The sequence below is a fragment of the Coregonus lavaretus genome, assembly GCF_964263955.1.
Source record: "Coregonus lavaretus genome assembly, chromosome: 14".
In the NCBI taxonomy this organism is placed as follows: Eukaryota; Metazoa; Chordata; class Actinopteri; order Salmoniformes; family Salmonidae; genus Coregonus; species Coregonus lavaretus.
The window spans coordinates 51,517,836-51,662,014 of record NC_140001.1 but is presented as its reverse complement, the minus strand read 5'-3'; positions in this window follow the sequence as shown (position 1 = coordinate 51,662,014).

The window sequence follows — 144,179 nt, the reverse complement described above, 5'->3', positions numbered from 1 at the left end:
GCTGAACGAAAACCCATGATTTTGGACCCTGTTTTCATGCAAAAAGGCTAAAAGAAATGTTTCACGTTTGCTACACTCAAACAGTGGCTCCTCTCATATGCTGAACTGGTCGCATTGTGGATTTGGCCTAAAACATGATTTTGGACAATGTTCATGGAACTCAGCTTAAAACGTACTTGCAGACTTGAAAACCCTTGCCTATTGTAGAGCGCGCCTCCTACTTCCACTACTGAACGAAAACCCATGATTTTGGACCCTGTTTTCATGCGAAAAGGCTAAAAGAATTGTTTCACGTTTGTTACACTCAAACAGTGTCTCCTGTCATATGCTGATCTGGTCGCAATGTGGATTTGGCCTAAAACATGATTTTGGACAATGTTCATGGAACTCAGCTTAAAACGTACTTGCAGACTTGAAAACCCTTGCCTATTGTAGAGCGCGCCTCCTACTTCCACTGCTGAACGAAAACCCATGATTTTGGACCCTGTTTTCATGCGAAAAGGCTAAAAGAAATGTTTCACGTTTGTTACACTCAAACAGTGTCTCCTCTCATATGCTGAACTGGTCGCATTGTGGATTTTGGTTAAAACATGATTTTGGACAATGTTCATGGAACTCAGCTTAAAACGTACTTGCAGACTTGAAAACCCTTGCCTATTGTAGAGCGCGCCTCCTACTTCCACTGCTGAACGAAAACCCATGATTTTGGACCCTGTTTTCATGCGAAAAGGCTAAAAGAAATGTTTCACGCTTGTTACACTCAAACAGTGTCTCCTCTCATATGCTGAACTGGTCGCATTGTGGATTTTGGTTAAAACATGATTTTGGACAATGTTCATGGAACTCAGCTTAAAACGTACTTGCAGACTTGAAAACCCTTGCCTATTGTAGAGCGCGCCTCCTACTTCCACTGCTGAACGAAAACCCATGATTTTGGACCCTGTTTTCATGCGAAAAGGCTAAAAGAAATGTTTCACGTTTGTTACACTCAAACAGTGTCTCCTCTCATATGCTGAACTGGTCGCATTGTGGATTTTGGTTAAAACATGATTTTGGACAATGTTCATGGAACTCAGCTTAAAACGTACTTGCAGACTTGAAAACCCTTGCCTATTGTAGAGCGCGCCTCCTACTTCCACTGCTGAACGAAAACCCATGATTTTGGACCCTGTTTTCATGCGAAAAGGCTAAAAGAAATGTTTCACGCTTGTTACACTCAAACAGTGTCTCCTCTCATATGCTGAACTGGTCGCATTGTGGATTTTGGTTAAAACATGATTTTGGACAATGTTCATGGAACTCAGCTTAAAACGTACTTGCAGACTTGAAAACCCTTGCCTATTGTAGAGCGCGCCTCCTACTTCCACTACTGAACGAAAACCCATGATTTTGGACCCTGTTTTCATGCGAAAAGGCTAAAAGAATTGTTTCACGTTTGTTACACTCAAACAGTGTCTCCTGTCATATGCTGATCTGGTCGCAATGTGGATTTGGCCTAAAACATGATTTTGGACAATGTTCATGGAACTCAGCTTAAAACGTACTTGCAGACTTGAAAACCCTTGCCTATTGTAGAGCGCGCCTCCTACTTCCACTGCTGAACGAAAACCCATGATTTTGGACCCTGTTTTCATGCGAAAAGGCTAAAAGAAATGTTTCACGTTTGTTACACTCAAACAGTGTCTCCTCTCATATGCTGAACTGGTCGCATTGTGGATTTTGGTTAAAACATGATTTTGGACAATGTTCATGGAACTCAGCTTAAAACGTACTTGCAGACTTGAAAACCCTTGCCTATTGTAGAGCGCGCCTCCTACTTCCACTGCTGAACGAAAACCCATGATTTTGGACCCTGTTTTCATGCGAAAAGGCTAAAAGAAATGTTTCACGCTTGTTACACTCAAACAGTGTCTCCTCTCATATGCTGAACTGGTCGCATTGTGGATTTTGGTTAAAACATGATTTTGGACAATGTTCATGGAACTCAGCTTAAAACGTACTTGCAGACTTGAAAACCCTTGCCTATTGTAGAGCGCGCCTCCTACTTCCACTGCTGAACGAAAACCCATGATTTTGGACCCTGTTTTCATGCGAAAAGGCTAAAAGAAATGTTTCACGTTTGTTACACTCAAACAGTGTCTCCTCTCATATGCTGAACTGGTCGCATTGTGGATTTTGGTTAAAACATGATTTTGGACAATGTTCATGGAACTCAGCTTAAAACGTACTTGCAGACTTGAAAACCCTTGCCTATTGTAGAGCGCGCCTCCTACTTCCACTGCTGAACGAAAACCCATGATTTTGGACCCTGTTTTCATGCGAAAAGGCTAAAAGAAATGTTTCACGCTTGTTACACTCAAACAGTGTCTCCTCTCATATGCTGAACTGGTCGCATTGTGGATTTTGGTTAAAACATGATTTTGGACAATGTTCATGGAACTCAGCTTAAAACGTACTTGCAGACTTGAAAACCCTTGCCTATTGTAGAGCGCGCCTCCTACTTCCACTACTGAACGAAAACCCATGATTTTGGACCCTGTTTTCATGCGAAAAGGCTAAAAGAATTGTTTCACGTTTGTTACACTCAAACAGTGTCTCCTGTCATATGCTGATCTGGTCGCAATGTGGATTTGGCCTAAAACATGATTTTGGACAATGTTCATGGAACTCAGCTTAAAACGTACTTGCAGACTTGAAAACCCTTGCCTATTGTAGAGCGCACCTCCTACTTCCACTGCTGAACGAAAACCCATGATTTTGGACCCTGTTTTCATGCAAAAAGGCTAAAAGAAATGTTTCACGTTTGTTACACTCAAACAGTGGCTCCTCTCATATGCTGAACTGGTCGCATTGTGGATTTGGCCTAAAACATGATTTTGGACAATGTTCATGGAACTCAGCTTAAAACGTACTTGCAGACTTGAAAACCCTTGCCTATTGTAGAGCGCGCCTCCTACTTCCACTACTGAACGAAAACCCATGATTTTGGACCCTGTTTTCATGCGAAAAGGCTAAAAGAATTGTTTCACGTTAGTTACACTCAAACACTGTCTCCTGTCATATGCTGATCTGGTCGCAATGTGGATTTGGCCTAAAACATGATTTTGGACAATGTTCATGGAACTCAGCTTAAAACGTACTTGCAGACTTGAAAACCCTTGCCTATTGTAGAGCGCGCCTCCTACTTCCACTGCTGAACGAAAACCCATGATTTTGGACCCTGTTTTCATGCGAAAAGGCTAAAAGAAATGTTTCACGTTTGTTACACTCAAACAGTGTCTCCTCTCATATGCTGAACTGGTCGCATTGTGGATTTTGGTTAAAACATGATTTTGGACAATGTTCATGGAACTCAGCTTAAAACGTACTTGCAGACTTGAAAACCCTTGCCTATTGTAGAGCGCGCCTCCTACTTCCACTGCTGAACGAAAACCCATGATTTTGGACCCTGTTTTCATGCGAAAAGGCTAAAAGAAATGTTTCACGCTTGTTACACTCAAACAGTGTCTCCTCTCATATGCTGAACTGGTCGCATTGTGGATTTTGGTTAAAACATGATTTTGGACAATGTTCATGGAACTCAGCTTAAAACGTACTTGCAGACTTGAAAACCCTTGCCTATTGTAGAGCGCGCCTCCTACTTCCACTGCTGAACGAAAACCCATGATTTTGGACCCTGTTTTCATGCGAAAAGGCTAAAAGAAATGTTTCACGTTTGTTACACTCAAACAGTGTCTCCTCTCATATGCTGAACTGGTCGCATTGTGGATTTTGGTTAAAACATGATTTTGGACAATGTTCATGGAACTCAGCTTAAAACGTACTTGCAGACTTGAAAACCCTTGCCTATTGTAGAGCGCGCCTCCTACTTCCACTGCTGAACGAAAACCCATGATTTTGGACCCTGTTTTCATGCGAAAAGGCTAAAAGAAATGTTTCACGCTTGTTACACTCAAACAGTGTCTCCTCTCATATGCTGAACTGGTCGCATTGTGGATTTTGGTTAAAACATGATTTTGGACAATGTTCATGGAACTCAGCTTAAAACGTACTTGCAGACTTGAAAACCCTTGCCTATTGTAGAGCGCGCCTCCTACTTCCACTACTGAACGAAAACCCATGATTTTGGACCCTGTTTTCATGCGAAAAGGCTAAAAGAATTGTTTCACGTTTGTTACACTCAAACAGTGTCTCCTGTCATATGCTGATCTGGTCGCAATGTGGATTTGGCCTAAAACATGATTTTGGACAATGTTCATGGAACTCAGCTTAAAACGTACTTGCAGACTTGAAAACCCTTGCCTATTGTAGAGCGCACCTCCTACTTCCACTGCTGAACGAAAACCCATGATTTTGGACCCTGTTTTCATGCAAAAAGGCTAAAAGAAATGTTTCACGTTTGTTACACTCAAACAGTGGCTCCTCTCATATGCTGAACTGGTCGCATTGTGGATTTGGCCTAAAACATGATTTTGGACAATGTTCATGGAACTCAGCTTAAAACGTACTTGCAGACTTGAAAACCCTTGCCTATTGTAGAGCGCGCCTCCTACTTCCACTACTGAACGAAAACCCATGATTTTGGACCCTGTTTTCATGCGAAAAGGCTAAAAGAATTGTTTCACGTTAGTTACACTCAAACACTGTCTCCTGTCATATGCTGATCTGGTCGCAATGTGGATTTGGCCTAAAACATGATTTTGGACAATGTTCATGGAACTCAGCTTAAAACGTACTTGCAGACTTGAAAACCCTTGCCTATTGTAGAGCGCGCCTCCTACTTCCACTGCTGAACGAAAACCCATGATTTTGGACCCTGTTTTCATGCGAAAAGGCTAAAAGAAATGTTTCACGTTTGTTACACTCAAACAGTGTCTCCTCTCATATGCTGAACTGGTCGCATTGTGGATTTTGGTTAAAACATGATTTTGGACAATGTTCATGGAACTCAGCTTAAAACGTACTTGCAGACTTGAAAACCCTTGCCTATTGTAGAGCGCGCCTCCTACTTCCACTGCTGAACGAAAACCCATGATTTTGGACCCTGTTTTCATGCGAAAAGGCTAAAAGAAATGTTTCACGCTTGTTACACTCAAACAGTGTCTCCTCTCATATGCTGAACTGGTCGCATTGTGGATTTTGGTTAAAACATGATTTTGGACAATGTTCATGGAACTCAGCTTAAAACGTACTTGCAGACTTGAAAACCCTTGCCTATTGTAGAGCGCGCCTCCTACTTCCACTGCTGAACGAAAACCCATGATTTTGGACCCTGTTTTCATGCGAAAAGGCTAAAAGAAATGTTTCACGTTTGTTACACTCAAACAGTGTCTCCTCTCATATGCTGAACTGGTCGCATTGTGGATTTTGGTTAAAACATGATTTTGGACAATGTTCATGGAACTCAGCTTAAAACGTACTTGCAGACTTGAAAACCCTTGCCTATTGTAGAGCGCGCCTCCTACTTCCACTACTGAACGAAAACCCATGATTTTGGACCCTGTTTTCATGCGAAAAGGCTAAAAGAATTGTTTCACGTTTGTTACACTCAAACAGTGTCTCCTGTCATATGCTGATCTGGTCGCAATGTGGATTTGGCCTAAAACATGATTTTGGACAATGTTCATGGAACTCAGCTTACAACGTACCTGCAGACTTGAAAACCCTTGCCTATTGTAGAGCGCACCTCCTACTTCCACTGCTGAACGAAAACCCATGATTTTGGACCCTGTTTTCATGCAAAAAGGCTAAAAGAAATGTTTCACGTTTGTTACACTCAAACAGTGGCTCCTCTCATATGCTGAACTGGTCGCATTGTGGATTTGGCCTAAAACATGATTTTGGACAATGTTCATGGAACTCAGCTTAAAACGTACTTGCAGACTTGAAAACCCTTGCCTATTGTAGAGCGCGCCTCCTACTTCCACTACTGAACGAAAACCCATGATTTTGGACCCTGTTTTCATGCGAAAAGGCTAAAAGAATTGTTTCACGTTAGTTACACTCAAACACTGTCTCCTGTCATATGCTGATCTGGTCGCAATGTGGATTTGGCCTAAAACATGATTTTGGACAATGTTCATGGAACTCAGCTTAAAACGTACTTGCAGACTTGAAAACCCTTGCCTATTGTAGAGCGCGCCTCCTACTTCCACTGCTGAACGAAAACCCATGATTTTGGACCCTGTTTTCATGCGAAAAGGCTAAAAGAAATGTTTCACGCTTGTTACACTCAAACAGTGTCTCCTCTCATATGCTGAACTGGTCGCATTGTGGATTTTGGTTAAAACATGATTTTGGACAATGTTCATGGAACTCAGCTTAAAACGTACTTGCAGACTTGAAAACCCTTGCCTATTGTAGAGCGCGCCTCCTACTTCCACTGCTGAACGAAAACCCATGATTTTGGACCCTGTTTTCATGCGAAAAGGCTAAAAGAAATGTTTCACGTTTGTTACACTCAAACAGTGTCTCCTCTCATATGCTGAACTGGTCGCATTGTGGATTTTGGTTAAAACATGATTTTGGACAATGTTCATGGAACTCAGCTTAAAACGTACTTGCAGACTTGAAAACCCTTGCCTATTGTAGAGCGCGCCTCCTACTTCCACTGCTGAACGAAAACCCATGATTTTGGACCCTGTTTTCATGCGAAAAGGCTAAAAGAAATGTTTCACGCTTGTTACACTCAAACAGTGTCTCCTCTCATATGCTGAACTGGTCGCATTGTGGATTTTGGTTAAAACATGATTTTGGACAATGTTCATGGAACTCAGCTTAAAACGTACTTGCAGACTTGAAAACCCTTGCCTATTGTAGAGCGCGCCTCCTACTTCCACTACTGAACGAAAACCCATGATTTTGGACCCTGTTTTCATGCGAAAAGGCTAAAAGAATTGTTTCACGTTTGTTACACTCAAACAGTGTCTCCTGTCATATGCTGATCTGGTCGCAATGTGGATTTGGCCTAAAACATGATTTTGGACAATGTTCATGGAACTCAGCTTAAAACGTACTTGCAGACTTGAAAACCCTTGCCTATTGTAGAGCGCACCTCCTACTTCCACTGCTGAACGAAAACCCATGATTTTGGACCCTGTTTTCATGCAAAAAGGCTAAAAGAAATGTTTCACGTTTGTTACACTCAAACAGTGGCTCCTCTCATATGCTGAACTGGTCGCATTGTGGATTTGGCCTAAAACATGATTTTGGACAATGTTCATGGAACTCAGCTTAAAACGTACTTGCAGACTTGAAAACCCTTGCCTATTGTAGAGCGCGCCTCCTACTTCCACTACTGAACGAAAACCCATGATTTTGGACCCTGTTTTCATGCGAAAAGGCTAAAAGAATTGTTTCACGTTAGTTACACTCAAACAGTGTCTCCTGTCATATGCTGATCTGGTCGCAATGTGGATTTGGCCTAAAACATGATTTTGGACAATGTTCATGGAACTCAGCTTAAAACGTACTTGCAGACTTGAAAACCCTTGCCTATTGTAGAGCGCGCCTCCTACTTCCACTGCTGAACGAAAACCCATGATTTTGGACCCTGTTTTCATGCGAAAAGGCTAAAAGAAATGTTTCACGTTTGTTACACTCAAACAGTGTCTCCTCTCATATGCTGAACTGGTCGCATTGTGGATTTTGGTTAAAACATGATTTTGGACAATGTTCATGGAACTCAGCTTAAAACGTACTTGCAGACTTGAAAACCCTTGCCTATTGTAGAGCGCGCCTCCTACTTCCACTGCTGAACGAAAACCCATGATTTTGGACCCTGTTTTCATAAGAAAAGGCTAAAAGAATTGTTTCACGTTTGTTACACTCAAACAGTGTCTCCTGTCATATGCTGAACTGGTCGCAATGTGGATTTGGCCTAAAACATGATTTTGGACAATGTTAATGGAACTCAGCTTAAAACGTACTTGCAGACTTGAAAACCCTTGCCTATTGTAGAGCGCGCCTCCTACTTCCACTGCTGAACGAAAACCCATGATTTTGGACCCTGTTTTCATGCAAAAAGGCTAAAAGAAATGTTTCACGTTTGTTACACTCAAACAGTGTCTCCTGTCATATGCTGATCTGGTCGCAATGTGGATTTGGCCTAAAACATGATTTTGGACAATGTTCATGGAACTCAGCTTAAAACGTACTTGCAGACTTGAAAACCCTTGCCTATTGTAGAGCGCGCCTCCTACTTCCACTGCTGAACGAAAACCCATGATTTTGGACCCTGTTTTCATGCGAAAAGGCTAAAAGAAATGTTTCACGTTTGTTACACTCAAACAGTGTCTCCTCTCATATGCTGAACTGGTCGCATTGTGGATTTTGGTTAAAACATGATTTTGGACAATGTTCATGGAACTCAGCTTAAAACGTACTTGCAGACTTGAAAACCCTTGCCTATTGTAGAGCGCGCCTCCTACTTCCACTGCTGAACGAAAACCCATGATTTTGGACCCTGTTTTCATGCGAAAAGGCTAAAAGAAATGTTTCACGCTTGTTACACTCAAACAGTGTCTCCTCTCATATGCTGAACTGGTCGCATTGTGGATTTTGGTTAAAACATGATTTTGGACAATGTTCATGGAACTCAGCTTAAAACGTACTTGCAGACTTGAAAACCCTTGCCTATTGTAGAGCGCGCCTCCTACTTCCACTACTGAACGAAAACCCATGATTTTGGACCCTGTTTTCATGCGAAAAGGCTAAAAGAATTGTTTCACGTTTGTTACACTCAAACAGTGTCTCCTGTCATATGCTGATCTGGTCGCAATGTGGATTTGGCCTAAAACATGATTTTGGACAATGTTCATGGAACTCAGCTTAAAACGTACTTGCAGACTTGAAAACCCTTGCCTATTGTAGAGCGCACCTCCTACTTCCACTGCTGAACGAAAACCCATGATTTTGGACCCTGTTTTCATGCAAAAAGGCTAAAAGAAATGTTTCACGTTTGTTACACTCAAACAGTGGCTCCTCTCATATGCTGAACTGGTCGCATTGTGGATTTGGCCTAAAACATGATTTTGGACAATGTTCATGGAACTCAGCTTAAAACGTACTTGCAGACTTGAAAACCCTTGCCTATTGTAGAGCGCGCCTCCTACTTCCACTGCTGAACGAAAACCCATGATTTTGGACCCTGTTTTCATGCGAAAAGGCTAAAAGAAATGTTTCACGTTTGTTACACTCAAACAGTGTCTCCTCTCATATGCTGAACTGGTCGCATTGTGGATTTTGGTTAAAACATGATTTTGGACAATGTTCATGGAACTCAGCTTAAAACGTACTTGTAGACTTGAAAACCCTTGCCTATTGTAGAGCGCGCCTCCTACTTCCACTGCTGATTGAAAACCCATGATTTTGGACCCTGTTTTCATGCAAAATGGCTAAAAGAAATGTTTCACGTTTGTTACACACAAACAGTGTCTCCTCTCATATGCTGAACTGGTCGCATTGTGGATTTTGGTTAAAACATGATTTTGGACAATGTTCATGGAACTCAGCTTAAAACGTACTTGCAGACTTGAAAACCCTTGCCTATTGTAGAGCGCGCCTCCTACTTCCACTGCTGAACGAAAACCCATGATTTTGGACCCTGTTTTCATAAGAAAAGGCTAAAAGAATTGTTTCACGTTTGTTACACTCAAACAGTGTCTCCTGTCATATGCTGAACTGGTCGCAATGTGGATTTGGCCTAAAACATGATTTTGGACAATGTTCATGGAACTCAGCTTAAAACGTACTTGCAGACTTGAAAACCCTTGCCTATTGTAGAGCGCGCCTCCTACTTCCACTGCTGAACGAAAACCCATGATTTTGGACCCTGTTTTCATGCAAAAAGGCTAAAATAAATGTTTCACGTTTGTTACACTCAAACAGTGGCTCCTCTCATATGCTGAACTGGTCGCATTGTGGATTTGGCCTAAAACATGATTTTGGACAATGTTCATGGAACTCAGCTTAAAACGTACTTGCAGACTTGAAAACCCTTGCCTATTGTAGAGCGCGCCTCCTACTTCCACTACTGAACGAAAACCCATGATTTTGGACCCTGTTTTCATGCGAAAAGGCTAAAAGAATTGTTTCACGTTTGTTACACTCAAACAGTGTCTCCTGTCATATGCTGATCTGGTCGCAATGTGGATTTGGCCTAAAACATGATTTTGGACAATGTTCATGGAACTCAGCTTAAAACGTACTTGCAGACTTGAAAACCCTTGCCTATTGTAGAGCGCACCTCCTACTTCCACTGCTGAACGAAAACCCATGATTTTGGACCCTGTTTTCATGCAAAAAGGCTAAAAGAAATGTTTCACGTTTGTTACACTCAAACAGTGGCTCCTCTCATATGCTGAACTGGTCGCATTGTGGATTTGGCCTAAAACATGATTTTGGACAATGTTCATGGAACTCAGCTTAAAACGTACTTGCAGACTTGAAAACCCTTGCCTATTGTAGAGCGCGCCTCCTACTTCCACTACTGAACGAAAACCCATGATTTTGGACCCTGTTTTCATGCGAAAAGGCTAAAAGAATTGTTTCACGTTAGTTACACTCAAACAGTGTCTCCTGTCATATGCTGATCTGGTCGCAATGTGGATTTGGCCTAAAACATGATTTTGGACAATGTTCATGGAACTCAGCTTAAAACGTACTTGCAGACTTGAAAACCCTTGCCTATTGTAGAGCGCGCCTCCTACTTCCACTGCTGAACGAAAACCCATGATTTTGGACCCTGTTTTCATGCGAAAAGGCTAAAAGAAATGTTTCACGTTTGTTACACTCAAACAGTGTCTCCTCTCATATGCTGAACTGGTCGCATTGTGGATTTTGGTTAAAACATGATTTTGGACAATGTTCATGGAACTCAGCTTAAAACGTACTTGCAGACTTGAAAACCCTTGCCTATTGTAGAGCGCGCCTCCTACTTCCACTGCTGAACGAAAACCCATGATTTTGGACCCTGTTTTCATAAGAAAAGGCTAAAAGAATTGTTTCACGTTTGTTACACTCAAACAGTGTCTCCTGTCATATGCTGAACTGGTCGCAATGTGGATTTGGCCTAAAACATGATTTTGGACAATGTTAATGGAACTCAGCTTAAAACGTACTTGCAGACTTGAAAACCCTTGCCTATTGTAGAGCGCGCCTCCTACTTCCACTGCTGAACGAAAACCCATGATTTTGGACCCTGTTTTCATGCAAAAAGGCTAAAAGAAATGTTTCACGTTTGTTACACTCAAACAGTGTCTCCTGTCATATGCTGATCTGGTCGCAATGTGGATTTGGCCTAAAACATGATTTTGGACAATGTTCATGGAACTCAGCTTAAAACGTACTTGCAGACTTGAAAACCCTTGCCTATTGTAGAGCGCGCCTCCTACTTCCATTGCTGAACGAAAACCCATGATTTTGGACCCTGTTTTCATGCGAAAAGGCTAAAAGAAATGTTTCACGTTTGTTACACTCAAACAGTGTCTCCTCTCATATGCTGAACTGGTCGCATTGTGGATTTTGGTTAAAACATGATTTTGGACAATGTTCATGGAACTCAGCTTAAAACGTACTTGCAGACTTGAAAACCCTTGCCTATTGTAGAGCGCGCCTCCTACTTCCACTGCTGAACGAAAACCCATGATTTTGGACCCTGTTTTCATGCGAAAAGGCTAAAAGAAATGTTTCACGCTTGTTACACTCAAACAGTGTCTCCTCTCATATGCTGAACTGGTCGCATTGTGGATTTTGGTTAAAACATGATTTTGGACAATGTTCATGGAACTCAGCTTAAAACGTACTTGCAGACTTGAAAACCCTTGCCTATTGTAGAGCGCGCCTCCTACTTCCACTACTGAACGAAAACCCATGATTTTGGACCCTGTTTTCATGCGAAAAGGCTAAAAGAATTGTTTCACGTTTGTTACACTCAAACAGTGTCTCCTGTCATATGCTGAACTGGTCGCAATGTGGATTTGGCCTAAAACATGATTTTGGACAATGTTCATGGAACTCAGCTTAAAACGTACTTGCAGACTTGAAAACCCTTGCCTATTGTAGAGCGCGCCTCCTACTTCCACTGCTGAACGAAAACCCATGATTTTGGACCCTGTTTTCATGCAAAAAGGCTAAAATAAATGTTTCACGTTTGTTACACTCAAACAGTGGCTCCTCTCATATGCTGAACTGGTCGCATTGTGGATTTGGCCTAAAACATGATTTTGGACAATGTTCATGGAACTCAGCTTAAAACGTACTTGCAGACTTGAAAACCCTTGCCTATTGTAGAGCGCGCCTCCTACTTCCACTACTGAACGAAAACCCATGATTTTGGACCCTGTTTTCATGCGAAAAGGCTAAAAGAATTGTTTCACGTTTGTTACACTCAAACAGTGTCTCCTGTCATATGCTGATCTGGTCGCAATGTGGATTTGGCCTAAAACATGATTTTGGACAATGTTCATGGAACTCAGCTTAAAACGTACTTGCAGACTTGAAAACCCTTGCCTATTGTAGAGCGCACCTCCTACTTCCACTGCTGAACGAAAACCCATGATTTTGGACCCTGTTTTCATGCAAAAAGGCTAAAAGAAATGTTTCACGTTTGTTACACTCAAACAGTGGCTCCTCTCATATGCTGAACTGGTCGCATTGTGGATTTGGCCTAAAACATGATTTTGGACAATGTTCATGGAACTCAGCTTAAAACGTACTTGCAGACTTGAAAACCCTTGCCTATTGTAGAGCGCGCCTCCTACTTCCACTACTGAACGAAAACCCATGATTTTGGACCCTGTTTTCATGCGAAAAGGCTAAAAGAATTGTTTCACGTTAGTTACACTCAAACAGTGTCTCCTGTCATATGCTGATCTGGTCGCAATGTGGATTTGGCCTAAAACATGATTTTGGACAATGTTCATGGAACTCAGCTTAAAACGTACTTGCAGACTTGAAAACCCTTGCCTATTGTAGAGCGCGCCTCCTACTTCCACTGCTGAACGAAAACCCATGATTTTGGACCCTGTTTTCATGCGAAAAGGCTAAAAGAAATGTTTCACGTTTGTTACACTCAAACAGTGTCTCCTCTCATATGCTGAACTGGTCGCATTGTGGATTTTGGTTAAAACATGATTTTGGACAATGTTCATGGAACTCAGCTTAAAACGTACTTGCAGACTTGAAAACCCTTGCCTATTGTAGAGCGCGCCTCCTACTTCCACTGCTGAACGAAAACCCATGATTTTGGACCCTGTTTTCATAAGAAAAGGCTAAAAGAATTGTTTCACGTTTGTTACACTCAAACAGTGTCTCCTGTCATATGCTGAACTGGTCGCAATGTGGATTTGGCCTAAAACATGATTTTGGACAATGTTAATGGAACTCAGCTTAAAACGTACTTGCAGACTTGAAAACCCTTGCCTATTGTAGAGCGCGCCTCCTACTTCCACTGCTGAACGAAAACCCATGATTTTGGACCCTGTTTTCATGCAAAAAGGCTAAAAGAAATGTTTCACGTTTGTTACACTCAAACAGTGTCTCCTGTCATATGCTGATCTGGTCGCAATGTGGATTTGGCCTAAAACATGATTTTGGACAATGTTCATGGAACTCAGCTTAAAACGTACTTGCAGACTTGAAAACCCTTGCCTATTGTAGAGCGCGCCTCCTACTTCCATTGCTGAACGAAAACCCATGATTTTGGACCCTGTTTTCATGCGAAAAGGCTAAAAGAAATGTTTCACGTTTGTTACACTCAAACAGTGTCTCCTCTCATATGCTGAACTGGTCGCATTGTGGATTTTGGTTAAAACATGATTTTGGACAATGTTCATGGAACTCAGCTTAAAACGTACTTGCAGACTTGAAAACCCTTGCCTATTGTAGAGCGCGCCTCCTACTTCCACTGCTGAACGAAAACCCATGATTTTGGACCCTGTTTTCATGCGAAAAGGCTAAAAGAAATGTTTCACGCTTGTTACACTCAAACAGTGTCTCCTCTCATATGCTGAACTGGTCGCATTGTGGATTTTGGTTAAAACATGATTTTGGACAATGTTCATGGAACTCAGCTTAAAACGTACTTGCAGACTTGAAAACCCTTGCCTATTGTAGAGCGCGCCTCCTACTTCCACTACTGAACGAAAACCCATGATTTTGGACCCTGTTTTCATGCGAAAAGGCTAAAAGAATTGTTTCACGTTTGTTACACTCAAACAGTGTCTCCTGTCATATGCTGATCTGGTCGCAATGTGGATTTGGCCTAAAACATGATTTTGGACAATGTTCATGGAACTCAGCTTAAAACGTACTTGCAGACTTGAAAACCCTTGCCTATTGTAGAGCGCACCTCCTACTTCCACTGCTGAACGAAAACCCATGATTTTGGACCCTGTTTTCATGCAAAAAGGCTAAAAGAAATGTTTCACGTTTGTTACACTCAAACAGTGGCTCCTCTCATATGCTGAACTGGTCGCATTGTGGATTTGGCCTAAAACATGATTTTGGACAATGTTCATGGAACTCAGCTTAAAACGTACTTGCAGACTTGAAAACCCTTGCCTATTGTAGAGCGCGCCTCCTACTTCCACTACTGAACGAAAACCCATGATTTTGGACCCTGTTTTCATGCGAAAAGGCTAAAAGAATTGTTTCACGTTAGTTACACTCAAACAGTGTCTCCTGTCATATGCTGATCTGGTCGCAATGTGGATTTGGCCTAAAACATGATTTTGGACAATGTTCATGGAACTCAGCTTAAAACGTACTTGCAGACTTGAAAACCCTTGCCTATTGTAGAGCGCGCCTCCTACTTCCACTGCTGAACGAAAACCCATGATTTTGGACCCTGTTTTCATGCGAAAAGGCTAAAAGAAATGTTTCACGTTTGTTACACTCAAACAGTGTCTCCTCTCATATGCTGAACTGGTCGCATTGTGGATTTTGGTTAAAACATGATTTTGGACAATGTTCATGGAACTCAGCTTAAAACGTACTTGCAGACTTGAAAACCCTTGCCTATTGTAGAGCGCGCCTCCTACTTCCACTGCTGAACGAAAACCCATGATTTTGGACCCTGTTTTCATAAGAAAAGGCTAAAAGAATTGTTTCACGTTTGTTACACTCAAACAGTGTCTCCTGTCATATGCTGAACTGGTCGCAATGTGGATTTGGCCTAAAACATGATTTTGGACAATGTTAATGGAACTCAGCTTAAAACGTACTTGCAGACTTGAAAACCCTTGCCTATTGTAGAGCGCGCCTCCTACTTCCACTACTGAACGAAAACCCATGATTTTGGACCCTGTTTTCATGCGAAAAGGCTAAAAGAATTGTTTCACGTTTGTTACACTCAAACAGTGTCTCCTGTCATATGCTGATCTGGTCGCAATGTGGATTTGGCCTAAAACATGATTTTGGACAATGTTCATGGAACTCAGCTTAAAACGTACTTGCAGACTTGAAAACCCTTGCCTATTGTAGAGCGCACCTCCTACTTCCACTGCTGAACGAAAACCCATGATTTTGGACCCTGTTTTCATGCAAAAAGGCTAAAAGAAATGTTTCACGTTTGTTACACTCAAACAGTGGCTCCTCTCATATGCTGAACTGGTCGCATTGTGGATTTGGCCTAAAACATGATTTTGGACAATGTTAATGGAACTCAGCTTAAAACGTACTTGCAGACTTGAAAACCCTTGCCTATTGTAGAGCGCGCCTCCTACTTCCACTACTGAACGAAAACCCATGATTTTGGACCCTGTTTTCATGCGAAAAGGCTAAAAGAATTGTTTCACGTTTGTTACACTCAAACAGTGTCTCCTGTCATATGCTGATCTGGTCGCAATGTGGATTTGGCCTAAAACATGATTTTGGACAATGTTCATGGAACTCAGCTTAAAACGTACTTGCAGACTTGAAAACCCTTGCCTATTGTAGAGCGCACCTCCTACTTCCACTGCTGAACGAAAACCCATGATTTTGGACCCTGTTTTCATGCAAAAAGGCTAAAAGAAATGTTTCACGTTTGTTACACTCAAACAGTGGCTCCTCTCATATGCTGAACTGGTCGCATTGTGGATTTGGCCTAAAACATGATTTTGGACAATGTTCATGGAACTCAGCTTAAAACGTACTTGCAGACTTGAAAACCCTTGCCTATTGTAGAGCGCGCCTCCTACTTCCACTACTGAACGAAAACCCATGATTTTGGACCCTGTTTTCATGCGAAAAGGCTAAAAGAATTGTTTCACGTTAGTTACACTCAAACAGTGTCTCCTGTCATATGCTGATCTGGTCGCAATGTGGATTTGGCCTAAAACATGATTTTGGACAATGTTCATGGAACTCAGCTTAAAACGTACTTGCAGACTTGAAAACCCTTGCCTATTGTAGAGCGCGCCTCCTACTTCCACTGCTGAACGAAAACCCATGATTTTGGACCCTGTTTTCATGCGAAAAGGCTAAAAGAAATGTTTCACGTTTGTTACACTCAAACAGTGTCTCCTCTCATATGCTGAACTGGTCGCATTGTGGATTTTGGTTAAAACATGATTTTGGACAATGTTCATGGAACTCAGCTTAAAACGTACTTGCAGACTTGAAAACCCTTGCCTATTGTAGAGCGCGCCTCCTACTTCCACTGCTGAACGAAAACCCATGATTTTGGACCCTGTTTTCATAAGAAAAGGCTAAAAGAATTGTTTCACGTTTGTTACACTCAAACAGTGTCTCCTGTCATATGCTGAACTGGTCGCAATGTGGATTTGGCCTAAAACATGATTTTGGACAATGTTAATGGAACTCAGCTTAAAACGTACTTGCAGACTTGAAAACCCTTGCCTATTGTAGAGCGCGCCTCCTACTTCCACTGCTGAACGAAAACCCATGATTTTGGACCCTGTTTTCATGCAAAAAGGCTAAAAGAAATGTTTCACGTTTGTTACACTCAAACAGTGTCTCCTCTCATATGCTGAACTGGTCGCATTGTGGATTTTGGTTAAAACATGATTTTGGACAATGTTCATGGAACTCAGCTTAAAACGTACTTGCAGACTTGAAAACCCTTGCCTATTGTAGAGCGCGCCTCCTACTTCCACTACTGAACGAAAACCCATGATTTTGGACCCTGTTTTCATGCGAAAAGGCTAAAAGAATTGTTTCACGTTTGTTACACTCAAACAGTGTCTCCTGTCATATGCTGATCTGGTCGCAATGTGGATTTGGCCTAAAACATGATTTTGGACAATGTTCATGGAACTCAGCTTAAAACGTACTTGCAGACTTGAAAACCCTTGCCTATTGTAGAGCGCACCTCCTACTTCCACTGCTGAACGAAAACCCATGATTTTGGACCCTGTTTTCATGCAAAAAGGCTAAAAGAAATGTTTCACGTTTGTTACACTCAAACAGTGGCTCCTCTCATATGCTGAACTGGTCGCATTGTGGATTTGGCCTAAAACATGATTTTGGACAATGTTCATGGAACTCAGCTTAAAACGTACTTGCAGACTTGAAAACCCTTGCCTATTGTAGAGCGCGCCTCCTACTTCCACTACTGAACGAAAACCCATGATTTTGGACCCTGTTTTCATGCGAAAAGGCTAAAAGAATTGTTTCACGTTTGTTACACTCAAACAGTGTCTCCTGTCATATGCTGATCTGGTCGCAATGTGGATTTGGCCTAAAACATGATTTTGGACAATGTTCATGGAACTCAGCTTAAAACGTACTTGCAGACTTGAAAACCCTTGCCTATTGTAGAGCGCGCCTCCTACTTCCAGTGCTGAACGAAAACCCATGATTTTGGACCCTGTTTTCATGCGAAAAGGCTAAAAGAAATGTTTCACGTTTGTTACACTCAAACAGTGTCTCCTCTCATATGCTGAACTGGTCGCATTGTGGATTTTGGTTAAAACATGATTTTGGACAATGTTCATGGAACTCAGCTTAAAACGTACTTGCAGACTTGAAAACCCTTGCCTATTGTAGAGCGCGCCTCCTACTTCCACTGCTGAACGAAAACCCATGATTTTGGACCCTGTTTTCATAAGAAAAGGCTAAAAGAATTGTTTCACGTTTGTTACACTCAAACAGTGTCTCCTGTCATATGCTGAACTGGTCGCAATGTGGATTTGGCCTAAAACATGATTTTGGACAATGTTCATGGAACTCAGCTTAAAACGTACTTGCAGACTTGAAAACCCTTGCCTATTGTAGAGCGCGCCTCCTACTTCCACTGCTGAACGAAAACCCATGATTTTGGACCCTGTTTTCATGCAAAAAGGCTAAAAGAAATGTTTCACGTTTGTTACACTCAAACAGTGGCTCCTCTCATATGCTGAACTGGTCGCATTGTGGATTTTGGTTAAAACATGATTTTGGACAATGTTCATGGAACTCAGCTTAAAACGTACTTGCAGACTTGAAAACCCTTGCCTATTGTAGAGCGCACCTCCTACTTCCACTGCTGAACGAAAACCCATGATTTTGGACCCTGTTTTCATGCAAAAAGGCTAAAAGAAATGTTTCACGTTTGTTACACTCAAACAGTGGCTCCTCTCATATGCTGAACTGGTCGCATTGTGGATTTGGCCTAAAACATGATTTTGGACAATGTTCATGGAACTCAGCTTAAAACGTACTTGCAGACTTGAAAACCCTTGCCTATTGTAGAGCGCGCCTCCTACTTCCACTACTGAACGAAAACCCATGATTTTGGACCCTGTTTTCATGCGAAAAGGCTAAAAGAATTGTTTCACGTTAGTTACACTCAAACAGTGTCTCCTGTCATATGCTGATCTGGTCGCAATGTGGATTTGGCCTAAAACATGATTTTGAACAATGTTCATGGAACTCAGCTTAAAACGTACTTGCAGACTTGAAAACCCTTGCCTATTGTAGAGCGCGCCTCCTACTTCCACTGCTGAACGAAAACCCATGATTTTGGACCCTGTTTTCATGCGAAAAGGCTAAAAGAAATGTTTCACGCTTGTTACACTCAAACAGTGTCTCCTGTCATATGCTGATCTGGTCGCAATGTGGATTTGGCCTAAAACATGATTTTGGACAATGTTCATGGAACTCAGCTTAAAACGTACTTGCAGACTTGAAAACCCTTGCCTATTGTAGAGCGCACCTCCTACTTCCACTACTGAACGAAAACCCATGATTTTGGACCCTGTTTTCATGCGAAAAGGCTAAAAGAATTGTTTCACGTTTGTTACACTCAAACAGTGTCTCCTGTCATATGCTGATCTGGTCGCAATGTGGATTTGGCCTAAAACATGATTTTGGACAATGTTCATGGAACTCAGCTTAAAACGTACTTGCAGACTTGAAAACCCTTGCCTATTGTAGAGCGCACCTCCTACTTCCACTGCTGAACGAAAACCCATGATTTTGGACCCTGTTTTCATGCAAAAAGGCTAAAAGAAATGTTTCACGTTTGTTACACTCAAACAATGGCTCCTCTCATATGCTGAACTGGTCGCATTGTGGATTTGGCCTAAAACATGATTTTGGACAATGTTCATGGAACTCAGCTTAAAACGTACTTGCAGACTTGAAAACCCTTGCCTATTGTAGAGCGCGCCTCCTACTTCCACTACTGAACGAAAACCCATGATTTTGGACCCTGTTTTCATGCGAAAAGGCTAAAAGAATTGTTTCACGTTAGTTACACTCAAACAGTGTCTCCTGTCATATGCTGATCTGGTCGCAATGTGGATTTGGCCTAAAACATGATTTTGGACAATGTTCATGGAACTCAGCTTAAAACGTACTTGCAGACTTGAAAACCCTTGCCTATTGTAGAGCGCGCCTCCTACTTCCACTGCTGAACGAAAACCCATGATTTTGGACCCTGTTTTCATGCGAAAAGGCTAAAAGAAATGTTTCACGTTTGTTACACTCAAACAGTGTCTCCTCTCATATGCTGAACTGGTCGCATTGTGGATTTTGGTTAAAACATGATTTTGGACAATGTTCATGGAACTCAGCTTAAAACGTACTTGCAGACTTGAAAACCCTTGCCTATTGTAGAGCGCGCCTCCTACTTCCACTGCTGAACGAAAACCCATGATTTTGGACCCTGTTTTCATGCGAAAAGGCTAAAAGAAATGTTTCACGCTTGTTACACTCAAACAGTGTCTCCTCTCATATGCTGAACTGGTCGCATTGTGGATTTTGGTTAAAACATGATTTTGGACAATGTTAATGGAACTCAGCTTAAAACGTACTTGCAGACTTGAAAACCCTTGCCTATTGTAGAGCGCGCCTCCTACTTCCACTACTGAACGAAAACCCATGATTTTGGACCCTGTTTTCATGCGAAAAGGCTAAAAGAAATGTTTCACGTTTGTTACACTCAAACAGTGGCTCCTCTCATATGCTGAACTCGTCGCATTGTGGATTTGGCCTAAAACATGATTTTGGACAATGTTCATGGAACTCAGCTTAAAACGTACTTGCAGACTTGAAAACCCTTGCCTATTGTAGAGCGCGCCTCCTACTTCCACTACTGAACGAAAACCCATGATTTTGGACCCTGTTTTCATGCGAAAAGGCTAAAAGAATTGTTTCACGTTAGTTACACTCAAACAGTGTCTCCTGTCATATGCTGATCTGGTCGCAATGTGGATTTGGCCTAAAACATGATTTTGGACAATGTTCATGGAACTCAGCTTAAAACGTACTTGCAGACTTGAAAACCCTTGCCTATTGTAGAGCGCGACTCCTACTTCCACTGCTGAACGAAAACCCATGATTTTGGACCCTGTTTTCATGCGAAAAGGCTAAAAGAAATGTTTCACGTTTGTTACACTCAAACAGTGTCTCCTGTCATATGCTGAACTGGTCGCAATGTGGATTTGGCCTAAAACATGATTTTGGACAATGTTCATGGAACTCAGCTTAAAACGTACTTGCAGACTTGAAAACCCTTGCCTATTGTAGAGCGCGCCTCCTACTTCCACTGCTGAACGAAAACCCATGATTTTGGACCCTGTTTTCATAAGAAAAGGCTAAAAGAATTGTTTCACGTTTGTTACACTCAAACAGTGTCTCCTGTCATATGCTGAACTGGTCGCAATGTGGATTTGGCCTAAAACATGATTTTGGACAATGTTCATGGAACTCAGCTTAAAACGTACTTGCAGACTTGAAAACCCTTGCCTATTGTAGAGCGCGCCTCCTACTTCCACTGCTGAACGAAAACCCATGATTTTGGACCCTGTTTTCATGCAAAAAGGCTAAAAGAAATGTTTCACGTTTGTTACACTCAAACAGTGGCTCGTCTCATATGCTGAACTGGTCGCATTGTGGATTTTGGTTAAAACATGATTTTGGACAATGTTCATGGAACTCAGCTTAAAACGTACTTGCAGACTTGAAAACCCTTGCCTATTGTAGAGCGCGCCTCCTACTTCCACTGCTGAATGAAAACCCATGATTTTGGACCCTGTTTTCATGCAAAATGGCTAAAAGAAATGTTTCACGTTTGTTACACACAAACAGTGTCTCCTCTCATATGCTGAACTGGTCGCATTGTGGATTTTGGTTAAAACATGATTTTGGACAATGTTCATGGAACTCAGCTTAAAACGTACTTGCAGACTTGAAAACCCTTGCCTATTGTAGAGCGCGCCTCCTACTTCCACTACTGAACGAAAACCCATGATTTTGGACCCTGTTTTCATGCGAAAAGGCTAAAAGAATTGTTTCACGTTAGTTACACTCAAACAGTGTCTCCTGTCATATGCTGATCTGGTCGCAATGTGGATTTGGCCTAAAACATGATTTTGGACAATGTTCATGGAACTCAGCTTAAAACGTACTTGCAGACTTGAAAACCCTTGCCTATTGTAGAGCGCGCCTCCTACTTCCACTGCTGAACGAAAACCCATGATTTTGGACCCTGTTTTCATGCGAAAAGGCTAAAAGAAATGTTTCACGTTTGTTACACTCAAACAGTGTCTCCTGTCATATGCTGAACTGGTCGCAATGTGGATTTGGCCTAAAACATGATTTTGGACAATGTTCATGGAACTCAGCTTAAAACGTACTTGCAGACTTGAAAACCCTTGCCTATTGTAGAGCGCGCCTCCTACTTCCACTGCTGAACGAAAACCCATGATTTTGGACCCTGTTTTCATAAGAAAAGGCTAAAAGAATTGTTTCACGTTTGTTACACTCAAACAGTGTCTCCTGTCATATGCTGAACTGGTCGCAATGTGGATTTGGCCTAAAACATGATTTTGGACAATGTTCATGGAACTCAGCTTAAAACGTACTTGCAGACTTGAAAACCCTTGCCTATTGTAGAGCGCGCCTCCTACTTCCACTGCTGAACGAAAACCCATGATTTTGGACCCTGTTTTCATGCAAAAAGGCTAAAAGAAATGTTTCACGTTTGTTACACTCAAACAGTGGCTCGTCTCATATGCTGAACTGGTCGCATTGTGGATTTTGGTTAAAACATGATTTTGGACAATGTTCATGGAACTCAGCTTAAAACGTACTTGCAGACTTGAAAACCCTTGCCTATTGTAGAGCGCGCCTCCTACTTCCACTGCTGAATGAAAACCCATGATTTTGGACCCTGTTTTCATGCAAAATGGCTAAAAGAAATGTTTCACGTTTGTTACACACAAACAGTGTCTCCTCTCATATGCTGAACTGGTCGCATTGTGGATTTTGGTTAAAACATGATTTTGGACAATGTTCATGGAACTCAGCTTAAAACGTACTTGCAGACTTGAAAACCCTTGCCTATTGTAGAGCGCACCTCCTACTTCCACTGCTGAATGAAAACCCATGATTTTGGACCCTGTTTTCATGCAAAAAGGCTAAAAGAAATGTTTCACGTTTGTTACACTCAAACAGTGGCTCCTCTCATATGCTGAACTGGTCGCATTGTGGATTTGGCCTAAAACATGATTTTGGACAATGTTCATGGAACTCAGCTTAAAACGTACTTGCAGACTTGAAAACCCTTGCCTATTGTAGAGCGCGCCTCCTACTTCCACTGCTGAACGAAAACCCATGACTTTGGACCCTGTTTTCATGCGAAAAGGCTAAAAGAAATGTTTCACGTTTGTTACACTCAAACAGTGTCTCCTCTCATATGCTGAACTGGTCGCATTGTGGATTTTGGTTAAAACATGATTTTGGACAATGTTCATGGAACTCAGCTTAAAACGTACTTGCAGACTTGAAAACCCTTGCCTATTGTAGAGCGCACCTCCTACTTCCACTGCTGAACGAAAACCCATGATTTTGGACCCTGTTTTCATGCAAAAAGGCTAAAAGAAATGTTTCACGTTTGTTACACTCAAACAGTGGCTCCTCTCATATGCTGAACTGGTCGCATTGTGGATTTGGCCTAAAACATGATTTTGGACAATGTTCATGGAACTCAGCTTAAAACGTACTTGCAGACTTGAAAACCCTTGCCTATTGTAGAGCGCGCCTCCTACTTCCACTACTGAACGAAAACCCATGATTTTGGACCCTGTTTTCATGCGAAAAGGCTAAAAGAATTGTTTCACGTTAGTTACACTCAAACAGTGTCTCCTGTCATATGCTGATCTGGTCGCAATGTTGATTTGGCCTAAAACATGATTTTGGACAATGTTCATGGAACTCAGCTTAAAACGTACTTGCAGACTTGAAAACCCTTGCCTATTGTAGAGCGCGCCTCCTACTTCCACTGCTGAACGAAAACCCATGATTTTGGACCCTGTTTTCATGCAAAAAGGCTAAAAGAAATGTTTCACGTTTGTTACACTCAAACAGTGGCTCGTCTCATATGCTGAACTGGTCGCATTGTGGATTTTGGTTAAAACATGATTTTGGACAATGTTCATGGAACTCAGCTTAAAACGTACTTGCAGACTTGAAAACCCTTGCCTATTGTAGAGCGCGCCTCCTACTTCCACTGCTGAATGAAAACCCATGATTTTGGACCCTGTTTTCATGCAAAATGGCTAAAAGAAATGTTTCACGTTTGTTACACACAAACAGTGTCTCCTCTCATATGCTGAACTGGTCGCATTGTGGATTTTGGTTAAAACATGATTTTGGACAATGTTCATGGAACTCAGCTTAAAACGTACTTGCAGACTTGAAAACCCTTGCCTATTGTAGAGCGCGCCTCCTACTTCCACTACTGAACGAAAACCCATGATTTTGGACCCTGTTTTCATGCGAAAAGGCTAAAAGAATTGTTTCACGTTAGTTACACTCAAACAGTGTCTCCTGTCATATGCTGATCTGGTCGCAATGTGGATTTGGCCTAAAACATGATTTTGGACAATGTTCATGGAACTCAGCTTAAAACGTACTTGCAGACTTGAAAACCCTTGCCTATTGTAGAGCGCGCCTCCTACTTCCACTGCTGAACGAAAACCCATGATTTTGGACCCTGTTTTCATGCGAAAAGGCTAAAAGAAATGTTTCACGTTTGTTACACTCAAACAGTGTCTCCTGTCATATGCTGAACTGGTCGCAATGTGGATTTGGCCTAAAACATGATTTTGGACAATGTTCATGGAACTCAGCTTAAAACGTACTTGCAGACTTGAAAACCCTTGCCTATTGTAGAGCGCGCCTCCTACTTCCACTGCTGAACGAAAACCCATGATTTTGGACCCTGTTTTCATAAGAAAAGGCTAAAAGAATTGTTTCACGTTTGTTACACTCAAACAGTGTCTCCTGTCATATGCTGAACTGGTCGCAATGTGGATTTGGCCTAAAACATGATTTTGGACAATGTTCATGGAACTCAGCTTAAAACGTACTTGCAGACTTGAAAACCCTTGCCTATTGTAGAGCGCGCCTCCTACTTCCACTGCTGAACGAAAACCCATGATTTTGGACCCTGTTTTCATGCAAAAAGGCTAAAAGAAATGTTTCACGTTTGTTACACTCAAACAGTGGCTCGTCTCATATGCTGAACTGGTCGCATTGTGGATTTTGGTTAAAACATGATTTTGGACAATGTTCATGGAACTCAGCTTAAAACGTACTTGCAGACTTGAAAACCCTTGCCTATTGTAGAGCGCGCCTCCTACTTCCACTGCTGAATGAAAACCCATGATTTTGGACCCTGTTTTCATGCAAAATGGCTAAAAGAAATGTTTCACGTTTGTTACACACAAACAGTGTCTCCTCTCATATGCTGAACTGGTCGCATTGTGGATTTTGGTTAAAACATGATTTTGGACAATGTTCATGGAACTCAGCTTAAAACGTACTTGCAGACTTGAAAACCCTTGCCTATTGTAGAGCGCACCTCCTACTTCCACTGCTGAATGAAAACCCATGATTTTGGACCCTGTTTTCATGCAAAAAGGCTAAAAGAAATGTTTCACGTTTGTTACACTCAAACAGTGGCTCCTCTCATATGCTGAACTGGTCGCATTGTGGATTTGGCCTAAAACATGATTTTGGACAATGTTCATGGAACTCAGCTTAAAACGTACTTGCAGACTTGAAAACCCTTGCCTATTGTAGAGCGCGCCTCCTACTTCCACTGCTGAACGAAAACCCATGATTTTGGACCCTGTTTTCATGCGAAAAGGCTAAAAGAAATGTTTCACGTTTGTTACACTCAAACAGTGTCTCCTCTCATATGCTGAACTGGTCGCATTGTGGATTTTGGTTAAAACATGATTTTGGACAATGTTCATGGAACTCAGCTTAAAACGTACTTGCAGACTTGAAAACCCTTGCCTATTGTAGAGCGCACCTCCTACTTCCACTGCTGAACGAAAACCCATGATTTTGGACCCTGTTTTCATGCAAAAAGGCTAAAAGAAATGTTTCACGTTTGTTACACTCAAACAGTGGCTCCTCTCATATGCTGAACTGGTCGCATTGTGGATTTGGCCTAAAACATGATTTTGGACAATGTTCATGGAACTCAGCTTAAAACGTACTTGCAGACTTGAAAACCCTTGCCTATTGTAGAGCGCGCCTCCTACTTCCACTACTGAACGAAAACCCATGATTTTGGACCCTGTTTTCATGCGAAAAGGCTAAAAGAATTGTTTCACGTTAGTTACACTCAAACAGTGTCTCCTGTCATATGCTGATCTGGTCGCAATGTTGATTTGGCCTAAAACATGATTTTGGACAATGTTCATGGAACTCAGCTTAAAACGTACTTGCAGACTTGAAAACCCTTGCCTATTGTAGAGCGCGCCTCCTACTTCCACTGCTGAACGAAAACCCATGATTTTGGACCCTGTTTTCATGCGAAAAGGCTAAAAGAAATGTTTCACGTTTGTTACACTCAAACAGTGTCTCCTCTCATATGCTGAACTGGTCGCATTGTGGATTTTGGTTAAAACATGATTTTGGACAATGTTCATGGAACTCAGCTTAAAACGTACTTGCAGACTTGAAAACCCTTGCCTATTGAAGAGCGCGCCTCCTACTTCCACTGCTGAACGAAAACCCATGATTTTGGACCCTGTTTTCATAAGAAAAGGCTAAAAGAATTGTTTCACGTTTGTTACACTCAAACAGTGTCTCCTGTCATATGCTGAACTGGTCGCAATGTGGATTTGGCCTAAAACATGATTTTGGACAATGTTAATGGAACTCAGCTTAAAACGTACTTGCAGACTTGAAAACCCTTGCCTATTGTAGAGCGCGCCTCCTACTTCCACTGCTGAACGAAAACCCATGATTTTGGACCCTGTTTTCATGCAAAAAGGCTAAAAGAAATGTTTCACGTTTGTTACACTCAAACAGTGGCTCCTCTCATATGCTGAACTGGTCGCATTGTGGATTTTGGTTAAAACATGATTTTGGACAATGTTCATGGAACTCAGCTTAAAACGTACTTGCAGACTTGAAAACCCTTGCCTATTGTAGAGCGCGCCTCCTACTTCCACTGCTGAATGAAAACCCATGATTTTGGACCCTGTTTTCATGCAAAATGGCTAAAAGAAATGTTTCACGTTTGTTACACACAAACAGTGTCTCCTCTCATATGCTGAACTGGTCGCATTGTGGATTTTGGTTAAAACATGATTTTGGACAATGTTCATGGAACTCAGCTTAAAACGTACTTGCAGACTTGAAAACCCTTGCCTATTGTAGAGCGCACCTCCTACTTCCACTGCTGAACGAAAACCCATGATTTTGGACCCTGTTTTCATGCAAAAAGGCTAAAAGAAATGTTTCACGTTTGTTACACTCAAACAGTGGCTCCTCTCATATGCTGAACTGGTCGCATTGTGGATTTGGCCTAAAACATGATTTTGGACAATGTTCATGGAACTCAGCTTAAAACGTACTTGCAGACTTGAAAACCCTTGCCTATTGTAGAGCGCGCCTCCTACTTCCACTACTGAACGAAAACCCATGATTTTGGACCCTGTTTTCATGCGAAAAGGCTAAAAGAATTGTTTCACGTTAGTTACACTCAAACAGTGTCTCCTGTCATATGCTGATCTGGTCGCAATGTGGATTTGGCCTAAAACATGATTTTGGACAATGTTCATGGAACTCAGCTTAAAACGTACTTGCAGACTTGAAAACCCTTGCCTATTGTAGAGCGCGCCTCCTACTTCCACTACTGAACGAAAACCCATGATTTTGGACCCTGTTTTCATGCGAAAAGGCTAAAAGAATTGTTTCACGTTAGTTACACTCAAACAGTGTCTCCTGTCATATGCTGATCTGGTCGCATTGTTGATTTGGCCTAAAACATGATTTTGGACAATGTTCATGGAACTCAGCTTAAAACGTACTTGCAGACTTGAAAACCCTTGCCTATTGTAGAGCGCGCCTCCTTCTTCCACTGCTGAACGAAAACCCATGATTTTGGACCCTGTTTTCATAAGAAAAGGCTAAAAGAATTGTTTCACGTTTGTTACACTCAAACAGTGTCTCCTGTCATATGCTGAACTGGTCGCAATGTGGATTTGGCCTAAAACATGATTTTGGACAATGTTAATGGAACTCAGCTTAAAACGTACTTGCAGACTTGAAAACCCTTGCCTATTGTAGAGCGCGCCTCCTACTTCCACTGCTGAACGAAAACCCATGATTTTGGACCCTGTTTTCATGCAAAAAGGCTAAAAGAAATGTTTCACGTTTGTTACACTCAAACAGTGTCTCCTCTCATATGCTGAACTGGTCGCATTGTGGATTTTGGTTAAAACATGATTTTGGACAATGTTCATGGAACTCAGCTTAAAACGTACTTGCAGACTTGAAAACCCTTGCCTATTGTAGAGCGCACCTCCTACTTCCACTGCTGAACGAAAACCCATGATTTTGGACCCTGTTTTCATGCAAAAAGGCTAAAAGAAATGTTTCACGTTTGTTACACTCAAACAGTGGCTCCTCTCATATGCTGAACTGGTCGCATTGTGGATTTGGCCTAAAACATGATTTTGGACAATGTTCATGGAACTCAGCTTAAAACGTACTTGCAGACTTGAAAACCCTTGCCTATTGTAGAGCGCGCCTCCTACTTCCACTACTGAACGAAAACCCATGATTTTGGACCCTGTTTTCATGCGAAAAGGCTAAAAGAATTGTTTCACGTTAGTTACACTCAAACAGTGTCTCCTGTCATATGCTGATCTGGTCGCAATGTTGATTTGGCCTAAAACATGATTTTGGACAATGTTCATGGAACTCAGCTTAAAACGTACTTGCAGACTTGAAAACCCTTGCCTATTGTAGAGCGCGCCTCCTACTTCCACTGCTGAACGAAAACCCATGATTTTGGACCCTGTTTTCATGCGAAAAGGCTAAAAGAAATGTTTCACGTTTGTTACACTCAAACAGTGTCTCCTCTCATATGCTGAACTGGTCGCATTGTGGATTTTGGTTAAAACATGATTTTGGACAATGTTCATGGAACTCAGCTTAAAACGTACTTGCAGACTTGAAAACCCTTGCCTATTGAAGAGCGCGCCTCCTACTTCCACTGCTGAACGAAAACCCATGATTTTGGACCCTGTTTTCATAAGAAAAGGCTAAAAGAATTGTTTCACGTTTGTTACACTCAAACAGTGTCTCCTGTCATATGCTGAACTGGTCGCAATGTGGATTTGGCCTAAAACATGATTTTGGACAATGTTAATGGAACTCAGCTTAAAACGTACTTGCAGACTTGAAAACCCTTGCCTATTGTAGAGCGCGCCTCCTACTTCCACTGCTGAACGAAAACCCATGATTTTGGACCCTGTTTTCATGCAAAAAGGCTAAAAGAAATGTTTCACGTTTGTTACACTCAAACAGTGGCTCCTCTCATATGCTGAACTGGTCGCATTGTGGATTTTGGTTAAAACATGATTTTGGACAATGTTCATGGAACTCAGCTTAAAACGTACTTGCAGACTTGAAAACCCTTGCCTATTGTAGAGCGCGCCTCCTACTTCCACTGCTGAATGAAAACCCATGATTTTGGACCCTGTTTTCATGCAAAATGGCTAAAAGAAATGTTTCACGTTTGTTACACACAAACAGTGTCTCCTCTCATATGCTGAACTGGTCGCATTGTGGATTTTGGTTAAAACATGATTTTGGACAATGTTCATGGAACTCAGCTTAAAACGTACTTGCAGACTTGAAAACCCTTGCCTATTGTAGAGCGCACCTCCTACTTCCACTGCTGAACGAAAACCCATGATTTTGGACCCTGTTTTCATGCAAAAAGGCTAAAAGAAATGTTTCACGTTTGTTACACTCAAACAGTGGCTCCTCTCATATGCTGAACTGGTCGCATTGTGGATTTGGCCTAAAACATGATTTTGGACAATGTTCATGGAACTCAGCTTAAAACGTACTTGCAGACTTGAAAACCCTTGCCTATTGTAGAGCGCGCCTCCTACTTCCACTACTGAACGAAAACCCATGATTTTGGACCCTGTTTTCATGCGAAAAGGCTAAAAGAATTGTTTCACGTTAGTTACACTCAAACAGTGTCTCCTGTCATATGCTGATCTGGTCGCAATGTGGATTTGGCCTAAAACATGATTTTGGACAATGTTCATGGAACTCAGCTTAAAACGTACTTGCAGACTTGAAAACCCTTGCCTATTGTAGAGCGCGCCTCCTACTTCCACTACTGAACGAAAACCCATGATTTTGGACCCTGTTTTCATGCGAAAAGGCTAAAAGAATTGTTTCACGTTAGTTACACTCAAACAGTGTCTCCTGTCATATGCTGATCTGGTCGCATTGTTGATTTGGCCTAAAACATGATTTTGGACAATGTTCATGGAACTCAGCTTAAAACGTACTTGCAGACTTGAAAACCCTTGCCTATTGTAGAGCGCGCCTCCTTCTTCCACTGCTGAACGAAAACCCATGATTTTGGACCCTGTTTTCATAAGAAAAGGCTAAAAGAATTGTTTCACGTTTGTTACACTCAAACAGTGTCTCCTGTCATATGCTGAACTGGTCGCAATGTGGATTTGGCCTAAAACATGATTTTGGACAATGTTAATGGAACTCAGCTTAAAACGTACTTGCAGACTTGAAAACCCTTGCCTATTGTAGAGCGCGCCTCCTACTTCCACTGCTGAACGAAAACCCATGATTTTGGACCCTGTTTTCATGCAAAAAGGCTAAAAGAAATGTTTCACGTTTGTTACACTCAAACAGTGGCTCCTCTCATATGCTGAACTGGTCGCATTGTGGATTTTGGTTAAAACATGATTTTGGACAATGTTCATGGAACTCAGCTTAAAACGTACTTGCAGACTTGAAAACCCTTGCCTATTGTAGAGCGCGCCTCCTACTTCCACTGCTGAACGAAAACCCATGATTTTGGACCCTGTTTTCATAAGAAAAGGCTAAAAGAATTGTTTCACGTTTGTTACACTCAAACAGTGTCTCCTGTCATATGCTGAACTGGTCGCAATGTGGATTTGGCCTAAAACATGATTTTGGACAATGTTAATGGAACTCAGCTTAAAACGTACTTGCAGACTTGAAAACCCTTGCCTATTGTAGAGCGCGCCTCCTACTTCCACTGCTGAACGAAAACCCATGATTTTGGACCCTGTTTTCATGCAAAAAGGCTAAAAGAAATGTTTCACGTTTGTTACACTCAAACAGTGTCTCCTCTCATATGCTGAACTGGTCGCATTGTGGATTTTGGTTAAAACATGATTTTGGACAATGTTCATGGAACTCAGCTTAAAACGTACTTGCAGACTTGAAAACCCTTGCCTATTGTAGAGCGCGCCTCCTACTTCCACTGCTGAACGAAAACCCATGATTTTGGACCCTGTTTTCATAAGAAAAGGCTAAAAGAATTGTTTCACGTTTGTTACACTCAAACAGTGTCTCCTGTCATATGCTGAACTGGTCGCAATGTGGATTTGGCCTAAAACATGATTTTGGACAATGTTAATGGAACTCAGCTTAAAACGTACTTGCAGACTTGAAAACCCTTGCCTATTGTAGAGCGCGCCTCCTACTTCCACTGCTGAACGAAAACCCATGATTTTGGACCCTGTTTTCATGCAAAAAGGCTAAAAGAAATGTTTCACGATTGTTACACTCAAACAGTGGCTCCTCTCATATGCTGAACTGGTCGCATTGTGGATTTTGGTTAAAACATGATTTTGGACAATGTTCATGGAACTCAGCTTAAAACGTACTTGCAGACTTGAAAACCCTTGCCTATTGTAGAGCGCGCCTCCTACTTCCACTGCTGAATGAAAACCCATGATTTTGGACCCTGTTTTCATGCAAAATGGCTAAAAGAAATGTTTCACGTTTGTTACACACAAACAGTGTCTCCTCTCATATGCTGAACTGGTCGCATTGTGGATTTTGGTTAAAACATGATTTTGGACAATGTTCATGGAACTCAGCTTAAAACGTACTTGCAGACTTGAAAACCCTTGCCTATTGTAGAGCGCACCTCCTACTTCCACTGCTGAACGAAAACCCATGATTTTGGACCCTGTTTTCATGCAAAAAGGCTAAAAGAAATGTTTCACGTTTGTTACACTCAAACAGTGGCTCCTCTCATATGCTGAACTGGTCGCATTGTGGATTTGGCCTAAAACATGATTTTGGACAATGTTCATGGAACTCAGCTTAAAACGTACTTGCAGACTTGAAAACCCTTGCCTATTGTAGAGCGCGCCTCCTACTTCCACTACTGAACGAAAACCCATGATTTTGGACCCTGTTTTCATGCGAAAAGGCTAAAAGAATTGTTTCACGTTAGTTACACTCAAACAGTGTCTCCTGTCATATGCTGATCTGGTCGCAATGTGGATTTGGCCTAAAACATGATTTTGGACAATGTTCATGGAACTCAGCTTAAAACGTACTTGCAGACTTGAAAACCCTTGCCTATTGTAGAGCGCGCCTCCTACTTCCAGTGCTGAACGAAAACCCATGATTTTGGACCCTGTTTTCATGCGAAAAGGCTAAAAGAAATGTTTCACGTTTGTTACACTCAAACAGTGTCTCCTCTCATATGCTGAACTGGTCGCATTGTGGATTTTGGTTAAAACATGATTTTGGACAATGTTCATGGAACTCAGCTTAAAACGTACTTGCAGACTTGAAAACCCTTGCCTATTGTAGAGCGCGCCTCCTACTTCCACTGCTGAACGAAAACCCATGATTTTGGACCCTGTTTTCATGCGAAAAGGCTAAAAGAAATGTTTCACGCTTGTTACACTCAAACAGTGTCTCCTCTCATATGCTGAACTGGTCGCATTGTGGATTTTGGTTAAAACATGATTTTGGACAATGTTCATGGAACTCAGCTTAAAACGTACTTGCAGACTTGAAAACCCTTGCCTATTGTAGAGCGCGCCTCCTACTTCCACTGCTGAACGAAAACCCATGATTTTGGACCCTGTTTTCATGCGAAAAGGCTAAAAGAAATGTTTCACGTTTGTTACACTCAAACAGTGTCTCCTCTCATATGCTGAACTGGTCGCATTGTGGATTTTGGTTAAAACATGATTTTGGACAATGTTCATGGAACTCAGCTTAAAACGTACTTGCAGACTTGAAAACCCTTGCCTATTGTAGAGCGCGCCTCCTACTTCCACTGCTGAACGAAAACCCATGATTTTGGACCCTGTTTTCATGCGAAAAGGCTAAAAGAAATGTTTCACGCTTGTTACACTCAAACAGTGTCTCCTCTCATATGCTGAACTGGTCGCATTGTGGATTTTGGTTAAAACATGATTTTGGACAATGTTCATGGAACTCAGCTTAAAACGTACTTGCAGACTTGAAAACCCTTGCCTATTGTAGAGCGCGCCTCCTACTTCCACTACTGAACGAAAACCCATGATTTTGGACCCTGTTTTCATGCGAAAAGGCTAAAAGAATTGTTTCACGTTTGTTACACTCAAACAGTGTCTCCTGTCATATGCTGATCTGGTCGCAATGTGGATTTGGCCTAAAACATGATTTTGGACAATGTTCATGGAACTCAGCTTAAAACGTACTTGCAGACTTGAAAACCCTTGCCTATTGTAGAGCGCACCTCCTACTTCCACTGCTGAACGAAAACCCATGATTTTGGACCCTGTTTTCATGCAAAAAGGCTAAAAGAAATGTTTCACGTTTGTTACACTCAAACAGTGGCTCCTCTCATATGCTGAACTGGTCGCATTGTGGATTTGGCCTAAAACATGATTTTGGACAATGTTCATGGAACTCAGCTTAAAACGTACTTGCAGACTTGAAAACCCTTGCCTATTGTAGAGCGCGCCTCCTACTTCCACTACTGAACGAAAACCCATGATTTTGGACCCTGTTTTCATGCGAAAAGGCTAAAAGAATTGTTTCACGTTAGTTACACTCAAACACTGTCTCCTGTCATATGCTGATCTGGTCGCAATGTGGATTTGGCCTAAAACATGATTTTGGACAATGTTCATGTAACTCAGCTTAAAACGTACTTGCAGACTTGAAAACCCTTGCCTATTGTAGAGCGCGCCTCCTACTTCCACTGCTGAACGAAAACCCATGATTTTGGACCCTGTTTTCATGCGAAAAGGCTAAAAGAAATGTTTCACGCTTGTTACACTCAAACAGTGTCTCCTCTCATATGCTGAACTGGTCGCATTGTGGATTTTGGTTAAAACATGATTTTGGACAATGTTCATGGAACTCAGCTTAAAACGTACTTGCAGACTTGAAAACCCTTGCCTATTGTAGAGCGCGCCTCCTACTTCCACTGCTGAACGAAAACCCATGATTTTGGACCCTGTTTTCATGCGAAAAGGCTAAAAGAAATGTTTCACGTTTGTTACACTCAAACAGTGTCTCCTCTCATATGCTGAACTGGTCGCATTGTGGATTTTGGTTAAAACATGATTTTGGACAATGTTCATGGAACTCAGCTTAAAACGTACTTGCAGACTTGAAAACCCTTGCCTATTGTAGAGCGCGCCTCCTACTTCCACTGCTGAACGAAAACCCATGATTTTGGACCCTGTTTTCATGCGAAAAGGCTAAAAGAAATGTTTCACGTTTGTTACACTCAAACAGTGTCTCCTCTCATATGCTGAACTGGTCGCATTGTGGATTTTGGTTAAAACATGATTTTGGACAATGTTCATGGAACTCAGCTTAAAACGTACTTGCAGACTTGAAAACCCTTGCCTATTGTAGAGCGCGCCTCCTACTTCCACTGCTGAACGAAAACCCATGATTTTGGACCCTGTTTTCATAAGAAAAGGCTAAAAGAATTGTTTCACGTTTGTTACACTCAAACAGTGTCTCCTGTCATATGCTGAACTGGTCGCAATGTGGATTTGGCCTAAAACATGATTTTGGACAATGTTAATGGAACTCAGCTTAAAACGTACTTGCAGACTTGAAAACCCTTGCCTATTGTAGAGCGCGCCTCCTACTTCCACTGCTGAACGAAAACCCATGATTTTGGACCCTGTTTTCATGCAAAAAGGCTAAAAGAAATGTTTCACGTTTGTTACACTCAAACAGTGTCTCCTGTCATATGCTGATCTGGTCGCAATGTGGATTTGGCCTAAAACATGATTTTGGACAATGTTCATGGAACTCAGCTTAAAACGTACTTGCAGACTTGAAAACCCTTGCCTATTGTAGAGCGCGCCTCCTACTTCCACTGCTGAACGAAAACCCATGATTTTGGACCCTGTTTTCATGCGAAAAGGCTAAAAGAAATGTTTCACGTTTGTTACACTCAAACAGTGTCTCCTCTCATATGCTGAACTGGTCGCATTGTGGATTTTGGTTAAAACATGATTTTGGACAATGTTCATGGAACTCAGCTTAAAACGTACTTGCAGACTTGAAAACCCTTGCCTATTGTAGAGCGCGCCTCCTACTTCCACTGCTGAACGAAAACCCATGATTTTGGACCCTGTTTTCATGCGAAAAGGCTAAAAGAAATGTTTCACGCTTGTTACACTCAAACAGTGTCTCCTCTCATATGCTGAACAGGTCGCATTGTGGATTTTGGTTAAAACATGATTTTGGACAATGTTCATGGAACTCAGCTTAAAACGTACTTGCAGACTTGAAAACCCTTGCCTATTGTAGAGCGCGCCTCCTACTTCCACTACTGAACGAAAACCCATGATTTTGGACCCTGTTTTCATGCGAAAAGGCTAAAAGAATTGTTTCACGTTTGTTACACTCAAACAGTGTCTCCTGTCATATGCTGATCTGGTCGCAATGTGGATTTGGCCTAAAACATGATTTTGGACAATGTTCATGGAACTCAGCTTAAAACGTACTTGCAGACTTGAAAACCCTTGCCTATTGTAGAGCGCACCTCCTACTTCCACTGCTGAACGAAAACCCATGATTTTGGACCCTGTTTTCATGCAAAAAGGCTAAAAGAAATGTTTCACGTTTGTTACACTCAAACAGTGGCTCCTCTCATATGCTGAACTGGTCGCATTGTGGATTTGGCCTAAAACATGATTTTGGACAATGTTCATGGAACTCAGCTTAAAACGTACTTGCAGACTTGAAAACCCTTGCCTATTGTAGAGCGCGCCTCCTACTTCCACTGCTGAACGAAAACCCATGATTTTGGACCCTGTTTTCATGCGAAAAGGCTAAAAGAAATGTTTCACGTTTGTTACACTCAAACAGTGTCTCCTCTCATATGCTGAACTGGTCGCATTGTGGATTTTGGTTAAAACATGATTTCGGACAATGTTCATGGAACTCAGCTTAAAACGTACTTGCAGACTTGAAAACCCTTGCCTATTGTAGAGCGCGCCTCCTACTTCCACTGCTGATTGAAAACCCATGATTTTGGACCCTGTTTTCATGCAAAATGGCTAAAAGAAATGTTTCACGTTTGTTACACACAAACAGTGTCTCCTCTCATATGCTGAACTGGTCGCATTGTGGATTTTGGTTAAAACATGATTTTGGACAATGTTCATGGAACTCAGCTTAAAACGTACTTGCAGACTTGAAAACCCTTGCCTATTGTAGAGCGCGCCTCCTACTTCCACTGCTGAACGAAAACCCATGATTTTGGACCCTGTTTTCATAAGAAAAGGCTAAAAGAATTGTTTCACGTTTGTTACACTCAAACAGTGTCTCCTGTCATATGCTGAACTGGTCGCAATGTGGATTTGGCCTAAAACATGATTTTGGACAATGTTCATGGAACTCAGCTTAAAACGTACTTGCAGACTTGAAAACCCTTGCCTATTGTAGAGCGCGCCTCCTACTTCCACTGCTGAACGAAAACCCATGATTTTGGACCCTGTTTTCATGCAAAAAGGCTAAAATAAATGTTTCACGTTTGTTACACTCAAACAGTGGCTCCTCTCATATGCTGAACTGGTCGCATTGTGGATTTGGCCTAAAACATGATTTTGGACAATGTTCATGGAACTCAGCTTAAAACGTACTTGCAGACTTGAAAACCCTTGCCTATTGTAGAGCGCGCCTCCTACTTCCACTACTGAACGAAAACCCATGATTTTGGACCCTGTTTTCATGCGAAAAGGCTAAAAGAATTGTTTCACGTTTGTTACACTCAAACAGTGTCTCCTGTCATATGCTGATCTGGTCGCAATGTGGATTTGGCCTAAAACATGATTTTGGACAATGTTCATGGAACTCAGCTTAAAACGTACTTGCAGACTTGAAAACCCTTGCCTATTGTAGAGCGCACCTCCTACTTCCACTGCTGAACGAAAACCCATGATTTTGGACCCTGTTTTCATGCAAAAAGGCTAAAAGAAATGTTTCACGTTTGTTACACTCAAACAGTGTCTCCTGTCATATGCTGATCTGGTCGCAATGTGGATTTGGCCTAAAACATGATTTTGGACAATGTTCATGGAACTCAGCTTAAAACGTACTTGCAGACTTGAAAACCCTTGCCTATTGTAGAGCGCGCCTCCTACTTCCACTGCTGAACGAAAACCCATGATTTTGGACCCTGTTTTCATGCGAAAAGGCTAAAAGAAATGTTTCACGTTTGTTACACTCAAACAGTGTCTCCTCTCATATGCTGAACTGGTCGCAATGTGGATTTTGGTTAAAACATGATTTTGGACAATGTTCATGGAACTCAGCTTAAAACGTACTTGCAGACTTGAAAACCCTTGCCTATTGTAGAGCGCGCCTCCTACTTCCACTGCTGAACGAAAACCCATGATTTTGGACCCTGTTTTCATGCGAAAAGGCTAAAAGAATTGTTTCACGTTTGTTACACTCAAACAGTGTCTCCTGTCATATGCTGAACTGGTCGCATTGTGGATTTGGCCTAAAACATGATTTTGGACAATGTTCATGGAACTCAGCTTAAAACGTACTTGCAGACTTGAAAACCCTTGCCTATTGTAGAGCGCGCCTCCTACTTCCACTACTGAACGAAAACCCATGATTTTGGACCCTGTTTTCATGCGAAAAGGCTAAAAGAATTGTTTCACGTTAGTTACACTCAAACAGTGTCTCCTGTCATATGCTGATCTGGTCGCAATGTGGATTTGGCCTAAAACATGATTTTGGACAATGTTCATGGAACTCAGCTTAAAACGTACTTGCAGACTTGAAAACCCTTGCCTATTGTAGAGCGCGCCTCCTACTTCCACTGCTGAACGAAAACCCATGATTTTGGACCCTGTTTTCATGCGAAAAGGCTAAAAGAAATGTTTCACGTTTGTTACACTCAAACAGTGTCTCCTCTCATATGCTGAACTGGTCGCATTGTGGATTTTGGTTAAAACATGATTTTGGACAATGTTCATGGAACTCAGCTTAAAACGTACTTGCAGACTTGAAAACACTTGCCTATTGTAGAGCGCGCCTCCTACTTCCACTGCTGAACGAAAACCCATGATTTTGGACCCTGTTTTCATAAGAAAAGGCTAAAAGAATTGTTTCACGTTTGTTACACTCAAACAGTGTCTCCTGTCATATGCTGAACTGGTCGCAATGTGGATTTGGCCTAAAACATGATTTTGGACAATGTTAATGGAACTCAGCTTAAAACGTACTTGCAGACTTGAAAACCCTTGCCTATTGTAGAGCGCGCCTCCTACTTCCACTACTGAACGAAAACCCATGATTTTGGACCCTGTTTTCATGCGAAAAGGCTAAAAGAATTGTTTCACGTTTGTTACACTCAAACAGTGTCTCCTGTCATATGCTGATCTGGTCGCAATGTGGATTTGGCCTAAAACATGATTTTGGACAATGTTCATGGAACTCAGCTTAAAACGTACTTGCAGACTTGAAAACCCTTGCCTATTGTAGAGAGCACCTCCTACTTCCACTGCTGAACGAAAACCCATGATTTTGGACCCTGTTTTCATGCAAAAAGGCTAAAAGAAATGTTTCACGTTTGTTACACTCAAACAGTGGCTCCTCTCATATGCTGAACTGGTCGCATTGTGGATTTGGCCTAAAACATGATTTTGGACAATGTTAATGGAACTCAGCTTAAAACGTACTTGCAGACTTGAAAACCCTTGCCTATTGTAGAGCGCGCCTCCTACTTCCACTACTGAACGAAAACCCATGATTTTGGACCCTGTTTTCATGCGAAAAGGCTAAAAGAATTGTTTCACGTTTGTTACACTCAAACAGTGTCTCCTGTCATATGCTGATCTGGTCGCAATGTGGATTTGGCCTAAAACATGATTTTGGACAATGTTCATGGAACTCAGCTTAAAACGTACTTGCAGACTTGAAAACCCTTGCCTATTGTAGAGCGCACCTCCTACTTCCACTGCTGAACGAAAACCCATGATTTTGGACCCTGTTTTCATGCAAAAAGGCTAAAAGAAATGTTTCACGTTTGTTACACTCAAACAGTGGCTCCTCTCATATGCTGAACTGGTCGCATTGTGGATTTGGCCTAAAACATGATTTTGGACAATGTTCATGGAACTCAGCTTAAAACGTACTTGCAGACTTGAAAACCCTTGCCTATTGTAGAGCGCGCCTCCTACTTCCACTACTGAACGAAAACCCATGATTTTGGACCCTGTTTTCATGCGAAAAGGCTAAAAGAATTGTTTCACGTTAGTTACACTCAAACAGTGTCTCCTGTCATATGCTGATCTGGTCGCAATGTGGATTTGGCCTAAAACATGATTTTGGACAATGTTCATGGAACTCAGCTTAAAACGTACTTGCAGACTTGAAAACCCTTGCCTATTGTAGAGCGCGCCTCCTACTTCCACTGCTGAACGAAAACCCATGATTTTGGACCCTGTTTTCATGCGAAAAGGCTAAAAGAAATGTTTCACGTTTGTTACACTCAAACAGTGTCTCCTCTCATATGCTGAACTGGTCGCATTGTGGATTTTGGTTAAAACATGATTTTGGACAATGTTCATGGAACTCAGCTTAAAACGTACTTGCAGACTTGAAAACCCTTGCCTATTGTAGAGCGCGCCTCCTACTTCCACTGCTGAACGAAAACCCATGATTTTGGACCCTGTTTTCATAAGAAAAGGCTAAAAGAATTGTTTCACGTTTGTTACACTCAAACAGTGTCTCCTGTCATATGCTGAACTGGTCGCAATGTGGATTTGGCCTAAAACATGATTTTGGACAATGTTAATGGAACTCAGCTTAAAACGTACTTGCAGACTTGAAAACCCTTGCCTATTGTAGAGCGCGCCTCCTACTTCCACTGCTGAACGAAAACCCATGATTTTGGACCCTGTTTTCATGCAAAAAGGCTAAAAGAAATGTTTCACGTTTGTTACACTCAAACAGTGTCTCCTCTCATATGCTGAACTGGTCGCATTGTGGATTTTGGTTAAAACATGATTTTGGACAATGTTCATGGAACTCAGCTTAAAACGTACTTGCAGACTTGAAAACCCTTGCCTATTGTAGAGCGCGCCTCCTACTTCCACTGCTGAACGAAAACCCATGATTTTGGACCCTGTTTTCATGCGAAAAGGCTAAAAGAAATGTTTCACGCTTGTTACACTCAAACAGTGTCTCCTGTCATATGCTGAACTGGTCGCAATGTGGATTTGGCCTAAAACATGATTTTGGACAATGTTAATGGAACTCAGCTTAAAACGTACTTGCAGACTTGAAAACCCTTGCCTATTGTAGAGCGCGCCTCCTACTTCCACTACTGAACGAAAACCCATGATTTTGGACCCTATTTTCATGCAAAAAGGCTAAAAGAATTGTTTCACGTTTGTTACACTCAAACAGTGTCTCCTGTCATATGCTGATCTGGTCGCAATGTGGATTTGGCCTAAAACATGATTTTGGACAATGTTCATGGAACTCAGCTTAAAACGTACTTGCAGACTTGAAAACCCTTGCCTATTGTAGAGCGCACCTCCTACTTCCACTGCTGAACGAAAACCCATGATTTTGGACCCTGTTTTCATGCAAAAAGGCTAAAAGAAATGTTTCACGTTTGTTACACTCAAACAGTGGCTCCTCTCATATGCTGAACTGGTCGCATTGTGGATTTGGCCTAAAACATGATTTTGGACAATGTTAATGGAACTCAGCTTAAAACGTACTTGCAGACTTGAAAACCCTTGCCTATTGTAGAGCGCGCCTCCTACTTCCACTACTGAACGAAAACCCATGATTTTGGACCCTGTTTTCATGCGAAAAAGCTAAAAGAATTGTTTCACGTTTGTTACACTCAAACAGTGTCTCCTGTCATATGCTGATCTGGTCGCAATGTGGATTTGGCCTAAAACATGATTTTGGACAATGTTCATGGAACTCAGCTTAAAACGTACTTGCAGACTTGAAAACCCTTGCCTATTGTAGAGCGCACCTCCTACTTCCACTGCTGAACGAAAACCCATGATTTTGGACCCTGTTTTCATGCAAAAAGGCTAAAAGAAATGTTTCACGTTTGTTACACTCAAACAGTGGCTCCTCTCATATGCTGAACTGGTCGCATTGTGGATTTGGCCTAAAACATGATTTTGGACAATGTTCATGGAACTCAGCTTAAAACGTACTTGCAGACTTGAAAACCCTTGCCTATTGTAGAGCGCGCCTCCTACTTCCACTACTGAACGAAAACCCATGATTTTGGACCCTGTTTTCATGCGAAAAGGCTAAAAGAATTGTTTCACGTTAGTTACACTCAAACAGTGTCTCCTGTCATATGCTGATCTGGTCGCAATGTGGATTTGGCCTAAAACATGATTTTGGACAATGTTCATGGAACTCAGCTTAAAACGTACTTGCAGACTTGAAAACCCTTGCCTATTGTAGAGCGCGCCTCCTACTTCCACTGCTGAACGAAAACCCATGATTTTGGACCCTGTTTTCATGCGAAAAGGCTAAAAGAAATGTTTCACGTTTGTTACACTCAAACAGTGTCTCCTCTCATATGCTGAACTGGTCGCATTGTGGATTTTGGTTAAAACATGATTTTGGACAATGTTCATGGAACTCAGCTTAAAACGTACTTGCAGACTTGAAAACCCTTGCCTATTGTAGAGCGCGCCTCCTACTTCCACTGCTGAACGAAAACCCATGATTTTGGACCCTGTTTTCATAAGAAAAGGCTAAAAGAATTGTTTCACGTTTGTTACACTCAAACAGTGTCTCCTGTCATATGCTGAACTGGTCGCAATGTGGATTTGGCCTAAAACATGATTTTGGACAATGTTAATGGAACTCAGCTTAAAACGTACTTGCAGACTTGAAAACCCTTGCCTATTGTAGAGCGCGCCTCCTACTTCCACTGCTGAACGAAAACCCATGATTTTGGACCCTGTTTTCATGCAAAAAGGCTAAAAGAAATGTTTCACGTTTGTTACACTCAAACAGTGTCTCCTCTCATATGCTGAACTGGTCGCATTGTGGATTTTGGTTAAAACATGATTTTGGACAATGTTCATGGAACTCAGCTTAAAACGTACTTGCAGACTTGAAAACCCTTGCCTATTGTAGAGCGCGCCTCCTACTTCCACTGCTGAACGAAAACCCATGATTTTGGACCCTGTTTTCATGCGAAAAGGCTAAAAGAAATGTTTCACGCTTGTTACACTCAAACAGTGTCTCCTCTCATATGCTGAACTGGTCGCATTGTGGATTTTGGTTAAAACATGATTTTGGACAATGTTCATGGAACTCAGCTTAAAACGTACTTGCAGACTTGAAAACCCTTGCCTATTGTAGAGCGCGCCTCCTACTTCCACTACTGAACGAAAACCCATGATTTTGGACCCTGTTTTCATGCGAAAAGGCTAAAAGAATTGTTTCACGTTTGTTACACTCAAACAGTGTCTCCTGTCATATGCTGATCTGGTCGCAATGTGGATTTGGCCTAAAACATGATTTTGGACAATGTTCATGGAACTCAGCTTAAAACGTACTTGCAGACTTGAAAACCCTTGCCTATTGTAGAGCGCACCTCCTACTTCCACTGCTGAACGAAAACCCATGATTTTGGACCCTGTTTTCATGCAAAAAGGCTAAAAGAAATGTTTCACGTTTGTTACACTCAAACAGTGGCTCCTCTCATATGCTGAACTGGTCGCATTGTAGATTTGGCCTAAAACATGATTTTGGACAATGTTCATGGAACTCAGCTTAAAACGTACTTGCAGACTTGAAAACCCTTGCCTATTGTAGAGCGCGCCTCCTACTTCCACTACTGAACGAAAACCCATGATTTTGGACCCTGTTTTCATGCGAAAAGGCTAAAAGAATTGTTTCACGTTTGTTACACTCAAACAGTGTCTCCTGTCATATGCTGATCTGGTCGCAATGTGGATTTGGCCTAAAACATGATTTTGGACAATGTTCATGGAACTCAGCTTAAAACGTACTTGCAGACTTGAAAACCCTTGCCTATTGTAGAGCGCGCCTCCTACTTCCACTGCTGAACGAAAACCCATGATTTTGGACCCTGTTTTCATGCGAAAAGGCTAAAAGAAATGTTTCACGTTTGTTACACTCAAACAGTGTCTCCTCTCATATGCTGAACTGGTCGCATTGTGGATTTTGGTTAAAACATGATTTTGGACAATGTTCATGGAACTCAGCTTAAAACGTACTTGCAGACTTGAAAACCCTTGCCTATTGTAGAGCGCGCCTCCTACTTCCACTGCTGAACGAAAACCCATGATTTTGGACCCTGTTTTCATGCGAAAAGGCTAAAAGAAATGTTTCACGCTTGTTACACTCAAACAGTGTCTCCTCTCATATGCTGAACTGGTCGCATTGTGGATTTTGGTTAAAACATGATTTTGGACAATGTTCATGGAACTCAGCTTAAAACGTACTTGCAGACTTGAAAACCCTTGCCTATTGTAGAGCGCGCCTCCTACTTCCACTACTGAACGAAAACCCATGATTTTGGACCCTGTTTTCATGCGAAAAGGCTAAAAGAATTGTTTCACGTTTGTTACACTCAAACAGTGTCTCCTGTCATATGCTGATCTGGTCGCAATGTGGATTTGGCCTAAAACATGATTTTGGACAATGTTCATGGAACTCAGCTTAAAACGTACTTGCAGACTTGAAAACCCTTGCCTATTGTAGAGCGCGCCTCCTACTTCCACTACTGAACGAAAACCCATGATTTTGGACCCTGTTTTCATGCGAAAAGGCTAAAAGAATTGTTTCACGTTTGTTACACTCAAACAGTGTCTCCTGTCATATGCTGATCTGGTCGCAATGTGGATTTGGCCTAAAACATGATTTTGGACAATGTTCATGGAACTCAGCTTAAAACGTACTTGCAGACTTGAAAACCCTTGCCTATTGTAGAGCGCGCCTCCTACTTCCACTGCTGAACGAAAACCCATGATTTTGGACCCTGTTTTCATGCGAAAAGGCTAAAAGAAATGTTTCACGTTTGTTACACTCAAACAGTGTCTCCTCTCATATGCTGAACTGGTCGCATTGTGGATTTTGGTTAAAACATGATTTTGGACAATGTTCATGGAACTCAGCTTAAAACGTACTTGCAGACTTGAAAACCCTTGCCTATTGTAGAGCGCGCCTCCTACTTCCACTGCTGAACGAAAACCCATGATTTTGGACCCTGTTTTCATGCGAAAAGGCTAAAAGAAATGTTTCACGCTTGTTACACTCAAACAGTGTCTCCTCTCATATGCTGAACTGGTCGCATTGTGGATTTTGGTTAAAACATGATTTTGGACAATGTTCATGGAACTCAGCTTAAAACGTACTTGCAGACTTGAAAACCCTTGCCTATTGTAGAGCGCGCCTCCTACTTCCACTACTGAACGAAAACCCATGATTTTGGACCCTGTTTTCATGCGAAAAGGCTAAAAGAATTGTTTCACGTTTGTTACACTCAAACAGTGTCTCCTGTCATATGCTGATCTGGTCGCAATGTGGATTTGGCCTAAAACATGATTTTGGACAATGTTCATGGAACTCAGCTTAAAACGTACTTGCAGACTTGAAAACCCTTGCCTATTGTAGAGCGCACCTCCTACTTCCACTGCTGAACGAAAACCCATGATTTTGGACCCTGTTTTCATGCAAAAAGGCTAAAAGAAATGTTTCACGTTTGTTACACTCAAACAGTGGCTCCTCTCATATGCTGAACTGGTCGCATTGTGGATTTGGCCTAAAACATGATTTTGGACAATGTTCATGGAACTCAGCTTAAAACGTACTTGCAGACTTGAAAACCCTTGCCTATTGTAGAGCGCGCCTCCTACTTCCACTACTGAACGAAAACCCATGATTTTGGACCCTGTTTTCATGCGAAAAGGCTAAAATAATTGTTTCACGTTAGTTACACTCAAACAGTGTCTCCTGTCATATGCTGATCTGGTCGCAATGTGGATTTGGCCTAAAACATGATTTTGGACAATGTTCATGGAACTCAGCTTAAAACGTACTTGCAGACTTGAAAACCCTTGCCTATTGTAGAGCGCGCCTCCTACTTCCACTGCTGAACGAAAACCCATGATTTTGGACCCTGTTTTCATGCGAAAAGGCTAAAAGAAATGTTTCACGTTTGTTACACTCAAACAGTGTCTCCTCTCATATGCTGAACTGGTCGCATTGTGGATTTTGGTTAAAACATGATTTTGGACAATGTTCATGGAACTCAGCTTAAAACGTACTTGCAGACTTGAAAACACTTGCCTATTGTAGAGCGCGCCTCCTACTTCCACTGCTGAACGAAAACCCATGATTTTGGACCCTGTTTTCATAAGAAAAGGCTAAAAGAATTGTTTCACGTTTGTTACACTCAAACAGTGTCTCCTGTCATATGCTGAACTGGTCGCAATGTGGATTTGGCCTAAAACATGATTTTGGACAATGTTAATGGAACTCAGCTTAAAACGTACTTGCAGACTTGAAAACCCTTGCCTATTGTAGAGCGCGCCTCCTACTTCCACTACTGAACGAAAACCCATGATTTTGGACCCTGTTTTCATGCGAAAAGGCTAAAAGAATTGTTTCACGTTTGTTACACTCAAACAGTGTCTCCTGTCATATGCTGATCTGGTCGCAATGTGGATTTGGCCTAAAACATGATTTTGGACAATGTTCATGGAACTCAGCTTAAAACGTACTTGCAGACTTGAAAACCCTTGCCTATTGTAGAGCGCACCTCCTACTTCCACTGCTGAACGAAAACCCATGATTTTGGACCCTGTTTTCATGCAAAAAGGCTAAAAGAAATGTTTCACGTTTGTTACACTCAAACAGTGGCTCCTCTCATATGCTGAACTGGTCGCATTGTGGATTTGGCCTAAAACATGATTTTGGACAATGTTAATGGAACTCAGCTTAAAACATACTTGCAGACTTGAAAACCCTTGCCTATTGTAGAGCGCGCCTCCTACTTCCACTACTGAACGAAAACCCATGATTTTGGACCCTGTTTTCATGCGAAAAGGCTAAAAGAATTGTTTCACGTTTGTTACACTCAAACAGTGTCTCCTGTCATATGCTGATCTGGTCGCAATGTGGATTTGGCCTAAAACATGATTTTGGACAATGTTCATGGAACTCAGCTTAAAACGTACTTGCAGACTTGAAAACCCTTGCCTATTGTAGAGCGCACCTCCTACTTCCACTGCTGAACGAAAACCCATGATTTTGGACCCTGTTTTCATGCAAAAAGGCTAAAAGAAATGTTTCACGTTTGTTACACTCAAACAGTGGCTCCTCTCATATGCTGAACTGGTCGCATTGTGGATTTGGCCTAAAACATGATTTTGGACAATGTTCATGGAACTCAGCTTAAAACGTACTTGCAGACTTGAAAACCCTTGCCTATTGTAGAGCGCGCCTCCTACTTCCACTACTGAACGAAAACCCATGATTTTGGACCCTGTTTTCATGCGAAAAGGCTAAAAGAATTGTTTCACGTTAGTTACACTCAAACAGTGTCTCCTGTCATATGCTGATCTGGTCGCAATGTGGATTTGGCCTAAAACATGATTTTGGACAATGTTCATGGAACTCAGCTTAAAAAGTACTTGCAGACTTGAAAACCCTTGCCTATTGTAGAGCGCGCCTCCTACTTCCACTGCTGAACGAAAACCCATGATTTTGGACCCTGTTTTCATGCGAAAAGGCTAAAAGAAATGTTTCACGTTTGTTACACTCAAACAGTGTCTCCTCTCATATGCTGAACTGGTCGCATTGTGGATTTTGGTTAAAACATGATTTTGGACAATGTTCATGGAACTCAGCTTAAAACGTACTTGCAGACTTGAAAACCCTTGCCTATTGTAGAGCGCGCCTCCTACTTCCACTGCTGAACGAAAACCCATGATTTTGGACCCTGTTTTCATAAGAAAAGGCTAAAAGAATTGTTTCACGTTTGTTACACTCAAACAGTGTCTCCTGTCATATGCTGAACTGGTCGCAATGTGGATTTGGCCTAAAACATGATTTTGGACAATGTTAATGGAACTCAGCTTAAAACGTACTTGCAGACTTGAAAACCCTTGCCTATTGTAGAGCGCGCCTCCTACTTCCACTGCTGAACGAAAACCCATGATTTTGGACCCTGTTTTCATGCAAAAAGGCTAAAAGAAATGTTTCACGTTTGTTACACTCAAACAGTGTCTCCTCTCATATGCTGAACTGGTCGCATTGTGGATTTTGGTTAAAACATGATTTTGGACAATGTTCATGGAACTCAGCTTAAAACGTACTTGCAGACTTGAAAACCCTTGCCTATTGTAGAGCGCGCCTCCTACTTCCACTGCTGAACGAAAACCCATGATTTTGGACCCTGTTTTCATGCGAAAAGGCTAAAAGAAATGTTTCACGCTTGTTACACTCAAACAGTGTCTCCTCTCATATGCTGAACTGGTCGCATTGTGGATTTTGGTTAAAACATGATTTTGGACAATGTTCATGGAACTCAGCTTAAAACGTACTTGCAGACTTGAAAACCCTTGCCTATTGTAGAGCGCGCCTCCTACTTCCACTACTGAACGAAAACCCATGATTTTGGACCCTGTTTTCATGCGAAAAGGCTAAAAGAATTGTTTCACGTTTGTTACACTCAAACAGTGTCTCCTGTCATATGCTGATCTGGTCGCAATGTGGATTTGGCCTAAAACATGATTTTGGACAATGTTCATGGAACTCAGCTTAAAACGTACTTGCAGACTTGAAAACCCTTGCCTATTGTAGAGCGCACCTCCTACTTCCACTGCTGAACGAAAACCCATGATTTTGGACCCTGTTTTCATGCAAAAAGGCTAAAAGAAATGTTTCACGTTTGTTACACTCAAACAGTGGCTCCTCTCATATGCTGAACTGGTCGCATTGTGGATTTGGCCTAAAACATGATTTTGGACAATGTTCATGGAACTCAGCTTAAAACGTACTTGCAGACTTGAAAACCCTTGCCTATTGTAGAGCGCGCCTCCTACTTCCACTACTGAACGAAAACCCATGATTTTGGACCCTGTTTTCATGCGAAAAGGCTAAAAGAATTGTTTCACGTTTGTTACACTCAAACAGTGTCTCCTGTCATATGCTGATCTGGTCGCAATGTGGATTTGGCCTAAAACATGATTTTGGACAATGTTCATGGAACTCAGCTTAAAACGTACTTGCAGACTTGAAAACCCTTGCCTATTGTAGAGCGCGCCTCCTACTTCCAGTGCTGAACGAAAACCCATGATTTTGGACCCTGTTTTCATGCGAAAAGGCTAAAAGAAATGTTTCACGTTTGTTACACTCAAACAGTGTCTCCTCTCATATGCTGAACTGGTCGCATTGTGGATTTTGGTTAAAACATGATTTTGGACAATGTTCATGGAACTCAGCTTAAAACGTACTTGCAGACTTGAAAACCCTTGCCTATTGTAGAGCGCGCCTCCTACTTCCACTGCTGAACGAAAACCCATGATTTTGGACCCTGTTTTCATAAGAAAAGGCTAAAAGAATTGTTTCACGTTTGTTACACTCAAACAGTGTCTCCTGTCATATGCTGAACTGGTCGCAATGTGGATTTGGCCTAAAACATGATTTTGGACAATGTTCATGGAACTCAGCTTAAAACGTACTTGCAGACTTGAAAACCCTTGCCTATTGTAGAGCGCGCCTCCTACTTCCACTGCTGAACGAAAACCCATGATTTTGGACCCTGTTTTCATGCAAAAAGGCTAAAAGAAATGTTTCACGTTTGTTACACTCAAACAGTGGCTCCTCTCATATGCTGAACTGGTCGCATTGTGGATTTTGGTTAAAACATGATTTTGGACAATGTTCATGGAACTCAGCTTAAAACGTACTTGCAGACTTGAAAACCCTTGCCTATTGTAGAGCGCACCTCCTACTTCCACTGCTGAACGAAAACCCATGATTTTGGACCCTGTTTTCATGCAAAAAGGCTAAAAGAAATGTTTCACGTTTGTTACACTCAAACAGTGGCTCCTCTCATATGCTGAACTGGTCGCATTGTGGATTTGGCCTAAAACATGATTTTGGACAATGTTCATGGAACTCAGCTTAAAACGTACTTGCAGACTTGAAAACCCTTGCCTATTGTAGAGCGCGCCTCCTACTTCCACTGCTGAACGAAAACCCATGATTTTGGACCCTGTTTTCATGCGAAAAGGCTAAAAGAAATGTTTCACGCTTGTTACACTCAAACAGTGTCTCCTCTCATATGCTGAACTGGTCGCATTGTGGATTTTGGTTAAAACATGATTTTGGACAATGTTCATGGAACTCAGCTTAAAACGTACTTGCAGACTTGAAAACCCTTGCCTATTGTAGAGCGCGCCTCCTACTTCCACTACTGAACGAAAACCCATGATTTTGGACCCTGTTTTCATGCGAAAAGGCTAAAAGAATTGTTTCACGTTTGTTACACTCAAACAGTGTCTCCTGTCATATGCTGATCTGGTCGCAATGTGGATTTGGCCTAAAACATGATTTTGGACAATGTTCATGGAACTCAGCTTAAAACGTACTTGCAGACTTGAAAACCCTTGCCTATTGTAGAGCGCACCTCCTACTTCCACTGCTGAACGAAAACCCATGATTTTGGACCCTGTTTTCATGCAAAAAGGCTAAAAGAAATGTTTCACGTTTGTTACACTCAAACAGTGGCTCCTCTCATATGCTGAACTGGTCGCATTGTGGATTTGGCCTAAAACATGATTTTGGACAATGTTCATGGAACTCAGCTTAAAACGTACTTGCAGACTTGAAAACCCTTGCCTATTGTAGAGCGCGCCTCCTACTTCCACTACTGAACGAAAACCCATGATTTTGGACCCTGTTTTCATGCGAAAAGGCTAAAATAATTGTTTCACGTTAGTTACACTCAAACAGTGTCTCCTGTCATATGCTGATCTGGTCGCAATGTGGATTTGGCCTAAAACATGATTTTGGACAATGTTCATGGAACTCAGCTTAAAACGTACTTGCAGACTTGAAAACCCTTGCCTATTGTAGAGCGCGCCTCCTACTTCCACTGCTGAACGAAAACCCATGATTTTGGACCCTGTTTTCATGCGAAAAGGCTAAAAGAAATGTTTCACGTTTGTTACACTCAAACAGTGTCTCCTCTCATATGCTGAACTGGTCGCATTGTGGATTTTGGTTAAAACATGATTTTGGACAATGTTCATGGAACTCAGCTTAAAACGTACTTGCAGACTTGAAAACACTTGCCTATTGTAGAGCGCGCCTCCTACTTCCACTGCTGAACGAAAACCCATGATTTTGGACCCTGTTTTCATAAGAAAAGGCTAAAAGAATTGTTTCACGTTTGTTACACTCAAACAGTGTCTCCTGTCATATGCTGAACTGGTCGCAATGTGGATTTGGCCTAAAACATGATTTTGGACAATGTTAATGGAACTCAGCTTAAAACGTACTTGCAGACTTGAAAACCCTTGCCTATTGTAGAGCGCGCCTCCTACTTCCACTACTGAACGAAAACCCATGATTTTGGACCCTGTTTTCATGCGAAAAGGCTAAAAGAATTGTTTCACGTTTGTTACACTCAAACAGTGTCTCCTGTCATATGCTGATCTGGTCGCAATGTGGATTTGGCCTAAAACATGATTTTGGACAATGTTCATGGAACTCAGCTTAAAACGTACTTGCAGACTTGAAAACCCTTGCCTATTGTAGAGCGCACCTCCTACTTCCACTGCTGAACGAAAACCCATGATTTTGGACCCTGTTTTCATGCAAAAAGGCTAAAAGAAATGTTTCACGTTTGTTACACTCAAACAGTGGCTCCTCTCATATGCTGAACTGGTCGCAATGTGGATTTGGCCTAAAACATGATTTTGGACAATGTTCATGGAACTCAGCTTAAAACGTACTTGCAGACTTGAAAACCCTTGCCTATTGTAGAGCGCGCCTCCTACTTCCACTACTGAACGAAAACCCATGATTTTGGACCCTGTTTTCATGCGAAAAGGCTAAAAGAATTGTTTCACGTTTGTTACACTCAAACAGTGTCTCCTGTCATATGCTGATCTGGTCGCAATGTGGATTTGGCCTAAAACATGATTTTGGACAATGTTCATGGAACTCAGCTTAAAACGTACTTGCAGACTTGAAAACCCTTGCCTATTGTAGAGCGCACCTCCTACTTCCACTGCTGAACGAAAACCCATGATTTTGGACCCTGTTTTCATGCAAAAAGGCTAAAAGAAATGTTTCACGTTTGTTACACTCAAACAGTGGCTCCTCTCATATGCTGAACTGGTCGCATTGTGGATTTGGCCTAAAACATGATTTTGGACAATGTTCATGGAACTCAGCTTAAAACGTACTTGCAGACTTGAAAACCCTTGCCTATTGTAGAGCGCGCCTCCTACTTCCACTACTGAACGAAAACCCATGATTTTGGACCCTGTTTTCATGCGAAAAGGCTAAAAGAATTGTTTCACGTTAGTTACACTCAAACAGTGTCTCCTGTCATATGCTGATCTGGTCGCAATGTGGATTTGGCCTAAAACATGATTTTGGACAATGTTCATGGAACTCAGCTTAAAACGTACTTGCAGACTTGAAAACCCTTGCCTATTGTAGAGCGCGCCTCCTACTTCCACTGCTGAACGAAAACCCATGATTTTGGACCCTGTTTTCATGCGAAAAGGCTAAAAGAAATGTTTCACGTTTGTTACACTCAAACAGTGTCTCCTCTCATATGCTGAACTGGTCGCATTGTGGATTTTGGTTAAAACATGATTTTGGACAATGTTCATGGAACTCAGCTTAAAACGTACTTGCAGACTTGAAAACCCTTGCCTATTGTAGAGCGCGCCTCCTACTTCCACTGCTGAACGAAAACCCATGATTTTGGACCCTGTTTTCATAAGAAAAGGCTAAAAGAATTGTTTCACGTTTGTTACACTCAAACAGTGTCTCCTGTCATATGCTGAACTGGTCGCAATGTGGATTTGGCCTAAAACATGATTTTGGACAATGTTCATGGAACTCAGCTTAAAACGTACTTGCAGACTTGAAAACCCTTGCCTATTGTAGAGCGCGCCTCCTACTTCCACTGCTGAACGAAAACCCATGATTTTGGACCCTGTTTTCATGCAAAAAGGCTAAAAGAAATGTTTCACGTTTGTTACACTCAAACAGTGTCTCCTCTCATATGCTGAACTGGTCGCATTGTGGATTTTGGTTAAAACATGATTTTGGACAATGTTCATGGAACTCAGCTTAAAACGTACTTGCAGACTTGAAAACCCTTGCCTATTGTAGAGCGCGCCTCCTACTTCCACTGCTGAACGAAAACCCATGATTTTGGACCCTGTTTTCATGCGAAAAGGCTAAAAGAAATGTTTCACGCTTGTTACACTCAAACAGTGTCTCCTCTCATATGCTGAACTGGTCGCATTGTGGATTTTTGGTTAAAACATGATTTTGGACAATGTTCATGGAACTCAGCTTAAAACGTACTTGCAGACTTGAAAACCCTTGCCTATTGTAGAGCGCGCCTCCTACTTCCACTACTGAACGAAAACCCATGATTTTGGACCCTGTTTTCATGCGAAAAGGCTAAAAGAATTGTTTCACGTTTGTTACACTCAAACAGTGTCTCCTGTCATATGCTGATCTGGTCGCAATGTGGATTTGGCCTAAAACATGATTTTGGACAATGTTCATGGAACTCAGCTTAAAACGTACTTGCAGACTTGAAAACCCTTGCCTATTGTAGAGCGCACCTCCTACTTCCACTGCTGAACGAAAACCCATGATTTTGGACCCTGTTTTCATGCAAAAAGGCTAAAAGAAATGTTTCACGTTTGTTACACTCAAACAGTGGCTCCTCTCATATGCTGAACTGGTCGCATTGTGGATTTGGCCTAAAACATGATTTTGGACAATGTTCATGGAACTCAGCTTAAAACGTACTTGCAGACTTGAAAACCCTTGCCTATTGTAGAGCGCGCCTCCTACTTCCACTACTGAACGAAAACCCATGATTTTGGACCCTGTTTTCATGCGAAAAGGCTAAAAGAATTGTTTCACGTTTGTTACACTCAAACAGTGTCTCCTGTCATATGCTGATCTGGTCGCAATGTGGATTTGGCCTAAAACATGATTTTGGACAATGTTCATGGAACTCAGCTTAAAACGTACTTGCAGACTTGAAAACCCTTGCCTATTGTAGAGCGCGCCTCCTACTTCCAGTGCTGAACGAAAACCCATGATTTTGGACCCTGTTTTCATGCGAAAAGGCTAAAAGAAATGTTTCACGTTTGTTACACTCAAACAGTGTCTCCTCTCATATGCTGAACTGGTCGCATTGTGGATTTTGGTTAAAACATGATTTTGGACAATGTTCATGGAACTCAGCTTAAAACGTACTTGCAGACTTGAAAACCCTTGCCTATTGTAGAGCGCGCCTCCTACTTCCACTGCTGAACGAAAACCCATGATTTTGGACCCTGTTTTCATAAGAAAAGGCTAAAAGAATTGTTTCACGTTTGTTACACTCAAACAGTGTCTCCTGTCATATGCTGAACTGGTCGCAATGTGGATTTGGCCTAAAACATGATTTTGGACAATGTTCATGGAACTCAGCTTAAAACGTACTTGCAGACTTGAAAACCCTTGCCTATTGTAGAGCGCGCCTCCTACTTCCACTGCTGAACGAAAACCCATGATTTTGGACCCTGTTTTCATGCAAAAAGGCTAAAAGAAATGTTTCACGTTTGTTACACTCAAACAGTGGCTCCTCTCATATGCTGAACTGGTCGCATTGTGGATTTTGGTTAAAACATGATTTTGGACAATGTTCATGGAACTCAGCTTAAAACGTACTTGCAGACTTGAAAACCCTTGCCTATTGTAGAGCGCGCCTCCTACTTCCACTGCTGAACGAAAACCCATGATTTTGGACCCTGTTTTCATGCGAAAAGGCTAAAAGAAATGTTTCACGCTTGTTACACTCAAACAGTGTCTCCTCTCATATGCTGAACTGGTCGCATTGTGGATTTTTGGTTAAAACATGATTTTGGACAATGTTCATGGAACTCAGCTTAAAACGTACTTGCAGACTTGAAAACCCTTGCCTATTGTAGAGCGCGCCTCCTACTTCCACTACTGAACGAAAACCCATGATTTTGGACCCTGTTTTCATGCGAAAAGGCTAAAAGAATTGTTTCACGTTTGTTACACTCAAACAGTGTCTCCTGTCATATGCTGATCTGGTCGCAATGTGGATTTGGCCTAAAACATGATTTTGGACAATGTTCATGGAACTCAGCTTAAAACGTACTTGCAGACTTGAAAACCCTTGCCTATTGTAGAGCGCACCTCCTACTTCCACTGCTGAACGAAAACCCATGATTTTGGACCCTGTTTTCATGCAAAAAGGCTAAAAGAAATGTTTCACGTTTGTTACACTCAAACAGTGGCTCCTCTCATATGCTGAACTGGTCGCATTGTGGATTTGGCCTAAAACATGATTTTGGACAATGTTCATGGAACTCAGCTTAAAACGTACTTGCAGACTTGAAAACCCTTGCCTATTGTAGAGCGCGCCTCCTACTTCCACTACTGAACGAAAACCCATGATTTTGGACCCTGTTTTCATGCGAAAAGGCTAAAAGAATTGTTTCACGTTTGTTACACTCAAACAGTGTCTCCTGTCATATGCTGATCTGGTCGCAATGTGGATTTGGCCTAAAACATGATTTTGGACAATGTTCATGGAACTCAGCTTAAAACGTACTTGCAGACTTGAAAACCCTTGCCTATTGTAGAGCGCGCCTCCTACTTCCACTGCTGAACGAAAACCCATGATTTTGGACCCTGTTTTCATGCGAAAAGGCTAAAAGAAATGTTTCACGCTTGTTACACTCAAACAGTGTCTCCTCTCATATGCTGAACTGGTCGCATTGTGGATTTTTGGTTAAAACATGATTTTGGACAATGTTCATGGAACTCAGCTTAAAACGTACTTGCAGACTTGAAAACCCTTGCCTATTGTAGAGCGCGCCTCCTACTTCCACTACTGAACGAAAACCCATGATTTTGGACCCTGTTTTCATGCGAAAAGGCTAAAAGAATTGTTTCACGTTTGTTACACTCAAACAGTGTCTCCTGTCATATGCTGATCTGGTCGCAATGTGGATTTGGCCTAAAACATGATTTTGGACAATGTTCATGGAACTCAGCTTAAAACGTACTTGCAGACTTGAAAACCCTTGCCTATTGTAGAGCGCACCTCCTACTTCCACTGCTGAACGAAAACCCATGATTTTGGACCCTGTTTTCATGCAAAAAGGCTAAAAGAAATGTTTCACGTTTGTTACACTCAAACAGTGGCTCCTCTCATATGCTGAACTGGTCGCATTGTGGATTTGGCCTAAAACATGATTTTGGACAATGTTCATGGAACTCAGCTTAAAACGTACTTGCAGACTTGAAAACCCTTGCCTATTGTAGAGCGCGCCTCCTACTTCCACTACTGAACGAAAACCCATGATTTTGGACCCTGTTTTCATGCGAAAAGGCTAAAAGAATTGTTTCACGTTAGTTACACTCAAACAGTGTCTCCTGTCATATGCTGATCTGGTCGCAATGTGGATTTGGCCTAAAACATGATTTTGGACAATGTTCATGGAACTCAGCTTAAAACGTACTTGCAGACTTGAAAACCCTTGCCTATTGTAGAGCGCGCCTCCTACTTCCACTGCTGAACGAAAACCCATGATTTTGGACCCTGTTTTCATGCGAAAAGGCTAAAAGAAATGTTTCACGTTTGTTACACTCAAACAGTGTCTCCTCTCATATGCTGAACTGGTCGCATTGTGGATTTTGGTTAAAACATGATTTTGGACAATGTTCATGGAACTCAGCTTAAAACGTACTTGCAGACTTGAAAACCCTTGCCTATTGTAGAGCGCGCCTCCTACTTCCACTGCTGAACGAAAACCCATGATTTTGGACCCTGTTTTCATAAGAAAAGGCTAAAAGAATTGTTTCACGTTTGTTACACTCAAACAGTGTCTCCTGTCATATGCTGAACTGGTCGCAATGTGGATTTGGCCTAAAACATGATTTTGGACAATGTTAATGGAACTCAGCTTAAAACGTACTTGCAGACTTGAAAACCCTTGCCTATTGTAGAGCGCGCCTCCTACTTCCACTGCTGAACGAAAACCCATGATTTTGGACCCTGTTTTCATGCAAAAAGGCTAAAAGAAATGTTTCACGTTTGTTACACTCAAACAGTGTCTCCTCTCATATGCTGAACTGGTCGCATTGTGGATTTTGGTTAAAACATGATTTTGGACAATGTTCATGGAACTCAGCTTAAAACGTACTTGCAGACTTGAAAACCCTTGCCTATTGTAGAGCGCGCCTCCTACTTCCACTGCTGAACGAAAACCCATGATTTTGGACCCTGTTTTCATGCGAAAAGGCTAAAAGAAATGTTTCACGCTTGTTACACTCAAACAGTGTCTCCTCTCATATGCTGAACTGGTCGCATTGTGGATTTTTGGTTAAAACATGATTTTGGACAATGTTCATGGAACTCAGCTTAAAACGTACTTGCAGACTTGAAAACCCTTGCCTATTGTAGAGCGCGCCTCCTACTTCCACTACTGAACGAAAACCCATGATTTTGGACCCTGTTTTCATGCGAAAAGGCTAAAAGAATTGTTTCACGTTTGTTACACTCAAACAGTGTCTCCTGTCATATGCTGATCTGGTCGCAATGTGGATTTGGCCTAAAACATGATTTTGGACAATGTTCATGGAACTCAGCTTAAAACGTACTTGCAGACTTGAAAACCCTTGCCTATTGTAGAGCGCACCTCCTACTTCCACTGCTGAACGAAAACCCATGATTTTGGACCCTGTTTTCATGCAAAAAGGCTAAAAGAAATGTTTCACGTTTGTTACACTCAAACAGTGGCTCCTCTCATATGCTGAACTGGTCGCATTGTGGATTTGGCCTAAAACATGATTTTGGACAATGTTCATGGAACTCAGCTTAAAACGTACTTGCAGACTTGAAAACCCTTGCCTATTGTAGAGCGCGCCTCCTACTTCCACTACTGAACGAAAACCCATGATTTTGGACCCTGTTTTCATGCGAAAAGGCTAAAAGAATTGTTTCACGTTTGTTACACTCAAACAGTGTCTCCTGTCATATGCTGATCTGGTCGCAATGTGGATTTGGCCTAAAACATGATTTTGGACAATGTTCATGGAACTCAGCTTAAAACGTACTTGCAGACTTGAAAACCCTTGCCTATTGTAGAGCGCGCCTCCTACTTCCAGTGCTGAACGAAAACCCATGATTTTGGACCCTGTTTTCATGCGAAAAGGCTAAAAGAAATGTTTCACGTTTGTTACACTCAAACAGTGTCTCCTCTCATATGCTGAACTGGTCGCATTGTGGATTTTGGTTAAAACATGATTTTGGACAATGTTCATGGAACTCAGCTTAAAACGTACTTGCAGACTTGAAAACCCTTGCCTATTGTAGAGCGCGCCTCCTACTTCCACTGCTGAACGAAAACCCATGATTTTGGACCCTGTTTTCATAAGAAAAGGCTAAAAGAATTGTTTCACGTTTGTTACACTCAAACAGTGTCTCCTGTCATATGCTGAACTGGTCGCAATGTGGATTTGGCCTAAAACATGATTTTGGACAATGTTCATGGAACTCAGCTTAAAACGTACTTGCAGACTTGAAAACCCTTGCCTATTGTAGAGCGCGCCTCCTACTTCCACTGCTGAACGAAAACCCATGATTTTGGACCCTGTTTTCATGCAAAAAGGCTAAAAGAAATGTTTCACGTTTGTTACACTCAAACAGTGGCTCCTCTCATATGCTGAACTGGTCGCATTGTGGATTTTGGTTAAAACATGATTTTGGACAATGTTCATGGAACTCAGCTTAAAACGTACTTGCAGACTTGAAAACCCTTGCCTATTGTAGAGCGCGCCTCCTACTTCCACTGCTGAACGAAAACCCATGATTTTGGACCCTGTTTTCATGCGAAAAGGCTAAAAGAAATGTTTCACGCTTGTTACACTCAAACAGTGTCTCCTCTCATATGCTGAACTGGTCGCATTGTGGATTTTTGGTTAAAACATGATTTTGGACAATGTTCATGGAACTCAGCTTAAAACGTACTTGCAGACTTGAAAACCCTTGCCTATTGTAGAGCGCGCCTCCTACTTCCACTACTGAACGAAAACCCATGATTTTGGACCCTGTTTTCATGCGAAAAGGCTAAAAGAATTGTTTCACGTTTGTTACACTCAAACAGTGTCTCCTGTCATATGCTGATCTGGTCGCAATGTGGATTTGGCCTAAAACATGATTTTGGACAATGTTCATGGAACTCAGCTTAAAACGTACTTGCAGACTTGAAAACCCTTGCCTATTGTAGAGCGCACCTCCTACTTCCACTGCTGAACGAAAACCCATGATTTTGGACCCTGTTTTCATGCAAAAAGGCTAAAAGAAATGTTTCACGTTTGTTACACTCAAACAGTGGCTCCTCTCATATGCTGAACTGGTCGCATTGTGGATTTGGCCTAAAACATGATTTTGGACAATGTTCATGGAACTCAGCTTAAAACGTACTTGCAGACTTGAAAACCCTTGCCTATTGTAGAGCGCGCCTCCTACTTCCACTACTGAACGAAAACCCATGATTTTGGACCCTGTTTTCATGCGAAAAGGCTAAAAGAATTGTTTCACGTTTGTTACACTCAAACAGTGTCTCCTGTCATATGCTGATCTGGTCGCAATGTGGATTTGGCCTAAAACATGATTTTGGACAATGTTCATGGAACTCAGCTTAAAACGTACTTGCAGACTTGAAAACCCTTGCCTATTGTAGAGCGCGCCTCCTACTTCCACTGCTGAACGAAAACCCATGATTTTGGACCCTGTTTTCATGCGAAAAGGCTAAAAGAAATGTTTCACGCTTGTTACACTCAAACAGTGTCTCCTCTCATATGCTGAACTGGTCGCATTGTGGATTTTTGGTTAAAACATGATTTTGGACAATGTTCATGGAACTCAGCTTAAAACGTACTTGCAGACTTGAAAACCCTTGCCTATTGTAGAGCGCGCCTCCTACTTCCACTACTGAACGAAAACCCATGATTTTGGACCCTGTTTTCATGCGAAAAGGCTAAAAGAATTGTTTCACGTTTGTTACACTCAAACAGTGTCTCCTGTCATATGCTGATCTGGTCGCAATGTGGATTTGGCCTAAAACATGATTTTGGACAATGTTCATGGAACTCAGCTTAAAACGTACTTGCAGACTTGAAAACCCTTGCCTATTGTAGAGCGCACCTCCTACTTCCACTGCTGAACGAAAACCCATTATTTTGGACCCTGTTTTCATGCAAAAAGGCTAAAAGAAATGTTTCACGTTTGTTACACTCAAACAGTGGCTCCTCTCATATGCTGAACTGGTCGCATTGTGGATTTGGCCTAAAACATGATTTTGGACAATGTTCATGGAACTCAGCTTAAAACGTACTTGCAGACTTGAAAACCCTTGCCTATTGTAGAGCGCGCCTCCTACTTCCACTACTGAACGAAAACCCATGATTTTGGACCCTGTTTTCATGCGAAAAGGCTAAAAGAATTGTTTCACGTTTGTTACACTCAAACAGTGTCTCCTGTCATATGCTGATCTGGTCGCAATGTGGATTTGGCCTAAAACATGATTTTGGACAATGTTCATGGAACTCAGCTTAAAACGTACTTGCAGACTTGAAAACCCTTGCCTATTGTAGAGCGCGCCTCCTACTTCCACTGCTGAACGAAAACCCATGATTTTGGACCCTGTTTTCATGCGAAAAGGCTAAAAGAAATGTTTCACGCTTGTTACACTCAAACAGTGTCTCCTCTCATATGCTGAACTGGTCGCATTGTGGATTTTTGGTTAAAACATGATTTTGGACAATGTTCATGGAACTCAGCTTAAAACGTACTTGCAGACTTGAAAACCCTTGCCTATTGTAGAGCGCGCCTCCTACTTCCACTACTGAACGAAAACCCATGATTTTGGACCCTGTTTTCATGCGAAAAGGCTAAAAGAATTGTTTCACGTTTGTTACACTCAAACAGTGTCTCCTGTCATATGCTGATCTGGTCGCAATGTGGATTTGGCCTAAAACATGATTTTGGACAATGTTCATGGAACTCAGCTTAAAACGTACTTGCAGACTTGAAAACCCTTGCCTATTGTAGAGCGCACCTCCTACTTCCACTGCTGAACGAAAACCCATGATTTTGGACCCTGTTTTCATGCAAAAAGGCTAAAAGAAATGTTTCACGTTTGTTACACTCAAACAGTGGCTCCTCTCATATGCTGAACTGGTCGCATTGTGGATTTGGCCTAAAACATGATTTTGGACAATGTTCATGGAACTCAGCTTAAAACGTACTTGCAGACTTGAAAACCCTTGCCTATTGTAGAGCGCGCCTCCTACTTCCACTACTGAACGAAAACCCATGATTTTGGACCCTGTTTTCATGCGAAAAGGCTAAAAGAATTGTTTCACGTTTGTTACACTCAAACAGTGTCTCCTGTCATATGCTGATCTGGTCGCAATGTGGATTTGGCCTAAAACATGATTTTGGACAATGTTCATGGAACTCAGCTTAAAACGTACTTGCAGACTTGAAAACCCTTGCCTATTGTAGAGCGCGCCTCCTACTTCCAGTGCTGAACGAAAACCCATGATTTTGGACCCTGTTTTCATGCGAAAAGGCTAAAAGAAATGTTTCACGTTTGTTACACTCAAACAGTGTCTCCTCTCATATGCTGAACTGGTCGCATTGTGGATTTTGGTTAAAACATGATTTTGGACAATGTTCATGGAACTCAGCTTAAAACGTACTTGCAGACTTGAAAACCCTTGCCTATTGTAGAGCGCGCCTCCTACTTCCACTGCTGAACGAAAACCCATGATTTTGGACCCTGTTTTCATAAGAAAAGGCTAAAAGAATTGTTTCACGTTTGTTACACTCAAACAGTGTCTCCTGTCATATGCTGAACTGGTCGCAATGTGGATTTGGCCTAAAACATGATTTTGGACAATGTTCATGGAACTCAGCTTAAAACGTACTTGCAGACTTGAAAACCCTTGCCTATTGTAGAGCGCGCCTCCTACTTCCACTGCTGAACGAAAACCCATGATTTTGGACCCTGTTTTCATGCAAAAAGGCTAAAAGAAATGTTTCACGTTTGTTACACTCAAACAGTGGCTCCTCTCATATGCTGAACTGGTCGCATTGTGGATTTTGGTTAAAACATGATTTTGGACAATGTTCATGGAACTCAGCTTAAAACGTACTTGCAGACTTGAAAACCCTTGCCTATTGTAGAGCGCGCCTCCTACTTCCACTACTGAACGAAAACCCATGATTTTGGACCCTGTTTTCATGCGAAAAGGCTAAAAGAATTGTTTCACGTTAGTTACACTCAAACAGTGTCTCCTGTCATATGCTGATCTGGTCGCAATGTGGATTTGGCCTAAAACATGATTTTGAACAATGTTCATGGAACTCAGCTTAAAACGTACTTGCAGACTTGAAAACCCTTGCCTATTGTAGAGCGCGCCTCCTACTTCCACTGCTGAACGAAAACCCATGATTTTGGACCCTGTTTTCATGCGAAAAGGCTAAAAGAAATGTTTCACGCTTGTTACACTCAAACAGTGTCTCCTGTCATATGCTGATCTGGTCGCAATGTGGATTTGGCCTAAAACATGATTTTGGACAATGTTCATGGAACTCAGCTTAAAACGTACTTGCAGACTTGAAAACCCTTGCCTATTGTAGAGCGCACCTCCTACTTCCACTACTGAACGAAAACCCATGATTTTGGACCCTGTTTTCATGCGAAAAGGCTAAAAGAATTGTTTCACGTTTGTTACACTCAAACAGTGTCTCCTGTCATATGCTGATCTGGTCGCAATGTGGATTTGGCCTAAAACATGATTTTGGACAATGTTCATGGAACTCAGCTTAAAACGTACTTGCAGACTTGAAAACCCTTGCCTATTGTAGAGCGCACCTCCTACTTCCACTGCTGAACGAAAACCCATGATTTTGGACCCTGTTTTCATGCAAAAAGGCTAAAAGAAATGTTTCACGTTTGTTACACTCAAACAGTGGCTCCTCTCATATGCTGAACTGGTCGCATTGTGGATTTGGCCTAAAACATGATTTTGGACAATGTTCATGGAACTCAGCTTAAAACGTACTTGCAGACTTGAAAACCCTTGCCTATTGTAGAGCGCGCCTCCTACTTCCACTACTGAACGAAAACCCATGATTTTGGACCCTGTTTTCATGCGAAAAGGCTAAAAGAATTGTTTCACGTTAGTTACACTCAAACAGTGTCTCCTGTCATATGCTGATCTGGTCGCAATGTGGATTTGGCCTAAAACATGATTTTGGACAATGTTCATGGAACTCAGCTTAAAACGTACTTGCAGACTTGAAAACCCTTGCCTATTGTAGAGCGCGCCTCCTACTTCCACTGCTGAACGAAAACCCATGATTTTGGACCCTGTTTTCATGCGAAAAGGCTAAAAGAAATGTTTCACGTTTGTTACACTCAAACAGTGTCTCCTCTCATATGCTGAACTGGTCGCATTGTGGATTTTGGTTAAAACATGATTTTGGACAATGTTCATGGAACTCAGCTTAAAACGTACTTGCAGACTTGAAAACCCTTGCCTATTGTAGAGCGCGCCTCCTACTTCCACTGCTGAACGAAAACCCATGATTTTGGACCCTGTTTTCATGCGAAAAGGCTAAAAGAAATGTTTCACGCTTGTTACACTCAAACAGTGTCTCCTCTCATATGCTGAACTGGTCGCATTGTGGATTTTGGTTAAAACATGATTTTGGACAATGTTAATGGAACTCAGCTTAAAACGTACTTGCAGACTTGAAAACCCTTGCCTATTGTAGAGCGCGCCTCCTACTTCCACTACTGAACGAAAACCCATGATTTTGGACCCTGTTTTCATGCGAAAAGGCTAAAAGAAATGTTTCACGTTTGTTACACTCAAAGAGTGGCTCCTCTCATATGCTGAACTGGTCGCATTGTGGATTTGGCCTAAAACATGATTTTGGACAATGTTCATGGAACTCAGCTTAAAACGTACTTGCAGACTTGAAAACCCTTGCCTATTGTAGAGCGCGCCTCCTACTTCCACTACTGAACGAAAACCCATGATTTTGGACCCTGTTTTCATGCGAAAAGGCTAAAAGAATTGTTTCACGTTAGTTACACTCAAACAGTGTCTCCTGTCATATGCTGATCTGGTCGCAATGTGGATTTGGCCTAAAACATGATTTTGGACAATGTTCATGGAACTCAGCTTAAAACGTACTTGCAGACTTGAAAACCCTTGCCTATTGTAGAGCGCGACTCCTACTTCCACTGCTGAACGAAAACCCATGATTTTGGACCCTGTTTTCATGCGAAAAGGCTAAAAGAAATGTTTCACGTTTGTTACACTCAAACAGTGTCTCCTGTCATATGCTGAACTGGTCGCAATGTGGATTTGGCCTAAAACATGATTTTGGACAATGTTCATGGAACTCAGCTTAAAACGTACTTGCAGACTTGAAAACCCTTGCCTATTGTAGAGCGCGCCTCCTACTTCCACTGCTGAACGAAAACCCATGATTTTGGACCCTGTTTTCATAAGAAAAGGCTAAAAGAATTGTTTCACGTTTGTTACACTCAAACAGTGTCTCCTGTCATATGCTGAACTGGTCGCAATGTGGATTTGGCCTAAAACATGATTTTGGACAATGTTCATGGAACTCAGCTTAAAACGTACTTGCAGACTTGAAAACCCTTGCCTATTGTAGAGCGCGCCTCCTACTTCCACTGCTGAACGAAAACCCATGATTTTGGACCCTGTTTTCATGCAAAAAGGCTAAAAGAAATGTTTCACGTTTGTTACACTCAAACAGTGGCTCGTCTCATATGCTGAACTGGTCGCATTGTGGATTTTGGTTAAAACATGATTTTGGACAATGTTCATGGAACTCAGCTTAAAACGTACTTGCAGACTTGAAAACCCTTGCCTATTGTAGAGCGCGCCTCCTACTTCCACTGCTGAATGAAAACCCATGATTTTGGACCCTGTTTTCATGCAAAATGGCTAAAAGAAATGTTTAACGTTTGTTACACACAAACAGTGTCTCCTCTCATATGCTGAACTGGTCGCATTGTGGATTTTGGTTAAAACATGATTTTGGACAATGTTCATGGAACTCAGCTTAAAACGTACTTGCAGACTTGAAAACCCTTGCCTATTGTAGAGCGCGCCTCCTACTTCCACTACTGAACGAAAACCCATGATTTTGGACCCTGTTTTCATGCGAAAAGGCTAAAAGAATTGTTTCACGTTAGTTACACTCAAACAGTGTCTCCTGTCATATGCTGATCTGGTCGCAATGTGGATTTGGCCTAAAACATGATTTTGGACAATGTTCATGGAACCCAGCTTAAAACGTACTTGCAGACTTGAAAACCCTTGCCTATTGTAGAGCGCGCCTCCTACTTCCACTGCTGAACGAAAACCCATGATTTTGGACCCTGTTTTCATGCGAAAAGGCTAAAAGAAATGTTTCACGTTTGTTACACTCAAACAGTGTCTCCTGTCATATGCTGAACTGGTCGCAATGTGGATTTGGCCTAAAACATGATTTTGGACAATGTTCATGGAACTCAGCTTAAAACGTACTTGCAGACTTGAAAACCCTTGCCTATTGTAGAGCGCGCCTCCTACTTCCACTGCTGAACGAAAACCCATGATTTTGGACCCTGTTTTCATAAGAAAAGGCTAAAAGAATTGTTTCACGTTTGTTACACTCAAACAGTGTCTCCTGTCATATGCTGAACTGGTCGCAATGTGGATTTGGCCTAAAACATGATTTTGGACAATGTTCATGGAACTCAGCTTAAAACGTACTTGCAGACTTGAAAACCCTTGCCTATTGTAGAGCGCGCCTCCTACTTCCACTGCTGAACGAAAACCCATGATTTTGGACCCTGTTTTCATGCAAAAAGGCTAAAAGAAATGTTTCACGTTTGTTACACTCAAACAGTGGCTCGTCTCATATGCTGAACTGGTCGCATTGTGGATTTTGGTTAAAACATGATTTTGGACAATGTTCATGGAACTCAGCTTAAAACGTACTTGCAGACTTGAAAACCCTTGCCTATTGTAGAGCGCGCCTCCTACTTCCACTGCTGAATGAAAACCCATGATTTTGGACCCTGTTTTCATGCAAAATGGCTAAAAGAAATGTTTCACGTTTGTTACACACAAACAGTCTCCTCTCATATGCTGAACTGGTCGCATTGTGGATTTTGGTTAAAACATGATTTTGGACAATGTTCATGGAACTCAGCTTAAAACGTACTTGCAGACTTGAAAACCCTTGCCTATTGTAGAGCGCACCTCCTACTTCCACTGCTGAATGAAAACCCATGATTTTGGACCCTGTTTTCATGCAAAAAGGCTAAAAGAAATGTTTCACGTTTGTTACACTCAAACAGTGGCTCCTCTCATATGCTGAACTGGTCGCATTGTGGATTTGGCCTAAAACATGATTTTGGACAATGTTCATGGAACTCAGCTTAAAACGTACTTGCAGACTTGAAAACCCTTGCCTATTGTAGAGCGCGCCTCCTACTTCCACTGCTGAATGAAAACCCATGATTTTGGACCCTGTTTTCATGCGAAAAGGCTAAAAGAAATGTTTCACGTTTGTTACACTCAAACAGTGTCTCCTCTCATATGCTGAACTGGTCGCATTGTGGATTTTGGTTAAAACATGATTTTGGACAATGTTCATGGAACTCAGCTTAAAACGTACTTGCAGACTTGAAAACCCTTGCCTATTGTAGAGCGCACCTCCTACTTCCACTGCTGAACGAAAACCCATGATTTTGGACCCTGTTTTCATGCAAAAAGGCTAAAAGAAATGTTTCACGTTTGTTACACTCAAACAGTGGCTCCTCTCATATGCTGAACTGGTCGCATTGTGGATTTGGCCTAAAACATGATTTTGGACAATGTTCATGGAACTCAGCTTAAAACGTACTTGCAGACTTGAAAACCCTTGCCTATTGTAGAGCGCGCCTCCTACTTCCACTGCTGAACGAAAACCCATGATTTTGGACCCTGTTTTCATGCAAAAAGGCTAAAAGAAATGTTTCACGTTTGTTACACTCAAACAGTGGCTCGTCTCATATGCTGAACTGGTCGCATTGTGGATTTTGGTTAAAACATGATTTTGGACAATGTTCATGGAACTCAGCTTAAAACGTACTTGCAGACTTGAAAACCCTTGCCTATTGTAGAGCGCGCCTCCTACTTCCACTGCTGAATGAAAACCCATGATTTTGGACCCTGTTTTCATGCAAAATGGCTAAAAGAAATGTTTAACGTTTGTTACACACAAACAGTGTCTCCTCTCATATGCTGAACTGGTCGCATTGTGGATTTTGGTTAAAACATGATTTTGGACAATGTTCATGGAACTCAGCTTAAAACGTACTTGCAGACTTGAAAACCCTTGCCTATTGTAGAGCGCGCCTCCTACGTCCACTACTGAACGAAAACCCATGATTTTGGACCCTGTTTTCATGCGAAAAGGCTAAAAGAATTGTTTCACGTTAGTTACACTCAAACAGTGTCTCCTGTCATATGCTGATCTGGTCGCAATGTGGATTTGGCCTAAAACATGATTTTGGACAATGTTCATGGAACTCAGCTTAAAACGTACTTGCAGACTTGAAAACCCTTGCCTATTGTAGAGCGCGCCTCCTACTTCCACTGCTGAACGAAAACCCATGATTTTGGACCCTGTTTTCATGCGAAAAGGCTAAAAGAAATGTTTCACGTTTGTTACACTCAAACAGTGTCTCCTGTCATATGCTGAACTGGTCGCAATGTGGATTTGGCCTAAAACATGATTTTGGACAATGTTCATGGAACTCAGCTTAAAACGTACTTGCAGACTTGAAAACCCTTGCCTATTGTAGAGCGCGCCTCCTACTTCCACTGCTGAACGAAAACCCATGATTTTGGACCCTGTTTTCATAAGAAAAGGCTAAAAGAATTGTTTCACGTTTGTTACACTCAAACAGTGTCTCCTGTCATATGCTGAACTGGTCGCAATGTGGATTTGGCCTAAAACATGATTTTGGACAATGTTCATGGAACTCAGCTTAAAACGTACTTGCAGACTTGAAAACCCTTGCCTATTGTAGAGCGCGCCTCCTACTTCCACTGCTGAACGAAAACCCATGATTTTGGACCCTGTTTTCATGCAAAAAGGCTAAAAGAAATGTTTCACGTTTGTTACACTCAAACAGTGGCTCGTCTCATATGCTGAACTGGTCGCATTGTGGATTTTGGTTAAAACATGATTTTGGACAATGTTCATGGAACTCAGCTTAAAACGTACTTGCAGACTTGAAAACCCTTGCCTATTGTAGAGCGCGCCTCCTACTTCCACTGCTGAATGAAAACCCATGATTTTGGACCCTGTTTTCATGCAAAATGGCTAAAAGAAATGTTTCACGTTTGTTACACACAAACAGTGTCTCCTCTCATATGCTGAACTGGTCGCATTGTGGATTTTGGTTAAAACATGATTTTGGACAATGTTCATGGAACTCAGCTTAAAACGTACTTGCAGACTTGAAAACCCTTGCCTATTGTAGAGCGCACCTCCTACTTCCACTGCTGAATGAAAACCCATGATTTTGGACCCTGTTTTCATGCAAAAAGGCTAAAAGAAATGTTTCACGTTTGTTACACTCAAACAGTGGCTCCTCTCATATGCTGAACTGGTCGCATTGTGGATTTGGCCTAAAACATGATTTTGGACAATGTTCATGGAACTCAGCTTAAAACGTACTTGCAGACTTGAAAACCCTTGCCTATTGTAGAGCGCGCCTCCTACTTCCACTGCTGAATGAAAACCCATGATTTTGGACCCTGTTTTCATGCGAAAAGGCTAAAAGAAATGTTTCACGTTTGTTACACTCAAACAGTGTCTCCTCTCATATGCTGAACTGGTCGCATTGTGGATTTTGGTTAAAACATAATTTTGGACAATGTTCATGGAACTCAGCTTAAAACGTACTTGCAGACTTGAAAACCCTTGCCTATTGTAGAGCGCACCTCCTACTTCCACTGCTGAACGAAAACCCATGATTTTGGACCCTGTTTTCATGCAAAAAGGCTAAAAGAAATGTTTCACGTTTGTTACACTCAAACAGTGGCTCCTCTCATATGCTGAACTGGTCGCATTGTGGATTTGGCCTAAAACATGATTTTGGACAATGTTCATGGAACTCAGCTTAAAACGTACTTGCAGACTTGAAAACCCTTGCCTATTGTAGAGCGCGCCTCCTACTTCCACTACTGAACGAAAACCCATGATTTTGGACCCTGTTTTCATGCGAAAAGGCTAAAAGAATTGTTTCACGTTAGTTACACTCAAACAGTGTCTCCTGTCATATGCTGATCTGGTCGCAATGTTGATTTGGCCTAAAACATGATTTTGGACAATGTTCATGGAACTCAGCTTAAAACGTACTTGCAGACTTGAAAACCCTTGCCTATTGTAGAGCGCGCCTCCTACTTCCACTGCTGAACGAAAACCCATGATTTTGGACCCTGTTTTCATGCGAAAAGGCTAAAAGAAATGTTTCACGTTTGTTACACTCAAACAGTGTCTCCTCTCATATGCTGAACTGGTCGCATTGTGGATTTTGGTTAAAACATGATTTTGGACAATGTTCATGGAACTCAGCTTAAAACGTACTTGCAGACTTGAAAACCCTTGCCTATTGTAGAGCGCGCCTCCTACTTCCACTGCTGAACGAAAACCCATGATTTTGGACCCTGTTTTCATGCAAAATGGCTAAAAGAAATGTTTCACGTTTGTTACACACAAACAGTGTCTCCTCTCATATGCTGAACTGGTCGCATTGTGGATTTTGGTTAAAACATGATTTTGGACAATGTTCATGGAACTCAGCTTAAAACGTACTTGCAGACTTGAAAACCCTTGCCTATTGTAGAGCGCACCTCCTACTTCCACTGCTGAATGAAAACCCATGATTTTGGACCCTGTTTTCATGCAAAAAGGCTAAAAGAAATGTTTCACGTTTGTTACACTCAAACAGTGGCTCCTCTCATATGCTGAACTGGTCGCATTGTGGATTTGGCCTAAAACATGATTTTGGACAATGTTCATGGAACTCAGCTTAAAACGTACTTGCAGACTTGAAAACCCTTGCCTATTGTAGAGCGCGCCTCCTACTTCCACTGCTGAATGAAAACCCATGATTTTGGACCCTGTTTTCATGCGAAAAGGCTAAAAGAAATGTTTCACGTTTGTTACACTCAAACAGTGTCTCCTCTCATATGCTGAACTGGTCGCATTGTGGATTTTGGTTAAAACATGATTTTGGACAATGTTCATGGAACTCAGCTTAAAACATACTTGCAGACTTGAAAACCCTTGCCTATTGTAGAGCGCACCTCCTACTTCCACTGCTGAACGAAAACCCATGATTTTGGACCCTGTTTTCATGCAAAAAGGCTAAAAGAAATGTTTCACGTTTGTTACACTCAAACAGTGGCTCCTCTCATATGCTGAACTGGTCGCATTGTGGATTTGGCCTAAAACATGATTTTGGACAATGTTCATGGAACTCAGCTTAAAACGTACTTGCAGACTTGAAAACCCTTGCCTATTGTAGAGCGCGCCTCCTACTTCCACTACTGAACGAAAACCCATGATTTTGGACCCTGTTTTCATGCGAAAAGGCTAAAAGAATTGTTTCACGTTAGTTACACTCAAACAGTGTCTCCTGTCATATGCTGATCTGGTCGCAATGTTGATTTGGCCTAAAACATGATTTTGGACAATGTTCATGGAACTCAGCTTAAAACGTACTTGCAGACTTGAAAACCCTTGCCTATTGTAGAGCGCGCCTCCTACTTCCACTGCTGAACGAAAACCCATGATTTTGGACCCTGTTTTCATGCGAAAAGGCTAAAAGAAATGTTTCACGTTTGTTACACTCAAACAGTGTCTCCTCTCATATGCTGAACTGGTCGCATTGTGGATTTTGGTTAAAACATGATTTTGGACAATGTTCATGGAACTCAGCTTAAAACGTACTTGCAGACTTGAAAACCCTTGCCTATTGTAGAGCGCGCCTCCTACTTCCACTGCTGAACGAAAACCCATGATTTTGGACCCTGTTTTCATAAGAAAAGGCTAAAAGAATTGTTTCACGTTTGTTACACTCAAACAGTGTCTCCTGTCATATGCTGAACTGGTCGCAATGTGGATTTGGCCTAAAACATGATTTTGGACAATGTTAATGGAACTCAGCTTAAAACGTACTTGCAGACTTGAAAACCCTTGCCTATTGTAGAGCGCGCCTCCTACTTCCACTGCTGAACGAAAACCCATGATTTTGGACCCTGTTTTCATGCAAAAAGGCTAAAAGAAATGTTTCACGTTTGTTACACTCAAACAGTGGCTCCTCTCATATGCTGAACTGGTCGCATTGTGGATTTTGGTTAAAACATGATTTTGGACAATGTTCATGGAACTCAGCTTAAAACGTACTTGCAGACTTGAAAACCCTTGCCTATTGTAGAGCGCGCCTCCTACTTCCACTGCTGAATGAAAACCCATGATTTTGGACCCTGTTTTCATGCAAAATGGCTAAAAGAAATGTTTCACGTTTGTTACACACAAACAGTGTCTCCTCTCATATGCTGAACTGGTCGAATTGTGGATTTTGGTTAAAACATGATTTTGGACAATGTTCATGGAACTCAGCTTAAAACGTACTTGCAGACTTGAAAACCCTTGCCTATTGTAGAGCGCACCTCCTACTTCCACTGCTGAACGAAAACCCATGATTTTGGACCCTGTTTTCATGCAAAAAGGCTAAAAGAAATGTTTCACGTTTGTTACACTCAAACAGTGGCTCCTCTCATATGCTGAACTGGTCGCATTGTGGATTTGGCCTAAAACATGATTTTGGACAATGTTCATGGAAGTCAGCTTAAAACGTACTTGCAGACTTGAAAACCCTTGCCTATTGTAGAGCGCGCCTCCTACTTCCACTACTGAACGAAAACCCATGATTTTGGACCCTGTTTTCATGCGAAAAGGCTAAAAGAATTGTTTCACGTTAGTTACACTCAAACAGTGTCTCCTGTCATATGCTGATCTGGTCGCAATGTGGATTTGGCCTAAAACATGATTTTGGACAATGTTCATGGAACTCAGCTTAAAACGTACTTGCAGACTTGAAAACCCTTGCCTATTGTAGAGCGCGCCTCCTACTTCCAGTGCTGAACGAAAACCCATGATTTTGGACCCTGTTTTCATGCGAAAAGGCTAAAAGAAATGTTTCACGTTTGTTACACTCAAACAGTGTCTCCTCTCATATGCTGAACTGGTCGCATTGTGGATTTTGGTTAAAACATGATTTTGGACAATGTTCATGGAACTCAGCTTAAAACGTACTTGCAGACTTGAAAACCCTTGCCTATTGTAGAGCGCGCCTCCTACTTCCACTGCTGAACGAAAACCCATGATTTTGGACCCTGTTTTCATGCAAAAAGGCTAAAAGAAATGTTTCACGTTTGTTACACTCAAACAGTGGCTCGTCTCATATGCTGAACTGGTCGCATTGTGGATTTTGGTTAAAACATGATTTTGGACAATGTTCATGGAACTCAGCTTAAAACGTACTTGCAGACTTGAAAACCCTTGCCTATTGTAGAGCGCGCCTCCTACTTCCACTGCTGAATGAAAACCCATGATTTTGGACCCTGTTTTCATGCAAAATGGCTAAAAGAAATGTTTCACGTTTGTTACACACAAACAGTGTCTCCTCTCATATGCTGAACTGGTCGCATTGTGGATTTTGGTTAAAACATGATTTTGGACAATGTTCATGGAACTCAGCTTAAAACGTACTTGCAGACTTGAAAACCCTTGCCTATTGTAGAGCGCACCTCCTACTTCCACTGCTGAATGAAAACCCATGATTTTGGACCCTGTTTTCATGCAAAAAGGCTAAAAGAAATGTTTCACGTTTGTTACACTCAAACAGTGGCTCCTCTCATATGCTGAACTGGTCGCATTGTGGATTTGGCCTAAAACATGATTTTGGACAATGTTCATGGAACTCAGCTTAAAACGTACTTGCAGACTTGAAAACCCTTGCCTATTGTAGAGCGCGCCTCCTACTTCCACTGCTGAATGAAAACCCATGATTTTGGACCCTGTTTTCATGCGAAAAGGCTAAAAGAAATGTTTCACGTTTGTTACACTCAAACAGTGTCTCCTCTCATATGCTGAACTGGTCGCATTGTGGATTTTGGTTAAAACATGATTTTGGACAATGTTCATGGAACTCAGCTTAAAACGTACTTGCAGACTTGAAAACCCTTGCCTATTGTAGAGCGCACCTCCTACTTCCACTGCTGAACGAAAACCCATGATTTTGGACCCTGTTTTCATGCAAAAAGGCTAAAAGAAATGTTTCACGTTTGTTACACTCAAACAGTGGCTCCTCTCATATGCTGAACTGGTCGCATTGTGGATTTGGCCTAAAACATGATTTTGGACAATGTTCATGGAACTCAGCTTAAAACGTACTTGCAGACTTGAAAACCCTTGCCTATTGTAGAGCGCGCCTCCTACTTCCACTACTGAACGAAAACCCATGATTTTGGACCCTGTTTTCATGCGAAAAGGCTAAAAGAATTGTTTCACGTTAGTTACACTCAAACAGTGTCTCCTGTCATATGCTGATCTGGTCGCAATGTTGATTTGGCCTAAAACATGATTTTGGACAATGTTCATGGAACTCAGCTTAAAACGTACTTGCAGACTTGAAAACCCTTGCCTATTGTAGAGCGCGCCTCCTACTTCCACTGCTGAACGAAAACCCATGATTTTGGACCCTGTTTTCATGCGAAAAGGCTAAAAGAAATGTTTCACGTTTGTTACACTCAAACAGTGTCTCCTCTCATATGCTGAACTGGTCGCATTGTGGATTTTGGTTAAAACATGATTTTGGACAATGTTCATGGAACTCAGCTTAAAACGTACTTGCAGACTTGAAAACCCTTGCCTATTGTAGAGCGCGCCTCCTACTTCCACTGCTGAACGAAAACCCATGATTTTGGACCCTGTTTTCATGCAAAATGGCTAAAAGAAATGTTTCACGTTTGTTACACACAAACAGTGTCTCCTCTCATATGCTGAACTGGTCGCATTGTGGATTTTGGTTAAAACATGATTTTGGACAATGTTCATGGAACTCAGCTTAAAACGTACTTGCAGACTTGAAAACCCTTGCCTATTGTAGAGCGCACCTCCTACTTCCACTGCTGAATGAAAACCCATGATTTTGGACCCTGTTTTCATGCAAAAAGGCTAAAAGAAATGTTTCACGTTTGTTACACTCAAACAGTGGCTCCTCTCATATGCTGAACTGGTCGCATTGTGGATTTGGCCTAAAACATGATTTTGGACAATGTTCATGGAACTCAGCTTAAAACGTACTTGCAGACTTGAAAACCCTTGCCTATTGTAGAGCGCGCCTCCTACTTCCACTGCTGAATGAAAACCCATGATTTTGGACCCTGTTTTCATGCGAAAAGGCTAAAAGAAATGTTTCACGTTTGTTACACTCAAACAGTGGCTCCTCTCATATGCTGAACTGGTCGCATTGTGGATTTGGCCTAAAACATGATTTTGGACAATGTTCATGGAACTCAGCTTAAAACGTACTTGCAGACTTGAAAACCCTTGCCTATTGTAGAGCGCGCCTCCTACTTCCACTGCTGAATGAAAACCCATGATTTTGGACCCTGTTTTCATGCGAAAAGGCTAAAAGAAATGTTTCACGTTTGTTACACTCAAACAGTGTCTCCTCTCATATGCTGAACTGGTCGCATTGTGGATTTTGGTTAAAACATGATTTTGGACAATGTTCATGGAACTCAGCTTAAAACATACTTGCAGACTTGAAAACCCTTGCCTATTGTAGAGCGCACCTCCTACTTCCACTGCTGAACGAAAACCCATGATTTTGGACCCTGTTTTCATGCAAAAAGGCTAAAAGAAATGTTTCACGTTTGTTACACTCAAACAGTGGCTCCTCTCATATGCTGAACTGGTCGCATTGTGGATTTGGCCTAAAACATGATTTTGGACAATGTTCATGGAACTCAGCTTAAAACGTACTTGCAGACTTGAAAACCCTTGCCTATTGTAGAGCGCGCCTCCTACTTCCACTACTGAACGAAAACCCATGATTTTGGACCCTGTTTTCATGCGAAAAGGCTAAAAGAATTGTTTCACGTTAGTTACACTCAAACAGTGTCTCCTGTCATATGCTGATCTGGTCGCAATGTTGATTTGGCCTAAAACATGATTTTGGACAATGTTCATGGAACTCAGCTTAAAACGTACTTGCAGACTTGAAAACCCTTGCCTATTGTAGAGCGCGCCTCCTACTTCCACTGCTGAACGAAAACCCATGATTTTGGACCCTGTTTTCATGCGAAAAGGCTAAAAGAAATGTTTCACGTTTGTTACACTCAAACAGTGTCTCCTCTCATATGCTGAACTGGTCGCATTGTGGATTTTGGTTAAAACATGATTTTGGACAATGTTCATGGAACTCAGCTTAAAACGTACTTGCAGACTTGAAAACCCTTGCCTATTGTAGAGCGCGCCTCCTACTTCCACTGCTGAACGAAAACCCATGATTTTGGACCCTGTTTTCATAAGAAAAGGCTAAAAGAATTGTTTCACGTTTGTTACACTCAAACAGTGTCTCCTGTCATATGCTGAACTGGTCGCAATGTGGATTTGGCCTAAAACATGATTTTGGACAATGTTAATGGAACTCAGCTTAAAACGTACTTGCAGACTTGAAAACCCTTGCCTATTGTAGAGCGCGCCTCCTACTTCCACTGCTGAACGAAAACCCATGATTTTGGACCCTGTTTTCATGCAAAAAGGCTAAAAGAAATGTTTCACGTTTGTTACACTCAAACAGTGGCTCCTCTCATATGCTGAACTGGTCGCATTGTGGATTTTGGTTAAAACATGATTTTGGACAATGTTCATGGAACTCAGCTTAAAACGTACTTGCAGACTTGAAAACCCTTGCCTATTGTAGAGCGCGCCTCCTACTTCCACTGCTGAATGAAAACCCATGATTTTGGACCCTGTTTTCATGCAAAATGGCTAAAAGAAATGTTTCACGTTTGTTACACACAAACAGTGTCTCCTCTCATATGCTGAACTGGTCGAATTGTGGATTTTGGTTAAAACATGATTTTGGACAATGTTCATGGAACTCAGCTTAAAACGTACTTGCAGACTTGAAAACCCTTGCCTATTGTAGAGCGCACCTCCTACTTCCACTGCTGAACGAAAACCCATGATTTTGGACCCTGTTTTCATGCAAAAAGGCTAAAAGAAATGTTTCACGTTTGTTACACTCAAACAGTGGCTCCTCTCATATGCTGAACTGGTCGCATTGTGGATTTGGCCTAAAACATGATTTTGGACAATGTTCATGGAAGTCAGCTTAAAACGTACTTGCAGACTTGAAAACCCTTGCCTATTGTAGAGCGCGCCTCCTACTTCCACTACTGAACGAAAACCCATGATTTTGGACCCTGTTTTCATGCGAAAAGGCTAAAAGAATTGTTTCACGTTAGTTACACTCAAACAGTGTCTCCTGTCATATGCTGATCTGGTCGCAATGTGGATTTGGCCTAAAACATGATTTTGGACAATGTTCATGGAACTCAGCTTAAAACGTACTTGCAGACTTGAAAACCCTTGCCTATTGTAGAGCGCGCCTCCTACTTCCAGTGCTGAACGAAAACCCATGATTTTGGACCCTGTTTTCATGCGAAAAGGCTAAAAGAAATGTTTCACGTTTGTTACACTCAAACAGTGTCTCCTCTCATATGCTGAACTGGTCGCATTGTGGATTTTGGTTAAAACATGATTTTGGACAATGTTCATGGAACTCAGCTTAAAACGTACTTGCAGACTTGAAAACCCTTGCCTATTGTAGAGCGCGCCTCCTACTTCCACTGCTGAACGAAAACCCATGATTTTGGACCCTGTTTTCATAAGAAAAGGCTAAAAGAATTGTTTCACGTTTGTTACACTCAAACAGTGTCTCCTGTCATATGCTGAACTGGTCGCAATGTGGATTTGGCCTAAAACATGATTTTGGACAATGTTCATGGAACTCAGCTTAAAACGTACTTGCAGACTTGAAAACCCTTGCCTATTGTAGAGCGCGCCTCCTACTTCCACTGCTGAACGAAAACCCATGATTTTGGACCCTGTTTTCATGCAAAAAGGCTAAAAGAAATGTTTCACGTTTGTTACACTCAAACAGTGGCTCGTCTCATATGCTGAACTGGTCGCATTGTGGATTTTGGTTAAAACATGATTTTGGACAATGTTCATGGAACTCAGCTTAAAACGTACTTGCAGACTTGAAAACCCTTGCCTATTGTAGAGCGCGCCTCCTACTTCCACTGCTGAATGAAAACCCATGATTTTGGACCCTGTTTTCATGCAAAATGGCTAAAAGAAATGTTTCACGTTTGTTACACACAAACAGTGTCTCCTCTCATATGCTGAACTGGTCGCATTGTGGATTTTGGTTAAAACATGATTTTGGACAATGTTCATGGAACTCAGCTTAAAACGTACTTGCAGACTTGAAAACCCTTGCCTATTGTAGAGCGCACCTCCTACTTCCACTGCTGAACGAAAACCCATGATTTTGGACCCTGTTTTCATGCAAAAAGGCTAAAAGAAATGTTTCACGTTTGTTACACTCAAACAGTGGCTCCTCTCATATGCTGAACTGGTCGCATTGTGGATTTGGCCTAAAACATGATTTTGGACAATGTTCATGGAACTCAGCTTAAAACGTACTTGCAGACTTGAAAACCCTTGCCTATTGTAGAGCGCGCCTCCTACTTCCACTGCTGAACGAAAACCCATGATTTTGGACCCTGTTTTCATAAGAAAAGGCTAAAAGAATTGTTTCACGTTTGTTACACTCAAACAGTGTCTCCTGTCATATGCTGAACTGGTCGCAATGTGGATTTGGCCTAAAACATGATTTTGGACAATGTTAATGGAACTCAGCTTAAAACGTACTTGCAGACTTGAAAACCCTTGCCTATTGTAGAGCGCGCCTCCTACTTCCACTGCTGAACGAAAACCCATGATTTTGGACCCTGTTTTCATAAGAAAAGGCTAAAAGAATTGTTTCACGTTTGTTACACTCAAACAGTGTCTCCTGTCATATGCTGAACTGGTCGCAATGTGGATTTGGCCTAAAACATGATTTTGGACAATATTAATGGAACTCAGCTTAAAACGTACTTGCAGACTTGAAAACCCTTGCCTATTGTAGAGCGCGCCTCCTACTTCCACTGCTGAACGAAAACCCATGATTTTGGACCCTGTTTTCATGCAAAAAGGCTAAAAGAAATGTTTCACGTTTGTTACACACAAACAGTGTCTCCTCTCATATGCTGAACTGGTCGCATTGTGGATTTTGGTTAAAACATGATTTTGGACAATGTTCATGGAACTCAGCTTAAAACGTACTTGCAGACTTGAAAACCCTTGCCTATTGTAGAGCGCACCTCCTACTTCCACTGCTGAACGAAAACCCATGATTTTGGACCCTGTTTTCATGCAAAAAGGCTAAAAGAAATGTTTCACGTTTGTTACACTCAAACAGTGGCTCCTCTCATATGCTGAACTGGTCGCATTGTGGATTTGGCCTAAAACATGATTTTGGACAATGTTCATGGAACTCAGCTTAAAACGTACTTGCAGACTTGAAAACCCTTGCCTATTGTAGAGCGCGCCTCCTACTTCCACTACTGAACGAAAACCCATGATTTTGGACCCTGTTTTCATGCGAAAAGGCTAAAAGAATTGTTTCACGTTTGTTACACTCAAACAGTGTCTCCTGTCATATGCTGATCTGGTCGCAATGTGGATTTGGCCTAAAACATGATTTTGGACAATGTTCATGGAACTCAGCTTAAAACGTACTTGCAGACTTGAAAACCCTTGCCTATTGTAGAGCGCGCCTCCTACTTCCACTGCTGAACGAAAACCCATGATTTTGGACCCTGTTTTCATGCGAAAAGGCTAAAAGAAATGTTTCACGTTTGTTACACTCAAACAGTGTCTCCTCTCATATGCTGAACTGGTCGCATTGTGGATTTTGGTTAAAACATGATTTTGGACAATGTTCATGGAACTCAGCTTAAAACGTACTTGCAGACTTGAAAACCCTTGCCTATTGTAGAGCGCGCCTCCTACTTCCACTGCTGAACGAAAACCCATGATTTTGGACCCTGTTTTCATGCGAAAAGGCTAAAAGAAATGTTTCACGCTTGTTACACTCAAACAGTGTCTCCTCTCATATGCTGAACTGGTCGCATTGTGGATTTTGGTTAAAACATGATTTTGGACAATGTTCATGGAACTCAGCTTAAAACGTACTTGCAGACTTGAAAACCCTTGCCTATTGTAGAGCGCGCCTCCTACTTCCACTACTGAACGAAAACCCATGATTTTGGACCCTGTTTTCATGCGAAAAGGCTAAAAGAATTGTTTCACGTTTGTTACACTCAAACAGTGTCTCCTGTCATATGCTGATCTGGTCGCAATGTGGATTTGGCCTAAAACATGATTTTGGACAATGTTCATGGAACTCAGCTTAAAACGTACTTGCAGACTTGAAAACCCTTGCCTATTGTAGAGCGCACCTCCTACTTCCACTGCTGAACGAAAACCCATGATTTTGGACCCTGTTTTCATGCAAAAAGGCTAAAAGAAATGTTTCACGTTTGTTACACTCAAACAGTGGCTCCTCTCATATGCTGAACTGGTCGCATTGTGGATTTGGCCTAAAACATGATTTTGGACAATGTTCATGGAACTCAGCTTAAAACGTACTTGCAGACTTGAAAACCCTTGCCTATTGTAGAGCGCGCCTCCTACTTCCACTACTGAACGAAAACCCATGATTTTGGACCCTGTTTTCATGCGAAAAGGCTAAAAGAATTGTTTCACGTTAGTTACACTCAAACAGTGTCTCCTGTCATATGCTGATCTGGTCGCAATGTGGATTTGGCCTAAAACATGATTTTGGACAATGTTCATGGAACTCAGCTTAAAACGTACTTGCAGACTTGAAAACCCTTGCCTATTGTAGAGCGCGCCTCCTACTTCCACTGCTGAACGAAAACCCATGATTTTGGACCCTGTTTTCATGCGAAAAGGCTAAAAGAAATGTTTCACGTTTGTTACACTCAAACAGTGTCTCCTCTCATATGCTGAACTGGTCGCATTGTGGATTTTGGTTAAAACATGATTTTGGACAATGTTCATGGAACTCAGCTTAAAACGTACTTGCAGACTTGAAAACCCTTGCCTATTGTAGAGCGCGCCTCCTACTTCCACTGCTGAACGAAAACCCATGATTTTGGACCCTGTTTTCATAAGAAAAGGCTAAAAGAATTGTTTCACGTTTGTTACACTCAAACAGTGTCTCCTGTCATATGCTGAACTGGTCGCAATGTGGATTTGGCCTAAAACATGATTTTGGACAATGTTAATGGAACTCAGCTTAAAACGTACTTGCAGACTTGAAAACCCTTGCCTATTGTAGAGCGCGCCTCCTACTTCCACTGCTGAACGAAAACCCATGATTTTGGACCCTGTTTTCATGCAAAAAGGCTAAAAGAAATGTTTCACGTTTGTTACACTCAAACAGTGTCTCCTGTCATATGCTGATCTGGTCGCAATGTGGATTTGGCCTAAAACATGATTTTGGACAATGTTCATGGAACTCAGCTTAAAACGTACTTGCAGACTTGAAAACCCTTGCCTATTGTAGAGCGCGCCTCCTACTTCCACTGCTGAACGAAAACCCATGATTTTGGACCCTGTTTTCATGCAAAAAGGCTAAAAGAAATGTTTCACGTTTGTTACACTCAAACAGTGGCTCGTCTCATATGCTGAACTGGTCGCATTGTGGATTTTGGTTAAAACATGATTTTGGACAATGTTCATGGAACTCAGCTTAAAACGTACTTGCAGACTTGAAAACCCTTGCCTATTGTAGAGCGCGCCTCCTACTTCCACTGCTGAATGAAAACCCATGATTTTGGACCCTGTTTTCATGCAAAATGGCTAAAAGAAATGTTTCACGTTTGTTACACACAAACAGTGTCTCCTCTCATATGCTGAACTGGTCGCATTGTGGATTTTGGTTAAAACATGATTTTGGACAATGTTCATGGAACTCAGCTTAAAACGTACTTGCAGACTTGAAAACCCTTGCCTATTGTAGAGCGCACCTCCTACTTCCACTGCTGAACGAAAACCCATGATTTTGGACCCTGTTTTCATGCAAAAAGGCTAAAAGAAATGTTTCACGTTTGTTACACTCAAACAGTGGCTCCTCTCATATGCTGAACTGGTCGCATTGTGGATTTGGCCTAAAACATGATTTTGGACAATGTTCATGGAACTCAGCTTAAAACGTACTTGCAGACTTGAAAACCCTTGCCTATTGTAGAGCGCGCCTCCTACTTCCACTACTGAACGAAAACCCATGATTTTGGACCCTGTTTTCATGCGAAAAGGCTAAAAGAATTGTTTCACGTTTGTTACACTCAAACAGTGTCTCCTGTCATATGCTGATCTGGTCGCAATGTGGATTTGGCCTAAAACATGATTTTGGACAATGTTCATGGAACTCAGCTTAAAACGTACTTGCAGACTTGAAAACCCTTGCCTATTGTAGAGCGCGCCTCCTACTTCCACTGCTGAACGAAAACCCATGATTTTGGACCCTGTTTTCATGCGAAAAGGCTAAAAGAAATGTTTCACGTTTGTTACACTCAAACAGTGTCTCCTCTCATATGCTGAACTGGTCGCATTGTGGATTTTGGTTAAAACATGATTTTGGACAATGTTCATGGAACTCAGCTTAAAACGTACTTGCAGACTTGAAAACCCTTGCCTATTGTAGAGCGCGCCTCCTACTTCCACTGCTGAACGAAAACCCATGATTTTGGACCCTGTTTTCATGCGAAAAGGCTAAAAGAAATGTTTCACGCTTGTTACACTCAAACAGTGTCTCCTCTCATATGCTGAACTGGTCGCATTGTGGATTTTGGTTAAAACATGATTTTGGACAATGTTCATGGAACTCAGCTTAAAACGTACTTGCAGACTTGAAAACCCTTGCCTATTGTAGAGCGCGCCTCCTACTTCCACTGCTGAACGAAAACCCATGATTTTGGACCCTGTTTTCATGCGAAAAGGCTAAAAGAAATGTTTCACGTTTGTTACACTCAAACAGTGTCTCCTCTCATATGCTGAACTGGTCGCATTGTGGATTTTGGTTAAAACATGATTTTGGACAATGTTCATGGAACTCAGCTTAAAACGTACTTGCAGACTTGAAAACCCTTGCCTATTGTAGAGCGCGCCTCCTACTTCCACTGCTGAACGAAAACCCATGATTTTGGACCCTGTTTTCATGCGAAAAGGCTAAAAGAAATGTTTCACGCTTGTTACACTCAAACAGTGTCTCCTCTCATATGCTGAACTGGTCGCATTGTGGATTTTGGTTAAAACATGATTTTGGACAATGTTCATGGAACTCAGCTTAAAACGTACTTGCAGACTTGAAAACCCTTGCCTATTGTAGAGCGCGCCTCCTACTTCCACTACTGAACGAAAACCCATGATTTTGGACCCTGTTTTCATGCGAAAAGGCTAAAAGAATTGTTTCACGTTTGTTACACTCAAACAGTGTCTCCTGTCATATGCTGATCTGGTCGCAATGTGGATTTGGCCTAAAACATGATTTTGGACAATGTTCATGGAACTCAGCTTAAAACGTACTTGCAGACTTGAAAACCCTTGCCTATTGTAGAGCGCACCTCCTACTTCCACTGCTGAACGAAAACCCATGATTTTGGACCCTGTTTTCATGCAAAAAGGCTAAAAGAAATGTTTCACGTTTGTTACACTCAAACAGTGGCTCCTCTCATATGCTGAACTGGTCGCATTGTGGATTTGGCCTAAAACATGATTTTGGACAATGTTCATGGAACTCAGCTTAAAACGTACTTGCAGACTTGAAAACCCTTGCCTATTGTAGAGCGCGCCTCCTACTTCCACTACTGAACGAAAACCCATGATTTTGGACCCTGTTTTCATGCGAAAAGGCTAAAAGAATTGTTTCACGTTAGTTACACTCAAACACTGTCTCCTGTCATATGCTGATCTGGTCGCAATGTGGATTTGGCCTAAAACATGATTTTGGACAATGTTCATGGAACTCAGCTTAAAACGTACTTGCAGACTTGAAAACCCTTGCCTATTGTAGAGCGCGCCTCCTACTTCCACTGCTGAACGAAAACCCATGATTTTGGACCCTGTTTTCATGCGAAAAGGCTAAAAGAAATGTTTCACGCTTGTTACACTCAAACAGTGTCTCCTCTCATATGCTGAACTGGTCGCATTGTGGATTTTGGTTAAAACATGATTTTGGACAATGTTCATGGAACTCAGCTTAAAACGTACTTGCAGACTTGAAAACCCTTGCCTATTGTAGAGCGCGCCTCTTACTTCCACTGCTGAACGAAAACCCATGATTTTGGACCCTGTTTTCATGCGAAAAGGCTAAAAGAAATGTTTCACGTTTGTTACACTCAAACAGTGTCTCCTCTCATATGCTGAACTGGTCGCATTGTGGATTTTGGTTAAAACATGATTTTGGACAATGTTCATGGAACTCAGCTTAAAACGTACTTGCAGACTTGAAAACCCTTGCCTATTGTAGAGCGCGCCTCCTACTTCCACTGCTGAACGAAAACCCATGATTTTGGACCCTGTTTTCATGCGAAAAGGCTAAAAGAAATGTTTCACGCTTGTTACACTCAAACAGTGTCTCCTCTCATATGCTGAACTGGTCGCATTGTGGATTTTGGTTAAAACATGATTTTGGACAATGTTCATGGAACTCAGCTTAAAACGTACTTGCAGACTTGAAAACCCTTGCCTATTGTAGAGCGCGCCTCCTACTTCCACTACTGAACGAAAACCCATGATTTTGGACCCTGTTTTCATGCGAAAAGGCTAAAAGAAATGTTTCACGTTTGTTACACTCAAACAGTGTCTCCTCTCATATGCTGAACTGGTCGCATTGTGGATTTTGGTTAAAACATGATTTTGGACAATGTTCATGGAACTCAGCTTAAAACGTACTTGCAGACTTGAAAACCCTTGCCTATTGTAGAGCGCGCCTCCTACTTCCACTGCTGAACGAAAACCCATGATTTTGGACCCTGTTTTCATGCGAAAAGGCTAAAAGAAATGTTTCACGCTTGTTACACTCAAACAGTGTCTCCTGTCATATGCTGAACTGGTCGCAATGTGGATTTGGCCTAAAACATGATTTTGGACAATGTTAATGGAACTCAGCTTAAAACGTACTTGCAGACTTGAAAACCCTTGCCTATTGTAGAGCGCGCCTCCTACTTCCACTGCTGAACGAAAACCCATGATTTTGGACCCTGTTTTCATGCAAAAAGGCTAAAAGAAATGTTTCACGTTTGTTACACTCAAACAGTGTCTCCTGTCATATGCTGATCTGGTCGCAATGTGGATTTGGCCTAAAACATGATTTTGGACAATGTTCATGGAACTCAGCTTAAAACGTACTTGCAGACTTGAAAACCCTTGCCTATTGTAGAGCGCGCCTCCTACTTCCACTGCTGAACGAAAACCCATGATTTTGGACCCTGTTTTCATGCAAAAAGGCTAAAAGAAATGTTTCACGTTTGTTACACTCAAACAGTGGCTCGTCTCATATGCTGAACTGGTCGCATTGTGGATTTTGGTTAAAACATGATTTTGGACAATGTTCATGGAACTCAGCTTAAAACGTACTTGCAGACTTGAAAACCCTTGCCTATTGTAGAGCGCGCCTCCTACTTCCACTGCTGAATGAAAACCCATGATTTTGGACCCTGTTTTCATGCAAAATGGCTAAAAGAAATGTTTCACGTTTGTTACACACAAACAGTGTCTCCTCTCATATGCTGAACTGGTCGCATTGTGGATTTTGGTTAAAACATGATTTTGGACAATGTTCATGGAACTCAGCTTAAAACGTACTTGCAGACTTGAAAACCCTTGCCTATTGTAGAGCGCACCTCCTACTTCCACTGCTGAACGAAAACCCATGATTTTGGACCCTGTTTTCATGCAAAAAGGCTAAAAGAAATGTTTCACGTTTGTTACACTCAAACAGTGGCTCCTCTCATATGCTGAACTGGTCGCATTGTGGATTTGGCCTAAAACATGATTTTGGACAATGTTCATGGAACTCAGCTTAAAACGTACTTGCAGACTTGAAAACCCTTGCCTATTGTAGAGCGCGCCTCCTACTTCCACTACTGAACGAAAACCCATGATTTTGGACCCTGTTTTCATGCGAAAAGGCTAAAAGAATTGTTTCACGTTTGTTACACTCAAACAGTGTCTCCTGTCATATGCTGATCTGGTCGCAATGTGGATTTGGCCTAAAACATGATTTTGGACAATGTTCATGGAACTCAGCTTAAAACGTACTTGCAGACTTGAAAACCCTTGCCTATTGTAGAGCGCGCCTCCTACTTCCACTGCTGAACGAAAACCCATGATTTTGGACCCTGTTTTCATGCGAAAAGGCTAAAAGAAATGTTTCACGTTTGTTACACTCAAACAGTGTCTCCTCTCATATGCTGAACTGGTCGCATTGTGGATTTTGGTTAAAACATGATTTTGGACAATGTTCATGGAACTCAGCTTAAAACGTACTTGCAGACTTGAAAACCCTTGCCTATTGTAGAGCGCGCCTCCTACTTCCACTGCTGAACGAAAACCCATGATTTTGGACCCTGTTTTCATGCGAAAAGGCTAAAAGAAATGTTTCACGCTTGTTACACTCAAACAGTGTCTCCTCTCATATGCTGAACTGGTCGCATTGTGGATTTTGGTTAAAACATGATTTTGGACAATGTTCATGGAACTCAGCTTAAAACGTACTTGCAGACTTGAAAACCCTTGCCTATTGTAGAGCGCGCCTCCTACTTCCACTACTGAACGAAAACCCATGATTTTGGACCCTGTTTTCATGCGAAAAGGCTAAAAGAAATGTTTCACGTTTGTTACACTCAAACAGTGTCTCCTCTCATATGCTGAACTGGTCGCATTGTGGATTTTGGTTAAAACATGATTTTGGACAATGTTCATGGAACTCAGCTTAAAACGTACTTGCAGACTTGAAAACCCTTGCCTATTGTAGAGCGCGCCTCCTACTTCCACTGCTGAACGAAAACCCATGATTTTGGACCCTGTTTTCATGCGAAAAGGCTAAAAGAAATGTTTCACGCTTGTTACACTCAAACAGTGTCTCCTGTCATATGCTGAACTGGTCGCAATGTGGATTTGGCCTAAAACATGATTTTGGACAATGTTAATGGAACTCAGCTTAAAACGTACTTGCAGACTTGAAAACCCTTGCCTATTGTAGAGCGCGCCTCCTACTTCCACTGCTGAACGAAAACCCATGATTTTGGACCCTGTTTTCATGCAAAAAGGCTAAAAGAAATGTTTCACGTTTGTTACACTCAAACAGTGTCTCCTGTCATATGCTGATCTGGTCGCAATGTGGATTTGGCCTAAAACATGATTTTGGACAATGTTCATGGAACTCAGCTTAAAACGTACTTGCAGACTTGAAAACCCTTGCCTATTGTAGAGCGCGCCTCCTACTTCCACTGCTGAACGAAAACCCATGATTTTGGACCCTGTTTTCATGCAAAAAGGCTAAAAGAAATGTTTCACGTTTGTTACACTCAAACAGTGGCTCGTCTCATATGCTGAACTGGTCGCATTGTGGATTTTGGTTAAAACATGATTTTGGACAATGTTCATGGAACTCAGCTTAAAACGTACTTGCAGACTTGAAAACCCTTGCCTATTGTAGAGCGCGCCTCCTACTTCCACTGCTGAATGAAAACCCATGATTTTGGACCCTGTTTTCATGCAAAATGGCTAAAAGAAATGTTTCACGTTTGTTACACACAAACAGTGTCTCCTCTCATATGCTGAACTGGTCGCATTGTGGATTTTGGTTAAAACATGATTTTGGACAATGTTCATGGAACTCAGCTTAAAACGTACTTGCAGACTTGAAAACCCTTGCCTATTGTAGAGCGCACCTCCTACTTCCACTGCTGAACGAAAACCCATGATTTTGGACCCTGTTTTCATGCAAAAAGGCTAAAAGAAATGTTTCACGTTTGTTACACTCAAACAGTGGCTCCTCTCATATGCTGAACTGGTCGCATTGTGGATTTGGCCTAAAACATGATTTTGGACAATGTTCATGGAACTCAGCTTAAAACGTACTTGCAGACTTGAAAACCCTTGCCTATTGTAGAGCGCGCCTCCTACTTCCACTACTGAACGAAAACCCATGATTTTGGACCCTGTTTTCATGCGAAAAGGCTAAAAGAATTGTTTCACGTTTGTTACACTCAAACAGTGTCTCCTGTCATATGCTGATCTGGTCGCAATGTGGATTTGGCCTAAAACATGATTTTGGACAATGTTCATGGAACTCAGCTTAAAACGTACTTGCAGACTTGAAAACCCTTGCCTATTGTAGAGCGCGCCTCCTACTTCCACTGCTGAACGAAAACCCATGATTTTGGACCCTGTTTTCATGCGAAAAGGCTAAAAGAAATGTTTCACGTTTGTTACACTCAAACAGTGTCTCCTCTCATATGCTGAACTGGTCGCAATGTGGATTTGGCCTAAAACATGATTTTGGACAATGTTCATGGAACTCAGCTTAAAACGTACTTGCAGACTTGAAAACCCTTGCCTATTGTAGAGCGCGCCTCCTACTTCCACTGCTGAACGAAAACCCATGATTTTGGACCCTGTTTTCATGCGAAAAGGCTAAAAGAAATGTTTCACGTTTGTTACACTCAAACAGTGTCTCCTCTCATATGCTGAACTGGTCGCATTGTGGATTTTGGTTAAAACATGATTTTGGACAATGTTCATGGAACTCAGCTTAAAACGTACTTGCAGACTTGAAAACCCTTGCCTATTGTAGAGCGCGCCTCCTACTTCCACTGCTGAACGAAAACCCATGATTTTGGACCCTGTTTTCATGCGAAAAGGCTAAAAGAAATGTTTCACGCTTGTTACACTCAAACAGTGTCTCCTCTCATATGCTGAACTGGTCGCATTGTGGATTTTGGTTAAAACATGATTTTGGACAATGTTCATGGAACTCAGCTTAAAACGTACTTGCAGACTTGAAAACCCTTGCCTATTGTAGAGCGCGCCTCCTACTTCCACTGCTGAACGAAAACCCATGATTTTGGACCCTGTTTTCATGCGAAAAGGCTAAAAGAAATGTTTCACGTTTGTTACACTCAAACAGTGTCTCCTCTCATATGCTGAACTGGTCGCATTGTGGATTTTGGTTAAAACATGATTTTGGACAATGTTCATGGAACTCAGCTTAAAACGTACTTGCAGACTTGAAAACCCTTGCCTATTGTAGAGCGCGCCTCCTACTTCCACTGCTGAACGAAAACCCATGATTTTGGACCCTGTTTTCATGCGAAAAGGCTAAAAGAAATGTTTCACGCTTGTTACACTCAAACAGTGTCTCCTCTCATATGCTGAACTGGTCGCATTGTGGATTTTGGTTAAAACATGATTTTGGACAATGTTCATGGAACTCAGCTTAAAACGTACTTGCAGACTTGAAAACCCTTGCCTATTGTAGAGCGCGCCTCCTACTTCCACTACTGAACGAAAACCCATGATTTTGGACCCTGTTTTCATGCGAAAAGGCTAAAAGAATTGTTTCACGTTTGTTACACTCAAACAGTGTCTCCTGTCATATGCTGATCTGGTCGCAATGTGGATTTGGCCTAAAACATGATTTTGGACAATGTTCATGGAACTCAGCTTAAAACGTACTTGCAGACTTGAAAACCCTTGCCTATTGTAGAGCGCACCTCCTACTTCCACTGCTGAACGAAAACCCATGATTTTGGACCCTGTTTTCATGCAAAAAGGCTAAAAGAAATGTTTCACGTTTGTTACACTCAAACAGTGGCTCCTCTCATATGCTGAACTGGTCGCATTGTGGATTTGGCCTAAAACATGATTTTGGACAATGTTCATGGAACTCAGCTTAAAACGTACTTGCAGACTTGAAAACCCTTGCCTATTGTAGAGCGCGCCTCCTACTTCCACTACTGAACGAAAACCCATGATTTTGGACCCTGTTTTCATGCGAAAAGGCTAAAAGAATTGTTTCACGTTAGTTACACTCAAACACTGTCTCCTGTCATATGCTGATCTGGTCGCAATGTGGATTTGGCCTAAAACATGATTTTGGACAATGTTCATGGAACTCAGCTTAAAACGTACTTGCAGACTTGAAAACCCTTGCCTATTGTAGAGCGCGCCTCCTACTTCCACTGCTGAACGAAAACCCATGATTTTGGACCCTGTTTTCATGCGAAAAGGCTAAAAGAAATGTTTCACGCTTGTTACACTCAAACAGTGTCTCCTCTCATATGCTGAACTGGTCGCATTGTGGATTTTGGTTAAAACATGATTTTGGACAATGTTCATGGAACTCAGCTTAAAACGTACTTGCAGACTTGAAAACCCTTGCCTATTGTAGAGCGCGCCTCTTACTTCCACTGCTGAACGAAAACCCATGATTTTGGACCCTGTTTTCATGCGAAAAGGCTAAAAGAAATGTTTCACGTTTGTTACACTCAAACAGTGTCTCCTCTCATATGCTGAACTGGTCGCATTGTGGATTTTGGTTAAAACATGATTTTGGACAATGTTCATGGAACTCAGCTTAAAACGTACTTGCAGACTTGAAAACCCTTGCCTATTGTAGAGCGCGCCTCCTACTTCCACTGCTGAACGAAAACCCATGATTTTGGACCCTGTTTTCATGCGAAAAGGCTAAAAGAAATGTTTCACGCTTGTTACACTCAAACAGTGTCTCCTCTCATATGCTGAACTGGTCGCATTGTGGATTTTGGTTAAAACATGATTTTGGACAATGTTCATGGAACTCAGCTTAAAACGTACTTGCAGACTTGAAAACCCTTGCCTATTGTAGAGCGCGCCTCCTACTTCCACTACTGAACGAAAACCCATGATTTTGGACCCTGTTTTCATGCGAAAAGGCTAAAAGAAATGTTTCACGTTTGTTACACTCAAACAGTGTCTCCTCTCATATGCTGAACTGGTCGCATTGTGGATTTTGGTTAAAACATGATTTTGGACAATGTTCATGGAACTCAGCTTAAAACGTACTTGCAGACTTGAAAACCCTTGCCTATTGTAGAGCGCGCCTCCTACTTCCACTGCTGAACGAAAACCCATGATTTTGGACCCTGTTTTCATGCGAAAAGGCTAAAAGAAATGTTTCACGCTTGTTACACTCAAACAGTGTCTCCTCTCATATGCTGAACTGGTCGCATTGTGGATTTTGGTTAAAACATGATTTTGGACAATGTTCATGGAACTCAGCTTAAAACGTACTTGCAGACTTGAAAACCCTTGCCTATTGTAGAGCGCGCCTCCTACTTCCACTGCTGAACGAAAACCCATGATTTTGGACCCTGTTTTCATGCGAAAAGGCTAAAAGAAATGTTTCACGTTTGTTACACTCAAACAGTGTCTCCTCTCATATGCTGAACTGGTCGCATTGTGGATTTTGGTTAAAACATGATTTTGGACAATGTTCATGGAACTCAGCTTAAAACGTACTTGCAGACTTGAAAACCCTTGCCTATTGTAGAGCGCGCCTCCTACTTCCACTGCTGAACGAAAACCCATGATTTTGGACCCTGTTTTCATGCGAAAAGGCTAAAAGAAATGTTTCACGCTTGTTACACTCAAACAGTGTCTCCTCTCATATGCTGAACTGGTCGCATTGTGGATTTTGGTTAAAACATGATTTTGGACAATGTTCATGGAACTCAGCTTAAAACGTACTTGCAGACTTGAAAACCCTTGCCTATTGTAGAGCGCGCCTCCTACTTCCACTACTGAACGAAAACCCATGATTTTGGACCCTGTTTTCATGCGAAAAGGCTAAAAGAATTGTTTCACGTTTGTTACACTCAAACAGTGTCTCCTGTCATATGCTGATCTGGTCGCATTGTGGATTTGGCCTAAAACATGATTTTGGACAATGTTCATGGAACTCAGCTTAAAACGTACTTGCAGACTTGAAAACCCTTGCCTATTGTAGAGCGCACCTCCTACTTCCACTGCTGAACGAAAACCCATGATTTTGGACCCTGTTTTCATGCAAAAAGGCTAAAAGAAATGTTTCACGTTTGTTACACTCAAACAGTGGCTCCTCTCATATGCTGAACTGGTCGCATTGTGGATTTGGCCTAAAACATGATTTTGGACAATGTTCATGGAACTCAGCTTAAAACGTACTTGCAGACTTGAAAACCCTTGCCTATTGTAGAGCGCGCCTCCTACTTCCACTACTGAACGAAAACCCATGATTTTGGACCCTGTTTTCATGCGAAAAGGCTAAAAGAATTGTTTCACGTTAGTTACACTCAAACACTGTCTCCTGTCATATGCTGATCTGGTCGCAATGTGGATTTGGCCTAAAACATGATTTTGGACAATGTTCATGGAACTCAGCTTAAAACGTACTTGCAGACTTGAAAACCCTTGCCTATTGTAGAGCGCGCCTCCTACTTCCACTACTGAACGAAAACCCATGATTTTGGACCCTGTTTTCATGCGAAAAGGCTAAAAGAATTGTTTCACGTTTGTTACACTCAAACAGTGTCTCCTGTCATATGCTGATCTGGTCGCAATGTGGATTTGGCCTAAAACATGATTTTGGACAATGTTCATGGAACTCAGCTTAAAACGTACTTGCAGACTTGAAAACCCTTGCCTATTGTAGAGCGCACCTCCTACTTCCACTGCTGAACGAAAACCCATGATTTTGGACCCTGTTTTCATGCAAAAAGGCTAAAAGAAATGTTTCACGTTTGTTACACTCAAACAGTGGCTCCTCTCATATGCTGAACTGGTCGCATTGTGGATTTGGCCTAAAACATGATTTTGGACAATGTTCATGGAACTCAGCTTAAAACGTACTTGCAGACTTGAAAACCCTTGCCTATTGTAGAGCGCGCCTCCTACTTCCACTACTGAACGAAAACCCATGATTTTGGACCCTGTTTTCATGCGAAAAGGCTAAAAGAATTGTTTCACGTTAGTTACACTCAAACACTGTCTCCTGTCATATGCTGATCTGGTCGCAATGTGGATTTGGCCTAAAACATGATTTTGGACAATGTTCATGGAACTCAGCTTAAAACGTACTTGCAGACTTGAAAACCCTTGCCTATTGTAGAGCGCGCCTCCTACTTCCACTGCTGAACGAAAACCCATGATTTTGGACCCTGTTTTCATGCGAAAAGGCTAAAAGAAATGTTTCACGCTTGTTACACTCAAACAGTGTCTCCTCTCATATGCTGAACTGGTCGCATTGTGGATTTTGGTTAAAACATGATTTTGGACAATGTTCATGGAACTCAGCTTAAAACGTACTTGCAGACTTGAAAACCCTTGCCTATTGTAGAGCGCGCCTCTTACTTCCACTGCTGAACGAAAACCCATGATTTTGGACCCTGTTTTCATGCGAAAAGGCTAAAAGAAATGTTTCACGTTTGTTACACTCAAACAGTGTCTCCTCTCATATGCTGAACTGGTCGCATTGTGGATTTTGGTTAAAACATGATTTTGGACAATGTTCATGGAACTCAGCTTAAAACGTACTTGCAGACTTGAAAACCCTTGCCTATTGTAGAGCGCGCCTCCTACTTCCACTGCTGAACGAAAACCCATGATTTTGGACCCTGTTTTCATGCGAAAAGGCTAAAAGAAATGTTTCACGCTTGTTACACTCAAACAGTGTCTCCTCTCATATGCTGAACTGGTCGCATTGTGGATTTTGGTTAAAACATGATTTTGGACAATGTTCATGGAACTCAGCTTAAAACGTACTTGCAGACTTGAAAACCCTTGCCTATTGTAGAGCGCGCCTCCTACTTCCACTACTGAACGAAAACCCATGATTTTGGACCCTGTTTTCATGCGAAAAGGCTAAAAGAATTGTTTCACGTTTGTTACACTCAAACAGTGTCTCCTGTCATATGCTGATCTGGTCGCAATGTGGATTTGGCCTAAAACATGATTTTGGACAATGTTCATGGAACTCAGCTTAAAACGTACTTGCAGACTTGAAAACCCTTGCCTATTGTAGAGCGCACCTCCTTCTTCCACTGCTGAACGAAAACCCATGATTTTGGACCCTGTTTTCATGCAAAAAGGCTAAAAGAAATGTTTCACGTTTGTTACACTCAAACAGTGGCTCCTCTCATATGCTGAACTGGTCGCATTGTGGATTTGGCCTAAAACATGATTTTGGACAATGTTCATGGAACTCAGCTTAAAACGTACTTGCAGACTTGAAAACCCTTGCCTATTGTAGAGCGCGCCTCCTACTTCCACTACTGAACGAAAACCCATGATTTTGGACCCTGTTTTCATGCGAAAAGGCTAAAAGAATTGTTTCACGTTAGTTACACTCAAACAGTGTCTCCTGTCATATGCTGATCTGGTCGCAATGTGGATTTGGCCTAAAACATGATTTTGGACAATGTTCATGGAACTCAGCTTAAAACGTACTTGCAGACTTGAAAACCCTTGCCTATTGTAGAGCGCGCCTCCTACTTCCACTGCTGAACGAAAACCCATGATTTTGGACCCTGTTTTCATGCGAAAAGGCTAAAAGAAATGTTTCACGTTTGTTACACTCAAACAGTGTCTCCTCTCATATGCTGAACTGGTCGCATTGTGGATTTTGGTTAAAACATGATTTTGGACAATGTTCATGGAACTCAGCTTAAAACGTACTTGCAGACTTGAAAACCCTTGCCTATTGTAGAGCGCGCCTCCTACTTCCACTGCTGAACGAAAACCCATGATTTTGGACCCTGTTTTCATAAGAAAAGGCTAAAAGAATTGTTTCACGTTTGTTACACTCAAACAGTGTCTCCTGTCATATGCTGAACTGGTCGCAATGTGGATTTGGCCTAAAACATGATTTTGGACAATGTTAATGGAACTCAGCTTAAAACGTACTTGCAGACTTGAAAACCCTTGCCTATTGTAGAGCGCGCCTCCTACTTCCACTGCTGAACGAAAACCCATGATTTTGGACCCTGTTTTCATGCAAAAAGGCTAAAAGAAATGTTTCACGTTTGTTACACTCAAACAGTGTCTCCTGTCATATGCTGATCTGGTCGCAATGTGGATTTGGCCTAAAACATGATTTTGGACAATGTTCATGGAACTCAGCTTAAAACGTACTTGCAGACTTGAAAACCCTTGCCTATTGTAGAGCGCGCCTCCTACTTCCACTGCTGAACGAAAACCCATGATTTTGGACCCTGTTTTCATGCGAAAAGGCTAAAAGAAATGTTTCACGTTTGTTACACTCAAACAGTGTCTCCTCTCATATGCTGAACTGGTCGCATTGTGGATTTTGGTTAAAACATGATTTTGGACAATGTTCATGGAACTCAGCTTAAAACGTACTTGCAGACTTGAAAACCCTTGCCTATTGTAGAGCGCGCCTCCTACTTCCACTGCTGAACGAAAACCCATGATTTTGGACCCTGTTTTCATGCGAAAAGGCTAAAAGAAATGTTTCACGCTTGTTACACTCAAACAGTGTCTCCTCTCATATGCTGAACTGGTCGCATTGTGGATTTTGGTTAAAACATGATTTTGGACAATGTTCATGGAACTCAGCTTAAAACGTACTTGCAGACTTGAAAACCCTTGCCTATTGTAGAGCGCGCCTCCTACTTCCACTACTGAACGAAAACCCATGATTTTGGACCCTGTTTTCATGCGAAAAGGCTAAAAGAATTGTTTCACGTTTGTTACACTCAAACAGTGTCTCCTGTCATATGCTGATCTGGTCACAATGTGGATTTGGCCTAAAACATGATTTTGGACAATGTTCATGGAACTCAGCTTAAAACGTACTTGCAGACTTGAAAACCCTTGCCTATTGTAGAGCGCACCTCCTACTTCCACTGCTGAACGAAAACCCATGATTTTGGACCCTGTTTTCATGCAAAAAGGCTAAAAGAAATGTTTCACGTTTGTTACACTCAAACAGTGGCTCCTCTCATATGCTGAACTGGTCGCATTGTGGATTTGGCCTAAAACATGATTTTGGACAATGTTCATGGAACTCAGCTTAAAACGTACTTGCAGACTTGAAAACCCTTGCCTATTGTAGAGCGCGCCTCCTACTTCCACTACTGAACGAAAACCCATGATTTTGGACCCTGTTTTCATGCGAAAAGGCTAAAAGAATTGTTTCACGTTAGTTACACTCAAACAGTGTCTCCTGTCATATGCTGATCTGGTCGCAATGTGGATTTGGCCTAAAACATGATTTTGGACAATGTTCATGGAACTCAGCTTAAAACGTACTTGCAGACTTGAAAACCCTTGCCTATTGTAGAGCGCGCCTCCTACTTCCACTGCTGAACGAAAACCCATGATTTTGGACCCTGTTTTCATGCGAAAAGGCTAAAAGAAATGTTTCACGTTTGTTACACTCAAACAGTGTCTCCTCTCATATGCTGAACTGGTTGCATTGTGGATTTTGGTTAAAACATGATTTTGGACAATGTTCATGGAACTCAGCTTAAAACGTACTTGCAGACTTGAAAACCCTTGCCTATTGTAGAGCGCGCCTCCTACTTCCACTACTGAACGAAAACCCATGATTTTGGACCCTGTTTTCATGCGAAAAGGCTAAAAGAATTGTTTCACGTTTGTTACACTCAAACAGTGTCTCCTGTCATATGCTGAACTGGTCGCAATGTGGATTTGGCCTAAAACATGATTTTGGACAATGTTAATGGAACTCAGCTTAAAACGTACTTGCAGACTTGAAAACCCTTGCCTATTGTAGAGCGCGCCTCCTACTTCCACTACTGAACGAAAACCCATGATTTTGGACCCTGTTTTCATGCGAAAAGGCTAAAAGAATTGTTTCACGTTTGTTACACTCAAACAGTGTCTCCTGTCATATGCTGATCTGGTCGCAATGTGGATTTGGCCTAAAACATGATTTTGGACAATGTTCATGGAACTCAGCTTAAAACGTACTTGCAGACTTGAAAACCCTTGCCTATTGTAGAGCGCACCTCCTACTTCCACTGCTGAACGAAAACCCATGATTTTGGACCCTGTTTTCATGCAAAAAGGCTAAAAGAAATGTTTCACGTTTGTTACACTCAAACAGTGGCTCCTCTCATATGCTGAACTGGTCGCATTGTGGATTTGGCCTAAAACATGATTTTGGACAATGTTAATGGAACTCAGCTTAAAACGTACTTGCAGACTTGAAAACCCTTGCCTATTGTAGAGCGCGCCTCCTACTTCCACTACTGAACGAAAACCCATGATTTTGGACCCTGTTTTCATGCGAAAAGGCTAAAAGAATTGTTTCACGTTTGTTACACTCAAACAGTGTCTCCTGTCATATGCTGATCTGGTCGCAATGTGGATTTGGCCTAAAACATGATTTTGGACAATGTTCATGGAACTCAGCTTAAAACGTACTTGCAGACTTGAAAACCCTTGCCTATTGTAGAGCGCACCTCCTACTTCCACTGCTGAACGAAAACCCATGATTTTGGACCCTGTTTTCATGCAAAAAGGCTAAAAGAAATGTTTCACGTTTGTTACACTCAAACAGTGGCTCCTCTCATATGCTGAACTGGTCGCATTGTGGATTTGGCCTAAAACATGATTTTGGACAATGTTCATGGAACTCAGCTTAAAACGTACTTGCAGACTTGAAAACCCTTGCCTATTGTAGAGCGCGCCTCCTACTTCCACTACTGAACGAAAACCCATGATTTTGGACCCTGTTTTCATGCGAAAAGGCTAAAAGAATTGTTTCACGTTAGTTACACTCAAACAGTGTCTCCTGTCATATGCTGATCTGGTCGCAATGTGGATTTGGCCTAAAACATGATTTTGGACAATGTTCATGGAACTCAGCTTAAAACGTACTTGCAGACTTGAAAAGACTTGCCTATTGTAGAGCGCGCCTCCTACTTCCACTGCTGAACGAAAACCCATGATTTTGGACCCTGTTTTCATGCGAAAAGGCTAAAAGAAATGTTTCACGTTTGTTACACTCAAACAGTGTCTCCTCTCATATGCTGAACTGGTCGCATTGTGGATTTTGGTTAAAACATGATTTTGGACAATGTTCATGGAACTCAGCTTAAAACGTACTTGCAGACTTGAAAACCCTTGCCTATTGTAGAGCGCGCCTCCTACTTCCACTGCTGAACGAAAACCCATGATTTTGGACCCTGTTTTCATAAGAAAAGGCTAAAAGAATTGTTTCACGTTTGTTACACTCAAACAGTGTCTCCTGTCATATGCTGAACTGGTCGCAATGTGGATTTGGCCTAAAACATGATTTTGGACAATGTTAATGGAACTCAGCTTAAAACGTACTTGCAGACTTGAAAACCCTTGCCTATTGTAGAGCGCGCCTCCTACTTCCACTGCTGAACGAAAACCCATGATTTTGGACCCTGTTTTCATGCAAAAAGGCTAAAAGAAATGTTTCACGTTTGTTACACTCAAACAGTGTCTCCTCTCATATGCTGAACTGGTCGCATTGTGGATTTTGGTTAAAACATGATTTTGGACAATGTTCATGGAACTCAGCTTAAAACGTACTTGCAGACTTGAAAACCCTTGCCTATTGTAGAGCGCGCCTCCTACTTCCACTGCTGAACGAAAACCCATGATTTTGGACCCTGTTTTCATGCGAAAAGGCTAAAAGAAATGTTTCACGCTTGTTACACTCAAACAGTGTCTCCTCTCATATGCTGAACTGGTCGCATTGTGGATTTTGGTTAAAACATGATTTTGGACAATGTTCATGGAACTCAGCTTAAAACGTACTTGCAGACTTGAAAACCCTTGCCTATTGTAGAGCGCGCCTCCTACTTCCACTACTGAACGAAAACCCATGATTTTGGACCCTGTTTTCATGCGAAAAGGCTAAAAGAATTGTTTCACGTTTGTTACACTCAAACAGTGTCTCCTGTCATATGCTGATCTGGTCGCAATGTGGATTTGGCCTAAAACATGATTTTGGACAATGTTCATGGAACTCAGCTTAAAACGTACTTGCAGACTTGAAAACCCTTGCCTATTGTAGAGCGCACCTCCTACTTCCACTGCTGAACGAAAACCCATGATTTTGGACCCTGTTTTCATGCAAAAAGGCTAAAAGAAATGTTTCACGTTTGTTACACTCAAACAGTGGCTCCTCTCATATGCTGAACTGGTCGCATTGTGGATTTGGCCTAAAACATGATTTTGGACAATGTTCATGGAACTCAGCTTAAAACGTACTTGCAGACTTGAAAACCCTTGCCTATTGTAGAGCGCGCCTCCTACTTCCACTACTGAACGAAAACCCATGATTTTGGACCCTGTTTTCATGCGAAAAGGCTAAAAGAATTGTTTCACGTTTGTTACACTCAAACAGTGTCTCCTGTCATATGCTGATCTGGTCGCAATGTGGATTTGGCCTAAAACATGATTTTGGACAATGTTCATGGAACTCAGCTTAAAACGTACTTGCAGACTTGAAAACCCTTGCCTATTGTAGAGCGCGCCTCCTACTTCCACTGCTGAACGAAAACCCATGATTTTGGACCCTGTTTTCATGCGAAAAGGCTAAAAGAAATGTTTCACGTTTGTTACACTCAAACAGTGTCTCCTCTCATATGCTGAACTGGTCGCATTGTGGATTTTGGTTAAAACATGATTTTGGACAATGTTCATGGAACTCAGCTTAAAACGTACTTGCAGACTTGAAAACCCTTGCCTATTGTAGAGCGCGCCTCCTACTTCCACTGCTGAACGAAAACCCATGATTTTGGACCCTGTTTTCATGCGAAAAGGCTAAAAGAAATGTTTCACGTTTGTTACACTCAAACAGTGTCTCCTCTCATATGCTGAACTGGTCGCATTGTGGATTTTGGTTATAACATGATTTTGGACAATGTTCATGGAACTCAGCTTAAAACGTACTTGCAGACTTGAAAACCCTTGCCTATTGTAGAGCGCGCCTCCTACTTCCACTGCTGAACGAAAACCCATGATTTTGGACCCTGTTTTCATGCGAAAAGGCTAAAAGAATTGTTTCACGTTTGTTACACTCAAACAGTGTCTCCTGTCATATGCTGATCTGGTCGCAATGTGGATTTGGCCTAAAACATGATTTTGGACAATGTTCATGGAACTCAGCTTAAAACGTACTTGCAGACTTGAAAACCCTTGCCTATTGTAGAGCGCACCTCCTACTTCCACTGCTGAACGAAAACCCATGATTTTGGACCCTGTTTTCATGCAAAAAGGCTAAAAGAAATGTTTCACGTTTGTTACACTCAAACAGTGGCTCCTCTCATATGCTGAACTGGTCGCATTGTGGATTTGGCCTAAAACATGATTTTGGACAATGTTCATGGAACTCAGCTTAAAACGTACTTGCAGACTTGAAAACCCTTGCCTATTGTAGAGCGCGCCTCCTACTTCCACTACTGAACGAAAACCCATGATTTTGGACCCTGTTTTCATGCGAAAAGGCTAAAAGAATTGTTTCACGTTAGTTACACTCAAACAGTGTCTCCTCTCATATGCTGAACTGGTCGCATTGTGGATTTTGGTTAAAACATGATTTTGGACAATGTTCATGGAACTCAGCTTAAAACGTACTTGCAGACTTGAAAACCCTTGCCTATTGTAGAGCGCGCCTCCTACTTCCACTGCTGAACGAAAACCCATGATTTTGGACCCTGTTTTCATAAGAAAAGGCTAAAAGAATTGTTTCACGTTTGTTACACTCAAACAGTGTCTCCTGTCATATGCTGAACTGGTCGCAATGTGGATTTGGCCTAAAACATGATTTTGGACAATGTTAATGGAACTCAGCTTAAAACGTACTTGCAGACTTGAAAACCCTTGCCTATTGTAGAGCGCGCCTCCTACTTCCACTGCTGAACGAAAACCCATGATTTTGGACCCTGTTTTCATGCAAAAAGGCTAAAAGAAATGTTTCACGTTTGTTACACTCAAACAGTGGCTCCTCTCATATGCTGAACTGGTCGCATTGTGGATTTTGGTTAAAACATGATTTTGGACAATGTTCATGGAACTCAGCTTAAAACGTACTTGCAGACTTGAAAACCCTTGCCTATTGTAGAGCGCGCCTCCTACTTCCACTGCTGAATGAAAACCCATGATTTTGGACCCTGTTTTCATGCAAAATGGCTAAAAGAAATGTTTCACGTTTGTTACACACAAACAGTGTCTCCTCTCATATGCTGAACTGGTCGCATTGTGGATTTTGGTTAAAACATGATTTTGGACAATGTTCATGGAACTCAGCTTAAAACGTACTTGCAGACTTGAAAACCCTTGCCTATTGTAGAGCGCACCTCCTACTTCCACTGCTGAACGAAAACCCATGATTTTGGACCCTGTTTTCATGCAAAAAGGCTAAAAGAAATGTTTCACGTTTGTTACACTCAAACAGTGGCTCCTCTCATATGCTGAACTGGTCGCATTGTGGATTTGGCCTAAAACATGATTTTGGACAATGTTCATGGAACTCAGCTTAAAACGTACTTGCAGACTTGAAAACCCTTGCCTATTGTAGAGCGCGCCTCCTACTTCCACTACTGAACGAAAACCCATGATTTTGGACCCTGTTTTCATGCGAAAAGGCTAAAAGAATTGTTTCACGTTAGTTACACTCAAACAGTGTCTCCTGTCATATGCTGATCTGGTCGCAATGTGGATTTGGCCTAAAACATGATTTTGGACAATGTTCATGGAACTCAGCTTAAAACGTACTTGCAGACTTGAAAACCCTTGCCTATTGTAGAGCGCGCCTCCTACTTCCAGTGCTGAACGAAAACCCATGATTTTGGACCCTGTTTTCATGCGAAAAGGCTAAAAGAAATGTTTCACGTTTGTTACACTCAAACAGTGTCTCCTCTCATATGCTGAACTGGTCGCATTGTGGATTTTGGTTAAAACATGATTTTGGACAATGTTCATGGAACTCAGCTTAAAACGTACTTGCAGACTTGAAAACCCTTGCCTATTGTAGAGCGCGCCTCCTTCTTCCACTGCTGAACGAAAACCCATGATTTTGGACCCTGTTTTCATAAGAAAAGGCTAAAAGAATTGTTTCACGTTTGTTACACTCAAACAGTGTCTCCTGTCATATGCTGAACTGGTCGCAATGTGGATTTGGCCTAAAACATGATTTTGGACAATGTTCATGGAACTCAGCTTAAAACGTACTTGCAGACTTGAAAACCCTTGCCTATTGTAGAGCGCGCCTCCTACTTCCACTGCTGAACGAAAACCCATGATTTTGGACCCTGTTTTCATGCAAAAAGGCTAAAAGAAATGTTTCACGTTTGTTACACTCAAACAGTGGCTCCTCTCATATGCTGAACTGGTCGCATTGTGGATTTGGCCTAAAACATGATTTTGGACAATGTTCATGGAACTCAGCTTAAAACGTACTTGCAGACTTGAAAACCCTTGCCTATTGTAGAGCGCGCCTCCTACTTCCACTGCTGAACGAAAACCCATGATTTTGGACCCTGTTTTCATAAGAAAAGGCTAAAAGAATTGTTTCACGTTTGTTACACTCAAACAGTGTCTCCTGTCATATGCTGAACTGGTCGCAATGTGGATTTGGCCTAAAACATGATTTTGGACAATGTTAATGGAACTCAGCTTAAAACGTACTTGCAGACTTGAAAACCCTTGCCTATTGTAGAGCGCGCCTCCTACTTCCACTGCTGAACGAAAACCCATGATTTTGGACCCTGTTTTCATGCAAAAAGGCTAAAAGAAATGTTTCACGTTTGTTACACTCAAACAGTGGCTCCTCTCATATGCTGAACTGGTCGCATTGTGGATTTTGGTTAAAACATGATTTTGGACAATGTTCATGGAACTCAGCTTAAAACGTACTTGCAGACTTGAAAACCCTTGCCTATTGTAGAGCGCGCCTCCTACTTCCACTGCTGAATGAAAACCCATGATTTTGGACCCTGTTTTCATGCAAAATGGCTAAAAGAAATGTTTCACGTTTGTTACACACAAACAGTGTCTCCTCTCATATGCTGAACTGGTCGCATTGTGGATTTTGGTTAAAACATGATTTTGGACAATGTTCATGGAACTCAGCTTAAAACGTACTTGCAGACTTGAAAACCCTTGCCTATTGTAGAGCGCACCTCCTACTTCCACTGCTGAACGAAAACCCATGATTTTGGACCCTGTTTTCATGCAAAAAGGCTAAAAGAAATGTTTCACGTTTGTTACACTCAAACAGTGGCTCCTCTCATATGCTGAACTGGTCGCATTGTGGATTTGGCCTAAAACATGATTTTGGACAATGTTCATGGAACTCAGCTTAAAACGTACTTGCAGACTTGAAAACCCTTGCCTATTGTAGAGCGCGCCTCTTACTTCCACTACTGAACGAAAACCCATGATTTTGGACCCTGTTTTCATGCGAAAAGGCTAAAAGAATTGTTTCACGTTAGTTACACTCAAACAGTGTCTCCTGTCATATGCTGATCTGGTCGCAATGTGGATTTGGCCTAAAACATGATTTTGGACAATGTTCATGGAACTCAGCTTAAAACGTACTTGCAGACTTGAAAACCCTTGCCTATTGTAGAGCGCGCCTCCTACTTCCAGTGCTGAACGAAAACCCATGATTTTGGACCCTGTTTTCATGCGAAAAGGCTAAAAGAAATGTTTCACGTTTGTTACACTCAAACAGTGTCTCCTCTCATATGCTGAACTGGTCGCATTGTGGATTTTGGTTAAAACATGATTTTGGACAATGTTCATGGAACTCAGCTTAAAACGTACTTGCAGACTTGAAAACCCTTGCCTATTGTAGAGCGCGCCTCCTACTTCCACTGCTGAACGAAAACCCATGATTTTGGACCCTGTTTTCATAAGAAAAGGCTAAAAGAATTGTTTCACGTTTGTTACACTCAAACAGTGTCTCCTGTCATATGCTGAACTGGTCGCAATGTGGATTTGGCCTAAAACATGATTTTGGACAATGTTCATGGAACTCAGCTTAAAACGTACTTGCAGACTTGAAAACCCTTGCCTATTGTAGAGCGCGCCTCCTACTTCCACTGCTGAACGAAAACCCATGATTTTGGACCCTGTTTTCATGCAAAAAGGCTAAAAGAAATGTTTCACGTTTGTTACACTCAAACAGTGGCTCGTCTCATATGCTGAACTGGTCGCATTGTGGATTTTGGTTAAAACATGATTTTGGACAATGTTCATGGAACTCAGCTTAAAACGTACTTGCAGACTTGAAAACCCTTGCCTATTGTAGAGCGCGCCTCCTACTTCCACTGCTGAATGAAAACCCATGATTTTGGACCCTGTTTTCATGCAAAATGGCTAAAAGAAATGTTTCACGTTTGTTACACACAAACAGTGTCTCCTCTCATATGCTGAACTGGTCGCATTGTGGATTTTGGTTAAAACATGATTTTGGACAATGTTCATGGAACTCAGCTTAAAACGTACTTGCAGACTTGAAAACCCTTGCCTATTGTAGAGCGCACCTCCTACTTCCACTGCTGAACGAAAACCCATGATTTTGGACCCTGTTTTTATGCAAAAAGGCTAAAAGAAATGTTTCACGTTTGTTACACTCAAACAGTGGCTCCTCTCATATGCTGAACTGGTCGCATTGTGGATTTGGCCTAAAACATGATTTTGGACAATGTTCATGGAACTCAGCTTAAAACGTACTTGCAGACTTGAAAACCCTTGCCTATTGTAGAGCGCGCCTCCTACTTCCACTACTGAACGAAAACCCATGATTTTGGACCCTGTTTTCATGCGAAAAGGCTAAAAGAATTGTTTCACGTTTGTTACACTCAAACAGTGTCTCCTGTCATATGCTGATCTGGTCGCAATGTGGATTTGGCCTAAAACATGATTTTGGACAATGTTCATGGAACTCAGCTTAAAACGTACTTGCAGACTTGAAAACCCTTGCCTATTGTAGAGCGCGCCTCCTACTTCCAGTGCTGAACGAAAACCCATGATTTTGGACCCTGTTTTCATGCGAAAAGGCTAAAAGAAATGTTTCACGTTTGTTACACTCAAACAGTGTCTCCTCTCATATGCTGAACTGGTCGCATTGTGGATTTTGGTTAAAACATGATTTTGGACAATGTTCATGGAACTCAGCTTAAAACGTACTTGCAGACTTGAAAACCCTTGCCTATTGTAGAGCGCGCCTCCTACTTCCACTGCTGAACGAAAACCCATGATTTTGGACCCTGTTTTCATGCAAAAAGGCTAAAATAAATGTTTCACGTTTGTTACACTCAAACAGTGGCTCCTCTCATATGCTGAACTGGTCGCATTGTGGATTTTGGTTAAAACATGATTTTGGACAATGTTCATGGAACTCAGCTTAAAACGTACTTGCAGACTTGAAAACCCTTGCCTATTGTAGAGCGCGCCTCCTACTTCCACTGCCGAATGAAAACCCATGATTTTGGACCCTGTTTTCATGCAAAATGGCTAAAAGAAATGTTTCACGTTTGTTACACACAAACAGTGTCTCCTCTCATATGCTGAACTGGTCGCATTGTGGATTTTGGTTAAAACATGATTTTGGACAATGTTCATGGAACTCAGCTTAAAACGTACTTGCAGACTTGAAAACCCTTGCCTATTGTAGAGCGCACCTCCTACTTCCACTGCTGAACGAAAACCCATGATTTTGGACCCTGTTTTCATGCAAAAAGGCTAAAATAAATGTTTCACGTTTGTTACACTCAAACAGTGGCTCCTCTCATATGCTGAACTGGTCGCATTGTGGATTTGGCCTAAAACATGATTTTGGACAATGTTCATGGAACTCAGCTTAAAACGTACTTGCAGACTTGAAAACCCTTGCCTATTGTAGAGCGCGCCTCCTACTTCCACTACTGAACGAAAACCCATGATTTTGGACCCTGTTTTCATGCGAAAAGGCTAAAAGAATTGTTTCACGTTTGTTACACTCAAACAGTGTCTCCTGTCATATGCTGATCTGGTCGCAATGTGGATTTGGCCTAAAACATGATTTTGGACAATGTTCATGGAACTCAGCTTAAAACGTACTTGCAGACTTGAAAACCCTTGCCTATTGTAGAGCGCGCCTCCTACTTCCAGTGCTGAACGAAAACCCATGATTTTGGACCCTGTTTTCATGCGAAAAGGCTAAAAGAAATGTTTCACGTTTGTTACACTCAAACAGTGGCTCCTCTCATATGCTGAACTGGTCGCATTGTGGATTTTGGTTAAAACATGATTTTGGACAATGTTCATGGAACTCAGCTTAAAACGTACTTGCAGACTTGAAAACCCTTGCCTATTGTAGAGCGCGCCTCCTACTTCCACTGCTGAACGAAAACCCATGATTTTGGACCCTGTTTTCATAAGAAAAGGCTAAAAGAATTGTTTCACGTTTGTTACACTCAAACAGTGTCTCCTGTCATATGCTGAACTGGTCGCAATGTGGATTTGGCCTAAAACATGATTTTGGACAATGTTCATGGAACTCAGCTTAAAACGTACTTGCAGACTTGAAAACCCTTGCCTATTGTAGAGCGCGCCTCCTACTTCCACTGCTGAACGAAAACCCATGATTTTGGACCCTGTTTTCATGCAAAAAGGCTAAAAGAAATGTTTCACGTTTGTTACACTCAAACAGTGGCTCCTCTCATATGCTGAACTGGTCGCATTGTGGATTTTGGTTAAAACATGATTTTGGACAATGTTCATGGAACTCAGCTTAAAACGTACTTGCAGACTTGAAAACCCTTGCCTATTGTAGAGCGCGCCTCCTACTTCCACTGCTGAATGAAAACCCATGATTTTGGACCCTGTTTTCATGCAAAATGGCTAAAAGAAATGTTTCACGTTTGTTACACACAAACAGTGTCTCCTCTCATATGCTGAACTGGTCGCGTTGTGGATTTTGGTTAAAACATGATTTTGGACAATGTTCATGGAACTCAGCTTAAAACGTACTTGCAGACTTGAAAACCCTTGCCTATTGTAGAGCGCGCCTCCTACTTCCACTGCTGAACGAAAACCCATGATTTTGGACCCTGTTTTCATGCAAAAAGGCTAAAAGAAATGTTTCACGTTTGTTACACACAAACAGTGTCTCCTCTCATATGCTGAACTGGTCGCATTGTGGATTTTGGTTAAAACATGATTTTGGACAATGTTCATGGAACTCAGCTTAAAACGTACTTGCAGACTTGAAAACCCTTGCCTATTGTAGAGCGCGCCTCCTACTTCCACTGCTGAACGAAAACCCATGATTTTGGACCCTGTTTTCATGCAAAAAGGCTAAAAGAAATGTTTCACGTTTGTTACACTCAAACAGTGGCTCCTCTCATATGCTGAACTGGTCGCATTGTGGATTTGGCCTAAAACATGATTTTGGACAATGTTCATGGAACTCAGCTTAAAACGTACTTGCAGACTTGAAAACCCTTGCCTATTGTAGAGCGCGCCTTTTACTTCCACTACTGAACGAAAACCCATGATTTTGGACCCTGTTTTCATGCGAAAAGGCTAAAAGAATTGTTTCACGTTTGTTACACTCAAACAGTGTCTCCTGTCATATGCTGATCTGGTCGCAATGTGGATTTGGCCTAAAACATGATTTTGGACAATGTTCATGGAACTCAGCTTAAAACGTACTTGCAGACTTGAAAACCCTTGCCTATTGTAGAGCGCGCCTCCTACTTCCAGTGCTGAACGAAAACCCATGATTTTGGACCCTGTTTTCATGCGAAAAGGCTAAAAGAAATGTTTCACGTTTGTTACACTCAAACAGTGTCTCCTCTCATATGCTGAACTGGTCGCATTGTGGATTTTGGTTAAAACATGATTTTGGACAATGTTCATGGAACTCAGCTTAAAACGTACTTGCAGACTTGAAAACCCTTGCCTATTGTAGAGCGCGCCTCCTACTTCCACTGCTGAACGAAAACCCATGATTTTGGACCCTGTTTTCATAAGAAAAGGCTAAAAGAATTGTTTCACGTTTGTTACACTCAAACAGTGTCTCCTGTCATATGCTGAACTGGTCGCAATGTGGATTTGGCCTAAAACATGATTTTGGACAATGTTCATGGAACTCAGCTTAAAACGTACTTGCAGACTTGAAAACCCTTGCCTATTGTAGAGCGCGCCTCCTACTTCCACTGCTGAACGAAAACCCATGATTTTGGACCCTGTTTTCATGCAAAAAGGCTAAAAGAAATGTTTCACGTTTGTTACACTCAAACAGTGGCTCCTCTCATATGCTGAACTGGTCGCATTGTGGATTTTGGTTAAAACATGATTTTGGACAATGTTCATGGAACTCAGCTTAAAACGTACTTGCAGACTTGAAAACCCTTGCCTATTGTAGAGCGCGCCTCCTACTTCCACTACTGAACGAAAACCCATGATTTTGGACCCTGTTTTCATGCGAAAAGGCTAAAAGAATTGTTTCACGTTAGTTACACTCAAACAGTGTCTCCTGTCATATGCTGATCTGGTCGCAATGTGGATTTGGCCTAAAACATGATTTTGGACAATGTTCATGGAACTCAGCTTAAAACGTACTTGCAGACTTGAAAACCCTTGCCTATTGTAGAGCGCGCCTCCTACTTCCAGTGCTGAACGAAAACCCATGATTTTGGACCCTGTTTTCATGCGAAAAGGCTAAAAGAAATGTTTCACGTTTGTTACACTCAAACAGTGTCTCCTCTCATATGCTGAACTGGTCGCATTGTGGATTTTGGTTAAAACATGATTTTGGACAATGTTCATGGAACTCAGCTTAAAACGTACTTGCAGACTTGAAAACCCTTGCCTATTGTAGAGCGCGCCTCCTACTTCCACTGCTGAACGAAAACCCATGATTTTGGACCCTGTTTTCATAAGAAAAGGCTAAAAGAATTGTTTCACGTTTGTTACACTCAAACAGTGTCTCCTGTCATATGCTGAACTGGTCGCAATGTGGATTTGGCCTAAAACATGATTTTGGACAATGTTCATGGAACTCAGCTTAAAACGTACTTGCAGACTTGAAAACCCTTGCCTATTGTAGAGCGCACCTCCTACTTCCACTGCTGAACGAAAACCCATGATTTTGGACCCTGTTTTCATGCAAAAAGGCTAAAATAAATGTTTCACGTTTGTTACACTCAAACAGTGGCTCCTCTCATATGCTGAACTGGTCGCATTGTGGATTTGGCCTAAAACATGATTTTGGACAATGTTCATGGAACTCAGCTTAAAACGTACTTGCAGACTTGAAAACCCTTGCCTATTGTAGAGCGCGCCTCCTACTTCCACTACTGAACGAAAACCCATGATTTTGGACCCTGTTTTCATGCGAAAAGGCTAAAAGAATTGTTTCACGTTTGTTACACTCAAACAGTGTCTCCTGTCATATGCTGATCTGGTCGCAATGTGGATTTGGCCTAAAACATGATTTTGGACAATGTTCATGGAACTCAGCTTAAAACGTACTTGCAGACTTGAAAACCCTTGCCTATTGTAGAGCGCGCCTCCTACTTCCAGTGCTGAATGAAAACCCATGATTTTGGACCCTGTTTTCATGCGAAAAGGCTAAAAGAAATGTTTCACGTTTGTTACACTCAAACAGTGTCTCCTCTCATATGCTGAACTGGTCGCATTGTGGATTTAGGTTAAAACATGATTTTGGACAATGTTCATGGAACTCAGCTTAAAACGTACTTGCAGACTTGAAAACCCTTGCCTATTGTAGAGCGCGCCTCCTACTTCCACTGCTGAACGAAAACCCATGATTTTGGACCCTGTTTTCATAAGAAAAGGCTAAAAGAATTGTTTCACGTTTGTTACACTCAAACAGTGTCTCCTGTCATATGCTGAACTGGTCGCAATGTGGATTTGGCCTAAAACATGATTTTGGACAATGTTCATGGAACTCAGCTTAAAACGTACTTGCAGACTTGAAAACCCTTGCCTATTGTAGAGCGCGCCTCCTACTTCCACTGCTGAACGAAAACCCATGATTTTGGACCCTGTTTTCATGCAAAAAGGCTAAAAGAAATGTTTCACGTTTGTTACACTCAAACAGTGGCTCCTCTCATATGCTGAACTGGTCGCATTGTGGATTTTGGTTAAAACATGATTTTGGACAATGTTCATGGAACTCAGCTTAAAACGTACTTGCAGACTTGAAAACCCTTGCCTATTGTAGAGCGCGCCTCCTACTTCCACTGCTGAACGAAAACCCATGATTTTGGACCCTGTTTTCATAAGAAAAGGCTAAAAGAATTGTTTCACGTTTGTTACACTCAAACAGTGTCTCCTGTCATATGCTGAACTGGTCGCAATGTGGATTTGGCCTAAAACATGATTTTGGACAATGTTCATGGAACTCAGCTTAAAACGTACTTGCAGACTTGAAAACCCTTGCCTATTGTAGAGCGCACCTCCTACTTCCACTGCTGAACGAAAACCCATGATTTTGGACCCTGTTTTCATGCAAAAAGGCTAAAATAAATGTTTCACGTTTGTTACACTCAAACAGTGGCTCCTCTCATATGCTGAACTGGTCGCATTGTGGATTTGGCCTAAAACATGATTTTGGACAATGTTCATGGAACTCAGCTTAAAACGTACTTGCAGACTTGAAAACCCTTGCCTATTGTAGAGCGCGCCTCCTACTTCCACTACTGAACGAAAACCCATGATTTTGGACCCTGTTTTCATGCGAAAAGGCTAAAAGAATTGTTTCACGTTTGTTACACTCAAACAGTGTCTCCTGTCATATGCTGATCTGGTCGCAATGTGGATTTGGCCTAAAACATGATTTTGGACAATGTTCATGGAACTCAGCTTAAAACGTACTTGCAGACTTGAAAACCCTTGCCTATTGTAGAGCGCGCCTCCTACTTCCAGTGCTGAATGAAAACCCATGATTTTGGACCCTGTTTTCATGCGAAAAGGCTAAAAGAAATGTTTCACGTTTGTTACACTCAAACAGTGTCTCCTCTCATATGCTGAACTGGTCGCATTGTGGATTTAGGTTAAAACATGATTTTGGACAATGTTCATGGAACTCAGCTTAAAACGTACTTGCAGACTTGAAAACCCTTGCCTATTGTAGAGCGCGCCTCCTACTTCCACTGCTGAACGAAAACCCATGATTTTGGACCCTGTTTTCATAAGAAAAGGCTAAAAGAATTGTTTCACGTTTGTTACACTCAAACAGTGTCTCCTGTCATATGCTGAACTGGTCGCAATGTGGATTTGGCCTAAAACATGATTTTGGACAATGTTCATGGAACTCAGCTTAAAACGTACTTGCAGACTTGAAAACCCTTGCCTATTGTAGAGCGCGCCTCCTACTTCCACTGCTGAACGAAAACCCATGATTTTGGACCCTGTTTTCATGCAAAAAGGCTAAAAGAAATGTTTCACGTTTGTTACACTCAAACAGTGGCTCCTCTCATATGCTGAACTGGTCGCATTGTGGATTTTGGTTAAAACATGATTTTGGACAATGTTCATGGAACTCAGCTTAAAACGTACTTGCAGACTTGAAAACCCTTGCCTATTGTAGAGCGCGCCTCCTACTTCCACTGCTGAATGAAAACCCATGATTTTGGACCCTGTTTTCATGCAAAATGGCTAAAAGAAATGTTTCACGTTTGTTACACACAAACAGTGTCTCCTCTCATATGCTGAACTGGTCGCGTTGTGGATTTTGGTTAAAACATGATTTTGGACAATGTTCATGGAACTCAGCTTAAAACGTACTTGCAGACTTGAAAACCCTTGCCTATTGTAGAGCGCGCCTCCTACTTCCACTGCTGAACGAAAACCCATGATTTTGGACCCTGTTTTCATGCAAAAAGGCTAAAAGAAATGTTTCACGTTTGTTACACACAAACAGTGTCTCCTCTCATATGCTGAACTGGTCGCATTGTGGATTTTGGTTAAAACATGATTTTGGACAATGTTCATGGAACTCAGCTTAAAACGTACTTGCAGACTTGAAAACCCTTACCTATTGTAGAGCGCGCCTCCTACTTCCACTGCTGAACGAAAACCCATGATTTTGGACCCTGTTTTCATAAGAAAAGGCTAAAAGAATTGTTTCACGTTTGTTACACTCAAACAGTGTCTCCTGTCATATGCTGAACTGGTCGCAATGTGGATTTGGCCTAAAACATGATTTTGGACAATGTTCATGGAACTCAGCTTAAAACGTACTTGCAGACTTGAAAACCCTTGCCTATTGTAGAGCGCGCCTCCTACTTCCACTGCTGAACGAAAACCCATGATTTTGGACCCTGTTTTCATGCAAAAAGGCTAAAAGAAATGTTTCACGTTTGTTACACTCAAACAGTGGCTCCTCTCATATGCTGAACTGGTCGCATTGTGGATTTGGCCTAAAACATGATTTTGGACAATGTTCATGGAACTCAGCTTAAAACGTACTTGCAGACTTGAAAACCCTTGCCTATTGTAGAGCGCGCCTCCTACTTCCAGTGCTGAACGAAAACCCATGATTTTGGACCCTGTTTTCATGCGAAAAGGCTAAAAGAAATGTTTCACGTTTGTTACACTCAAACAGTGTCTCCTCTCATATGCTGAACTGGTCGCATTGTGGATTTTGGTTAAAACATGATTTTGGACAATGTTCATGGAACTCAGCTTAAAACGTACTTGCAGACTTGAAAACCCTTGCCTATTGTAGAGCGCGCCTCCTACTTCCACTGCTGAACGAAAACCCATGATTTTGGACCCTGTTTTCATAAGAAAAGGCTAAAAGAATTGTTTCACGTTTGTTACACTCAAACAGTGTCTCCTGTCATATGCTGAACTGGTCGCAATGTGGATTTGGCCTAAAACATGATTTTGGACAATGTTCATGGAACTCAGCTTAAAACGTACTTGCAGACTTGAAAACCCTTGCCTATTGTAGAGCGCGCCTCCTACTTCCACTGCTGAACGAAAACCCATGATTTTGGACCCTGTTTTCATGCAAAAAGGCTAAAAGAAATGTTTCACGTTTGTTACACTCAAACAGTGGCTCCTCTCATATGCTGAACTGGTCGCATTGTGGATTTTGGTTAAAACATGATTTTGGACAATGTTCATGGAACTCAGCTTAAAACGTACTTGCAGACTTGAAAACCCTTGCCTATTGTAGAGCGCGCCTCCTACTTCCACTGCTAAATGAAAACCCATGATTTTGGACCCTGTTTTCATTCAAAATGGCTAAAAGAAATGTTTCACGTTTGTTACACACAAACAGTGTCTCCTCTCATATGCTGAACTGGTCGCATTGTGGATTTTGGTTAAAACATGATTTTGGACAATGTTCATGGAACTCAGCTTAAAACGTACTTGCAGACTTGAAAACCCTTGCCTATTGTAGAGCGCGCCTCCTACTTCCACTGCTGAACGAAAACCCATGATTTTGGACCCTGTTTTCATGCAAAAAGGCTAAAAGAAATGTTTCACGTTTGTTACACACAAACAGTGTCTCCTCTCATATGCTGAACTGGTCGCATTGTGGATTTTGGTTAAAACATGATTTTGGACAATGTTCATGGAACTCAGCTTAAAACGTACTTGCAGACTTGAAAACCCTTGCCTATTGTAGAGCGCGCCTCCTACTTCCACTGCTGAACGAAAACCCATGATTTTGGACCCTGTTTTCATAAGAAAAGGCTAAAAGAATTGTTTCACGTTTGTTACACTCAAACAGTGTCTCCTGTCATATGCTGAACTGGTCGCAATGTGGATTTGGCCTAAAACATGATTTTGGACAATGTTCATGGAACTCAGCTTAAAACGTACTTGCAGACTTGAAAACCCTTGCCTATTGTAGAGCGCGCCTCCTACTTCCACTACTGAACGAAAACCCATGATTTTGGACCCTGTTTTCATGCGAAAAGGCTAAAAGAATTGTTTCACGTTTGTTACACTCAAACAGTGTCTCCTGTCATATGCTGATCTGGTCGCAATGTGGATTTGGCCTAAAACATGATTTTGGACAATGTTCATGGAACTCAGCTTAAAACGTACTTGCAGACTTGAAAACCCTTGCCTATTGTAGAGCGCACCTCCTACTTCCACTGCTGAACGAAAACCCATGATTTTGGACCCTGTTTTCATGCAAAAAGGCTAAAAGAAATGTTTCACGTTTGTTACACTCAAACAGTGGCTCCTCTCATATGCTGAACTGGTCGCATTGTGGATTTGGCCTAAAACATGATTTTGGACAATGTTCATGGAACTCAGCTTAAAACGTACTTGCAGACTTGAAAACCCTTGCCTATTGTAGAGCGCGCCTCCTACTTCCACTACTGAACGAAAACCCATGATTTTGGACCCTGTTTTCATGCGAAAAGGCTAAAAGAATTGTTTCACGTTAGTTACACTCAAACAGTGTCTCCTGTCATATGCTGATCTGGTCGCAATGTGGATTTGGCCTAAAACATGATTTTGGACAATGTTCATGGAACTCAGCTTAAAACGTACTTGCAGACTTGAAAACCCTTGCCTATTGTAGAGCGCGCCTCCTACTTCCACTGCTGAACGAAAACCCATGATTTTGGACCCTGTTTTCATGCGAAAAGGCTAAAAGAAATGTTTCACGTTTGTTACACTCAAACAGTGTCTCCTCTCATATGCTGAACTGGTCGCATTGTGGATTTTGGTTAAAACATGATTTTGGACAATGTTCATGGAACTCAGCTTAAAACGTACTTGCAGACTTGAAAACCCTTGCCTATTGTAGAGCGCACCTCCTACTTCCACTGCTGAACGAAAACCCATGATTTTGGACCCTGTTTTCATGCAAAAAGGCTAAAAGAAATGTTTCACGTTTGTTACACTCAAACAGTGGCTCCTCTCATATGCTGAACTGGTCGCATTGTGGATTTGGCCTAAAACATGATTTTGGACAATGTTCATGGAACTCAGCTTAAAACGTACTTGCAGACTTGAAAACCCTTGCCTATTGTAGAGCGCGCCTCCTACTTCCACTACTGAACGAAAACCCATGATTTTGGACCCTGTTTTCATGCGAAAAGGCTAAAAGAATTGTTTCACGTTAGTTACACTCAAACAGTGTCTCCTGTCATATGCTGATCTGGTCGCAATGTGGATTTGGCCTAAAACATGATTTTGGACAATGTTCATGGAACTCAGCTTAAAACGTACTTGCAGACTTGAAAACCCTTGCCTATTGTAGAGCGCGCCTCCTACTTCCAGTGCTGAACGAAAACCCATGATTTTGGACCCTGTTTTCATGCGAAAAGGCTAAAAGAAATGTTTCACGTTTGTTACACTCAAACAGTGTCTCCTCTCATATGCTGAACTGGTCGCATTGTGGATTTTGGTTAAAACATGATTTTGGACAATGTTCATGGAACTCAGCTTAAAACGTACTTGCAGACTTGAAAACCCTTGCCTATTGTAGAGCGCGCCTCCTACTTCCACTGCTGAACGAAAACCCATGATTTTGGACCCTGTTTTCATAAGAAAAGGCTAAAAGAATTGTTTCACGTTTGTTACACTCAAACAGTGTCTCCTGTCATATGCTGAACTGGTCGCAATGTGGATTTGGCCTAAAACATGATTTTGGACAATGTTCATGGAACTCAGCTTAAAACGTACTTGCAGACTTGAAAACCCTTGCCTATTGTAGAGCGCGCCTCCTACTTCCACTGCTGAACGAAAACCCATGATTTTGGACCCTGTTTTCATGCAAAAAGGCTAAAAGAAATGTTTCACGTTTGTTACACTCAAACAGTGGCTCGTCTCATATGCTGAACTGGTCGCATTGTGGATTTTGGTTAAAACATGATTTTGGACAATGTTCATGGAACTCAGCTTAAAACGTACTTGCAGACTTGAAAACCCTTGCCTATTGTAGAGCGCGCCTCCTACTTCCACTGCTGAATGAAAACCCATGATTTTGGACCCTGTTTTCATGCAAAATGGCTAAAAGAAATGTTTCACGTTTGTTACACACAAACAGTGTCTCCTCTCATATGCTGAACTGGTCGCATTGTGGATTTTGGTTAAAACATGATTTTGGACAATGTTCATGGAACTCAGCTTAAAACGTACTTGCAGACTTGAAAACCCTTGCCTATTGTAGAGCGCGCCTCCTACTTCCACTGCTGAACGAAAACCCATGATTTTGGACCCTGTTTTCATGCAAAAAGGCTAAAAGAAATGTTTCACGTTTGTTACACACAAACAGTGTCTCCTCTCATATGCTGAACTGGTCGCATTGTGGATTTTGGTTAAAACATGATTTTGGACAATGTTCATGGAACTCAGCTTAAAACGTACTTGCAGACTTGAAAACCCTTGCCTATTGTAGAGCGCGCCTCCTACTTCCACTGCTGAACGAAAACCCATGATTTTGGACCCTGTTTTCATAAGAAAAGGCTAAAAGAATTGTTTCACGTTTGTTACACTCAAACAGTGTCTCCTGTCATATGCTGAACTGGTCGCAATGTGGATTTGGCCTAAAACATGATTTTGGACAATGTTCATGGAACTCAGCTTAAAACGTACTTGCAGACTTGAAAACCCTTGCCTATTGTAGAGCGCGCCTCCTACTTCCACTGCTGAACGAAAACCCATGATTTTGGACCCTGTTTTCATGCAAAAAGGCTAAAAGAAATGTTTCACGTTTGTTACACTCAAACAGTGGCTCCTCTCATATGCTGAACTGGTCGCATTGTGGATTTTGGTTAAAACATGATTTTGGACAATGTTCATGGAACTCAGCTTAAAACGTACTTGCAGACTTGAAAACCCTTGCCTATTGTAGAGCGCGCCTCCTACTTCCACTGCTGAATGAAAACCCATGATTTTGGACCCTGTTTTCATAAGAAAAGGCTAAAAGAATTGTTTCACGTTTGTTACACTCAAACAGTGTCTCCTGTCATATGCTGAACTGGTCGCAATGTGGATTTGGCCTAAAACATGATTTTGGACAATGTTCATGGAACTCAGCTTAAAACGTACTTGCAGACTTGAAAACCCTTGCCTATTGTAGAGCGCGCCTCCTACTTCCACTGCTGAACGAAAACCCATGATTTTGGACCCTGTTTTCATGCAAAAAGGCTAAAAGAAATGTTTCACGTTTGTTACACTCAAACAGTGGCTCCTCTCATATGCTGAACTGGTCGCATTGTGGATTTGGCCTAAAACATGATTTTGGACAATGTTCATGGAACTCAGCTTAAAACGTACTTGCAGACTTGAAAACCCTTGCCTATTGTAGAGCGCGCCTCCTACTTCCAGTGCTGAACGAAAACCCATGATTTTGGACCCTGTTTTCATGCGAAAAGGCTAAAAGAAATGTTTCACGTTTGTTACACTCAAACAGTGTCTCCTCTCATATGCTGAACTGGTCGCATTGTGGATTTTGGTTAAAACATGATTTTGGACAATGTTCATGGAACTCAGCTTAAAACGTACTTGCAGACTTGAAAACCCTTGCCTATTGTAGAGCGCGCCTCCTACTTCCAGTGCTGAACGAAAACCCATGATTTTGGACCCTGTTTTCATAAGAAAAGGCTAAAAGAATTGTTTCACGTTTGTTACACTCAAACAGTGTCTCCTGTCATATGCTGAACTGGTCGCAATGTGGATTTGGCCTAAAACATGATTTTGGACAATGTTCATGGAACTCAGCTTAAAACGTACTTGCAGACTTGAAAACCCTTGCCTATTGTAGAGCGCGCCTCCTACTTCCACTGCTGAACGAAAACCCATGATTTTGGACCCTGTTTTCATGCAAAAAGGCTAAAAGAAATGTTTCACGTTTGTTACACTCAAACAGTGGCTCGTCTCATATGCTGAACTGGTCGCATTGTGGATTTTGGTTAAAACATGATTTTGGACAATGTTCATGGAACTCAGCTTAAAACGTACTTGCAGACTTGAAAACCCTTGCCTATTGTAGAGCGCGCCTCCTACTTCCACTGCTGAATGAAAACCCATGATTTTGGACCCTGTTTTCATGCAAAATGGCTAAAAGAAATGTTTCACGTTTGTTACACACAAACAGTGTCTCCTCTCATATGCTGAACTGGTCGCATTGTGGATTTTGGTTAAAACATGATTTTGGACAATGTTCATGGAACTCAGCTTAAAACGTACTTGCAGACTTGAAAACCCTTGCCTATTGTAGAGCGCACCTCCTACTTCCACTGCTGAACGAAAACCCATGATTTTGGACCCTGTTTTCATGCAAAAAGGCTAAAAGAAATGTTTCACGTTTGTTACACTCAAACAGTGGCTCCTCTCATATGCTGAACTGGTCGCATTGTGGATTTGGCCTAAAACATGATTTTGGACAATGTTCATGGAACTCAGCTTAAAACGTACTTGCAGACTTGAAAACCCTTGCCTATTGTAGAGCGCGCCTCCTACTTCCACTACTGAACGAAAACCCATGATTTTGGACCCTGTTTTCATGCGAAAAGGCTAAAAGAATTGTTTCACGTTTGTTACACTCAAACAGTGTCTCCTGTCATATGCTGATCTGGTCGCAATGTGGATTTGGCCTAAAACATGATTTTGGACAATGTTCATGGAACTCAGCTTAAAACGTACTTGCAGACTTGAAAACCCTTGCCTATTGTAGAGCGCGCCTCCTACTTCCAGTGCTGAACGAAAACCCATGATTTTGGACCCTGTTTTCATGCGAAAAGGCTAAAAGAAATGTTTCACGTTTGTTACACTCAAACAGTGTCTCCTCTCATATGCTGAACTGGTCGCATTGTGGATTTTGGTTAAAACATGATTTTGGACAATGTTCATGGAACTCAGCTTAAAACGTACTTGCAGACTTGAAAACCCTTGCCTATTGTAGAGCGCGCCTCCTACTTCCACTGCTGAACGAAAACCCATGATTTTGGACCCTGTTTTCATAAGAAAAGGCTAAAAGAATTGTTTCACGTTTGTTACACTCAAACAGTGTCTCCTGTCATATGCTGAACTGGTCGCAATGTGGATTTGGCCTAAAACATGATTTTGGACAATGTTCATGGAACTCAGCTTAAAACGTACTTGCAGACTTGAAAACCCTTGCCTATTGTAGAGCGCGCCTCCTACTTCCACTGCTGAACGAAAACCCATGATTTTGGACCCTGTTTTCATGCAAAAAGGCTAAAAGAAATGTTTCACGTTTGTTACACTCAAACAGTGGCTCCTCTCATATGCTGAACTGGTCGCATTGTGGATTTGGCCTAAAACATGATTTTGGACAATGTTCATGGAACTCAGCTTAAAACGTACTTGCAGACTTGAAAACCCTTGCCTATTGTAGAGCGCGCCTCCTACTTCCACTACTGAACGAAAACCCATGATTTTGGACCCTGTTTTCATGCGAAAAGGCTAAAAGAATTGTTTCACGTTTGTTACACTCAAACAGTGTCTCCTGTCATATGCTGATCTGGTCGCAATGTGGATTTGGCCTAAAACATGATTTTGGACAATGTTCATGGAACTCAGCTTAAAACGTACTTGCAGACTTGAAAACCCTTGCCTATTGTAGAGCGCGCCTCCTACTTCCACTACTGAACGAAAACCCATGATTTTGGACCCTGTTTTCATGCGAAAAGGCTAAAAGAAATGTTTCACGTTTGTTACACTCAAACAGTGTCTCCTCTCATATGCTGAACTGGTCGCATTGTGGATTTTGGTTAAAACATGATTTTGGACAATGTTCATGGAACTCAGCTTAAAACGTACTTGCAGACTTGAAAACCCTTGCCTATTGTAGAGCGCGCCTCCTACTTCCACTGCTGAACGAAAACCCATGATTTTGGACCCTGTTTTCATAAGAAAAGGCTAAAAGAATTGTTTCACGTTTGTTACACTCAAACAGTGTCTCCTGTCATATGCTGAACTGGTCGCAATGTGGATTTGGCCTAAAACATGATTTTGGACAATGTTCATGGAACTCAGCTTAAAACGTACTTGCAGACTTGAAAACCCTTGCCTATTGTAGAGCGCGCCTCCTACTTCCACTGCTGAACGAAAACCCATGATTTTGGACCCTGTTTTCATGCAAAAAGGCTAAAAGAAATGTTTCACGTTTGTTACACTCAAACAGTGGCTCCTCTCATATGCTGAACTGGTCGCATTGTGGATTTTGGTTAAAACATGATTTTGGACAATGTTCATGGAACTCAGCTTAAAACGTACTTGCAGACTTGAAAACCCTTGCCTATTGTAGAGCGCGCCTCCTACTTCCACTGCTGAATGAAAACCCATGATTTTGGACCCTGTTTTCATGCAAAATGGCTAAAAGAAATGTTTCACGTTTGTTACACACAAACAGTGTCTCCTCTCATATGCTGAACTGGTCGCATTGTGGATTTTGGTTAAAACATGATTTTGGACAATGTTCATGGAACTCAGCTTAAAACGTACTTGCAGACTTGAAAACCCTTGCCTATTGTAGAGCGCGCCTCCTACTTCCACTGCTGAACGAAAACCCATGATTTTGGACCCTGTTTTCATGCAAAAAGGCTAAAAGAAATGTTTCACGTTTGTTACACACAAACAGTGTCTCCTCTCATATGCTGAACTGGTCGCATTGTGGATTTTGGTTAAAACATGATTTTGGACAATGTTCATGGAACTCAGCTTAAAACGTACTTGCAGACTTGAAAACCCTTGCCTATTGTAGAGCGCGCCTCCTACTTCCACTGCTGAACGAAAACCCATGATTTTGGACCCTGTTTTCATAAGAAAAGGCTAAAAGAATTGTTTCACGTTTGTTACACTCAAACAGTGTCTCCTGTCATATGCTGAACTGGTCGCAATGTGGATTTGGCCTAAAACATGATTTTGGACAATGTTCATGGAACTCAGCTTAAAACGTACTTGCAGACTTGAAAACCCTTGCCTATTGTAGAGCGCGCCTCCTACTTCCACTGCTGAACGAAAACCCATGATTTTGGACCCTGTTTTCATGCAAAAAGGCTAAAAGAAATGTTTCACGTTTGTTACACTCAAACAGTGGCTCCTCTCATATGCTGAACTGGTCGCATTGTGGATTTTGGTTAAAACATGATTTTGGACAATGTTCATGGAACTCAGCTTAAAACGTACTTGCAGACTTGAAAACCCTTGCCTATTGTAGAGCGCGCCTCCTACTTCCACTGCTGAATGAAAACCCATGATTTTGGACCCTGTTTTCATAAGAAAAGGCTAAAAGAATTGTTTCACGTTTGTTACACTCAAACAGTGTCTCCTGTCATATGCTGAACTGGTCGCAATGTGGATTTGGCCTAAAACATGATTTTGGACAATGTTCATGGAACTCAGCTTAAAACGTACTTGCAGACTTGAAAACCCTTGCCTATTGTAGAGCGCGCCTCCTACTTCCACTGCTGAACGAAAACCCATGATTTTGGACCCTGTTTTCATGCAAAAAGGCTAAAAGAAATGTTTCACGTTTGTTACACTCAAACAGTGGCTCCTCTCATATGCTGAACTGGTCGCATTGTGGATTTTGGTTAAAACATGATTTTGGACAATGTTCATGGAACTCAGCTTAAAACGTACTTGCAGACTTGAAAACCCTTGCCTATTGTAGAGCGCGCCTCCTACTTCCACTGCTGAATGAAAACCCATGATTTTGGACCCTGTTTTCATGCAAAATGGCTAAAAGAAATGTTTCACGTTTGTTACACACAAGCAGTGTCTCCTCTCATATGCTGAACTGGTCGCATTGTGGATTTTGGTTAAAACATGATTTTGGACAATCATGGAACTCAGCTTAAAACGTACTTGCAGACTTGAAAACCCTTGCCTATTGTAGAGCGCACCTCCTACTTCCACTGCTGAACGAAAACCCATGATTTTGGACCCTGTTTTCATGCAAAAAGGCTAAAAGAAATGTTTCACGTTTGTTACACTCAAACAGTGGCTCCTCTCATATGCTGAACTGGTCGCATTGTGGATTTGGCCTAAAACATGATTTTGGACAATGTTCATGGAACTCAGCTTAAAACGTACTTGCAGACTTGAAAACCCTTGCCTATTGTAGAGCGCGCCTCCTACTTCCACTACTGAACGAAAACCCATGATTTTGGACCCTGTTTTCATGCGAAAAGGCTAAAAGAATTGTTTCACGTTAGTTACACTCAAACAGTGTCTCCTGTCATATGCTGATCTGGTCGCAATGTGGATTTGGCCTAAAACATGATTTTGGACAATGTTCATGGAACTCAGCTTAAAACGTACTTGCAGACTTGAAAACCCTTGCCTATTGTAGAGCGCGCCTCCTACTTCCAGTGCTGAACGAAAACCCATGATTTTGGACCCTGTTTTCATGCGAAAAGGCTAAAAGAAATGTTTCACGTTTGTTACACTCAAACAGTGTCTCCTCTCATATGCTGAACTGGTCGCATTGTGGATTTTGGTTAAAACATGATTTTGGACAATGTTCATGGAACTCAGCTTAAAACGTACTTGCAGACTTGAAAACCCTTGCCTATTGTAGAGCGCGCCTCCTACTTCCACTGCTGAACGAAAACCCATGATTTTGGACCCTGTTTTCATAAGAAAAGGCTAAAAGAATTGTTTCACGTTTGTTACACTCAAACAGTGTCTCCTGTCATATGCTGAACTGGTCGCAATGTGGATTTGGCCTAAAACATGATTTTGGACAATGTTCATGGAACTCAGCTTAAAACGTACTTGCAGACTTGAAAACCCTTGCCTATTGTAGAGCGCGCCTCCTACTTCCACTGCTGAACGAAAACCCATGATTTTGGACCCTGTTTTCATGCAAAAAGGCTAAAATAAATGTTTCACGTTTGTTACACTCAAACAGTGGCTCCTCTCATATGCTGAACTGGTCGCATTGTGGATTTTGGTTAAAACATGATTTTGGACAATGTTCATGGAACTCAGCTTAAAACGTACTTGCAGACTTGAAAACCCTTGCCTATTGTAGAGCGCGCCTCCTACTTCCACTGCTGAACGAAAACCCATGATTTTGGACCCTGTTTTCATAAGAAAAGGCTAAAAGAATTGTTTCACGTTTGTTACACTCAAACAGTGTCTCCTGTCATATGCTGAACTGGTCGCAATGTGGATTTGGCCTAAAACATGATTTTGGACAATGTTCATGGAACTCAGCTTAAAACGTACTTGCAGACTTGAAAACCCTTGCCTATTGTAGAGCGCGCCTCCTACTTCCACTGCTGAACGAAAACCCATGATTTTGGACCCTGTTTTCATGCAAAAAGGCTAAAATAAATGTTTCACGTTTGTTACACTCAAACAGTGGCTCCTCTCATATGCTGAACTGGTCGCATTGTGGATTTTGGTTAAAACATGATTTTGGACAATGTTCATGGAACTCAGCTTAAAACGTACTTGCAGACTTGAAAACCCTTGCCTATTGTAGAGCGCGCCTCCTACTTCCACTGCTGAACGAAAACCCATGATTTTGGACCCTGTTTTCATGCAAAAAGGCTAAAATAAATGTTTCACGTTTGTTACACTCAAACAGTGGCTCCTCTCATATGCTGAACTGGTCGCATTGTGGATTTTGGTTAAAACATGATTTTGGACAATGTTCATGGAACTCAGCTTAAAACGTACTTGCAGACTTGAAAACCCTTGCCTATTGTAGAGCGCGCCTCCTACTTCCACTGCTGAATGAAAACCCATGATTTTGGACCCTGTTTTCATGCAAAATGGCTAAAAGAAATGTTTCACGTTTGTTACACACAAACAGTGTCTCCTCTCATATGCTGAACTGGTCGCATTGTGGATTTTGGTTAAAACATGATTTTGGACAATGTTCATGGAACTCAGCTTAAAACGTACTTGCAGACTTGAAAACCCTTGCCTATTGTAGAGCGCACCTCCTACTTCCACTGCTGAACGAAAACCCATGATTTTGGACCCTGTTTTCATGCAAAAAGGCTAAAATAAATGTTTCACGTTTGTTACACTCAAACAGTGGCTCCTCTCATATGCTGAACTGGTCGCATTGTGGATTTGGCCTAAAACATGATTTTGGACAATGTTCATGGAACTCAGCTTAAAACGTACTTGCAGACTTGAAAACCCTTGCCTATTGTAGAGCGCGCCTCCTACTTCCACTACTGAACGAAAACCCATGATTTTGGACCCTGTTTTCATGCGAAAAGGCTAAAAGAATTGTTTCACGTTTGTTACACTCAAACAGTGTCTCCTGTCATATGCTGATCTGGTCGCAATGTGGATTTGGCCTAAAACATGATTTTGGACAATGTTCATGGAACTCAGCTTAAAACGTACTTGCAGACTTGAAAACCCTTGCCTATTGTAGAGCGCGCCTCCTACTTCCAGTGCTGAACGAAAACCCATGATTTTGGACCCTGTTTTCATGCGAAAAGGCTAAAAGAAATGTTTCACGTTTGTTACACTCAAACAGTGTCTCCTCTCATATGCTGAACTGGTCGCATTGTGGATTTTGGTTAAAACATGATTTTGGACAATGTTCATGGAACTCAGCTTAAAACGTACTTGCAGACTTGAAAACCCTTGCCTATTGTAGAGCGCGCCTCCTACTTCCACTGCTGAACGAAAACCCACGATTTTGGACCCTGTTTTCATAAGAAAAGGCTAAAAGAATTGTTTCACGTTTGTTACACTCAAACAGTGTCTCCTGTCATATGCTGAACTGGTCGCAATGTGGATTTGGCCTAAAACATGATTTTGGACAATGTTCATGGAACTCAGCTTAAAACGTACTTGCAGACTTGAAAACCCTTGCCTATTGTAGAGCGCGCCTCCTACTTCCACTGCTGAATGAAAACCCATGATTTTGGACCCTGTTTTCATGCAAAAAGGCTAAAAGAAATGTTTCACGTTTGTTACACTCAAACAGTGGCTCCTCTCATATGCTGAACTGGTCGCATTGTGGATTTGGCCTAAAACATGATTTTGGACAATGTTCATGGAACTCAGCTTAAAACGTACTTGCAGACTTGAAAACCCTTGCCTATTGTAGAGCGCGCCTCCTACTTCCACTACTGAACGAAAACCCATGATTTTGGACCCTGTTTTCATGCGAAAAGGCTAAAAGAATTGTTTCACGTTTGTTACACTCAAACAGTGTCTCCTGTCATATGCTGATCTGGTCGCAATGTGGATTTGGCCTAAAACATGATTTTGGACAATGTTCATGGAACTCAGCTTAAAACGTACTTGCAGACTTGAAAACCCTTGCCTATTGTAGAGCGCGCCTCCTACTTCCAGTGCTGAACGAAAACCCATGATTTTGGACCCTGTTTTCATGCGAAAAGGCTAAAAGAAATGTTTCACGTTTGTTACACTCAAACAGTGTCTCCTCTCATATGCTGAACTGGTCGCATTGTGGATTTTGGTTAAAACATGATTTTGGACAATGTTCATGGAACTCAGCTTAAAACGTACTTGCAGACTTGAAAACCCTTGCCTATTGTAGAGCGCGCCTCCTACTTCCACTGCTGAACGAAAACCCATGATTTTGGACCCTGTTTTCATAAGAAAAGGCTAAAAGAATTGTTTCACGTTTGTTACACTCAAACAGTGTCTCCTGTCATATGCTGAACTGGTCGCAATGTGGATTTGGCCTAAAACATGATTTTGGACAATGTTCATGGAACTCAGCTTAAAACGTACTTGCAGACTTGAAAACCCTTGCCTATTGTAGAGCGCGCCTCCTACTTCCACTGCTGAACGAAAACCCATGATTTTGGACCCTGTTTTCATGCAAAAAGGCTAAAAGAAATGTTTCACGTTTGTTACACTCAAACAGTGGCTCCTCTCATATGCTGAACTGGTCGCATTGTGGATTTTGGTTAAAACATGATTTTGGACAATGTTCATGGAACTCAGCTTAAAACGTACTTGCAGACTTGAAAACCCTTGCCTATTGTAGAGCGCGCCTCCTACTTCCACTGCTGAACGAAAACCCATGATTTTGGACCCTGTTTTCATGCAAAAAGGCTAAAAGAAATGTTTCACGTTTGTTACACACAAACAGTGTCTCCTCTCATATGCTGAACTGGTCGCATTGTGGATTTTGGTTAAAACATGATTTTGGACAATGTTCATGGAACTCAGCTTAAAACGTACTTGCAGACTTGAAAACCCTTGCCTATTGTAGAGCGCGCCTCCTACTTCCACTACTGAACGAAAACCCATGATTTTGGACCCTGTTTTCATGCGAAAAGGCTAAAAGAATTGTTTCACGTTTGTTACACTCAAACAGTGTCTCCTGTCATATGCTGAACTGGTCGCAATGTGGATTTGGCCTAAAACATGATTTTGGACAATGTTCATGGAACTCAGCTTAAAACGTACTTGCAGACTTGAAAACCCTTGCCTATTGTAGAGCGCGCCTCCTACTTCCACTGCTGAACGAAAACCCATGATTTTGGACCCTGTTTTCATGCAAAAAGGCTAAAAGAAATGTTTCACGTTTGTTACACTCAAACAGTGGCTCCTCTCATATGCTGAACTGGTCGCATTGTGGATTTGGCCTAAAACATGATTTTGGACAATGTTCATGGAACTCAGCTTAAAACGTACTTGCAGACTTGAAAACCCTTGCCTATTGTAGAGCGCGCCTTTTACTTCCACTACTGAACGAAAACCCATGATTTTGGACCCTGTTTTCATGCGAAAAGGCTAAAAGAATTGTTTCACGTTTGTTACACTCAAACAGTGTCTCCTGTCATATGCTGATCTGGTCGCAATGTGGATTTGGCCTAAAACATGATTTTGGACAATGTTCATGGAACTCAGCTTAAAACGTACTTGCAGACTTGAAAACCCTTGCCTATTGTAGAGCGCGCCTCCTACTTCCAGTGCTGAACGAAAACCCATGATTTTGGACCCTGTTTTCATGCGAAAAGGCTAAAAGAAATGTTTCACGTTTGTTACACTCAAACAGTGTCTCCTCTCATATGCTGAACTGGTCGCATTGTGGATTTTGGTTAAAACATGATTTTGGACAATGTTCATGGAACTCAGCTTAAAACGTACTTGCAGACTTGAAAACCCTTGCCTATTGTAGAGCGCGCCTCCTACTTCCACTGCTGAACGAAAACCCATGATTTTGGACCCTGTTTTCATAAGAAAAGGCTAAAAGAATTGTTTCACGTTTGTTACACTCAAACAGTGTCTCCTGTCATATGCTGAACTGGTCGCAATGTGGATTTGGCCTAAAACATGATTTTGGACAATGTTCATGGAACTCAGCTTAAAACGTACTTGCAGACTTGAAAACCCTTGCCTATTGTAGAGCGCGCCTCCTACTTCCACTGCTGAACGAAAACCCATGATTTTGGACCCTGTTTTCATGCAAAAAGGCTAAAAGAAATGTTTCACGTTTGTTACACTCAAACAGTGGCTCCTCTCATATGCTGAACTGGTCGCATTGTGGATTTTGGTTAAAACATGATTTTGGACAATGTTCATGGAACTCAGCTTAAAACGTACTTGCAGACTTGAAAACCCTTGCCTATTGTAGAGCGCGCCTCCTACTTCCACTGCTGAATGAAAACCCATGATTTTGGACCCTGTTTTCATGCAAAATGGCTAAAAGAAATGTTTCATGTTTGTTACACACAAACAGTGTCTCCTCTCATATGCTGAACTGGTCGCATTGTGGATTTTGGTTAAAACATGATTTTGGACAATGTTCATGGAACTCAGCTTAAAACGTACTTGCAGACTTGAAAACCCTTGCCTATTGTAGAGCGCGCCTCCTACTTCCACTGCTGAACGAAAACCCATGATTTTGGACCCTGTTTTCATGCAAAAAGGCTAAAAGAAATGTTTCACGTTTGTTACACACAAACAGTGTCTCCTCTCATATGCTGAACTGGTCGCATTGTGGATTTTGGTTAAAACATGATTTTGGACAATGTTCATGGAACTCAGCTTAAAACGTACTTGCAGACTTGAAAACCCTTGCCTATTGTAGAGCGCGCCTCCTACTTCCACTGCTGAACGAAAACCCATGATTTTGGACCCTGTTTTCATAAGAAAAGGCTAAAAGAATTGTTTCACGTTTGTTACACTCAAACAGTGTCTCCTGTCATATGCTGAACTGGTCGCAATGTGGATTTGGCCTAAAACATGATTTTGGACAATGTTCATGGAACTCAGCTTAAAACGTACTTGCAGACTTGAAAACCCTTGCCTATTGTAGAGCGCGCCTCCTACTTCCACTACTGAACGAAAACCCATGATTTTGGACCCTGTTTTCATGCGAAAAGGCTAAAAGAATTGTTTCACGTTTGTTACACTCAAACAGTGTCTCCTGTCATATGCTGATCTGGTCGCAATGTGGATTTGGCCTAAAACATGATTTTGGACAATGTTCATGGAACTCAGCTTAAAACGTACTTGCAGACTTGAAAACCCTTGCCTATTGTAGAGCGCACCTCCTACTTCCACTGCTGAACGAAAACCCATGATTTTGGACCCTGTTTTCATGCAAAAAGGCTAAAAGAAATGTTTCACGTTTGTTACACTCAAACAGTGGCTCCTCTCATATGCTGAACTGGTCGCATTGTGGATTTGGCCTAAAACATGATTTTGGACAATGTTCATGGAACTCAGCTTAAAACGTACTTGCAGACTTGAAAACCCTTGCCTATTGTAGAGCGCGCCTCCTACTTCCACTACTGAACGAAAACCCATGATTTTGGACCCTGTTTTCATGCGAAAAGGCTAAAAGAATTGTTTCACGTTAGTTACACTCAAACAGTGTCTCCTGTCATATGCTGATCTGGTCGCAATGTGGATTTGGCCTAAAACATGATTTTGGACAATGTTCATGGAACTCAGCTTAAAACGTACTTGCAGACTTGAAAACCCTTGCCTATTGTAGAGCGCGCCTCCTACTTCCACTGCTGAACGAAAACCCATGATTTTGGACCCTGTTTTCATGCGAAAAGGCTAAAAGAAATGTTTCACGTTTGTTACACTCAAACAGTGTCTCCTCTCATATGCTGAACTGGTCGCATTGTGGATTTTGGTTAAAACATGATTTTGGACAATGTTCATGGAACTCAGCTTAAAACGTACTTGCAGACTTGAAAACCCTTGCCTATTGTAGAGCGCACCTCCTACTTCCACTGCTGAACGAAAACCCATGATTTTGGACCCTGTTTTCATGCAAAAAGGCTAAAAGAAATGTTTCACGTTTGTTACACTCAAACAGTGGCTCCTCTCATATGCTGAACTGGTCGCATTGTGGATTTGGCCTAAAACATGATTTTGGACAATGTTCATGGAACTCAGCTTAAAACGTACTTGCAGACTTGAAAACCCTTGCCTATTGTAGAGCGCGCCTCCTACTTCCACTACTGAACGAAAACCCATGATTTTGGACCCTGTTTTCATGCGAAAAGGCTAAAAGAATTGTTTCACGTTAGTTACACTCAAACAGTGTCTCCTGTCATATGCTGATCTGGTCGCAATGTGGATTTGGCCTAAAACATGATTTTGGACAATGTTCATGGAACTCAGCTTAAAACGTACTTGCAGACTTGAAAACCCTTGCCTATTGTAGAGCGCGCCTCCTACTTCCAGTGCTGAACGAAAACCCATGATTTTGGACCCTGTTTTCATGCGAAAAGGCTAAAAGAAATGTTTCACGTTTGTTACACTCAAACAGTGTCTCCTCTCATATGCTGAACTGGTCGCATTGTGGATTTTGGTTAAAACATGATTTTGGACAATGTTCATGGAACTCAGCTTAAAACGTACTTGCAGACTTGAAAACCCTTGCCTATTGTAGAGCGCGCCTCCTACTTCCACTGCTGAACGAAAACCCATGATTTTGGACCCTGTTTTCATAAGAAAAGGCTAAAAGAATTGTTTCACGTTTGTTACACTCAAACAGTGTCTCCTGTCATATGCTGAACTGGTCGCAATGTGGATTTGGCCTAAAACATGATTTTGGACAATGTTCATGGAACTCAGCTTAAAACGTACTTGCAGACTTGAAAACCCTTGCCTATTGTAGAGCGCGCCTCCTACTTCCACTGCTGAACGAAAACCCATGATTTTGGACCCTGTTTTCATGCAAAAAGGCTAAAAGGAATGTTTCACGTTTGTTACACTCAAACAGTGGCTCGTCTCATATGCTGAACTGGTCGCATTGTGGATTTTGGTTAAAACATGATTTTGGACAATGTTCATGGAACTCAGCTTAAAACGTACTTGCAGACTTGAAAACCCTTGCCTATTGTAGAGCGCGCCTCCTACTTCCACTGCTGAATGAAAACCCATGATTTTGGACCCTGTTTTCATGCAAAATGGCTAAAAGAAATGTTTCACGTTTGTTACACACAAACAGTGTCTCCTCTCATATGCTGAACTGGTCGCATTGTGGATTTTGGTTAAAACATGATTTTGGACAATGTTCATGGAACTCAGCTTAAAACGTACTTGCAGACTTGAAAACCCTTGCCTATTGTAGAGCGCACCTCCTACTTCCACTGCTGAACGAAAACCCATGATTTTGGACCCTGTTTTCATGCAAAAAGGCTAAAAGAAATGTTTCACGTTTGTTACACTCAAACAGTGGCTCCTCTCATATGCTGAACTGGTCGCATTGTGGATTTGGCCTAAAACATGATTTTGGACAATGTTCATGGAACTCAGCTTAAAACGTACTTGCAGACTTGAAAACCCTTGCCTATTGTAGAGCGCGCCTCCTACTTCCACTACTGAACGAAAACCCATGATTTTGGACCCTGTTTTCATGCGAAAAGGCTAAAAGAATTGTTTCACGTTTGTTACACTCAAACAGTGTCTCCTGTCATATGCTGATCTGGTCGCAATGTGGATTTGGCCTAAAACATGATTTTGGACAATGTTCATGGAACTCAGCTTAAAACGTACTTGCAGACTTGAAAACCCTTGCCTATTGTAGAGCGCGCCTCCTACTTCCAGTGCTGAACGAAAACCCATGATTTTGGACCCTGTTTTCATGCGAAAAGGCTAAAAGAAATGTTTCACGTTTGTTACACTCAAACAGTGTCTCCTCTCATATGCTGAACTGGTCGCATTGTGGATTTTGGTTAAAACATGATTTTGGACAATGTTCATGGAACTCAGCTTAAAACGTACTTGCAGACTTGAAAACCCTTGCCTATTGTAGAGCGCGCCTCCTACTTCCACTGCTGAACGAAAACCCATGATTTTGGACCCTGTTTTCATAAGAAAAGGCTAAAAGAATTGTTTCACGTTTGTTACACTCAAACAGTGTCTCCTGTCATATGCTGAACTGGTCGCAATGTGGATTTGGCCTAAAACATGATTTTGGACAATGTTCATGGAACTCAGCTTAAAACGTACTTGCAGACTTGAAAACCCTTGCCTATTGTAGAGCGCGCCTCCTACTTCCACTGCTGAACGAAAACCCATGATTTTGGACCCTGTTTTCATGCAAAAAGGCTAAAAGAAATGTTTCACGTTTGTTACACTCAAACAGTGGCTCCTCTCATATGCTGAACTGGTCGCATTGTGGATTTGGCCTAAAACATGATTTTGGACAATGTTCATGGAACTCAGCTTAAAACGTACTTGCAGACTTGAAAACCCTTGCCTATTGTAGAGCGCGCCTCCTACTTCCACTACTGAACGAAAACCCATGATTTTGGACCCTGTTTTCATGCGAAAAGGCTAAAAGAATTGTTTCACGTTTGTTACACTCAAACAGTGTCTCCTGTCATATGCTGATCTGGTCGCAATGTGGATTTGGCCTAAAACATGATTTTGGACAATGTTCATGGAACTCAGCTTAAAACGTACTTGCAGACTTGAAAACCCTTGCCTATTGTAGAGCGCGCCTCCTACTTCCAGTGCTGAACGAAAACCCATGATTTTGGACCCTGTTTTCATGCGAAAAGGCTAAAAGAAATGTTTCACGTTTGTTACACTCAAACAGTGTCTCCTCTCATATGCTGAACTGGTCGCATTGTGGATTTTGGTTAAAACATGATTTTGGACAATGTTCATGGAACTCAGCTTAAAACGTACTTGCAGACTTGAAAACCCTTGCCTATTGTAGAGCGCGCCTCCTACTTCCACTGCTGAACGAAAACCCATGATTTTGGACCCTGTTTTCATAAGAAAAGGCTAAAAGAATTGTTTCACGTTTGTTACACTCAAACAGTGTCTCCTGTCATATGCTGAACTGGTCGCAATGTGGATTTGGCCTAAAACATGATTTTGGACAATGTTCATGGAACTCAGCTTAAAACGTACTTGCAGACTTGAAAACCCTTGCCTATTGTAGAGCGCGCCTCCTACTTCCACTGCTGAACGAAAACCCATGATTTTGGACCCTGTTTTCATGCAAAAAGGCTAAAAGAAATGTTTCACGTTTGTTACACTCAAACAGTGGCTCCTCTCATATGCTGAACTGGTCGCATTGTGGATTTTGGTTAAAACATGATTTTGGACAATGTTCATGGAACTCAGCTTAAAACGTACTTGCAGACTTGAAAACCCTTGCCTATTGTAGAGCGCGCCTCCTACTTCCACTGCTGAATGAAAACCCATGATTTTGGACCCTGTTTTCATGCAAAAAGGCTAAAAGAAATGTTTCACGTTTGTTACACTCAAACAGTGGCTCCTCTCATATGCTGAACTGGTCGCATTGTGGATTTGGCCTAAAACATGATTTTGGACAATGTTCATGGAACTCAGCTTAAAACGTACTTGCAGACTTGAAAACCCTTGCCTATTGTAGAGCGCGCCTCCTACTTCCACTACTGAACGAAAACCCATGATTTTGGACCCTGTTTTCATGCGAAAAGGCTAAAAGAATTGTTTCACGTTAGTTACACTCAAACAGTGTCTCCTGTCATATGCTGATCTGGTCGCAATGTGGATTTGGCCTAAAACATGATTTTGGACAATGTTCATGGAACTCAGCTTAAAACGTACTTGCAGACTTGAAAACCCTTGCCTATTGTAGAGCGCGCCTCCTACTTCCACTGCTGAACGAAAACCCATGATTTTGGACCCTGTTTTCATGCGAAAAGGCTAAAAGAAATGTTTCACGTTTGTTACACTCAAACAGTGTCTCCTCTCATATGCTGAACTGGTCGCATTGTGGATTTTGGTTAAAACATGATTTTGGACAATGTTCATGGAACTCAGCTTAAAACGTACTTGCAGACTTGAAAACCCTTGCCTATTGTAGAGCGCACCTCCTACTTCCACTGCTGAACGAAAACCCATGATTTTGGACCCTGTTTTCATGCAAAAAGGCTAAAAGAAATGTTTCACGTTTGTTACACTCAAACAGTGGCTCCTCTCATATGCTGAACTGGTCGCATTGTGGATTTGGCCTAAAACATGATTTTGGACAATGTTCATGGAACTCAGCTTAAAACGTACTTGCAGACTTGAAAACCCTTGCCTATTGTAGAGCGCGCCTCCTACTTCCACTACTGAACGAAAACCCATGATTTTGGACCCTGTTTTCATGCGAAAAGGCTAAAAGAATTGTTTCACGTTAGTTACACTCAAACAGTGTCTCCTGTCATATGCTGATCTGGTCGCAATGTGGATTTGGCCTAAAACATGATTTTGGACAATGTTCATGGAACTCAGCTTAAAACGTACTTGCAGACTTGAAAACCCTTGCCTATTGTAGAGCGCGCCTCCTACTTCCAGTGCTGAACGAAAACCCATGATTTTGGACCCTGTTTTCATGCGAAAAGGCTAAAAGAAATGTTTCACGTTTGTTACACTCAAACAGTGTCTCCTCTCATATGCTGAACTGGTCGCATTGTGGATTTTGGTTAAAACATGATTTTGGACAATGTTCATGGAACTCAGCTTAAAACGTACTTGCAGACTTGAAAACCCTTGCCTATTGTAGAGCGCGCCTCCTACTTCCACTGCTGAACGAAAACCCATGATTTTGGACCCTGTTTTCATAAGAAAAGGCTAAAAGAATTGTTTCACGTTTGTTACACTCAAACAGTGTCTCCTGTCATATGCTGAACTGGTCGCAATGTGGATTTGGCCTAAAACATGATTTTGGACAATGTTCATGGAACTCAGCTTAAAACGTACTTGCAGACTTGAAAACCCTTGCCTATTGTAGAGCGCGCCTCCTACTTCCACTGCTGAACGAAAACCCATGATTTTGGACCCTGTTTTCATGCAAAAAGGCTAAAAGGAATGTTTCACGTTTGTTACACTCAAACAGTGGCTCGTCTCATATGCTGAACTGGTCGCATTGTGGATTTTGGTTAAAACATGATTTTGGACAATGTTCATGGAACTCAGCTTAAAACGTACTTGCAGACTTGAAAACCCTTGCCTATTGTAGAGCGCGCCTCCTACTTCCACTGCTGAATGAAAACCCATGATTTTGGACCCTGTTTTCATGCAAAATGGCTAAAAGAAATGTTTCACGTTTGTTACACACAAACAGTGTCTCCTCTCATATGCTGAACTGGTCGCATTGTGGATTTTGGTTAAAACATGATTTTGGACAATGTTCATGGAACTCAGCTTAAAACGTACTTGCAGACTTGAAAACCCTTGCCTATTGTAGAGCGCACCTCCTACTTCCACTGCTGAACGAAAACCCATGATTTTGGACCCTGTTTTCATGCAAAAAGGCTAAAAGAAATGTTTCACGTTTGTTACACTCAAACAGTGGCTCCTCTCATATGCTGAACTGGTCGCATTGTGGATTTGGCCTAAAACATGATTTTGGACAATGTTCATGGAACTCAGCTTAAAACGTACTTGCAGACTTGAAAACCCTTGCCTATTGTAGAGCGCGCCTCCTACTTCCACTACTGAACGAAAACCCATGATTTTGGACCCTGTTTTCATGCGAAAAGGCTAAAAGAATTGTTTCACGTTTGTTACACTCAAACAGTGTCTCCTGTCATATGCTGATCTGGTCGCAATGTGGATTTGGCCTAAAACATGATTTTGGACAATGTTCATGGAACTCAGCTTAAAACGTACTTGCAGACTTGAAAACCCTTGCCTATTGTAGAGCGCGCCTCCTACTTCCAGTGCTGAACGAAAACCCATGATTTTGGACCCTGTTTTCATGCGAAAAGGCTAAAAGAAATGTTTCACGTTTGTTACACTCAAACAGTGTCTCCTCTCATATGCTGAACTGGTCGCATTGTGGATTTTGGTTAAAACATGATTTTGGACAATGTTCATGGAACTCAGCTTAAAACGTACTTGCAGACTTGAAAACCCTTGCCTATTGTAGAGCGCGCCTCCTACTTCCACTGCTGAACGAAAACCCATGATTTTGGACCCTGTTTTCATAAGAAAAGGCTAAAAGAATTGTTTCACGTTTGTTACACTCAAACAGTGTCTCCTGTCATATGCTGAACTGGTCGCAATGTGGATTTGGCCTAAAACATGATTTTGGACAATGTTCATGGAACTCAGCTTAAAACGTACTTGCAGACTTGAAAACCCTTGCCTATTGTAGAGCGCGCCTCCTACTTCCACTGCTGAACGAAAACCCATGATTTTGGACCCTGTTTTCATGCAAAAAGGCTAAAAGAAATGTTTCACGTTTGTTACACTCAAACAGTGGCTCCTCTCATATGCTGAACTGGTCGCATTGTGGATTTGGCCTAAAACATGATTTTGGACAATGTTCATGGAACTCAGCTTAAAACGTACTTGCAGACTTGAAAACCCTTGCCTATTGTAGAGCGCGCCTCCTACTTCCACTACTGAACGAAAACCCATGATTTTGGACCCTGTTTTCATGCGAAAAGGCTAAAAGAATTGTTTCACGTTTGTTACACTCAAACAGTGTCTCCTGTCATATGCTGATCTGGTCGCAATGTGGATTTGGCCTAAAACATGATTTTGGACAATGTTCATGGAACTCAGCTTAAAACGTACTTGCAGACTTGAAAACCCTTGCCTATTGTAGAGCGCGCCTCCTACTTCCAGTGCTGAACGAAAACCCATGATTTTGGACCCTGTTTTCATGCGAAAAGGCTAAAAGAAATGTTTCACGTTTGTTACACTCAAACAGTGTCTCCTCTCATATGCTGAACTGGTCGCATTGTGGATTTTGGTTAAAACATGATTTTGGACAATGTTCATGGAACTCAGCTTAAAACGTACTTGCAGACTTGAAAACCCTTGCCTATTGTAGAGCGCGCCTCCTACTTCCACTGCTGAACGAAAACCCATGATTTTGGACCCTGTTTTCATAAGAAAAGGCTAAAAGAATTGTTTCACGTTTGTTACACTCAAACAGTGTCTCCTGTCATATGCTGAACTGGTCGCAATGTGGATTTGGCCTAAAACATGATTTTGGACAATGTTCATGGAACTCAGCTTAAAACATACTTGCAGACTTGAAAACCCTTGCCTATTGTAGAGCGCGCCTCCTACTTCCACTGCTGAACGAAAACCCATGATTTTGGACCCTGTTTTCATGCAAAAAGGCTAAAAGAAATGTTTCACGTTTGTTACACTCAAACAGTGGCTCCTCTCATATGCTGAACTGGTCGCATTGTGGATTTTGGTTAAAACATGATTTTGGACAATGTTCATGGAACTCAGCTTAAAACGTACTTGCAGACTTGAAAACCCTTGCCTATTGTAGAGCGCGCCTCCTACTTCCACTGCTGAATGAAAACCCATGATTTTGGACCCTGTTTTCATGCAAAATGGCTAAAAGAAATGTTTCACGTTTGTTACACACAAACAGTGTCTCCTCTCATATGCTGAACTGGTCGCATTGTGGATTTTGGTTAAAACATGATTTTGGACAATGTTCATGGAACTCAGCTTAAAACGTACTTGCAGACTTGAAAACCCTTGCCTATTGTAGAGCGCGCCTCCTACTTCCACTGCTGAACGAAAACCCATGATTTTGGACCCTGTTTTCATGCAAAAAGGCTAAAAGAAATGTTTCACGTTTGTTACACACAAACAGTGTCTCCTCTCATATGCTGAACTGGTCGCATTGTGGATTTTGGTTAAAACATGATTTTGGACAATGTTCATGGAACTCAGCTTAAAACGTACTTGCAGACTTGAAAACCCTTGCCTATTGTAGAGCGCGCCTCCTACTTCCACTGCTGAACGAAAACCCATGATTTTGGACCCTGTTTTCATGCGAAAAGGCTAAAAGAATTGTTTCACGTTTGTTACACTCAAACAGTGTCTCCTGTCATATGCTGATCTGGTCGCAATGTGGATTTGGCCTAAAACATGATTTTGGACAATGTTCATGGAACTCAGCTTAAAACGTACTTGCAGACTTGAAAACCCTTGCCTATTGTAGAGCGCGCCTCCTACTTCCACTGCTGAATGAAAACCCATGATTTTGGACCCTGTTTTCATGCAAAATGGCTAAAAGAAATGTTTCACGTTTGTTACACTCAAACAGTGTCTCCTCTCATATGCTGAACTGGTCGCATTGTGGATTTTGGTTAAAACATGATTTTGGACAATGTTCATGGAACTCAGCTTAAAACGTACTTGCAGACTTGAAAACCCTTGCCTATTGTAGAGCGCGCCTCCTACTTCCACTGCTGAACGAAAACCCATGATTTTGGACCCTGTTTTCATGCAAAAAGGCTAAAAGAAATGTTTCACGTTTGTTACACACAAACAGTGTCTCCTCTCATATGCTGAACTGGTCGCATTGTGGATTTTGGTTAAAACATGATTTTGGACAATGTTCATGGAACTCAGCTTAAAACGTACTTGCAGACTTGAAAACCCTTGCCTATTGTAGAGCGCGCCTCCTACTTCCACTGCTGAACGAAAACCCATGATTTTGGACCCTGTTTTCATAAGAAAAGGCTAAAAGAATTGTTTCACGTTTGTTACACTCAAACAGTGTCTCCTGTCATATGCTGAACTGGTCGCAATGTGGATTTGGCCTAAAACATGATTTTGGACAATGTTCATGGAACTCAGCTTAAAACGTACTTGCAGACTTGAAAACCCTTGCCTATTGTAGAGCGCGCCTCCTACTTCCACTGCTGAACGAAAACCCATGATTTTGGACCCTGTTTTCATGCAAAAAGGCTAAAAGAAATGTTTCACGTTTGTTACACTCAAACAGTGGCTCCTCTCATATGCTGAACTGGTCGCATTGTGGATTTTGGTTAAAACATGATTTTGGACAATGTTCATGGAACTCAGCTTAAAACGTACTTGCAGACTTGAAAACCCTTGCCTATTGTAGAGCGCGCCTCCTACTTCCACTGCTGAATGAAAACCCATGATTTTGGACCCTGTTTTCATAAGAAAAGGCTAAAAGAATTGTTTCACGTTTGTTACACTCAAACAGTGTCTCCTGTCATATGCTGAACTGGTCGCAATGTGGATTTGGCCTAAAACATGATTTTGGACAATGTTCATGGAACTCAGCTTAAAACGTACTTGCAGACTTGAAAACCCTTGCCTATTGTAGAGCGCGCCTCCTACTTCCACTGCTGAACGAAAACCCATGATTTTGGACCCTGTTTTCATGCAAAAAGGCTAAAAGAAATGTTTCACGTTTGTTACACTCAAACAGTGGCTCCTCTCATATGCTGAACTGGTCGCATTGTGGATTTTGGTTAAAACATGATTTTGGACAATGTTCATGGAACTCAGCTTAAAACGTACTTGCAGACTTGAAAACCCTTGCCTATTGTAGAGCGCACCTCCTACTTCCACTGCTGAACGAAAACCCATGATTTTGGACCCTGTTTTCATGCAAAAAGGCTAAAAGAAATGTTTCACGTTTGTTACACTCAAACAGTGGCTCCTCTCATATGCTGAACTGGTCGCATTGTGGATTTGGCCTAAAACATGATTTTGGACAATGTTCATGGAACTCAGCTTAAAACATACTTGCAGACTTGAAAACCCTTGCCTATTGTAGAGCGCGCCTCCTACTTCCACTACTGAACGAAAACCCATGATTTTGGACCCTGTTTTCATGCGAAAAGGCTAAAAGAATTGTTTCACGTTAGTTACACTCAAACAGTGTCTCCTGTCATATGCTGATCTGGTCGCAATGTGGATTTGGCCTAAAACATGATTTTGGACAATGTTCATGGAACTCAGCTTAAAACGTACTTGCAGACTTGAAAACCCTTGCCTATTTTAGAGCGCGCCTCCTACTTCCAGTGCTGAACGAAAACCCATGATTTTGGACCCTGTTTTCATGCGAAAAGGCTAAAAGAAATGTTTCACGTTTGTTACACTCAAACAGTGTCTCCTCTCATATGCTGAACTGGTCGCATTGTGGATTTTGGTTAAAACATGATTTTGGACAATGTTCATGGAACTCAGCTTAAAACGTACTTGCAGACTTGAAAACCCTTGCCTATTGTAGAGCGCGCCTCCTACTTCCACTGCTGAACGAAAACCCATGATTTTGGACCCTGTTTTCATAAGAAAAGGCTAAAAGAATTGTTTCACGTTTGTTACACTCAAACAGTGTCTCCTGTCATATGCTGAACTGGTCGCAATGTGGATTTGGCCTAAAACATGATTTTGGACAATGTTCATGGAACTCAGCTTAAAACGTACTTGCAGACTTGAAAACCCTTGCCTATTGTAGAGCGCGCCTCCTACTTCCACTGCTGAACGAAAACCCATGATTTTGGACCCTGTTTTCATGCAAAAAGGCTAAAATAAATGTTTCATGTTTGTTACACTCAAACAGTGGCTCCTCTCATATGCTGAACTGGTCGCATTGTGGATTTTGGTTAAAACATGATTTTGGACAATGTTCATGGAACTCAGCTTAAAACGTACTTGCAGACTTGAAAACCCTTGCCTATTGTAGAGCGCGCCTCCTACTTCCACTGCTGAACGAAAACCCATGATTTTGGACCCTGTTTTCATGCAAAAAGGCTAAAATAAATGTTTCACGTTTGTTACACTCAAACAGTGGCTCCTCTCATATGCTGAACTGGTCGCATTGTGGATTTTGGTTAAAACATGATTTTGGACAATGTTCATGGAACTCAGCTTAAAACGTACTTGCAGACTTGAAAACCCTTGCCTATTGTAGAGCGCGCCTCCTACTTCCACTGCTGAATGAAAACCCATGATTTTGGACCCTGTTTTCATGCAAAATGGCTAAAAGAAATGTTTCACGTTTGTTACACACAAACAGTGTCTCCTCTCATATGCTGAACTGGTCGCATTGTGGATTTTGGTTAAAACATGATTTTGGACAATGTTCATGGAACTCAGCTTAAAACGTACTTGCAGACTTGAAAACCCTTGCCTATTGTAGAGCGCACCTCCTACTTCCACTGCTGAACGAAAACCCATGATTTTGGACCCTGTTTTCATGCAAAAAGGCTAAAATAAATGTTTCACGTTTGTTACACTCAAACAGTGGCTCCTCTCATATGCTGAACTGGTCGCATTGTGGATTTGGCCTAAAACATGATTTTGGACAATGTTCATGGAACTCAGCTTAAAACGTACTTGCAGACTTGAAAACCCTTGCCTATTGTAGAGCGCGCCTCCTACTTCCACTACTGAACGAAAACCCATGATTTTGGACCCTGTTTTCATGCGAAAAGGCTAAAAGAATTGTTTCACGTTTGTTACACTCAAACAGTGTCTCCTGTCATATGCTGATCTGGTCGCAATGTGGATTTGGCCTAAAACATGATTTTGGACAATGTTCATGGAACTCAGCTTAAAACGTACTTGCAGACTTGAAAACCCTTGCCTATTGTAGAGCGCGCCTCCTACTTCCAGTGCTGAACGAAAACCCATGATTTTGGACCCTGTTTTCATGCGAAAAGGCTAAAAGAAATGTTTCACGTTTGTTACACTCAAACAGTGTCTCCTCTCATATGCTGAACTGGTCGCATTGTGGATTTTGGTTAAAACATGATTTTGGACAATGTTCATGGAACTCAGCTTAAAACGTACTTGCAGACTTGAAAACCCTTGCCTATTGTAGAGCGTGCCTCCTACTTCCACTGCTGAACGAAAACCCATGATTTTGGACCCTGTTTTCATAAGAAAAGGCTAAAAGAATTGTTTCACGTTTGTTACACTCAAACAGTGTCTCCTGTCATATGCTGAACTGGTCGCAATGTGGATTTGGCCTAAAACATGATTTTGGACAATGTTCATGGAACTCAGCTTAAAACGTACTTGCAGACTTGAAAACCCTTGCCTATTGTAGAGCGCGCCTCCTACTTCCACTGCTGAACGAAAACCCATGATTTTGGACCCTGTTTTCATGCGAAAAGGCTAAAAGAAATGTTTCACGTTTGTTACACTCAAACAGTGGCTCCTCTCATATGCTGAACTGGTCGCATTGTGGATTTTGGTTAAAACATGATTTTGGACAATGTTCATGGAACTCAGCTTAAAACGTACTTGCAGACTTGAAAACCCTTGCCTATTGTAGAGCGCGCCTCCTACTTCCACTGCTGAATGAAAACCCATGATTTTGGACCCTGTTTTCATGCAAAATGGCTAAAAGAAATGTTTCACGTTTGTTACACACAAACAGTGTCTCCTCTCATATGCTGAACTGGTCGCATTGTGGATTTTGGTTAAAACATGATTTTGGACAATGTTCATGGAACTCAGCTTAAAACGTACTTGCAGACTTGAAAACCCTTGCCTATTGTAGAGCGCGCCTCCTACTTCCACTGCTGAACGAAAACCCATGATTTTGGACCCTGTTTTCATGCAAAAAGGCTAAAAGAAATGTTTCACGTTTGTTACACACAAACAGTGTCTCCTCTCATATGCTGAACTGGTCGCATTGTGGATTTTGGTTAAAACATGATTTTGGACAATGTTCATGGAACTCAGCTTAAAACGTACTTGCAGACTTGAAAACCCTTACCTATTGTAGAGCGCGCCTCCTACTTCCACTGCTGAACGAAAACCCATGATTTTGGACCCTGTTTTCATAAGAAAAGGCTAAAAGAATTGTTTCACGTTTGTTACACTCAAACAGTGTCTCCTGTCATATGCTGAACTGGTCGCAATGTGGATTTGGCCTAAAACATGATTTTGGACAATGTTCATGGAACTCAGCTTAAAACGTACTTGCAGACTTGAAAACCCTTGCCTATTGTAGAGCGCGCCTCCTACTTCCACTGCTGAACGAAAACCCATGATTTTGGACCCTGTTTTCATGCAAAAAGGCTAAAAGAAATGTTTCACGTTTGTTACACTCAAACAGTGGCTCCTCTCATATGCTGAACTGGTCGCATTGTGGATTTGGCCTAAAACATGATTTTGGACAATGTTCATGGAACTCAGCTTAAAACGTACTTGCAGACTTGAAAACCCTTGCCTATTGTAGAGCGCGCCTCCTACTTCCACTACTGAACGAAAACCCATGATTTTGGACCCTGTTTCATGCGAAAAGGCTAAAAGAATTGTTTCACGTTTGTTACACTCAAACAGTGTCTCCTGTCATATGCTGATCTGGTCGCAATGTGGATTTGGCCTAAAACATGATTTTGGACAATGTTCATGGAACTCAGCTTAAAACGTACTTGCAGACTTGAAAACCCTTGCCTATTGTAGAGCGCGCCTCCTACTTCCACTGCTGAATGAAAACCCATGATTTTGGACCCTGTTTTCATGCAAAATGGCTAAAAGAAATGTTTCACGTTTGTTACACACAAACAGTGTCTCCTCTCATATGCTGAACTGGTCGCATTGTGGATTTTGGTTAAAACATGATTTTGGACAATGTTCATGGAACTCAGCTTAAAACGTACTTGCAGACTTGAAAACCCTTGCCTATTGTAGAGCGCGCCTCCTACTTCCACTGCTGAACGAAAACCCATGATTTTGGACCCTGTTTTCATGCAAAAAGGCTAAAAGAAATGTTTCACGTTTGTTACACACAAACAGTGTCTCCTCTCATATGCTGAACTGGTCGCATTGTGGATTTTGGTTAAAACATGATTTTGGACAATGTTCATGGAACTCAGCTTAAAACGTACTTGCAGACCTGAAAACCCTTACCTATTGTAGAGCGCGCCTCCTACTTCCACTGCTGAACGAAAACCCATGATTTTGGACCCTGTTTTCATAAGAAAAGGCTAAAAGAATTGTTTCACGTTTGTTACACTCAAACAGTGTCTCCTGTCATATGCTGAACTGGTCGCAATGTGGATTTGGCCTAAAACATGATTTTGGACAATGTTCATGGAACTCAGCTTAAAACGTACTTGCAGACTTGAAAACCCTTGCCTATTGTAGAGCGCGCCTCCTACTTCCACTGCTGAACGAAAACCCATGATTTTGGACCCTGTTTTCATGCAAAAAGGCTAAAAGAAATGTTTCACGTTTGTTACACTCAAACAGTGGCTCCTCTCATATGCTGAACTGGTCGCATTGTGGATTTGGCCTAAAACATGATTTTGGACAATGTTCATGGAACTCAGCTTAAAACGTACTTGCAGACTTGAAAACCCTTGCCTATTGTAGAGCGCGCCTTTTACTTCCACTACTGAACGAAAACCCATGATTTTGGACCCTGTTTCATGCGAAAAGGCTAAAAGAATTGTTTCACGTTTGTTACACTCAAACAGTGTCTCCTGTCATATGCTGATCTGGTCGCAATGTGGATTTGGCCTAAAACATGATTTTGGACAATGTTCATGGAACTCAGCTTAAAACGTACTTGCAGACTTGAAAACCCTTGCCTATTGTAGAGCGCGCCTCCTACTTCCAGTGCTGAACGAAAACCCATGATTTTGGACCCTGTTTTCATGCGAAAAGGCTAAAAGAAATGTTTCACGTTTGTTACACTCAAACAGTGTCTCCTCTCATATGCTGAACTGGTCGCATTGTGGATTTTGGTTAAAACATGATTTTGGACAATGTTCATGGAACTCAGCTTAAAACGTACTTGCAGACCTGAAAACCCTTACCTATTGTAGAGCGCGCCTCCTACTTCCACTGCTGAACGAAAACCCATGATTTTGGACCCTGTTTTCATAAGAAAAGGCTAAAAGAATTGTTTCACGTTTGTTACACTCAAACAGTGTCTCCTGTCATATGCTGAACTGGTCGCAATGTGGATTTGGCCTAAAACATGATTTTGGACAATGTTCATGGAACTCAGCTTAAAACGTACTTGCAGACTTGAAAACCCTTGCCTATTGTAGAGCGCGCCTCCTACTTCCACTGCTGAACGAAAACCCATGATTTTGGACCCTGTTTTCATGCAAAAAGGCTAAAAGAAATGTTTCACGTTTGTTACACTCAAACAGTGGCTCCTCTCATATGCTGAACTGGTCGCATTGTGGATTTGGCCTAAAACATGATTTTGGACAATGTTCATGGAACTCAGCTTAAAACGTACTTGCAGACTTGAAAACCCTTGCCTATTGTAGAGCGCGCCTTTTACTTCCACTACTGAACGAAAACCCATGATTTTGGACCCTGTTTCATGCGAAAAGGCTAAAAGAATTGTTTCACGTTTGTTACACTCAAACAGTGTCTCCTGTCATATGCTGATCTGGTCGCAATGTGGATTTGGCCTAAAACATGATTTTGGACAATGTTCATGGAACTCAGCTTAAAACGTACTTGCAGACTTGAAAACCCTTGCCTATTGTAGAGCGCGCCTCCTACTTCCAGTGCTGAACGAAAACCCATGATTTTGGACCCTGTTTTCATGCGAAAAGGCTAAAAGAAATGTTTCACGTTTGTTACACTCAAACAGTGTCTCCTCTCATATGCTGAACTGGTCGCATTGTGGATTTTGGTTAAAACATGATTTTGGACAATGTTCATGGAACTCAGCTTAAAACGTACTTGCAGACTTGAAAACCCTTGCCTATTGTAGAGCGCGCCTCCTACTTCCACTGCTGAACGAAAACCCATGATTTTGGACCCTGTTTTCATAAGAAAAGGCTAAAAGAATTGTTTCACGTTTGTTACACTCAAACAGTGTCTCCTGTCATATGCTGAACTGGTCGCAATGTGGATTTGGCCTAAAACATGATTTTGGACAATGTTCATGGAACTCAGCTTAAAACGTACTTGCAGACTTGAAAACCCTTGCCTATTGTAGAGCGCGCCTCCTACTTCCACTGCTGAACGAAAACCCATGATTTTGGACCCTGTTTTCATGCAAAAAGGCTAAAAGAAATGTTTCACGTTTGTTACACTCAAACAG